At 36.1% G+C, this 144,179-nt stretch overlaps 2 protein-coding genes across 7 annotated transcripts in view; one reads left to right on the forward strand and one right to left on the reverse strand.

Annotated features, from left to right (window-relative positions):
• The window catches only part of LOC125669748 (extracellular matrix organizing protein FRAS1-like), a 66,555-nt gene extending 35,751 nt beyond the window's left edge, over positions 1-30,804 (reverse strand). The window contains exons 1-11 of one of the 2 annotated variants that reach the window (XR_008802320.1): positions 30,376-30,742; positions 29,552-29,583; positions 20,067-20,174; positions 18,488-18,577; positions 13,999-14,158; positions 12,337-12,470; positions 10,333-10,416; positions 6,935-7,045; positions 6,092-6,149; positions 5,117-5,250; positions 4,773-4,859 (exon numbers count right to left, since the gene is read on the reverse strand). Coding sequence is in view for 1 of the 2 variants with exons in the window: in XM_048904481.2 (XP_048760438.2) it covers positions 4,773-4,859; positions 5,117-5,250; positions 6,092-6,149; positions 6,935-7,045; positions 10,333-10,416; positions 12,337-12,470; positions 13,999-14,158; positions 18,488-18,577; positions 20,067-20,174; positions 29,552-29,583; positions 30,376-30,436 (1,059 nt within the window). In the remaining variant the exon portion in view is untranslated. Of the gene's footprint in view, positions 1-4,772; positions 4,860-5,116; positions 5,251-6,091; positions 6,150-6,934; positions 7,046-10,332; positions 10,417-12,336; positions 12,471-13,998; positions 14,159-18,487; positions 18,578-20,066; positions 20,175-29,551; positions 29,584-30,375 lie in introns of both variants that reach the window. The other variant, XM_048904481.2, reaches the window with a different exon arrangement.
• Positions 30,805-63,649: 32,845 nt separating this feature from the next.
• Positions 63,650-119,871, forward strand: LOC125671839 (substance-P receptor-like). 5 transcript variants are annotated; one of them, XM_048907793.2, is made up of 7 exons: positions 63,707-63,772; positions 82,360-82,440; positions 100,429-100,835; positions 109,348-109,787; positions 112,377-112,478; positions 117,246-117,354; positions 119,614-119,871. In XM_048907793.2, exons 3-7 carry the CDS (start codon positions 100,514-100,516, stop codon positions 119,709-119,711), a joined length of 1,071 nt encoding a protein of 356 aa, XP_048763750.1. In that variant the 5' UTR covers positions 63,707-63,772; positions 82,360-82,440; positions 100,429-100,513; the 3' UTR covers positions 119,712-119,871. The 5 variants fall into 5 exon arrangements, with proteins under 5 accessions (XP_048763749.1, XP_048763750.1, XP_048763751.1 ...); XM_048907792.2 differs by lacking the exon at positions 82,360-82,440 and having other exon boundaries at positions 63,650-63,772; XM_048907794.2 differs by lacking the exons at positions 63,707-63,772; positions 82,360-82,440 and adding an exon at positions 82,531-82,702 and having other exon boundaries at positions 100,429-100,811.
• The last annotated feature ends 24,308 nt before the right edge of the window (positions 119,872-144,179 follow it).

Raw genomic sequence — 144,179 nt, forward strand, 5'->3', positions numbered from 1 at the left:
GTGGCATTTAATTTAAAATTAACTGACTAAGCTATATTTTAAAGAATGAACAAGTATTCATTGTTTGCTATTTTTACAAATGAATGCCATATTGGCCTCTACTTCCTATTTCAGAAGAAATAAAGACACATAACATTTTACACAAAGTGAATTACAAGCCCCCAATTACAGTGTTATAGCAGTTTGTTACTGGACAATTTTAGCCTGGAAAATTGGGAAAAATCAATAATATTTGGCAGAGGGAATGGTACCGTTTATCAGTACTTAATTTTATATATTAAGGAAAAAACTGTTACAAAGACAGGGCCCAGACAAGTATGCAGTTTTTCTCTTGTGGTCTAGACAGTGTCAAAATGGCCTTTGTCCATGATCATGACACACAAACACACTACAAGCAACTTTTGTGTAAAGTGTAAAGTAAGCTTTTCTGTTCTATGAGAGAGTTTGAACAACAATTTTGAAGTTTTCCCATGGCCTTGAGATTAAAACTTATATGTCATTAATCCAAAAATAGGACAAACCCTCCAAAAGCAACCTTTGTTTCAAGTATGAATGTATGATTTGTCTATTGCAAACTTACGACCCGTTCACATATGATTACCACAAGGTGCCATATCAGTCATTTATGGGTCTAAGATTTAAATATTCTTTAGTTTCTTTGAAATCATTTGTTTCCATGTTGAAAGAGTCTAAAACAAATGTTATGTTTTTGTTTTCCTTGAAAATGATCCTAATTTGCAAATACATCATAAAGTTTGTGATTTTTTTCACACTTTTCTTTTAAAAAAAAGATAATTTTACGCCTGAAATCATAGGCACCATGCATCATCTAAGAATAATCTCTCATAGATGTCTCAATTTCATCATGGTTGACATATGGCGCCAATACTTTCTGAAGCCAAATACCTTTGAAAAATAATGAGTTTTGGCCGGTTGAGAGAAAATTGTGGAAAGAGGATGTGTTAAATTATGTCAAACATAAGAAATCCATGCTTTTTTACTAAAATATTTATTTCAGATATGTATATTTCACCTATCTAATTGTAGACAAACACTCCTGTTATTTATGTTTAAAGAATTGCATATGATAATTAAGGGCTCTGTTTCAAATTTGTCCACCAAAATTCAGTCAAGCTATTCTTTCAAAATTGAAAGTGTATTTTGTGCAATTATCCCAATGCAACTCAAATATTATTCTCAATTTGATAACATGATAAACCAGAATCAACACATCATTTTGACATAAAATGTCTAGCTATCACCTAGTTTTATTTTAGGAAACATTCAGATCAGACCGGCACAAACTTTACATTTATATATCATAGATTTATCTTTTCAACACACATTTGTGAGAGGAAAATTTTCTTTGTCCAACGCTGCACTCTATGTATTCCAAAAGATTTTAGCAGAAAATGAATCACCTTTGATGCATTGTACTCCAATTAACTGTAAATATCAGAGGCAGATTTATATGAAACTGTATTTGACATCATTTCATAAAATAAAAGATTTAGTCTCTCTTTAAAGCTTCTAAATTTTCAGTTTTATGAAGCCCCACAGTCGTTTAAGGTCAAAATTAAGGATGAATAATACATCATCATAATGGCTGACTTCCTTTTTGAAACTTCAATGAAAATATGAATATAAGCAACACATATATATTCCTTTTAAATCTAATTGCCTAGCTTGGTAACTCAGAAGGTTTACAATTTGTCAACTGCTGACCTGTAGTTTGTAGTTTGACCTGTAGCAGGGGTTTTAATTTTTTTTCCTTCAGATTACTTTTTACTATAAAACTGCATATATTTTTTTTTAACTAAATAAGGTAAATTTGAAACTTTTCAATTTCAAAATATCATTGTATATATCCTCCACTTTACATCCATTTAAAATTTCTCTGGTGTGTTATTCCCCCTTAAGGCCACAATTAGACTGTGACCTTGACCTTATGCAAATAACCCTGGATCATGGTTACAATATAATCAATCTTTGTATCAAATATGAGAATCAAGTGTTGTTTTCTTATGCAGTTATAAACCAGACAAAAATTTTAAAACTTTTTCTCCAAGTGACCTTGGCCATGTCTAAATGCCCTTGGTGTAAGATCAAGTCATGCTTAGACTTATCCATACATTAGATAGATGCCTGTAATCAAGCGATTAGACAGTTCCTTTAAGACTATCTGAAAACTTGATATAACAATACTCAGCATAGAACATGTTCTTGTATTTTTTAACATTATTAAGTTTTTAATTTTTTCTTCTCATTTTGCAAGATATTTCATAGTAATTTACATCTTTAAAAAGATAAATGTCTTTGGCAGCTACGGTTGGATGGTGTTACTATGGTTGGGTGGTGGCACTACGGTTGGGCGGTGGTACTACGGTTGGGTGTTACTATGGTTGGGCAGTGGTACTATGGTTGGGTGGTACTACGGTTGGGTGGTACATTGTACTACTACAGTTGGGCAGTGGTACTACGGTTGGGTGGTACTACGGTTGGGTGGTACTACGGTTGGGTGGTACATTGTACTACTACAGTTGGGCAGTGGTACTACGGTTGGGTGTTACTACGGTTGGGCAGTGGTACTATGGTTGGGTGTTACTATGGTTGGGTGGTACATTGTACTACTACAGTTGGGCAGTGGTACTACGGTTGGGTGTTACTACGGTTGGGCAGTGGTACTACAGTTGGGTGTTACTACGTTTGGATGGTACTACGGTTGGGTGGTGTTACTACGTTTGGATGGTACTATGGTTGGGCAGTGGTACTATGGTTGGATGGTACTACGGTTGGGTGGTACTATGGTTGGATGGTACTACGGTTGGGTGGTACTACGGTTGGATGGTACTATGGTTGGGTGGTACTACGGTTGGGCAGTGGTACTGGTTTTAGTGGTGAATGTTTCCATGGCTGATAGAAAAGTCATACTACACATAGACATGGCTATGCAAACAGCGTGGTATTTAGAAATTTTTGCTAAGATATTTTCATGAAATTTTTTGTATAAATTACACATTAAGAAAATCTAAATTCATGACCGTATGTGCGCTATTAATAATGTTCTACATTTTATATCAACTGACAATTGAAAATGCAAAATAAATAAGAAAATTCTAAAAGTTAGAATAATTTGGGTCTATGTACATTCTACCAAATTTCTACAACTCTGAAAATAAATAAAGTGTATAACAGGTCAACAATCATAAGTTCAAATTCAGTTCAAATATTGCTGTTTCTCGGTTACATACAAAAAAAAAAAACACACCCCAAAAACAAATTATAAGCTTATGAGTTATGAACACATGTACTGCTACAGGTAATGCCAATATCCATAAACAGGACCAAATTTTATGAGACTGCTTTTTTTTTTATGCTGTGTTAATAATGTCTCAAAAATGTATTAAGAAAATATCTTGCAAACCTGACTATTTTCTTTATATAGTTAAAATCTATGTTTTTAATTCAGCTATGATATAATATCAAGATCTCTTTCTATACACATTTAAGATCGATAAGATATCGATTTTTAGACAATTTCATACTCATTACCTTTACAATTTAGAGCCAAAACTGGCTGTTGTCGCACCTAGTCCTTTATAAAGATGACATTAATAATTTCTAAAGCAATTTTACATAAATTCTTCACTGATTGTATTCAGAAGGACCTTAAAAACAATTTCTTTTAAGTTTCTTCAAACAAAATGTAAAAGTCATGTTTAAGTGAATAATTGGCAACACATACATTTAAACTGACTTTTACATGAGATAGAACACTTCTGCAATGTATGGTTGGAATGCAAACACTCATTTAAGAAAATTCCTAATCCGATTCCAAACAGTAATGACCTAACAGAGTATGTTCACTGATAAGTTTGATTGGTTAGGACCCTTAAATCCTGGCTCCTGCTTTATCTGATCCAGCATCCAGGCAGGTGGATCATAGTGTTTAGTGGGTGGATTAAGTGTTCACTTTCAGCTGACTACTGATAGATTGGGAAGATCAGGTGATGAGATAGAAGGGTTTCCCCACTCTGTAACCCCTATCTCAGAGATGCATCAATCAGATAGCAAGCTGTGAACCTGTCAGACTTTCACTGTTATCACACAGATTAACCATTGTGAAGTCAGGACTTCCTACGATTGCTTTTGACACTTTCAGATTTCAGTTTTGAGCCGATTCCTGCTGACAATCTTGAATAGTTTTCTTTTCATCATTGCTGAATCAAGATATTTTCCCTTGTAATTTTATTAGATAAAGGAATTGGTGCATCAGTTTAAAAGCTGAGTTTTGTATAAGTGCACATTCTTATCTAAATGCTGCAGATGAAATATTCCCTTTGGGAAATGGAATGAGGATAAGAAATAATTGATTGAAATGGGTGTTTCCTCAAATATATTGAAGTAGGCCAGTGCATTGCTTGATGACTATTGATATGCATGTTTAATTATATGAATGAAAGATGAAATATTTTTATAAGTTGGAGATGACTGGTGTCACTAAATTAAGACAAAAGTAACTGAAGAATAAATGGAAATTATTATTAAGGCACACGTTCTGGAATTTCCTTTTACATTGAATTCTCAATACCAATAGATGTTTTTCCACAAACAATGAGAAAGCAAATTAATGATCATAAAATTTAAGGAATAAATACTTTCAATAACAAGCATTATAATATATCATATGCTCATGCTGCAACTTACATAGATTTCTTAGTTGTAGAAATCACACGGTAAAATCTTTATCTGTGAAGTTTATAAATTCTTACCAGAAATATGTCTCCATTTGAATAACACCTAGGTTGTTCCATACATTCAGGACAACATTTTCCATCCAAGTGCACTTTGGTTTCATACTAAAACAAGAAGCAAATAAAAGAATGTTTGCAAAATTTAATAAGTATATAAGATGTGGAATAAAGACAGTAATATTCTAGTTACATGCACACAACTCTCTCCTCAGTAATTAACTTAGACCACACATCCCTCACAAAAGTTTCCATGATTTTGCTGAAAAAAAGTTATAGCCTTCCTTCATAACCAACACCTGAATTCATTTTGATGTTATCCATAATGAATTTCTGTTTCTGAGGATAATTAAACATATTCTTACCAATTCACAGATAAGTGGTTCACACATGGCTTTGTGACATTGAACTTGACCATTTTCACACAAACAGAATTCACATGCTGATATGTTCCACACATCTCCATGGTAACGGACAGGTACCTCAGACTTACAGGAAGCTAAAAAAAAATCACAAAAGAAAATAAATGAATAAAAATATACGATACGCACCATAGACGAAAAAGCCGAGAATTGTAGATATCAAACAAATGAAAATATGGCATTTGTATGTAGATAAAAAAGGTGATTGAAATCTTATCTCATAACTATTGCCTACAGAACACGACCTGTGATTTTGGCCTTCATCTATGATCCTTTAAACACTTCAGAAGTTGCTCAGGATCTAGACCTACCCTAACAGGACTAACTACCCAACATATCTCACCCAATGTGGGACAAATCAAATGACAGCATATCCGAATGCTACATGTACATTCAAACCAACTTTTACAATCCCTGCATTATATATATATATATATATTTATAAACAAGATTGCAATTTTAATTGACCTTGACCTAAGCCAAATGACCTTGGGTTAAGACACTCCACCTGGCCATAAGATGCCTTTTGCTTTTTAATGTCTCTGCATACATAGTTATGGTCTGGACAAATAAAAAATATTTTTTAAAAACCCAAAACAATAACCTTGACCTTGGCGAAGCGGCCTTCAATCAGGGTTATGACACCCCATTACTGTGTGAACTCTGAGCTAATAATGTCTCTCCATCACAAAGTTATGGACAAAAACTAGTTTAATGGACTGAAAAAACAGATGGATATGGTGATTCCAATGTACCCCCAAACTGTCCATGGAGGGACTTATCATGCAAAATTTCATAGGATAAAATTCAAATGATACTCGCCAAGAAAAAGTGAAATGTTTGACTTTGTTGCAACTTGACTAATATTATGTTTGTTTTTTTAATTTTGTAAACATTGTAGTTTTTATCAAACTTTACCTTGTCTACTGACACACTCAATACAACAGTCCCCTGGCCGTCTGACCTTCCTCTCACTCTTCAAGAAGGGAAAAAAAAAAGTTTTTCACAAAATTAAGTTCTGTTACCAAGAAATAATTGAAAATGATATTTTAAAAATTACATACATGTATATCAATAAAATAATATGACAAAATTCAACACTGAAAAAATTAACTTTGTAAAATAATTTAAATTCAGTGCTCAAGTGACAAACTTTGTAAATCTAGTAAATCTACATGCTTTGAAGACATGCTATTTGTAAACTTAAATGTTCTTTTAAAAAAATACAGTGAAAGTCCTCGGTATTGACTGCATGACTGTTAGATTAAAAATGGTCGGTTTAGAAGGGAGTAAAGCTAAATTAGATATTGCAGGTTGGATATTGGTAATGTTCAAATTGATGATCAGTTGAAATAATACTTGGCAAGTCTTTAACATACAAGAACTGCTCTTGTACTTTAAAATTTCTATAACATATTTCCATGTTGACTTACCTAAATACGCAAACACAAAAAATTACACCACATAAAATATACATGTATCATGCGGTAGACACTTCACCTTTACTTCTCAATTGTCGTATATTTAATTGTCAAGATTCTCAATATTTTTTAAATCTTTTAAAACCAAACCTAGAAACATAAGAAACTTAGCATACTCAGATACCTAGATTTACAGAGGGTCCAGTATTAAGGACTTTTGCTGTACTTTATAAAATCACAAAATTCTAATGTTTCAAAGACATACTTTGTAAAACTATATTTAACTTTACTGGTCTAGATATACTTTATAAAACATTAGTTTATTTGTCTAGAGACAAACCTTGCCACATTCCAGCTCCTTAGGGTCTACACAGTCTTTTTCTCTGCATACAGTCTTGCCTTGAAGACAGGAGCAAAATGTACAATTGTTCTTCTGCCAACCCTCATTGTTCTTAAACACAAAGACAACTTTTATCAGGAAACATGGCACACAACAATGCATAAATCTTCCTATTCCATTTCCTAATTTTAAGGATAATAAGTGGTCAATATGTCATATTACTTACCCGAGCAATTAAACTTTCTCTATGTAAAATTATAAAAAAAAAAAAAAAACATCATGGCCCCATTTTGATGTCAAGTGTCATGGTCTTAATTTGTACCTTGAAGAAGATTCTATGAATCTTCCATTATACATCGAATCCTATGTAAATTTTCAACTCTTATTATGACCCTGCCCTGCATGGCCCCAAGAGCCATGATGTTTAAACAAATTGAAACTATTCTAAGTGAGGGTGTTTGCATTTTGTTCACTTGTGCTTTTTGAAAAGATGTTTAATTTTCTTGTATATTCCCAATAAAATTCAGAACTCCTGCTGTGTTCCTGTCAAGGTCCCAGGATCCACGGTGTGAATTAACAGCTTGGCATCTACATTATATTAGCACCCTTGTGTTTATAAAGACAATTGTAGAGAATTTTCTCATTGATGTGAACATAATTGAGTCTATACAACATGAGCATACTTGCATTACAAACTGATAAATTCTAGACATGGTTCTTGAGAAGATTTTCAAAATCTTCGCTATATAGAACAATATATAGATTTTAATTTGGCCCCACCTATTGCTAATAATCAGAGTGAGAACAAATTTGAATATACACCACATAAGGATACTTGCATATTTTGACAAATTGTAGCATTGTGGTTCTTCAGAAGGTTTTTAAACAATTTATCTAATATCTCAATGTTAAAACTTTCAACCCCAATCATGGTTCTACTCAGTCTCATGCTTAGATCTACACTACATGTGGTTGCTTGCATATTAATTTGACAAAATGTTGTTTTTTAGAAGTATCATTGATGAATTTGCTTATCTAATGAAAAGTTAAACTTTGAGCCTATACTGTTTCCTCATCCTAGCCCTGACAGACATCATTTGAATGAACTTGGACCTTCATTATAAATGAAAGTTTCTTTGTTAAGTTCTGGCTTTTCTGATTCAGTGGTTCTTCCAAAGAATACCCTTTAAATCACTATTTCCTTATCATCTCCCCTTAGAAAGGAACACGGCCCTTTATTGAACAAATTATAACACTCTGCACTCAGGGATACTTTGTGGTAATTTTGGTGAAGATTTCATTTTTATACTTTTAAAAAAAGAAGTTCAAAAATTTGAAATTTTTACCACAGATAATGATAATGGAGAATTCGTTTTTGAATTATCTTAAAATCAGCTCACTTGAGCCCTGAATTAGCTGAGCTAATAAATTTCACTGCTAGGGTACATCATACAGCAGCTACAACTACACGTACATGATGCATATCTATGTTAATGTTTGAAGTCACAATCTGTAACACTGTCAATTGCAATTCTAAAATGAGGCTACAGTGACCTGCTTTTAGTTCATGACACATTTTTGATAATCCTAGGCCTCACAGTTTACAAGATATGATCCAGACATGATTTGAGTATGTATAGCCATAAAATTCCAGAGGGTTGTCAAGTGAACAATTTTTAGTTTGTGACCCACCCACCCTCTCTCCAGGATGCATCAACTGACCAAGTGTGAAAGATATGATCAGACCACTACTTGAGCATCTATAGCTATAAAATTCCATAAGGAGGCCTCAGTGACACATATTTTAAAATTCTCCCAAGATGCACCAACTGACTAAGTTTGACAATCCAGGCCTCACAGTAAAATTAAGCTAACAGATGGACAGACATGGTGCATGAATACACATGTATGGCTATGCTAAAATTCCGCCTTTTTCTCATTACCATAAATCATTAAGTATGACATAGAGAAACTTACAGCTGATTTATTTAAAACAAATTCACGTTCTAAATTAAAGAATGTAATTCGAGAGAGCCATTTTGCCTAAAAGATTCCTGATTGGTGTAACACAGATCTACATTTCCTGCTTTGTACATATACAGAAGAAAAAAGATTTAATCTATAACCCCGAAAACATACAATAATTGTTTGATGCAAGTTTTTACAGAAGATATTTCAAATAGGAAAGTAAAGTCACAGTCTTGAAATAGGCAACAGATTAAACACACTCACTGTCTTCTAGTTTCTAGCAAGGTATCAGAAAGAGTTTTAAAATTTGGTGTCTATTTGATCAAAACTGACTCAAAGGCAAAATGCAGTTATTCTTCGAATGCACAACAATCTACTATAATCCTGTCAAGTGCCCAAATATCATTGCATAAAAAATTCATTAAACCATCAATTTTTTCTTAATCATGATGCTAGCATTCATGAGTTTCCTTTACTGATGTTAGCATTCATAAGTTTCTTTTTTGTTTTTTGTTTTTATAGTCTTCATCATGACCTGGTAGTGAAAATATATGCAATCTCCACAGAGATATCATTGAACACATGTTAACATATTGGTGCATACTATAAATCAGCTCTGTATCAGCTTTCTTATCACCTCACCAGTTCATTAAACTGAGAAGTTATTTCTTCCCAATAACTAAACAAAATCTCAGTATCTAAAGAAACCTGACGAGAAAGTTAAGGAACAATTTGCTCCCTGAATAAATAAGGACATTATTCCGGCTTTCCTGTACCTTGGTGATATCAAATCTTTAATAAACGCATATTACATTGCACCTTAATAAAGTGTAAGGCATGATAGCATACTGTTGAACTTGGCATTCTCTATACAGCTAAACTATACAATTTCTCCCTGAATAAACACACAGAATACGAGAACTTACAGAGGCTAATTTTCTCTTGGTATTTGTGATGTTTATCAAAAATTACCTGTCAATTTCATACATGTAAACATGGATAGCTTAGTTTTCTACAATATAGATAGGGATCTGAGGTCCAATCGCAGGACACACCACTATCAAAGCTCTTTAGGCCTGGCTTTTTCTTAAGGAGACGAAACAACAGAAAAAAAAAATATACCCTGTGACTCTTATTGTCTGGAGTCACACACCTGTCACTCAAAAGAGTTCAAATGACCATAAAACTCGGAGCTACCTGAAACAAAGCATGTCATGAATTATGGGGGTCATTAGGAAAAAACTTGGACAAATTAAGAAAGATAGTGTTTCTGGCCCACTCTGATGTAAAATTGTGCTTCGTATAACACTTCATCACCATGAAAGGGTGACAGTTTTTGTGATTTTTTAATGATCACCATGAACTTGAATAAAATAAGATCTAAAGGTGTCAAAAACTTCATCTGGATTTTAATTGGATAGACAAGGTACCTGGTATTGCTTGTTTTCATCCAAACACGTCTGAGATTTGCAAACCGGACAACAAGAATGCTGACCTCTTTCTATATGCTGGCCCTGGCAAAGCAAATGAGCAATAAAAATAAATCTACACATTTCAATGCATTGATGGAGATGTTTGGCAACGTTACATGTCGTTTTTATTTCTGTCTAATAATTTGTAAGTATACTGTAGCTCAAATATGTTTGGTTCACAAAATATGGGTATTATGTATTTATAAACAACACTCATCATCATGCAATATACATTTCATATGATGTTATTCCACATCTTTTCAAAATAATATCCATGCAGTTTATGATGAACACATCAAAGAAAATGAAAAGATAGAATTAATCATATTGACAAAAACAAATTACATCACACATTGACTTTGTATCATTATACAGTTCTCCCTTGATATATTGCCCCCTGTTATAATGCCACCCCTGCTTATTGCCTGAAAATCCTAAAGAACAGATTTCTCCCCCATGTTAACATCCCCATTATAATGCCAACCCTGCATAATGCCATATGCCACTGATTTTCACAAGCAAATGGTCAAATTTTCTAGGTTTTACCCTGGATAATAATGCCAACAAGAGGTACTGTGAGCAATGCTCACTAAGAATACCCCCCGCTTACCCCAATCTCCCAAAGGGTGTTGTTAATAGGTATAAATTACCTCTTTCCTAAGTGTAAAAATATGGTATGCCTTTGTAGAAGAAAATGGAAGATATAGTCCGAACACAAATCCATGGTATAAACCTATAATTTTGATCTTGAGATCAAAGGTCAAGGTCATAAAGAGGTCATGAATGTACATGACACATAGTCTCATGTTGATATACCCATGTCTTATGGTATGACTATGTCAAAACCCTATAATCAATTTTGACCTTGAGGTCAAAGTTCAAGGTCATGACTCATGTGTTAAATATCTTATGCCTATGTCAAAGAACAAAGAAGTCATGGCCCTGACCCGAATCCATTGTAAAAACCTTTAATTTTAACCTTGAGGTCAAGGTCATATGGAGGTCATGAAGGTACCTGACACATCGTCTCATGGTGATACACTCATGTGTCAAATATGGTATGCCTATGTCAAAGAACAAAGAAGTTATGGCCCAGACATGAATCCATTGTAAAAACCTTTAATTTTGACCTTGAGGTCAAGGGTCAAGGTCATGGAGGTCATGAAGGTACTTGACACATCTTCTCATGGTGATCCACCTGTGTGCCAAATATGGCATGCCTAAGTCAAAGAACAAAGAAGTTATAGCCCGGACACGAATCCATTGTAAAAAAACCCTTTAATTTTGACCTTGAGGTCAAGGGTCAAGGTCATGAAGGTACTTGACACATCGTCTCGTGGTGATCCACCTGTGTGCCAAATATGGTATGCCTATGTCAAAGAACAGAGAAGTTATGGCCCGGACACGAATCTGGAGACAGACAGACGGACAGACAGACAGAGTGATTCCTATATACCCCCCCTGAACTTCATTCGGGGGGTATAATTACCTTACATCCACCAATAATCACATCTGTACTTTGAGAGCAGTGTGGTGAAGTGTGACAGTCTGGACATGGTAGTCAGGTGTTCAGGTTAATTACAAATAATTGCTGAATTAAACTAAAGATTATCTAGATGTTTATACAGAATGGAGCCCAAATAAATTTACAGAATTGAATTTCTTTTGACTGCTAAGTAAATCGTCTGTAACGGTGACTTCGTTATATTGCCACCCCCGCTTTATTGCCAAAATTGATCTTGAACAAAAGTTGGCAATATATCGAGAGAGCACTGTTTCATGATGTATTTTTCACCCTCCCACAAAATTTTTCACTCTCCCACAAAATTAAAGAAGAAAATTAAAGAAATATGAAATTTATATAAAATTGATAGTATATAAACATGATAATGGTATGAATGCAATATAACATCCTGGTTGTATAAGCATGATAAAGGCAGATATGAATGCAATAAAACATACTGGTTGACAAACAAGGGGAGGGCACTGTTGAGGAAAACAAGACCAGGTTCCATCGTGACATACACACTTTGTACAGGGAAGGGGAGACCACTCCTGTCCATCATCATACGTTACATCATCAACCGAACAGGAACCTGTGGATACACATTGTTCAATGATTATAAATAAAACAGTATACAAAGTATGTTACAAAACTCATGTGTATAAAAACCCATCATTATTGTACCGTGTACAGCTTATTCTCTACTTTGTGCATGCTTCTACATTATCAATTAATTCAGGAAGATTTATACAGAGACTGGGAAAATTACAAGTCGTTTCACAACAGGTACAATATGAGTGATTGGTGTCAAACCACATTTTACACTCTTAATTTCCACCTTTTGAACAAATTTCACACAGTTTAACACATAGATTAACCTACTGTGTGAGAAGTATCTAAGTGGAAATTTCACAATAGATCTCACTGGATGGAAAAATTTAATTACAAGGGTGTTTACTGTACAAAGCTTTATACAGGCTTCAGTCATTTATTGACAAAATGCCATAGACAGTTTTCTGAATGAAATTTTAAAATACATAATTTGTACTTCATCAAATTGACACCTATTTGTTATGAGAGTGCTATATCTTAATTCAATATAATGTATTGTCATTTAATTTTAGTTGAAAGATAGAAATGGAATGGCATTCATCAATATATCTCAAACCATATAAATTAGCCTACTATCAAAATGTGCCATTTGACAACCATGGATGATATCATAAATGGTCTTGCTTTGAGTCATATTAATTACTAGTAAATTCAAATTGTTGTGCTGATGGAGACAATATAAATTATTTCAGAGGTTTTAAAACAAATAATAATCAGGATTAAAGCTAGTTTTTGACCAGTTTGAGTTATACAATATAACTGCCTAGCAGTTTATAAAAACGTAAATTATGCCGTAATGATTCAAGGTTATGTATTATAAAAACCAACAAAAACAAAAACCTTTATTCCTTACATTTAGAAAGAATGAACCATTTTGCAATCATTAATATCAATTAACACACACATATATAATAATAATCAGACACCAAACAGTATTACACAAATTTACACGTAAATTTTTGCTCCATAAATCATAAATTTTTGACATGTTTACAGCAATGGATACAACTGATATGCTGAACTAGAGGTATGAAATGAAATTATTTTTTTAAGATCAGCAATGTACAAGTAATATCATATTTCATTCTTGCCTTTGCCACATGCAGTAAAATGATTGATAATGATAAATCTTTTCAAATTAATTTATTTCTCATTGTAAAACATCATGGATACCATGCACATCCAAATGACTATCTTTGTCACTTTTAGCATGCTTTATATAAAAGAATTTGTAACCACCCTGCACTGTCATGTACAGAAAGGCAAGGGGCTGTTAAATTGAAATATTCTTTGAAATATTTAACACCTTAGGTTGCAACCTAGGTGGTTGGCAACTTTACAATGGTTACTGTGAACACTGAAAGTGGAAGCATAGACTGTAGTGGGCCAACTTCGTTTATCATAATCACTTAAAATGACAAATACATATTGGCACTGTTTTTAAAACATGTTAATAGTTTTAATGGATTCAAATTTATTTTTGTACATATCAAATAAACATTACTTACTTCCTGATGCTATACACTGTGGGCAGCACTGCCCGGGCAAGGTCTGGGCCACAGTCCCGGGCTTACAGGTCTGTCTGGGGCAGGCCACAGCTGAACATGTGACTTCTCCATTCCAACATGTGCAGTGGGAACAAGGCTCGGGGTACCAGTCAGTGTTGTGCTGCAAAGTCAATACAGATATCTGGTAATTAATTTACTGTGTCAAGTAAGAATAAACAGCCCATATTATACAGTTATAAAATGGGTAATTCGAGAAATAGCAAATTTATGGTCCCTCTCGTCAAAAAATCTATTTTCCAAGGCGGAGAGCATTCTGTAACTGTTTTATTGTACCGAAACAATCAAAGGGGTGAGATCGAAAGATCGATGTTGGATAAAAAATTAAATTCAAATAGTAAGGGGGAGGGTGGATAAAATCTCCCATAAATTTCTGTCATCCGACATCGATTACACTTAATTTAGTGGAAAAAGAAAAAAGATGAGCGACTGTTAAAAACCACATTTTAATGAACATTTAATAGTTTTAATGTACACTTTCATTTGTGAATAACCAGTAGAAAAGGTATACAAAGTGTTATTTATAATCGTATGTTTTTACTTGTTAATCGATTAGTTTCAACATTCATCATATTTAGTTTTGGGGGGGGGGGGGGGGGGGGGGGGGATCTTGATGAAAACTATGTGAATTTAGTATTTTGTCAGACATTGAACTCTAAAGAGATTATTTATCAGACATTGTTTCAGCATTGACAATTCTTCAATCTTTAATTAATCGACATGTCACAGACCTCATGATTTTTGAAATCCTCTGCCTACTGAACATTTTCATTGGTTATTAAAAATATTAATGAATATTAATATGGGAATAGTCCCAGGGAGCAGCACTGATTTTGCAGGAATTAGTCATCAGATGGGGGAATGGTGCATTTTCAGGGAAATAGACAGTTTTATCGTATTACTTTTATATAGAGAAAACTCAGTAGAGGTATAATAAACAATATGCTGTTAAGCAAAACTTTTTTTTCTGTTCCCCACCACTACAACCATAATGAAAGGTGCAGATGATTTTTTAATATATTCCTATGTAAAATTTTGAATCCCTACTGTAGCCTAGTTCTTGCCTCAGAGTTCATAGTTTGAACAAACTTGACTCTTCATTACAGTATGTTAGGAAGCTTGCATATAAATTCTGGCTTTTTTTTTTTAGTTCAGTGGTTGTTGAGAATATTTTCAAAAACTCAACCCTATCTTCACCATCTGGTATTTATCTCCCCACCACCATTCCTTTGCAGGATCTTGAATTTTTTTACCCAAGGATGCTTTGTGGCAAGTTTGGTTGAAATTGGTACAGTGATTTTTAATATGAAATGTTTTAAAAAGAAAACAGACAAAAACTTCAATCGAAACTTTCAGCTCTGAGGCAAGTTACATGTATAAACCTTTAGAGTCATTCACTTATGACTTTTTTTGATGATGCATTCACCATATAATACAGTTTGTATGGTTAATTCATAAATGTCCACTTCACAGATAGCAAAATTAAGCATCTCATCTGATGAGTACATGTTACATAAATAGATTTACACTATGTTGCATTAATACTGCTTTAATGGCATATACCTCATATAATGATCAATAAATACTATTTAAGGATCAATTTACATTATTGTATAAATGAGCCATGAATGCAAATTCAAATTTCATTGCCCGTTATAATTTAATATCATTCACAGCCCATTGAAGTATTAAACAAAATTCAATAAATCTACTCTATTATTCAAACTGTCCATGAAGACTGCCAAAGGATTCAAATTTTCTGTGTCATTTTCCATGCTTTGGCTAGTGGTTTTAATTTGAATAAAATATCAAAGAAATATTTATTACAAAATTTATGAAATGTAGGGATTTAAATTTGTATTCATCAATACTTGACTTGTATAAAAGTGTCTGCAGACCATGTATCTACTGAAATCTAAACCCATACAATGTGTTATTAATATCCATAAAAAGCACAGAACTAATGCCTTCAAAAAATAAGACAAAAATAAGGACACTCAATAAAAGAAAATTTTTAAAAATCTGACACACCTATAAACAACAAGAGCATGCTGTCTTCGCTTCTATAGCCCATGAAATTTCAGAACTGTCACAGATAGAAACATTTATATGCACAGATCTTATTAGTAATCAGGAGGTCACATGCCTGGTAGCTACACTGTGTGCAGTTCTCCGTCCTGTATTTAGGTATGCATTGAGAGCACTTGTCACGATTGATCACTGATGTTGATTAAGTCAGTTTAAATTCACATTCATGGCTTGTGTTCGCCCTAGTGCATAAACTTTCTGACAATGTGTAGGTGGACAGGGAATTTTCTTCCACATTTACTGTCAAATTGAACAGATACTTCAGATTTTTATGCAAATATACACTCGTATTATGTAATGAAGGATTTCTTAAATAACTGAACTACGTCCCATATTCATGCTTTGGAAATTGTCAAAGGGTGGTGTCAACCTCACAAATACAAAAACGCTTATCTATAAAAGAGGGTCAAAGCATTTCAAACATAGGAATGAAAAGTTTGCTCTATAAAAGTGCATTCAAAAATTCTAATTATAAACACTGACACAATATATTTTAAGATCTATAGCATTCTATCAAATATGCCACCTCTCTCTCTCTTTCTCTCTCTCTCTCTCTCATGGTGAAAATTCTTCTTAATCTTTAAGATGAATAAGATTTCTTTCATATTCTATCCTTTGTCACTTTAGAAAAAAAATCAAAGATATAAATGTACAGATTCAGAAGCTTTATAGTCCATTGTAAACAGTTCACAAAACAGATCTGTTTCAGGAAGAATTTTCACACGAGTTAAAGATTAATTCTAGTTATTTTAAGCCTTTACAGAAATAGAACAAGATGTGTCTATGAAACATAATGACCCAACAGTATGATTTGGCAAAATCAAGAATTTATCATTGTAACACTGTTAAGAAATATTGATTTTAGTAAACTTCAGGATCAATTTACTTAAAAATGAAAAAGTGAAATGTGTAACTCATCTAAAGGTCTTAATTCTAGAAAATATGTCACACATAACCTTGGAAGCTATCTTGTATGTTAGCAGTTCAAATTTGTAAATGTAACATGTAACATTAAACTACCTATTGAAAAAGGTAGATGGTTTAATATATCTAGAAGTGAAAGAATTTGTCAGTTATGTAACACAAGGGGAAATTGGCAGTGAGTTTTATTATCTATTTAACAGTAAAAATAGCCATATCTGTCATTAGAAAATGTCATTCCCCACATATTATTATTATGGAAATCCAAATACATTCAATTTTGAAGCATTATTTAATATTACAAACAGAAAATTACAATATTAGATTGTCAAAATGTACAGGTATTTTTAAGGAGAGATTAAACTCTTGATTGAATTACGATATTAAAATTAAAAAACTGAAATTGAAATTATCACTTTCATAATAAGCATTATCACAAAGCACTATATACTGTATTGTTTCCCTATGCTCTCATGCAATTGCAAGAATAAACTTTTGCCTGGTCTTGTAGTAAATTAGGAAATTTCTACTTGACTATTCAACCCCCCCCCCCCCCCCCCGAGTATGATCTAGACTGGACATGAACTTTGACCTTTAATTTGACAAATGGAAGAATCCGTCATAGCATATAAAGTTGTGAAGCAAGGGACAATAACAAAGACAGAGAAATTAAGGTGGCTACCTACACATGTACCTTGAAACAGTTTATCAAATCAGCATAAAATAATTAAATCATGAAAGATATGATATGTAATAAGTACATACATGTACATCAAATAGGCAAAAATTATGCAATTTTAGAAAGAGAAAAAAATAATTTTCAAAAATTTATTTCCATTAATATAAACAAAAGACACCAGCAGATTTGAACTCGGGATCTGCAGCACAGTAAGCACTGAGCTACATAGATATTCTTGTCAAATAATCGATCAAAACAAATAATTTCACAAAACATTTGAATAGCCATCTAGTGACAAAGCATCATAAAATGTATAAGTCCTGATGTAGTGAACTACCTTAAAAGCAACATTCCGCATATTCATGCACTGCATACATGAATAAAATACTGTTTAAAACAAAATGCCCTTGATTTTGTAATAAGAAGGGAGAAAATGCAATGGACCAGACAAGGATTTGAACTTGGAGCCCCTGAATCCTTAGTCAGGTGCTCTACCGGCTGTCAGAGCTATCTGGCCACTGGCAATTAAACCCATCTGACCGCCACAATTTTCTTCATGCTTCATGACATAGATATATTTGAAAAATACCAAACACATACATGTACAACAGTACAATGTATGTACAGAACAACAGATCATTCAATGTATGATGTCATAAGACTCATAACCAATTTTAAATACCGCAACTTCCTCAGTGAATTTCATTTGTGCAATACAATTTCATGAAATAAACAGAAACTTACTGGGAATGTTTTTGAGTGATGAAGACAGGGAGCTAAGGTCCCCACACACTCGGGACAACAACCATCACGCGGGATCTGAAGGTACTCTCCCTGAAACAAAACAAGGAATGGCTATTAAAAAACAAATTTATATGGTGATACAACTCTTGTTCTCTCTTTCAATTAACTATCTGTACCATAAAAGTATCAAGACTTAGAGAACAGTGAATGAAGAGTGTGTGTTCCAGAATTAATTTGAATTGCTACAAATAGGATGACATAACTATTATCGTTTTGAATAATTCTATGGCCTTCTGGTGAAATTCATGCATATCAGCACATAATCTGTATCCCAGAAGCAGTAAATCGTCTCATTAATGACCTTAAACTTTAAAATATGATATGAAGTTGTAAGGTACTGATACGTAATTTGCATCTTTCAGTTTTTTTTACTTGAGATGACTCACCAGCCACCAGGAGTCTTACATGCCCTAATTGTATCAGACACAGATGTTGTGCATAACTTCGGTGAAAAATTATTCAATATATAAATCGTCATGTGTTAAATTCAAATTGTGACTCATTAATCTTACAATATTGATACAAACTTTATTGTGTTTTAGCTTTATGACCTTAAAAATATCTATAATTTTATATCATATTAAAGCTATCAAAATGATACTTTGGAGATTTGGGGTATGGAGTAGGTTAAGCTCCAGGTATTTCAAAGATCTTAATCGCATTGTATATCTGTATTCAGAATCGTTAATCACCAGTGAGATTTTAACTGCCAGCATTGTGACATGATTGCCTTAATTTTATGTCAGTCATAAATCTTGAATATAATATCTACTGCCTGAGGTGAACCGGCAACATTTGATGGTAACTTAGGGCTCCATTGCATCAGAGGAACAATACAAATGGTGCTATGTAATAATGAATCCGGTCAAAGTTTGTCATGGCTATACCTCTCACACTTACGGTAATACACAGTGGTCAGGTAGCCTAGGATATCAGTTTACAGACATAATAAGTTACTACCTGGCACAGGTGTGATATTGTAAATGATCAAAGGATTTAGGTCTGATCTGAAATGTCTTACCTGTGACCTCACTTATGAACTTACATGACATTTGTCTTTAGGGAGTAGAGTTTAAAAAGAGTCCTGATTTTTTTTTAATACAAGGAATTGAAGATATTCTGTTTACTCTCAAGTATTTCACAGCCACAGGCAAACAATGTTAAAATTCAACCTCAAAGTTTTAAACAGGAAACCACAGGAATAAATATATATATTCTAAATTTTTCTGCCTATACAATGTAGTGTACACTTTTAATTGATTAATACAATAATTCAGCATGATGTGTGTTTTGTAAGTAACACCATTCCATCAGATATTTTTCAAATATACAGGTTTCCTCTGCATATCATTCAACTGTATATCTTTAAAAATTCATTTAGCATAACCATCTTATTAATTTCCACATTTATACCACCTATTGCTGCTTTGCCTTGCCCTTTTTACATAAAGCATAAATCACATTCCTGCATACAAAAAGTACAATATTTCACTACAGTCTAGGAGCCTACACAGCTTACCTTTGTGTAAAAACAGTTTGGATTTAGACAGCGAACATTCTCACACACAGACACAGGATCCAGGCAAGTGCAGATTGTACATAGATCTGGCAACCAAAGAGTGTGATTCTGGGAAAAAGTAGATTAATACATCAGTATCCTACATCTTCTCTTTTACAGCACATATTATATACTAATGTCTGTATACCATTTTCATCAATAAAATAGATTAAAGATTTGCATCTGTCGAGTGTATGTATTCGCTTCTTTGTAATTAACTAATATAAACCTTTTTTTCAACACTAACAGGCACATGTGTATACAATTTGGCCTGTTTTAAATGACATAGTCTCTAGTTTTAATTTGGGAAGACAGACTTATTTGCATTTTATTTCCAACTTTGACAACCAAAATGTAAGTACATATTAATGAAATACATACATTTACATTATGTACAGGAATTCTGAAACAACTCATATTTTACTGTTTTAATTTCATCTAACAAGGAGACTAAAATACCATAAATTGGTTACATCTACTCAAAATATTTTGTAATAATGTTGCCACAGTAATTCTGCTTTTCAAACATAAGAATCACTAACAATGTTAGGCGGTGTCTCCTCATAAAAATCATCAAAAATTCTGAAATTGGTGTCAAAATTTCCCAAGGATATTAGTGTCTTAAGAAAGAATATTGCCAGTACAGGCTGATTTCATTATTTAATCAAGTGTTTTTAGAACCCTGTATAATGTTGATTTCTATGACATACATGCTATGTCACATAATTCAAAGTAATATGTGAAAAGATTGCAAAAATATCTTTGGTTACAAAAAAATCACTAGTTATATAATTTTTTCATGGAAGAATCAAACATTGAAAAATTCCCAAAATGTAGATAATTTTTCACAAATCAATAATGCATAGGGTAGCTTCTAAAATTGGTGTGAAAAACACTGGGAATTCATATTTGACGTGGCCATTTAATGACTTTAGGAACAACTAAAGCCCACCATTTATTAGTCACGTCTTTGAAAATCTAGCAAATAACTATTCTACATCTTCTATATGTGGGGAGCCAAATTTTAGTACTAAGTCTGTACTAACAACCCTACATCCACAGTTTGTGGGGAGCGACTTTTGTCATCATGGCTTGACAACAAACTGTAATATTTGTCTAGCATTCTGACACAAGCATGAAAAAAGATCTTGAGGGAGATGCAGATTGTAAGCCTATTTTGTTACTGTCAGTATGCTCAGATAAAGAACACTCTGTGTGGGACCCAGTCTTTGTCGGGACATAGTTGAGACTGTCATTGTTGACTTTAAATCATATCTTTGCAGTCACATCATTTCTCTTTACAACAAGACAGGTATTTAAATAAGACGTTTGTCAACAATCTCTAACAATTGTTATTATTGGATAAATGTGGAACACAAAAATCAGACACAAAATTTTGCTGGGCTTTAAGTGTTTTGTGTTTTCTCTGAAAACATTGCCTTTCTGAAGAAATAACTCTCAGTCAACTCCGGGGATCAGCAACTTGAAAGTTAAAGTCAAATAGAGCTACTCTGTGAACATAAAGCCTAAGAAATGAGGCCCGTTAATTCAAGTCTAGTGTGGGTTTAGAACAATGAATGACTTCAAGGTCTATTTGCTTTGTCCTTTAATTACAGAAATGACCAAGTTCAGTCGTGTCAAGTAGAGAATTAGTATTCTACCCAGCCTGTCCAACATCCTGTGTCTTCCACTCTTTGATTTAGAGCTTTCTATAGAACAATGGTCTATAAAATAATAGAGAAAAATCACATCTGACTTCTGAGTCAGTTCTCTGTCTGTAGTATCATCAACAGCATTACAAATGGAAAGCATAATTTAATACTTTTAAAACTTATAAACTCATGTCAAACTGAATCAATGCAAACCCAAACCAGGCCTGGAGGTTATAAAACTTTTTTGAGCATGGTTTTCATACTCAAACTCTGTGCTCTAAATTGTACTCATATTCAAAAGCAAAGGTTATAAGGCATAAAAAAAAATCATTCTCAAACTCAAATGGAATAAATGCTCAAGATTTTTTTGAGTATGCTTCAGAGTTTGCTCAGAGTTGTACTCAAAACAAACATGGCTGAGTTTGAGTACAGTAACTGTTTTATAACCTCCAGGCCAGATTTCAAACCTATTTCTAATATCATATAGAGTAATTTTCAACTCACTCATGATTCAAAGTACTTATCAACTCATGTTATCATAGTATTTATTTTCTTACACTGTTCTTTATTCATCAATTCAGATTTGTTTGTATATTGCAGGTTGTCATAACAACATTACATGACATCATGTAATCATCTGATCAAAGTTTGCCATGGGTGATCATATATTCATTCTGAAGCCACTAGTTTTGAAGTTAGTTCAAGATTCCATGAACCTTTCCGAGATTGAACTAAAAATGACTTCAGGAGAACTTTTTTGTTTGCAATAAGATAGCTTAAGATGAATATACAAGGAAAATGGTTTTTTTTGGGGGGTTGGGTGTTGTCACATTTAGCCTAAGTGTAGGTTATGGGATGCTGTTCAATATCTATTGCAAGTTAGTGATATCAATATTCAAATCTATAGGTAATATCACTCATCTACAGGTAATATCACTCATCTACAGGTAATATCACTCATCTACAGGTAATATCACTCATCTACAGGTAATATCACTCATCTATAGGTAATATCACTCATCTACAGGTAATATCACTCATCTACAGGTAATATCACTCATCTACATAGGTGATATAATTTATTATAGGATAAAAATATTCTTTTTGGAGAATTTATCGATGTGAAAACTTACTCACAAACAGAATAAAAGTGCAAAGCACAAAGTTGTGAGAGCAGTTAGTTTAACATAAAGCTTGAATAGTTGATATCACCTATTTAAACTTGTAAGCAAGTATCATGTATTTGAATAAATGATGTCACTTATATTGAAAAAGTGAAATGACCGTTTCAAATTGAATAGGAGATATATATTCAAATTGGTGATATCATCCAATCAAAAGCTGAAAACATCTTCAAGTTATTCTCTTGAACACTTGCAACCTGATTGGATCTTGCAAATGGAATATTTTAAAAGTCATACTGTAACAAATAACAATTTGGCTGATAGGTGATATCTTTTAGGCCTATTCAAAATTGAAAAAGGCAGAAAATACTAAAACAGACCAGTAGGGGACAGTCAATGGAATTAGCAAATCACCAAAAAACAAGTGGCAATTTCCGAAAACACCAATAAATGTACCGAAAACAGAAATGTATCATTTAAAAAAAATATACACACTTATATACATATATTCCAAAGTTGCATTCATGTTGATAGAAAATTGAATGATTTATAACTAGTTTTCATCACCATGATGATGCTTCACATTTTATCAATAGCAACTTCATTGGTCATATCGTAATCGTATTTGTTATAATCATATGTATATCAATTTTAGTGTAATAGTAAATTTTTTTAAGCTTCAATACTTCTCATTACCAGCTCGTTAGAGTTATTGCGATTTGATGAATCTTGTGCGTCACTGGTAAGAAAATGCACAAGTCTTGCGAGCAAGTGCAAGATTACTGGGACATAAACGAAACAGTCATAGCAGCCCCCCCCCCCCCCCCCTTTTTTTAAGAGTTAAAATACATGGTGTATTTTTAAATAAAATAACCATTGGTCAAACTGCATTTTCCAAATATTCTAACACAATCTTATTAAAAATGTTACATGTTTTTAAACTCCACCACACCTATTTTAAAATTCCAAACAATGATGTTCTCTGTCCTAAATCCATCAATATTTTGTAATTTTCAAAATAGCTTAAATACAGTTTGAAAACGCATTAGTTGTGTTAATTAGTGTTATAAACGTCTTAAAAAATGCAGTTTGGCATATATATAACATGTTCTAAAATATGGAAATGGGGGGGGGGGATGTGTGTTCATGTATATTTACCAAGTCCATGCCATATGAACCTGTCCTAATTGTATGATAAAATAGAATGTCTTCATAGTCTGACAGAATAACTTTAAAAACATATTAATCACATTAATTACAAGAAAAGTTCTTGTGTTGGATGTGCATATAGGTTTTTCCCTTCACAGTTCTTCTTGCGATTGATGCTTTATATCGGTCAGATTTGGCAGATTTAGTACCTGCACTCCCTCACATAGTTTAATAAGTTCGTTTGTTTTCTTGCAAGAATAATCAATTCCTAAATTTGACTTTAGAATTTTAATCAGTGTTGTGGTTTGCAGTCGGTTATATATAATATGTATCCTACACCATAATTTATATTATGTATGCCTAAGTAATGTTTACGTATGTTGTCCCGGTAGCATGACTTTACACGACTTTAATTTGAAGAGTTCCCTAATGGAAATGATAAGTATTTCTAACCTAGTCACATTATGAATAAATTTTCCAAAATGATCCACCCAAAACAGTGATTGTTTTGCCAATATACTGCCCCCCTCCCCCAATAAAAAACATGGGTTGAAATTAGCCATAAATCATTAAACTATCTAACAAAATAAACAAAACTTTGGAAATACACGTAATAGGCATACATGTACCGACATCCTGCAGCCTACAGTGTAGGTGTTTGATACCTTGGTGTTTTCAGGACATTTATTGGTGATATCGATAATTACCTGGTGTTTCAGCTAATTTCATGGACTTGCAGGTACCCTCTTAGTAGTTTGTCTACACACCCCACTAGTCAGTTATAGTATTAAACAAAATCATTATCCAGGTTGTACAAAATTATTCATTTCATCATCATGTAACCTGCTGGAGCTTAATGGTACTGTCAGAGAAGAAAAAAATCATAATTAACAATCCATGTAGTCTCTCAGATAGTCAGAGTGAATTTTTTTGTTTTTTAATAGAGGGCGAAGCCCTCTCACGGCCCGAAGGGCCGTGAGAGCGGAGCTCTCCCTATAGGTAACACGTATATACATGTTTAAAAGGAAAATATAGGGAAATAATGAAAAATTAAACCATACCTATGGAACTTGAAAAGTTTGGTACTAATGGCGTCGATTCGAATATTATCGCGTGGACATGTATTTCTCCATTTTGAATCTCGTCTACCCTAGTTCACGTCGTTCTGAGATGTTACATAAAATTCGTAAAAGCATGTAAATCTTATTTTCTTAATCATATATAATCACTCCAACATAAACGCCATGTTTGTTGTTGTGGTTCAAACGCTATGTTTGTAAATTTCCTAAATAACGACGTTGAATATGACGTCACAATGAACTGTTTACATCAATTGCGTTATATTTCCCGCGTTCAATATGTAGGCGGATCAAATATCCAAAATTAGGATGCTTTGATACAGTTCCGTCCTCGTGCTAACTTCGGGTTGTCTTTGTTCTGTTTTGGATATAGATACCAATGCCAAAATTTGTTTGCTTCGCCCTCAAACACGGTCACGCCGTAAAACATATTATGCCTAGATCAATATTTACCACAGGGTCATGTGTAGAAAAATCAAGAATTCCGCTGTGCATTTTTCACAGGAGGGGGTGTCTTGATTTTTCTACACAAGATGCATGACCCAGTGTATCTTCATCTACTATGAAATGTGATACATTACGGATTTCATATTGTTGGGTTGTTTCTTGTTGGTTTTTTTTTTTTTTTTTTTTTTTTTTTTGGCTAATGCATTTTCTTAATCCTACTGTAACCTGGTAACTGTGATTTTTTTTTATCACTTTTTAAAATACCCATGACACACCATCGTCGCACACCGCGGTTTTGAGTCCACTCACGCTCCCTCATGATGATGGAGAAAATCGAATAGAAGTATTAAGCACCCGTGGGTAATCGGCGATGATGACACACGGCCCGGGTTTCCATTTTGCGTAAATCCCGCCACAGGAAACTGTATGTCGGAATATAAAATTAAAACCTTGCTCATCGATTTTATGTTTCCGGATATGGGGATCCCATTTGTATAAATTTATTCATTGCTTATCCTATTTTTTAATCGTTCACAAAATTAACCACTCGCACTTTTTAAGGATTGTAGTAATGGTTTCAATATAGATTTTTGAAAATGATCCTAAAAGCAAAAATTTATCATCAACCCATCTCTAACAGAACTGTTGTAAACGTGAATGCTTACTAAACAAAATTATTTAATATGAATAAGCTAACAGACATAAAGTTTTTCTTTAAATAGTTCCATCTATATTGACAGTTTACGTATTGCAAAATAAATAAATAAATTAAATAATCTTTGAATTTAACTATGGCACCGGAAGGGGTGGGATCACCGTTGTATGCAATTTTCAAGTATATCCTCAATAATAACTCTAGATTACTGATCTCAAGAATCTCGTTTACCAAATCACATCAAGAGTTTGAGCTTTGGAAGCGATGTTTTGTTGCTATTGCATAAAATCGTCCATCGTCTATCAAGATTAACAACCTCGCTATGAACATATTTTCCCCATTGTAAGGGTCGTTCTTCAGCAGTGATCCGACAACATTCAGGCTGGTTCTTGGACGCTCATTGTTACATGCAAGTGCGCAATGACTTGCTATTCCGACACTTTCTATCATAAAACTCAAGATTGATTATAATTCGAGATTTAGATGAAAAAAATCGAAACCGTAACCTTAGATGACCGCTTCATATATTAATATTCAACAAAGGGCACGTGATACACAGATGGCAGCTTAACACTGGTTATATAGACTACAAATCGAAAATTGGAATCCAGCAGCTGGTATTAACGAATCTGTATTCCTGCTAGATAGTAATTTATACCTGCTATAATTGAAATAGCTCAAAGCAGTACATGCCATTCCTAAATATTTGAAAAGTGTCATTTAACTTTGTCCGACATTATTTGTAATTGATACTGAACATTATTTTCCGTGCAATAATCTAAACAAATAACAAGACTTATGCATTTACTTGCTTTTCAAGAGTCCGAGGCGTTTTTTAAACTCGAATTGATTTTATGTAACGTTTATCCCTTGCTCAAACCTATTCCATGTTTTCAAAATAAATCATGGCTGAAAATTTAGTCAATATTTTTAAATAAGAATTTCTGACATTTTTCTGGCATGTAGATATGATATTAAAATTGAATTACGAAAGAAGATAGCAAATCAACAGTTAATCGTTTTCATGAAGTGAAAATGTCATCCGTTTGATATCTACATGGAAGATGCATGATATAGAAATTATATGTAATAGAAAAAAAATAATATCTAACATACAGGTGTATTCCGTATAAACTTGTAATTAATATTTTGGAGGGGGGGGGGGGGTCGGACTTGTGTAATTCGTCTGGAGTTAAAGTATGTGAAATGATATATTTGCTTAGTCTTCCTAGACCCTGTTGACCGCTAAATTATGTTTGGTTAATGTTATTGAAGCAAAACAATCAAACCAAACACTAGAAACGCATGTTTCAATAACCCCACCTATACAAGAAATACTAGATCAGAATTTGACCTATGTTGTTGATTCTTCAAACCTGGTATCAGTGTCTCCTGGTGGTTAGAAGTTGTGTTGCTAATTGATTATTGAATTGGAATTTGATTCCATTCTGACACACCCTGCATTAGGTATTCATAAAATATACCAAATATAACCTGCCAAAACATGGAAACCCAAATTCTGGTTTGTTGATTCCACAGAGCACAACGTAACAACAAGGGACATAATAAATACGTCATAAAAGTAACACTTGACACAACTTCGGTAAGAATGTCAGAAAGAGTAACATTACTTTTGAAATTACTTTTCAGTGGGGCTAATCCTTGTTGCAACGCCTTTCCAATTGGTCCATGTATGATGACCTTTTGACCTTGGCCCTTGTTCCGCTTAGCAAAATAAGTTTAATAATGAATAAACGGGAAAACTCTTCAAACTTGACGCTGGGACTTGACAAGTTCTTTGCGAATTGGATATGGAAAATCTGGAGTGTGAAATACAATTGAACAGGGGCCTGGTCATCTGTGGACGTGCGTTCTCGAGAGAGTTCTTGGTTGTTGATAAGAACAACATATGAACCACATTAGAACTTCTGTCACGCAACCCATATTTGGTGTTTAAAATAAAGGAGGACTGCCCGTGTTTTATGTTTGCTGGTCTGCTTACTAATCGTCGAAATAATAGATGCCCAAGGCCTTTTTTTATATACATGTATATAACCCTGCTTTTTCGATCATTTAATTAAAATTTGAGATGCAACCAAAAATCTATAGGCTGCATTATGTCACCGGGACTAGGGTGACACAACGCACATATTTCCGCTGGTAAAGAAAATCTAGCGTGATTTATGACAACAAAAAACCCATCATCAGCTAAAATGTCATTTCCTGTCGACCACGGAGATAAGTTTGTAATTCAAGCGAAAACACGAATGAAACAATGCTCATAAAAATCCTACTGTAACATAGCGTCGGAAGACGTTTCCCGGGAGTGAAATCACTACTTTATTTTTTTTTAATCCCATATTTAACGAAGTTTCTTTAATTTAGTAATGTAGATATCATGCGATCACACAAGATGGGACAGGTGTAGGCCGACCGACCGCCCAGTGTAACCAAGATGTTCAATGAAATATTCAATAATTGAGTAGATGTGAGGGGCTGGAGGAATTAAAGTTCAATGCGTCTCACGTTCTCTGTTCCCTGTGAATAGGTTGAAAGGCGAGTTTGAAAATTGCCCGATTTGAATGCATTGCAACAAAGCTCATTTTGCTTTAATTTACAAGGTGGAGTAAAGTTACCCTTGTACAACACTCCCAAACCACCAAAAGAGTGTCTTGGGTGTTCATGTAATAGTTAATATTGATTGGAAAAACACAGGAAAACTAAAATATATATAAAGCAACCAACCAACAGACACACCACACACAGAATAGAATGGAAATTCATAAGTGTGTCTCGGGTTTTCATATTAACACCACACCCAACCCAATGAAAATAAAGAAAGCAAAAAACTCTTTCAAGAACAGAAAATGAGCAACAAACACAACAAAAAATCATAATGATAATAACAAAAATCAGAACAAAATAAAAATGATAACCCTATCGTTATATTTCTTTTAGTGACGTAACAAAACAATATCTGTTCATTCTGTACCATCTTTGGCAAGTGCACAGAGTTGGGAGAGCGATACGACATTTGAGGAACAAGAAATGTTTATCTGGTAATTAATTTTACGGTTCGTCGAATTCATTATCATTCATCATTAGATATGCATCGCCATTATCTTTAAGGCCACTTAATGCATGTCAAATCATCAATACATTGGTCATGTCAAATATTTTATAAAATCAGACATAGTTTGACAGTTTCTGTGCAGTAACTGGAAACCGTGCTCATGATTAATGATTACTTTGTAGGAGATCACACTATATTTATTCCAATATGAAAGAAAAAAATGAACATATTGGCATATTTAATTTGAATATATTGATATTTACGTACCATATAAAACTTGTCCATATGTTGACAGTCGGCTGAAATGAAATTAAAGTATCGTGATGTACATAAGTGAATCTATAAAGAAAATTACTCGTGTCTATATATTCATATTGATGTCGTCAGACATACAAAGTGAAAGCGACTCCACATTTTCTCATTTATTTCTGACAACATAATTCCAGACGGGTTTTAGATATTTGCTTTCAATCACTGCTTCTCCATATTATCTTCCTACATAATCTTGAGAGATTCATATCTACGTCTCCATGATTACAATTCATCAAATAAAAACCTATTACAAAAGTCTACCAGAAGTTGACTACAATGGCTGAGCACAGAGATACTTGGATTTCTCAAAACGCAATTTGACAAAAATTTCATATGTATACACGACCTGTCAACCCATTAACTTATAAAGAGTTAAAATTAGAGCGAGACCTCTTGTACGACGAGGAACGCCTTGTGCCACCTTTGTGGTATATCTCTTAAATAGATATATGAAACGAAACAGCTTCACACACAGCACACGTGGAAACACTCAAGTTTAAGTGTGCATCAATTCCTTTTTCTGACTTAATAATCTTGAATCGCTGACATAGCTAAAAAATCTGCAGATAAATGCACATCTGTGCTTGCGTGGATACGTCTTTTGTTTTTATTGTTTGGATTTGACAAAGGATATGAATTATGTACCTTACCCTTAATTAAGTGGTTTAAATGGACCGAATCATAGGTAGTTTTTTAAAAATAATTTATACTAATATAAGGTTCGATGATGTCTTTTTGAATCGAGGTATTATAGAGAGCATACAGGCGGGAATACTCACCTGCAAGTTTCTGCACTAATAAACTCATTACAGTGCAGATGAATATCAAACCGCCCCGCATGTCTTCCAATTATAATAAAATATGATTTTCAGGTAAAATGACAAATACCACACCCCATCTCTCGATCCAATACACGTCGTGATTTCGACTGTCAACTCACGTGTTACCAATAACACACATCATAAAATAATTCACACGTCAATTTTTAAATCGTAAACACATCCTTTTACATTTCCTGAAAATTGTGAATTATATTAGAAATAGTTCGTGTTTCACACATCAATTTTCTTCTCTGGCTTTCTTTCACAAAAACAACACTAAATACCATTCACCTGCACATAACTGAAAAAAAAGGTGTTAAGTCAACTTTAGTACACGGTGCAATACATATCCCATGTGGCGCACTTGAATACTGAGCTATGACAAGCGAAGCGCGCTACGGCAGGCCGCCTAGGCACAGGGCCCAATGACAACAAAAGGTACCGGGTGCGTTAAATTTAAAAATGGTAGTCCAGCTAGACTAATAAGTTAAAAGATTAAAAACCGAAACATTTAATTAGTTCTTCATAAAATTCATAATCAAAAATATTGATGTCACATTTTAGATTTCATTTTGTACAGTTACGTTCAAAGGCCGAAATGCTCCACAACACTAAGTACCCCCCCCCTCCCATTTGCTATTTTAAAAAAAACAATCCTGGATATAGATGAAGAACTTGCCCCTCTGTTGGCCATGAAACCTCCCTTTGATAGAACTGTAAGAATACTGGGACAAATTAGGACTATTTAAAAGGGAAACAGGCAATGGAACCAACACTCACAGCTGGCCATGGCGGATGTGTAAAATCAAGAATTAGATTTTTTTCCCCGTATCAAAGAATTTGATTCATCCTAAAGATACCACATACATGTATGAATCTTTTATTTGAATATTTTGATCAACGTAGCTGAAAACTCGATTTAAGTATGCATGGAGAGCCATTTGGATACAGGTTTTTTTTTTTGTCAGCATCAGAATTATATACATGTATATTCAAACTGTGCATGGTCCCTAACACAAGTTTGGGGCTTTGATAAGGTTTAACGTTCAAAGTTTGATATAGGGACACTTTATGTGAATATATCTTTCCGAGATTTACCATGTCACAATTCGTCATTTTGAATTACCAAAGTCCAAGTTTACACGGGGTTTTAAGGTTTAAAAGTTTCGCGAGTAAACTGGGGTCACGAAGATTGAACGCACACCCCCTCCTCTCTTGTAGATTTTTAAAATAAAATGTTTTTAAGAACAACAAAACTGCCATTTCTCATATGTGAAGTGTAGAGCCACTATATGACGCCCCTTTATCCTATACCCGAGGTCACCTTTAAAAAGACCTCTGTTTGCCTTCACCCTATTTATGAAAGACAGAAATTGAGAAAGTGGAACATTTCTTTTTGTCTTGAGGATGTTACAGTTCATTTTATTATTATTATTTTTTTTTACGAATACGCTCTAATTAGCAGAGGCAACTTGTATCGATATCAAAATCTGATCCCACCTCACCCCCCCCAAAATAGAGCTGACAATATCAGGGTATGGATGAAACTTTGAAGTCTGGTATCGATATCAGGATCGAGCATAGTATCAGTCGGTGGGGCGAGGGCAAACCAACACTCGACCAGTTAATAAGGGTTCTAATGAGGGACTTGGATGTTCAGAAACAACTTGCCATGCATGCAATCGTCTGTCAACATTTCCAGGAGTCGAAATCATTATCAAAATAAAAACAAACAACATGGGTTGAAATCATTACAATATTAAAAAATCACAAAAGACTGAAATTCTATCTTCCGAAAAGTGATTACCTAGATGCACCAGGAGAGAGCATCACGTGAACCAGTTCTGGAATAAGAACCACTAGATTGTCTCTCTTTGATTGTCATATCATTCACCGTAAGTTTTCATAGTTGAAAATGACAAGCAGTGGATTTTAATAGAAATGAAGTAGAATACACATTTCGTTTCAGTCTAGTTAGATCCGGTTTGTTGTGTCGTCTGTCCGTGAATAAACACATTCCATGAACTCCGCGACCTTTTTCGCGGCATTGTTGATAGGCCTATATATGTTTTCCGATTTTTTTTTTAACCTTTTATTTGAATTCAGAATAATAAATAACGTTTACTTGTTTTATACGATGGCTTATTTTATGAGTTTGTCCATCTTGGATTGTTTCCCTTTACCATTGTTCAAATATGGTAATCGTTACCAAATATGGAACCAAGTCAAAGTCAGGTGTTTTTCAGCTGTTGCGTTTAGATAATTTACATGTCAATAATATCCATATCCGTACTTTGAAAATATTTTATTTTGATAAAAATACAGAACAAGATCTGTTTAATTGTGAAACACTGATGCCCCCGGATTACAAGAAATTGGAAGCGTTTTTCGCCCCGCATGTGGAAGACCGGGGTTCGAATCCCGGCCGCGACTGACCTAAGTCGTTGAAACAAGCAGTGACAGTTCCATCGCCAAAAGTCCGGCATTAGTTCTGAATGTCACGGGTCCTTAAAAACGGATGTCCCGTGTCACAGTAGGTGTGGCACACTAAAGAACCCTCACTGCTCAATGACCGTAAGTGTCGAGCATGGGCCTAAAATTTGAAGCCTTTCACCGGTATTGGTGACGTCTCCATATGAGTGGAAAATTCTCGAGAGGGATAAAGCTCAAGACACAATCAATCAAGTGGAACCAAGTCAAAGGTCAGTGTTAAGGTCACCAGGTCAAAGATTTTGGTGTCAGTGGAAAGTCCTGCCACAAGAAATACACGTATCACATATGAAAAGTTCTACCTATTTTGGTGTATGATCAAGGTTAATGTAAAACTTATAAGGTACCAATTTTGATGCACCAGATGCGCATTTCGACAAATAATGTCTCTTCAGTGATGCTCAACCGAAATGTTTGATATCTGAAATAACAATGAAGTTTTAGAGCTATTATAGCCAAAAACAGCGTGCCAAAAAAGTACTTCTGTCGTCTGTGAATAATGCTTGTATTGTGTATCTCTGTATGAAGTTGGCAATCTCTACATGATCTTTAGAATATCAACATTGTCCTCATCATTCCCTGAATCTGTCTCCATGCCCACTATGCGAGAGTCTGATGTCCATCAATGCATTGAGGCCGCGTATATTAGGGATATTTCTGAATACAGAGCTCGGACGGTAGTGCGATGGAAATCACCTGATGCATTTTTCTGTTGTTGAGAATTGTCCTGAGTGTATAACACGTGGTAGAATTTTTTTCTGAATTAAAAACACCATAGATCGTACAAGGAAGTGCACCCTATCGATTTATTGATCTGAGAGAGATAGACCGTACAGAAGAACCCGTACACAGCTCGCTGTTACATTAAGTTCTTTGGTGCATTGTATGGTACTTGTAAGCATTTCGCAAGATTGCTATTTCTGCATGTACTTTAATGCATTCCACTACTGCAGCTTGACATTGTTCGTGCAATGTTTTAGACCGGTGTTGTATAGTAGCCTTTCCCCCACAGTAGACCCCCCCCCCCCGGAAAAATGGCTATATAGTAGCATTTCCCCCACAGTAGACCCCCCCCCCCGGAAAAATGGCTATATAGTAGCATTTCCCCCTAGGGGGAAAGACTACTATATAGTAGATCTTCCCCCATAGCAGGGTTAGCCTCCTCACGTTTTTGATTTTAGAAAACAGACAATGGAAAGGCAGTCAGGCTTTGTACAACAAATATTGATATTGCATAGATCTGAGTATCGAAAAATGCATGTTGCCGATAATTTGAATGTAGATACATATACATGCATTTTCATAGAGACAAATTTTAGAGATGTGCTTAACGGTATTACTGAGAAAGTATAAAATATACGAAATTAAAAAAAAAAATGCCAACAATTAAATTCATCCCATAGTACACATGCATAAGCAAATCCCCCCCTCCCCACATATATACAGAGAGAGAGAGAGAGAGAGAGAGAGAGAGAGAGAGAGAGTTCACAATTGTAATTTGCATTCTCATTGAAAACATATCTAACATATCTGTATTTTCGAGTACAATTTAGAGAGCACATGTACAATATTAATTTAATTTGTTGGTATTTCTAATGTTATATCCATGTTTGAACACATCTGACGAAAAGCGCATAAAATTATTAGAATTTTTTATCATGAATGGACAAAGTTTACGGGCCTCCATGAGGCGGTCGGTATGGATACGCAAGTTTTAAGTAGCTGTGCTTTTCAACTGCGCTATCTTAACACATCGTTTGTGAAGTAGAAGTGTTTCTTAGCAAAGAATTTGTTCATGTTTTAAGAAAAACTTATAAGAACAAAAATAAAGAAAGAAAACGTTTCCTGATAATCATGGTAATGCAAAGTCTGAATTGCGGAACAAAAGGCATTATGTAATAAGAAAGATTGTATGTACCATCATTTTACGTACCTTTTATATTCTCAAGAGGATTCATTTTCAATGTTTTGAAATAATTAATGTACAATGCATTATCATTATTGTCTAAAACATGTTTACTTCGAATTTTTTGATGGAACAAATGGTTTGAGGCCGTTCTTTTGACACTTTGGTCATTTTGTTTTTTCGTTTTTATTTGTTGATCATTAGGGCCTCGGCAAAACCTCGAAACGAGGCTAGGCCTAAGTAGGAACGAAATGAAACCAACCTAAGCCAGGGGTAGATCCAGGCAATATATCCAGGGGTCCAAATATTTTAGGTATAGATCCAATTCCCCCCCCCCCCCGGGGGGGGGGGGTTCCAACATTTTTGGGTGCAAATATTTAGCAAAAATTGAAAGGTATAGCGCACTTAGTATACGACATGGCCTACAATATAGCGCATTTGCAAACATCCAAATTGTTTCAATAGTCCATGATATTTAGTAAATCTAGCAATAAACAAATACCAATTATACCAGTTCCTGGAAAAAACAGTCATAAATATCGCAAACAAGATCAATGAAATTTACTTATTTTGCATGGGATATATGGAGAATTACTGAATTGGCATTGAAAAAATACGTGTTTGTGTATTTGAACTAACTTAAACCAGAGAAATCTTTAATGGGTTTTGGTTTTTTGATATCATAGTATACTGTCGTATTAAAATCTGTTTGGTTTAACTTGGTCTTCATATTAAAAATTGATAATTTAATCTAGTTATCCTATCTTCCAAAAGACTCTGCAAAGTGGCGATATATACACATAAGACAGAAATTCTTTACAATAACGTGCGTAGCCTAGTGGTGTATGCTGAACGGTTTTTGCGTTAAGGGTCTCCGGTTCAATTCTATAAAATTCCAGTTCATTTTTTTTCACTTCAGCTAATTAATTTTTAATCATCGTAATTTCCACAAAATATACACACCAGATATAAACGTATACATGTAGATCTACTCATTGTTGTTCCAACCTCTCTGGTTACCATATTATACATATGAATTTAACGTAGCAATCTACACCTTTCATGAAACAAAAATCTTGAAAATAGTCAAGAAAATATCTTGATGCACGATTCAGTAGAAAATATAAATATTATGAAAAATATTTTATGTGTTTATAGTGACATATATGCATGTAAACAGAGAAGGTGGTTGTGAAGTAGTAGAAGAGAAATATCTTGTATATAGTTTATTAATAAAAAGTATTTCTGGTGAATTTTTAGTGCAAAATTAGGGAAATATTTTATATCGTAAACATGTAGAAGCTGTTCCTCATATTTATTTCATAAAGTTGGTTTCCTACATTCAATAATACCCATTGGGTCAAGTAGTAATAGGTACTTTCCATTTAAATATGGTAGTAGGCGAAATCCTGGGAAAGTGCGCTATACCTCTTTCAAAATTCCATTGGGGGGGGGGGGGGCTACGCAAAAGATTTTAATAGAAAATGGACGAAATATTACCCCAAATCTTTGTTTTCATTTTTTAAAACAATCTAGGATCTTTTAGGATAGCAGATACATGTAATATACATGTATGAACATGTACATGTAATAAATTGAGATGGCAAAATGAATAATAGCTAAGCTTTCAGCTCAGATGAGCTAAAAAGTTTTAGGAGTGCATGTTAAAAATCAAAACTTTTCCAGAATATTCGTCGTACGGGAATAAAGTATGTTGACGGTGTCCATCTGCCAGATTCAAAATAAATTCAAATTTTGAGAAAGTTTGTAATAAACGAATATGTATTAATCAAAGTACTGACAGTACAGCTGGGAGTTGCACTGTCTGGAATAGTTACGATTATATGATTATATCGATAACATGTTCACATCTATTAATCCACCAATGGTCCGAGAACAGTGGGGGGGGGGGGGGGGGGGGGGGGTCCTCTCAAAAATCTCTAATTCAATTGAAAATCTCACTTTCTCCTAATGAGGTTTTAAGAATTATGTCTAGTGAGAGAGCGAGTTGAATCCTTAGTAGTGGAAATTTTGAATCAGGGGTAGACCATTAACAGAGTTGCAGAATTTAAATTTTACTCCACTATCTTTATGAAAAGTTTTTGTGTTAGTCAAATGGAGAGAGACAATTTTGATTTCTCGTACGATAAATACTTATTTGTTAAACTAACAAATTCTGAGTTGCCTAAATAGGTGCTGTTTTACAAGCACGAAATATTCTGATTTTACATTCTAAATATATGGTTGTTTTACATAACATTTGACTGAATGAAATGTTTGTTGAATAATAAATATTTCCAAAAATCCCAATCAAGGGAATTCGGAAATTAACTCTTCATTTAGGATATATAAGAAATGAATAGCCAGAAAAGGATTGATTTCAGAATGGAAAGAATATGTATGGGAATGGTCCGCCGTAAACGTAACCGGAATGAAAAGAGGGGAAAAATCTACTATATAATAGGTTTTCCTGGGGGGTCATCTGGCTATAAAAGGGGAAAAATCCTACTATATAGCCACATTTCATTGGGGAAGATCTACCATATAGCCATTTTCCGGGGGGAAACTGCTATATAGCAATTTTTCCGGGCGGAAAGATGGCTAGGGGGGGGGGGGGGGGCTACTATATAACACCGGTCGCGGTAGCTCAGAGGTAGAGCATTCGTTTCGTGGTCGTGAGCGATTAGTATAGGTCTACTTTACCTACAGCTGGTGACGTCTCAATATGAGTGAAACATTCTCGACGGGACGTAAAACAAACAATCAATCATGCAACGTTTCAAACTTTCTGAAGTTCTGTTTACTAAATTCCCATTCAAACTACAAGAACCTGAACATGGTTTGTGAGAAACCGTTCATGAACGAGATATGGCCGCGTTGACCATAATTGGAGAATAAATAAAATTCTGTATATGCCGTTGGCAGGTTAAATTCGCACGTATATAAGCTTCACTGACATTTTGAATCATCTAAATTAATTCTAATCTTAGCATGAATTTTATTGATTAACTTATATTAATATCCTACAGAATATATCAAACTAACAGTGACATCTCATTCTATGGTCATGGAGCCTAAACTGATCATAACAAGACATTGTTCTGTAATAACTGGATCCTCCTCCGTGCTATCTACATCATCATATTCCAGTAATGCTTGTCGACAATTGACTTGTCACTTTTGGTAATTCTGAATTTCGTTTTTCTCTCTCGAGATGGAGAGAGAGAGAGAGAGAGAGAGAGAGAGAGAGAGAGAGAGAGAGAGAGAGAGAGAGAGAGAGAGAGAAATCATGAATACATACACAGTGATTTATTGCTAGTTGTAAAAACCTTAGTATAGAATTGTAAATGCATATAATACTTATTTAATAATGTATATAATAAAACGCATTGAATACAGTAATCAAAACTTACATCTATATATTTTTAAAAATCTTTTATTCAGAACTTTTATGCATGTTATTGATAATGAAATCATTATGCCGAAACAATAAAAAATGATTTCTCATTTCCCCGTGCACACTTTCTAACACAACCACCATAGATCGGCCGCTCCTGTCCTGTCTAAACGTGCCTAATAAGGAATAACGCGTAGAAACTTTTATGCTTTGCGACAAATAGTACATGTTGACTTCGTTTAGTTTTATTAACTGGGAGATTGATTTTTGCAGAGGTAGTTGGATTTCTGCAAGAGGTTTCAGCACCTTCAGCTATTGTAACATTAATCGGTTCGGCTGGATATTTGGAATGACGCCTTCATCGAATCTCGGAGCAGTCCTTCATAATTCATGTCTGGAAATCGGCCGGTTTTAGCAATTAATGTGCACCTAGCTGACATCACCGCTTGTTTCAATTCTGTATCACTATTGATACTGCATTATTTACCGTCTAAGTATGTAAATTCCATAAAATAAACTATTACTAAATTTCCCGTTCAAAAAATGACTTCCATGCCTCAATATTTTATCTCCCACAACTGAAAAGTTCCTATAGGTGTTTTTTTTTTTAAATTAGCGATATACAAGTAGGTATGTGGATCTACTGTGTATCAGTAGTTTGATGAAACAGGCTATAGAAACTCTTCATTTTAAGAAGATAAAATATTGTACCATGGACGTCACCATTTGAACAGAAAATTTAGTGACGTTTCATCTTGGGATTTTCATACCTAGACGGTAAGCAATGTAAAATTAATAGTAATAGTTAGCTTAACAGTCACGTCACTTATTTGAAACGAACAGCAGCGTCACCAAAGTGCACATTAATTGCTAGAATCGACCGACGCTGAATGTAAATTTCCAATCATGAAGGACTGCTCCGAGATTTAGTAAAGGCATCAGTCAAAATATTCAACCGAGCCGACTGTTACATGTACTTGATCTGATACCCCTCTGTATTTACCGATACATTATTTGTTTGGGGATCGTTACCTAATGCATGGACAGTGGCAACATGGGATGAAACCTTACATAACCCAACCCCAATCCCCTCTTTTCTAACCTTACATTTTTGACCTAAAACATCGCCTAAATATACATTTTCCCCAGTAATGAAATACAGTAATTAACCAACAACGAACCTCTATACCAAAGACATTCTGGACAGGCAAAAACATCAGTTCTTGTAAGGCATGCTTTTTTCATGTCGCACATGAGCTTCCGTTGAGTACATATAAACTAAGAGTGAATGATTATTGCTCTTGGAATAAAATCGACCACGGCGAGGATAGTTCCATTTGACTGCTTTGTATACAGATGGTTCACAATTTACGTTCTCATTTAATGACTTTTGTATGTAAGGTGAAGATAACGAACAGTGGTCAATCTCATAACTCCTATAAGCAATACAAAATAGAGAGTTGGGCAAACACGGACCCCTGGACACATAAGAGGTCGGATCAGGTGCCCAGGAGGAGTAAGCATCCCCCGTCGACCGGCCACACCCGCCGTGAGCCCTATATCTTGATCAGGTAAACGGAGTTATCCGTAGTCAAAATCAGTGTGCCAAGAACGGTCTAATAATCGGTATAAAACACGTCAGACAGCATTGGACCCAATGATAGGTTGTATTGGCAAACTAGGTCGTTATAACGACCATATAATTTGTGAAATGCTGACTTTAAACGATACTGTTGAAACCCTTGTACCATCAACTTGTTTGTCAGTAGCTTGCCTCGATTTAACAAGAGTACTGCAAACGGTACATAATACGCCCGTGAAATGCTTACATAGGGTGTTTTTCTTGTGCTATAATTTGTATAACTTTGCTTCAGGTACTATCAGCCATCATGAGGCTGTGACAAACTTTCATATGAACAAAGGGTCTTAGCTTAAAAATCTAGATTTTCTCAAAATGGACCAAGTTCAACAACCTGTAATTTTTTCAAAAATGGAAGCAAATCAAAATCCTTCCCCAGATGCACATCTTCAATACCCATATAAACACTCCACAAAATAAGATGGTCCTCACTTGAAAACTGTGGGAGGAGTTGGGCGGACAAATTATGTACCCTCCATAGAATATCAATTTCCAAATAGACTAAGTTCAACAACCTGTAATTTTCTCAAAAATTGTAGAAAATCAAAATCCATCTCACAGGCACATCTTCAATACCCATACAAACACTCCACAAAACACAACACACATATCCCCCCATGGTGCAAAATTGAAAAGGTTATACACACACATCATTTAATTGATAGTAGTATCATCAATTCAAAATATTGAGCAAACAATATCTTCCTATGTCAAGAATGAATTGACCATGTGACCTAAAAATCAATAGGGGTCATCTACTCCTTATGCTGTACCAGTGTACCAAGTTTGGTGTCAATGAAGCAAATAATTCTTAAAATATAGGAGACAATATATTACTATGTCCAGTTCAACTATTGACTTTTGACCTCAAAATCAATATGGGTCATCTTCTCCTGAGGATGTACCAGTGTACTAAGTTTGATGTCTGTCAAGCAAAAGGGTTATCAAGATATTGAGTAGACAGTATATTACTATGTCCAGTTTGACCTTTGACCATGTGACCCCAATATCAATAGGAGTCATCTCCTCCTGAATAGACACCACTGTACTAAGTTTGATGCCTGTGAAACAAAGGGTTCTCAAGATAGTAAGCGGACAGTATATTCCAATGTCCAGGTTGACCCTTGACCTTTAAACATGTGACCTCAAAATCAATAGGGGTCATCTTCTTCTGAAGATGTACTGGTGTACCAAGTTTGATGTCTGTCAAGCAAAGGGTTTTCTAGACATTGAATGGTCAGTATATTCCTATGCCCAGTTTGACCCTTGACCATATGACCTCAAAATAAATAGGGGTCATCTACTCCTTAGGATGTACCAGTGTGCTACGTTTGATGTTTTTCAAGCAAAGGATTCTCAAGATATTGAGCGGACATTATATTCCTATGTCCAGAGTAGATTGATCCTTGACCTTTTGACCTGAAAATCAATAGTGGTCCTCTTCTACTCATAACCAACCCACATATGAAATATCATTATCATCAAGTGAATGGTTCTCAAGATATTGAGTGGACAACATGTGGTCTACCGACCGACCGACCAACAGGTGCAAACCAATATGCCCCTCTTCTTTGAAGGGGGCATAATAAGAAGGCTCTCACTTGAAAACTGTGGGAGGAGTAGGGCGGACAAATTATGTACCCTCCATATAATAATTATTTCCAAATAAAGGGGCAAAACTCCTGGAAAAAAGGTCAAAATGGATCAAAATTGCAGTATGATCTAGAGTGACCCACAAAGAAGCTACACAGCAAGTTTCAGCATGATATGTGAAAGGGAAATGAAATTATAAAGAGAAAACCCCGAACGGACGGACGGACGTACAGACATCGCTGTACCATAATACGTCCCGTCTAAAGACGGGCGTATAAAAACTGATCATACACAGAACAAGCTCTCGCGTATCGAATCAGTTGAGAGTTATAGACACCATATGCAGGTGATAATGGAATATTGCTACATAAATGGGGGAAGAACAAGGTACGTTTAGGGCCAAATTTGGCCCCGCGTCCAAATTAAATGATATTCCTCAAAATTCTTTCATAATTATGGTGTATACTTCCATAAAATGGTTATGATGTCTTCGTAAAAAGCTTTACTTATGTATAATACATATGTAAATACAGTATAGTTTACGATAACGTTGTGCCATTTTGACGTTACTTTATGCGACGTCATGAACAAGAAAGCTATGTCATGAACTCAATATGAAAATAATCCAATTGATGTCGCCATATGCTCAAAGTTTTATTAAACAAATGTGCACTATGATTTTTATTTGAAAAGTTTAATTGATTTTTTTCGAAAGTTTTAATCAATTGTAGATGATTCGATGCGACGGATGCTGTGATTTGAAGGACGATGAGTGTAATTGTATCTAAGAATTGTAGAGCAACCATATATTCATTCATTTTTAACATTTTATTTACATTTGCATCCAATTTGCATTGTTTTAATCTAAATTAAATGAATATTGTAATGTTCTTGTATTTATTTACATTTTTATGCTAAGTTTTCCCTAGAGTTATTTTCCTTTACATCTACAAGAGTTATTTTCCCTGATAATGCGAATTAGTTATCTTTCTTTTTTAAAAGAGTTAATGTTCCTTACTTCCTGTTTACTTGTTTTGGGTGTGACCCACACCATTCACCGTTCACTCTGAGCTCCTCAGATTTTCATCCGTATGCAGGCACACAGTGTAAGTACATTGTGATATTTGTGCATATTTATTGTTGTATATATCATTACAATGTTTATTATTTGCTATAATTAGGAATTTAGACTGTATCAGTAATTCTCTCATTCACTCTTAAAAGTATGGAAAACCATTATTGTCATAAACTTTATATGTATAAAAGTACGGTTCTAACAATTTTCTATGGAAAGCCATTTGTGTTATAAATACATAGTTTGGACTTATATTGTTACTTTTGATAGTCCTTCAGCCTTTATTATTATAATTACCAATTTGTCATATGTTTCATTGTATTCAATAGCTATTATATATGTTCTGTGAATCAATTAGTAATTAGAACATGTTTCTTTGTTTCAGTCTTTTACCACACACACTCACACGCATACATGTACATGGTTTAGGACTAGTACCACTTAGAAAGGAATAAAGTCTACAGAATTCCACCGAGATCTTTGTGAAGTTTTATACATGCACAGTATCATGGTTATACTATCTGCGAACGAATGGGCAGAATAAATATCATATATGTACGTAGCGCGTGGTTACCTTGAGTTATTCTTGTGTGTATATGTACACTTTCTTCTTCTTTTTTTCGAGCGCACTAAATGTTTTCAGCGAAGGAACACGTACTAGCTAATGCTACACTGGATTGTACATGTAGTAACATGAAATTCATTCAGAATATATGGGAACAGAAATATTATAAAACGAACTTGAAAAGTTTTTTTTAAAATTCAACACACGACAATGGGACCGAATGTGAACCTTATAGCGTGTGATAAGATTTACAAACAATGTGATAAGTTCTACACAAGAGTTAACTCTGACACCATGAAAAACCTAACAAAAATTAATCTTGTCGTATATTATATTCAATGTTTTAGCATATACACTTACATCTATTTACACTCTTTATTTGAAAAAAAAAATAATATACAGGCTCCTGACAATTATCTTTATATAACAAATCTTTCAATGCATTAGTATTTACGCAAAGGAAAAAAGTTCGAATTATAAATCATATTCATTGTCTCAAACCACGTCCGAAGTCCGCATGGGAGAGGATCGTATATTTTTGACCCCCCCCCCCCTCTACCCTTTGGCACATGCCGATTTAGTTGGAGATATGAAAACAACCTTGGTTTCCCTGTCTAATAAATCATTCAACAATTCCTTTTCGGCCAGTTTCTAATGATGAATGAAGCAGAGATTGTCTATTACTAGTAACAGTACCAAAGTCAATCACTATGACAGTGCATCAGCATATATAATGCCGTCAGTCAAAGATATTTATATTTTCCAGCAATTGTCAAAATAATGAAAGGTGTAAGATCTAATCAGTTTTTGACACTAAGTTTTTTTCACTATACTAGTGAAAAGGACTACTAGAATCTATAATTTACTAGTCCTGCTGAAAGTAGACGGCCGAGTCGCGATATGACGAGGGGAAGAGTGCGGGAGGAGCTTGTTCCCTCTTAAAGAGGGTAGGTGTCCGGGGAAAAAAATTCAAAATCTAGATGCAAATTGTTCATTTGAGACAAATAAATGAAAATTTTATGACCAAATTTAGCCTCTTTTTCCTGATTCTCTCATCAAACCATCATATTATGCTTGAATATCATGAAGAATACGTCGATGTGTAGCATAGCATCGTATTTTGTCGAATATGATAAGCACTTTTTTGCAAGGATTTTTGGTGCGAGAAAGGGGTGCGCATTGTTTACCAAATAGTTTTTTTTCTCAGGTGAAACTCTGCGGTTAAGTAAAGTTTTACTCGGAGACATATCGTATGCTTGTTCACCTAATCGATCTCAAGAAAATTACTACAGAACGTAAAATTGTAGAAATGTTATACTTAACAATATGTAAATAATTAAATTATTATAAAACAGCCAATTAAGTTTAATTCGATATATCATTCATATTAGATATTCATCATCGTGCAAAAGTGCCACGATATCATCAGACCGTGACCAGTACATGTTTTTCGAAGCCATCGTTGTGTACAAAGACTTCGTCACTTGGTTTTGTGTGACACCTATTCAGGGTACACGGTTTCCATGGATCTGGGAATATGCGATTTTCTTTTGTAGTAAATGACACGCGACTGACGTACTTCATCTATCTAATTGCAGCGAAATTTCGGAGTTATGTTTGAATTATTCATTTCACTACCGTCTCCAAATAATGGTTATGTACGATTACAACACATTGAACAATGGTTCAATATTTTTACTTTTATTTCTATGACGTCGGCTATTTGAATTATTTGAAGTTTAAACAAAGAAAATATCGAGTGTTCAAACTTTAATGCTACAAAATATCATGCTTTGCTAAAATTAATATATTATTACCGCGCTGTATCTAAATTCCTGTGCTTTGTTGAGAACTTACATTATTTCCACAAAGATTTCTAGTGAAATTGAAATTGAAAAAAGTCAAGAATACTGCTTGGTTAGAATGTTTACATTAATCACCGGTAATTATGTAAATTGGGAAAAGGATATCAAACAATCGTTCCAGTTTTATACAAATGATAATATTGTGCTCTGGTTTAGTCCTCATTACTTTGCACACAAATTACATGCAACTTTAATTCCAGAGGGGAGGGGGTGTCCGGGCCCCCACTCTAGATCCGCGCACGATTCGGATATAGTTAAGCGGTGGTTTGTGCACATGCCACTAAATGCTAAGTGACCGACGGTGAGTGGGATGGTTAGAATGTAAATGCAGGAAAAGAAAGTTCTCCTTATGTGTGAAAATCGCGTTCTAATACTTCAACACCAGTTCCACGATTTAATGATGAAAATAGTAACCAATGAATAGCTACCATGTATTTTTAAATAAGACTATGTCACAGAAGACGTGCGTCAGTTATCGACAAATGTAAGGTGATTCTATAAACAAATAATTATTACAGCGACGTAGCAACAGGGGAATTTGGTCCACACATTCTTTTGTTTTAAGAATGTAGTTTTTCCATAAATTTTACATGCGAATTTTGATTTAACCCCCCCCCCCCTTATGGTAGTACTGAATGCTTGCGAAAATTTAAACATGAAACGATAAGAGTTGTAGATCTGTTTACATTGATTGCAAATGCAGTCAGAGTCGTTCGTTTCTACTAAAAACGTTTTCTTAAGAAATGTTTTTATCTATTTTTTTTTTAAATTTTTTTTTTACATGTAATGATCGGGGTTCACCGGGTTTTGTCCTCTTGGAGCACACAATACAAGCGTATACTTTATCTTTTAGCTTACAAATGAGTAATAATTTAGATATCTAGATACTACATCGTTCATCTATCAACTACCAACATTCACTCTTATAGCAGGGTAGATGTGAATATTTCATTACCATATATATCATGAAGCAACCTCTCCTAAATGAGTTCGATAACTTTGTAATATAAACGACAGATCGATGAAGTTGGAATTGTTTTGATAGGAAACATGCATGTCATAAAATTACAGGTACTGCAGCATGTAAATAATGAACAATATATTGTAATGAATTGATTTTCAAGTGTATATATTTAAAGCCTGTATATTGCTACATAAATATGGGAAGTTGACGATGGAGAAGCTGAAATCATTCCGTTTGTCATAAAGTTGAGTTGTTAGTTTGCAGTTAATATCTACTTTCAATAACATATCTAAGTAAGAAGCAGACGTGGACGATTCTGTGGTGTCTTTTTATTCGAGTTCACTGAGATATATTGAATCGACATATGAATAAAGTTATTATTTTTAATAGAGAAAACGTTGATATATTTAAATGTCGAATTGAAGGCCACAGCAAGAGATTTTTTCTTCTCACGTAGAAGTTTTTGAATAAATTCTGCTTCATGGGAATATAAAACAGGTCAGCTAACAAAGGAGCACAATTCGTTCATATGGGGATTCCAACACACTGTTGGAAGACCTGATCACCAAAGACCACGAAGATATTGTCAATGAGGAACTCCAGCGTAATTTTTATTTCAACTTCAGAGTAATTGTGCGTGGAATCAAAGTGGCATTTAACAAAGTAATTTTTTGGATGACTGATCACTAGATAGGAATATGTTTTCCAGTTTTGTTCAAGAAGTTCTACGTGAGAAGAAATAATCTCTTGCTGTGGCCTTCAATTCGACATTTAGATATATCAACGTTTTCTCTATTAAAAATAGGGGCAGGCCTGCCTTGGATGCCCTCAAAACCAAATTCATGTCAAGCTTGGTGCTTAAATCGGGAAAATGCTGTTTAGGCTGTTTAGGCCGATTTCAACATTGTAGATAATAAATTATAGGTTGGAAATAAAAATATGAAAAATTGATATATATGACTAAAGAAACTTGCTTAACTTGTTTGAACAATGCTATTTGTTTTCCCGGAAAATTATTATCCCTTGTGGGTCTTTTCTTTTGTTACCCTAAATTTATCTTTTTCGGACAGTGTCGGGACTGATTAAATTACCAGGTTGCTCAAAAGCGGTAAGCAGGAAACATGGAACTGTCTGCATTTTAATGAGATGAAGTTTTTGACTTTTGCGTTAGATTTTTGGGCTACTGTCAGGTAATTATACTGACTCCATGTCTCTGTGGGTGTGCCTTCCTGAAGACTTATCCTTCCCCTACGATAAAGAAAATACCGTTTTGTTGCAGTTGCCATCCAGGCTGTTTACTCAGATTCAACCTTTTTATTGAGGCACCATCATATCTGTTTCACATAGCTATAGAGTCACTGGCATTGGATAATAGTAAATGGACTGGGTCAGTATTTTTATAGAAAACTCTATGCTCTTATTCAATATGGTATTTGTTACAACAGCTGTCACAAACTTGGAGATCAGTACACGGTGTGGTTTACAATATTCAAAGGTTCTTTAAATTTGCTATATTCCGATTTTTAGATTTTCATTGACATGGACTCCAATTTGAGACCCCCCCCCCCGAATGACTGGAATAGAATTTGAATATACCTAAGATTTCTTTTTTAATTTCTTGCTTTTCGAAAATTCCTTGGGTCGATCCAAAAATCGAACACCTCTTTTTATCTAGGACTAATTGTCAGACATTGTCTGCCGTACTGTTACAGCCCAAGCTGAAATATATAATTTCAGAACCTGGTGACGAACAAGTTTGTATTTCTGGCTAATTTAGTTCGTGGGTTGTTTTTACAGACCTTTGTTCCATCTATTGTTGCTAAGATAATATTCACTTCCTCGCGCACATCATTTAATTTAAGCGTACTAAGCACGTGATTCAGGTCGCTAATAATAGAGTGGTATTGTTTCCTCATACTTGACTCGACGATACTTGGACTTATTGACCCATTGCATTTTTTCACAATGCAACAGATTCAATGAAAATAAGAACATCTACATGTACAAAAAATTTATAGTGCTCAAGTTACAATTTTTTTCCGATTTGATTTCCATTGTTCTAGAGAGTATAAAAACATATTACAGGAAATCCATTACAGTTCATGATCAAGTTTTAAAAAAGTCAAACTGATTACTTTAATCGATAATTGATTAGTTCCGCCTATGATCAATAATTGACTACAAAATTTTTCCGATTGTTTATCATTGAGGTAGAGAAAGTGAAGCTGGGATATGATCCGTCCAAAGACCGATGGATCTTACCATTAATTGTAAGCCAAAGATCACACGTGTTGATGTTGCAAGAGTAGAATGTTCAGACTCTGAGAACGGAATATCATCCATTGTGACGAGTATCATTTTCTACATTTCTCATTAACATGATTATGACTGTCGGAGGATACTCGAGGTCGAATTCATCTTTCTACTCATCGCCGTGAGAGAGAAAAAGCTTGCTGAGAAACATCCGCTGATAATAATAAAAACATTCAAGAACAGTAAACTCGTACACAGTCCAAATATTGTCCATGTTTACTTTCTGAAGCATCGTCATGTACGGATACTTAAAAACTAATTCGAATTGGTTCAAATCCCACCGAGGTTTTGGAACAACACTAATCAAATGATCCATGGCCTATTGATCACCTATGACGCTTTCTCGACGAGTTTGGGATCGATCCGTTGATGGATGGGATGACCAAATCAACCGTAGGTATCCGATGATGAATAATATTCTTAACTCATTTCATCGATGACCTTGACCTGAAAGTAATGCCATCCCGTCTTGTCATAAGCATCCTTGAGTACAATATAACCTTTTGGTGTCATCCCATTTTCACATTTATGACCTGTGATGAATACTTTTTAGCTCTCTTTTTATACCGGCGACCTTTCGCAAATGATCTAGGACTATGGTTACGACACACCGCCTGGTCAAAAGTAATCTCCCTCCGTTTCAAAGTTTTGAGGGGATGTTTACTCCTCCTAGGCACCTGATCCCACCTCTGGTATATCCAGGGTCCCATGTTTAATCTTGTATTCCTGATAGGAGTTATGAGATTGTTCACTGTTCGGTATCTTCACCTTTTTATTTTAAGCCATATTTCTATCCTAATGTTTTAATAGTGTGCAAGTCTGAGAGTGTTCAAATGACCTTGGATAATATTAATTGAATATTGTTTAACGTCCCTCTCGAGAATCTTTCACTCATATGGAGACGTCATCATTGCCGGTGAAGGACAGCAAAATTTAGGCCTATGCTCGGCGCTTACAGCCTTTGAGCAGGGAGGGATCTTTATCGTACCACACCAGCTGTGACATGGGGCCTCGGTTTTGCGGTCTTGGATCATCCAAAAGACCGCCCCATTTAGTCGCCTCTTACGACAATCAAGGGGTACTAAGGACCTATTCTAACATGGATCCTCACGGGACCCTTGGATAAGGATTATGTCATATTGTCTGATCATTAGCAAACGGTATGCTAAAGAAGCTTCTTATGTTTCTCAATATAAAATTATGGTAAGAAAATGTATTTGTTTTTATACTTAAAAGGTCTACCCAACCTTGACCAAATGACCTTTTTATATGGTTTGCACATATTGCCTTGCTATCAACATCATCAGCTCATAACGTGTTTTGATTACAAAATTATAGACTGAACATAATATTTCAATCTTTGTGCCAGCTATTAGCTTGTAATTATAACATTAAATGTTTGGCCTGGAAACAAAGTGCTCGTATAAGGACAAACAGACGAACAAGCATATAGGGATACCTAGTTGATGGTACAGGGATTTCAACAGTCTCGATTGAAGTCAGGATTTCGCAAATTCTATGGTGGTTATAACGATCTAGTTCGTCAATACAACCTATCATTGGGTCCAATGCTGTCTAACGTGTTTCATACCGATTTTTAGGCCGTTCTTGGCACTCTGATTTTGACTACGGATAACTCCGTTTACCTGATCAGGATATAGGGCTCACGGCGGGTGTGACTGGTCAACAGGGGATGCTTACTCCTCGTAGGTACCTGATCCCACCTCTGGTATGTCCAGGGGTCCGTGTTTGCCCAACTATCTATTTGTATTGCTTATAGGAGTTATGAGATTGATCACTGTTCGTTATCGTCACCCTACATACCAACCACCTGTCGGATTTATTACTGTGTACCTAGCTAGCTAGCTTCTTAGATATTCAGAAGAGTTAAAGATGTAGTGCATTTTCAGAGTATGAAGAACTACCTTGGCGACTTGACTAAGGACTACGGGTTATATACACTTTAAAATTCACACATGACGATCAGGTCATCAGAGTCACTTAAAGATCAGCGATTGCTATTCACAACAAATGATATCTGTAGCAAAGCAAGCATCTTCTACCAGTTAATATGTCATCAGGATTGTAGTTTTATAAAAAATATTTCTAGTGTATATACAAATACAGTGCAATACTTGATATTTAATCACAACACATCGTTTCTTATACAAAATCATGTGGTGTTTTTCTTTTGGAATAACGATAGATACACCAGAGTGAGCTGCCTGTTATCTTCATCTGTCGAATTTATAATGGCACCTGCGTCATACAATGTTCACCTGTCAAGCCTGCTAATAGACACCATGTTTTCCGCCAATTCAGAACAGGTCATTGAATCACAATTATTGGAATTCGATACGTTCCAGTACTAACAACACATTGGATCTATCAGAGGAACAACGGTTCGGAGACCAAGGACACAAAGGACTGGGAAATCTTAAGTTCACAATGACCCTCGCAGCAACGGGTCTGAGCGTCTTGTATACGTCTAACTTTGTAGAACTTTCTACAGTAGTTGATGTCTAGATTCTCGAATCGACGGGACGTAAAAGAACAAATAACTGTACGGAGGAGGGTCATTTTATTTATTACTACTTACAACTGATTTGTATTTTTTTTTTTTTACGACTTGCTTAGTGATTATTTTGAAATAATTATGAGGTTTGGGGGGAACAATTTGCATACATGGAGGACATTTCAAAGAGCGAGGAGGAAGTGAGTCTGAAACATTTACAACATATTATTTAAGCACTTTACCTACATATAGGCCTACATGTATGTGCCTGAGAGAGGAGTATGCATGATTCCCACAGTTTTCCATAAGTCAGTGTACATGTATATCGAACGATCAAATTATAACCCGGATACAAGTTCTCCAGGTGAAGTAGTCACCAGTGTCTGGGTACGAATTCTCCTGGAGAAGATCTTTGTCCTTGATTTTAAAGAAAGGTCACTTGTCTTACTTATAAACAACAAAAATGTTTCTTTTGATTTCAATCCATTTGGACCACTATTATTTAATCTATAAAATATCACATGCATGCAGATATATTAAATATTCACTTGCCCCAGGCTTCAGGCAACATAACATTTAAGGAATGCCATTTTACTAAAAAAAATTATTTAGAAATAGCAAGTAGAATAATAATTTAAAAAAATAACAAGGAATAATAAATAGAAAAGTTCACAGAAGTATAATAAATTTAAGATAAGGTCACCTTCAGATGGTCACTATGTTAGATTACAACAGACTTTCTAGAACGTGTTGTGCATTATTTTTAACATTTCAAATTTTACTCAGTTTTGCCATTTTCTAACCTAATTTTTATAGCTTATTCAGATGGAAGAAAGTACAGCTACGGGTAGAGGGAGACGTTCAGAAGAGCTAAAGAGGTGGAACCATGTCAAAACCAATGGGAAGCGGTATTTCTTTTTTATAATCGAAAAGCCCTTTACGTTTATTACAAGACATGGATATTGCACTAGCTAGATTTTCTATTGAACTACTAGAATCTCTCACTATTTGCAAGGAAAAGAGTGTTCATTTCAGCAACACTTGTCACTTGACCATTTTCGTTACAATGCCACCTGCACATTAGAGCAAAACTCAACAGTTACAGAGAAAGCAGAAAGTATTTCTCAACAGGAAGACAAAGAAGGAAAGCAGATTGGAAAAGGTGATCAAAAAATCTTTTAAAATTTCTAATGGTAAATGATAATTTACCAAGCACCATTAACTTGACCTTCAAGACGAAGCAAATACCAAAATACTCAAATAACGAGACTGTTATTTTCTCAGCTGGTATGGGAAACTGTTATTATCTGTCAGCATAGGGAAGACCACGATGTCTCAAATCAGGAATACAACAGCATAACAGATGATTATTTTGTTTTTTAATGGAAAACATTTTAAGGACGGGAAAGGCTACCTCAGAGAGTTAAATGATGGGACATTTGAGATAGACATGTATGATTCAAACAAAGCTCAATGTCCAGATATCATCATACATGGTCTCAGTGAAATGAATGGAACAAATGGCAATGATCTAATGATATGGTTGGTTACACATCTGCATATTTGAAGGAATAAATGCATGCATAATGAAATAAAACATATGCTAGAGTTCATCATTGACAATATCTTCGTGGTCTTTGGTGATCAGGTCTTCGAACAGTCTGTTGGAATTCCCATGGGCACGAATTGTGCTCCTTTATGAACTGACCTGTTTTTATATTCACATGAAGCAGAATTTATTCAAAAACTTCTACGTGAGAAGAAAAAATCTCTTGCTGTGGCCTTCAATTCGACATTTAGATATATCGACGTTTTCTCTATTAAAAATAATAACTTTCATTCATATATCGATTCAATATATCTCAGTGAACTCGAAATAAAAAGACATCACAGAATCGTCCACGTCTGCTTCATACTTAGATATGTTATTGAAAGTAGATATTAACTGCAAATTAACAACTCAACTTTATGACAAACGGAATGATTTCAGCTTCTCCATCGTCAAATTCCCCCATTTATGTAGCAATATTCCATTATCACCTGCATATGGTGTTTATATCTCTCAACTGATTCGATACGCGAGAGCTTGTTCTGTGTATGGTCAGTTTTTAAATCGAGGCAAGCTACTGACAAACAAGTTGATGGTACAGGGGTTTCAACAGTCTCGTTTAAAGTCAGCATTTCACAAATTCTATGGTCGTTATAACGATCTAGTTTGCCAATACAACCTATCATTCGGTCCAGTGGTGTCTGACGTGTTTTATACCGATTATTAGACCGTTCTTGGCACACTGATTTTGACTACGGATAACTCCGTTTACCTGATCAAGATATAGGGCTCACGGCGGGTGTAGCCGTTCAACAGGGGACTCTTACTCCTCCTAGGCACCTGATCCAACCTCTGATGTGGCCAGGGGTCCGTGTTGCCCAACTATCTGTTTTATATTGCTTGTGGGAGTTATGAGATTGATCGCTGTTCGTTATCTTCACCTTTCATGAGATTGGCATCCCCATGGTGCGTGAATTCAAGTTCGGTTATGTCGTGACCCTTTTGGGCTAAGATGGGGCTACGGTAAGGGGGTCAACATTTTTAATGTGAATAAAGGTTGAAAAATCACAACAGTTGTACAGGTGAGTGATGAGGCTCATGGGCCTCCTGTGTTTTCCGTGTTTTATTTAGAAATAAATGAAAAGGTTAGGATAACGAACAGTGATCAATCTCATAACTCTTATGAAGAACACAAAATTAAGAGTATGGCAAACACGGACCCCTGGACATACCAGAGGAGTAAGCATTCCCTGTCGACCGGACGCATCCGCTATGAGCCCTATATCTTGATCTGATAAAAGGAGTAATCAGTAGTCAAAACAAGTGTGTAAAGAAAGGCCTAACACGTGGTATGAAGCGCGTCATTTGATCCAATGACAGAATATATAGGTAAACTGGATCATCATAACGACCATAGAATTTGCGGAACGAAACTGTTGAAACCCCTGTAATACCAACTTTTTTTTTCAGTAGCCTGTCTCGATTTTAAAGCTGATTAGACACAGAACAAGCTCTTGCGTGTCGAATCAGTTGAGAGACATAAACATCGATTGCAAGTGATCATGGAATATTGCCACGTAGATATGGGAAGTTGACGATGGAGAAGCTGAAGTAATCTCGTTCGTCATGAAGTTGAGTTCTTAGTTTTCCATAACCTCTATGTTCAATAAAACATCGAAGTATCATGCAGATGTAGAAGACTCTGTGGTGTCTTCTATTTTGAGCGCAGGAGAGTGGAGATATATCGAATCGACATATGAATAAAAATAATTATTGCTAATAGATAAAGCCCCATTAATAATAAAAAAAAATTACAATAAAACAGAGAATTCATGAAACAAAATCCTAAACACTCCTTCACAACTGAATCAAGTTACAGTCCCGAAAATCTTTAAAAAGATTTATCCACCAATGAATCCCCAATTTTCGAAGGGTTCCCCAACATGCCTCTATTCTTTGGTTTGATGTGCATCTTGCCGTATATAAAACTTCTGATGCCGGTCATAGAGTTCGTGGAATGGTACATGTATTAAGGGTGCACCGATATATCGAGATCTCGATATATACATTGTATCGATATTCAACTCTGTGCCGAGTATCGATGCATAACCTTCGATTCACCTACCGATATATTTCTTTGCAAATTCATGTGAACTTTCGTGGCCGAGTGATTAAAGCATCGCGCTCAAAATCACACGGCCTCTCACCTCTGGTCGGCGCGGGTTCGAATCCCGCTCGCGCTGTTAAGTGAGAAAGTTTCCCAGTTTACTTTCGGAAGGTCAGTGATCTCTTCCCAGGTACATTGTATCTGGGTTCTCTCTTCCACCATCAAAAACCTGGGCACCACTATATAACTGAAAAATTGTTGAATGTGGCAAAAAACATCAAATTAATCAATCAATAATTTTGATCGGGATCGACCTTCCTAATATCACTTATACACAATGTCATCGAGAAAATTGAAATGCTGGAATATTATTTCAGCAATGAAAAAAAAAAAAAAACCCAACCAAACAAACAAACAAACATAAAAAACGACAATAAAATTTTAAAAAAGCAAGCAAAATGCAATCTGTGTTCAGCAGTAGTTGCCATGTAGGGAGGGACAACGAATCTGATATTTCGTTTGCACTGACACCACAATATTGCGTTAAATAACCTGACCCACCTCTGGTATATCCTGGGGTCCGTTTTTGTCCAACTCTTACAGGATATATGAGATTGATCACTGTTCATTATCCTCAACTTTCATAAACGCAGCAAGACAACTCGTGCCTCTGGAGATGTTGGCTATGTATATGTATGATTTTCTTGCCTTCGTAATGACATCAGTTTGTAACGAGATTATTAATTAGATTTAGGGACATATTGAAAAAAAATAAATAGTTGCTACTCTGCACGAAATCGTGAATTTATATACTTCGATTGAAATTCAGTTACTGATTGTAATTCTCTTCTTTTTTACTTTGTCCCAGGAGGAAGAACAAAAAAAAATTGTTTTATGTTTTCATTTTTTGTTCTTATCTGGGGTTTTGTTGTTGTTGATTTTACATTAATAAATAATAAAAACCGATATATCATGTATTGTTAAATTTGATATCGTATCGTATCGAAATTTTCTGACCAATACTCAGCCCTAACGAAGACAGGTGACGGGCTTCAAATTTAGGCCTATGCTCGGCTCTTACGGCCATTGAGTAGTGCAGGTTCTTTAGCGTGCCACACTTTTTGTGACACCGGACAACCGTTTTAAAGGTCATCTCCGAAAATTTACATTAATGCCGATCGTTTGGCGATGGAACTGTCACTACTTGTTTTAACGACTTAGGTCTGTAGCGGCCGGGATTCGAACCCCGACCTTCCACATGCGAGGTGAACGCTCTACCTCTAGACCACCATGGCCGGTTTGTCTTTAAAAGAAAAGTCGTAAGTACGGCCCTCCAGGGAATCCGTACTTTCCAGTAAGTACGGCCCTCCAGAGAATCCGTACTTTCCAGTAAGTATGGCCCTCCAGGGACTCCGTACTTTCCAGTTTATAAGAACATGTAACTTTTTTTCCAGGCTTGGAACTAGTAGTGGGGTATTATAGGATTTTCACATGGGCAAAACAGGGCCCGAATAAAATTACCTGTACACAGCGATGAAAAATATGGAATGATTGTGCGTGTATGGATAATGTACACAGCGATGAAAAATATGGAATGATTGTGCGTGTATGGATAAAACATTTAAGTTGCTTGTTTTTTGTTTTACATCCCATTAGCAAATTTAACACGAATGTTGATCATATATGTACACATATGTCAGTAGATTTTTCTCATACTTGGTGAAACTATCAATACAAATAAGTTTAAATCATGTAGATTTCATGTCATTGGAGGAAGATATGAGCATGGAAGAGTAACCCCTTCTAATCAATGATTAACATCACGTTCCTGTTAAACTTTCTCCGAAATTAATTTCCGTCTGACATTCACATAGACCATAGGAATGGATCATACGTTTTCAATACTTTTCCCGATTTTGTGGTTTAGACACATATGCATTGTATAGTTAAAAATACACGAAAAAAGACGTAAATCCTCGTCTTTATGCTTGTCCCAGGCAAATATTGCTTCAGATGCTATTGACATATTGATTACTTGGATCAACTACTATACCCAGTCGTTATACACTCTACAAAGATGAAATTGACGAATGATAATACATGGTGTATAATCAGACTATAGCTCCATGTGTTATATATCAGCAGCCTTAAAACTGTTTTGATCTAAGTCTTTTATAAAAATGATAAACTTTACCCCGTGATGACGATATAACAACGTTAGTCAGGTAGTCTTTAAAATTATGGCGGCCATTCACATTTTACTACAAGATCAATTCAAGGAAAATTTCACTTGTTACGAGTTCAAAGCCGCTAAATTTTCACACTGAAGTGTTTTTGTCAGAACTTTAACTTTTAAGATTCGTATTCTAACAAGATGCCAAGTCTACCGAAGTACATGTCAAAGTATTTTCTTTCAATTTTTAAAATTTAAAGAACAAGAGACCCATAGGCCTTATCGGTCACCTGAGTATTAGTTAAAAGCATCACTAGCGCCAAGGAATATGGAATCTGAAGTAAATATAATTTTCTTGTTCTGCATATCTAATCTAAATTCTAATATTCAGCAGTAATATAAAACAAGATGTGTTTTTAAAATACAAATGACCCCGAAAGTGCTTTCACTGATGCCAGACTTTACATAATATATGCTATATTAACAATACATGATATTTTGGACCCAAAATGGAGTCAGAATCCTGGGATTGCGAAATTCACAATTTTGGTACATCACTTTCTGCATTTCCTTAATATGCATTTGGGTTTGTTTTACAATATCGAATCCCGCTCGCGCCGGTAAGTGAGAAAGTTTCCCAGTTTACTTTCGGAAGGTCGGTGGTCTCTTCCCAGGTACATTGTATCTGGGTTCTCTCTTCCACCAATAAAAACTGGACACCACCGGATAACTGAAAAATTGTTGAGTGTGGCGGAAAACATCAATTAATTAAAGTCTTTCAATGATAAAGGCAATTAATTTCAATATTGTATCATTTAATAACTTGTAAAGTGATGACTTAACAACGATCCTGGTTGGATGGAAATTCGTTTGATTTCTTAGTTAAAAAAAATTTCGTCCGGAGTTCATCTGCACTAAGCACGCGGGACTACTTTTCTCTAGAATACGTCTTCCCCGTTCTAATTTTAGCGCTATTTATAGAACGGGAATTTCAACACAAGCATTGTAAACGAAATGTATTCGTTTGATGCTACCAAAAATAAACACAACCAAAGATATGAATAAGATACAAATTAATTTAAAGACACAACACATTGTGACACATAGGCCTAGTGATGACGTGGCAGAATAGTCAACTTGATGACGTAGCTTAGGACACTGACTGGTAGATGCTAGAAGTAAACAGTTTGTAAACACGAATTCCAGGTATGCAGGCCTATATCATCTGCTTTACGTGTTCGATAACATGACGGAGCATGCAGCAACTTTTGATCTGCGAGATATTAATGAAATTGAACTGCGTTATATATGGGGCTCAGTCAAAGAAGGCAATTTAGATGAAGAGGTGTTGAGCATTTTACTTGATGTTAAAATGGAACTGAGTCGCATTCCACCGTTCCTACGACACAACCGGTGTTCAACGTCTCCTCGAACACAATGCGGTATACATCCAATTTGGTGTATAATCCATTTAATTTTGCACAGTAACCCTCTAGGCCACTGACAAGTGACCTGAACACACAGCCACTTTTGCTGTTGTTACATTGTTACGTATAGGTATTCCTACGCGTAATTTCAAAAACATTCATTCAAGCTTTTTGATTTGAGAAACTATTTCTTTTGCTATTTTAAAAACATAATGAAATGATAAGAAATAAAACTTATAATTCTTTATTTGATGCATGTATCAAACGAAAAATTGGACGAAAAACCTTTTCATCAATGCGCTATTGATGAAGTTTTCCGTCCAATTTTTCATTTGATACATGAAAGGCGAAGATAACGAACAGTGATCAATCAAATACATGTATCAAATAAAGAATTATAAGTTTCATTTCTTATCAATAGCATAGAAAATGTTATTTAAATGTTTTACACATATGCATTAATACAATATGCCAAGTTTGGCCCCACCCTGAAGTCAGAACAACTACAAATGTACAGCAGGGATAACAAGAGGTTCTGTGAGCAATGCTCACCAAGAATACCCCCCGCTTACCCCAATCTCCCAAAGGGTGTTGGTAATAGGTAAAACTTCAGTATTATGATCCAAAAGGTATCTAGGAACACAGCAAAAAGCCATTAAAGAATTTAAATGGAAACCATATTGCTACTTCGATGTCCAGTGCACTTGACCTTTGACCCCAAAATTGATAGGGAACATCTTCATCCCATGGGTAGTCCATATGTATGATATGGTGACTGTAGGTGGAAAGGATAACGCTTTAGAGCCCGGAAACCATATTGCTACTTCGATGTCCAGTGCGTTTGACCTTTGACCTTTTGACCCCAAAATCGATAGGGAACGTCTTCATCCCATGGGTAGTCCATATGTATGATATGGTGACTGTAGGTGGAAAGGATAACGCTTTAGAGCCCGGAAACCATATTGCTACTTCGATGTCCCGTGCGCTTGACCTTTGACCTTTTCACCCCAAAATCGATAGGGAACATCTTCATCCCATGGGTAGTCCATATGTATGATATGGTGACTGTAGGTGGAAAGGATAACGCTTTAGAGCCCGGAAACCATATTGCTACTTCGATGTCCCGTGCGCTTGACCTTTGACCTTTTCACCCCAAAATCGATAGGGAACATCTTCATCCCATGGGTAGTCCATATGTATGATATGGTGACTGTAGGTGGAAAGGATAATGCTTTAGAGCCCAGAAACCATTGCGTCTACAGACGGACGGACGGACAGACAGACGGACAACCCGATTCCAGTATACCCCCCCCCCCCCCCACAACTTGTTGCGGGGGGTATAATAAAATTTACAATGATGATAGAGACCTGGCATAGTTATGCATTTAGTTTTTCTTACAGATGAAAGGTGAAGATAATAAACAGTGATCAAACTCATAATTCCTATAAGCAATACAAAATAGATAGTTGGGCCAACATGGACCCCTGGACACACCAGAGGTGGGGTCAGGTGCCTAGGAGGAGTAAACATCCACTGTTGACCGGTCACACCCGCCGTGAGCCCTATATCTTGGTAAGGTAAACGGAGTTATCCGTAGTCAAAATCAGTGTTCCAAGAACGGTCTGATAATCGGTGTGAAACAGTCAGACAGCATTTGACCCAATGATAGGTTGTATTGGTAAACTATATCGTTATAACGACCATAGAATTTGCGAAATGCTGACTTTAAACGAAACTGTTGAAACCCCTGTACCATCAACTTGTTTGTCAGTAGCTTGCCTCGATTTAAACTGATAAAAACTGACCATACACAGAACAAGCTCTTGCGTATCGAATCAGTTGAGAGATATAAACACCATATGCAGGTGATAATGGAATATTGCTACATAAATATGGGAAGTTGACGATGGAGAAGCTGAAATCACCCTGTTTGTCATAAAGTTAGTATGAAGCAGAAGTGCGATTGTAGAAAAGATATTTTGAAAAATTTGTCAATTGTTGCCCTGCCCCTAAGGATCCTGGGGTGCAGAAATCCTGAGATTGTCAATTTATATCTCTTGTCCCAAATATGCTTCCATAGGCGTAGCTTGGGTTCGAATATTACCGAGGCTGGGGGGTGGGGGGGGGGTGGGGGTGTGCGCCCCCCAGAAGCTATCGACATTTTAACAACGTAAAAGGTGTTGTTTTTTTTTTTTTTACCGAAGCAGCTGCCTCGGTTGCCTCAATGGAAGCTACGCCACTGGCTTCATACCAAATTTGTAAAGATTGGAATGGTAGTTATCAAAACAATGTTCAATTATTAACAGATGACGCACGACGACAGCCCAGTAGCTAAGTACTTCGTTACTAGCTTGAAAATACGGATGTATATTTAATTGCAGTTATAAAATTTAGAAATTCATTTCAAAATTAAGGATTATCTCCCTCATGCATACATGTAGCTCTTATCCTTGGACGAATTTGGCTCCACTTTATGGGCACGCTGTTTTTGGCTATATTTAGCTCTAAAACTTCATAGTTATTTCGGATTTCAAACATTTCGGTTGAGCATCACTGAAGAGACATTATTTGTCGAAATGCGCATCTGGTGCATCAAAATTGGTACCGTATAAGTTTTACATTATGACCCCTGGGTCGAGACCTCTGCTGGTGGACTGTTAGTCCCCGAGGGTCTCTACAGACCAGTAGCTAAGTACTTCGTTACTAGCTTGAAAATATGGATGTATATTTAATTGCTGTTATAAAATTTAGAAATTCATTTCAAAATTAAGGATTATCTCCCTCATGCATACATGTAGCTCTTATCCTTGGACGAATTTGGCTCCACTTTTTGGGCACGCTGTTTTTGGCTATATTTAGCTCTAAAACTTCATAGTTATTTCAGATTTCAAACATTTCGGTTGAACATCACTGAAGAGACGTTATTTGTCGAAATGCGCATCTGGTGCATCAAAATTGGTACCGTATAAGTTTTACACAAGACCAATAGCAATAGGTCATCCGAGTCTCGGGTGGTTGAAGAATGAATATAAATGTAAATAAAAGAAATTACTCATTAAGTGTTGAGTCCCTATGCTGTATATCCGCCTGCACTATAATTTATGTCCGCCTGCACTAAATGTCCGCCCTATTTTGTACCATACTGTCACTATATGTTCGCCTGCACCAAAACTCCGCCCAATTTTTTTTGCCAAACTGTCGCTATATGTTCGCCTACACAATATGTCCGCCCACTTTTGTAACTAACTGTCACAATATGTCCGCCCATATATTTCTTTATGATGAAAGGCGAAGATAACGAACAGTGATCAATCTCATATCTCCTATAAGCAATACAAAACAGAGAGTTGGGCAAAGACGGATCCCTGGATATACCAGAGGTGGGATCAGGTGCCTAAGAGGAGTAAGCATTCCCTGTAGACCGGTCACACCCGCTGTGAGCCCTAGATCAGGTAAACGGAGTTATACGTAGTCAAAATCAGTGTGCCAAGAATGGCCAAACAAACGGCATGAAACATGTCAGACAGCGTTGGACCCAATGATAGGTTGTATTGGCAGACTAGATCGCTATAACGACTATAGGTTTTGCGTCTGGGGAAGTTGTCTTGCTCGCTTGTCTACCTCGTCCAATACATGTTCAATAGGACAGAGATCTGGGCTGCAAGGGGGCCAGTCAATTACACGAATATTATGAACCTGCAGCATCTGTTGGGGTGATTCTTGCTGTGTGTGGAGTCGAATTATCCTGTATAAGGGCCATTCTGCGATTTGCTTCGATGTGCGGAATTGCTAGTGGCTGAAGGGCAAGGTTTTGTTACCTCGCTGCATTCAGGTTCTGGTGGATCGGGATCATTGGTGATTGAGTGTGAAACGATATTTCCGCTGTGTTAGACAGAACCACATCCAAACTGCCCTTATTTCCTGACACATGTGTCAATATATCGTTTCCCAATTCTGCGGTAGACGCGGGATAGTCCATCTGATCGCCTTAAATTGAATCTGGACTTACCTGTGAAAAGAACTTGTTCCCAGTACGCGCACGTATACTTCTGATGTCTTGTCCACGCTATTCGAAGTTGCATATGTCTTGCAGACAATATCAATCCTACATAAGGTCTTATTACCCGCAATCCTCCTTCGTTAAGCCTCTTTCTCACAGTTTGATCACTGAGGGGTTTTCCATGTGTCCCCAATGTGCGCTTTGCTGTTGCTCGAGCTGTCAAATGTCTGTCACGTAAATGGGTAACTCTTGTGTAGCGGTCCTGTTGATGGGTTGTTGCACGCCGTTTGAGCCGTCGGTGTAGATCCGCTACACTTCCGGTTCCAATGAATTTTCGGATTAGGTTTACGATGGTCTTGTGGTCTCTTGAAATTTCTAGCAACCTGTGAAAATGATCAATGTAATTGACTTTCTTTGTTTCCTACATTGTGCATCTGAAAGTTTTTCGCAAAATACCGAGTGTAATGGAAGGAAGCGAACCTCTCGTAAACTGCGCCCAGCATGGACGGTCCTTCTAAACAGAGTACGTTAGAGTACTTTGGTAAAATTTCATAATTTAATGCAATTTAACTGCTGTTCGTAGGTGTTCTTACTTTAGTTTAACCTAATAAATATATATCTGGAATATATTTTCTTTCTTTTCATTATTTTAGGAATTATTTTGAATTACATTTTACCGTTTGTCCCGACCCCGATCAGATTTACATAAAATACCAGCGCATTGCATCTAAAACTTTTGACAAATATTATTTTATAATCATGTTTATTTAAGTGGTATATATACAAATTAACAATTAAATTGCATTAAATTTGAAATTTTACCAGCGTACTCTAACGTACTCTGTTTAGTAGTACCACAGCATGGACCATGTCAAGTGCTTTTGTTAACGTGCGCCGCATTTGACTACAGTAATTGTTTTTTCCACAAACAGATGAGTGCATAGAGAACAAGAAAACAAATAAGTTTGAAAAAGGAAGCGAGTAAAACCATTTCAAATTAACAAAATCCGCAACGGTCCAGTGGCTACGAACTCGTTCTTGAATTCTTTGTGCTTAAAAGGTTAGCTTTTTAGTTAGCAGACGATATTTTGAATTACAAATTATCTAATTGAAAAGGTTTGTAAAATTTAGAAATTATTAAATTGGGGAGTAAGAAATTTGGTCCACTATAGGTAGTAAGTGTTCCTTCGCTAAATGCTCGATAGTCACTGGTCCTTAAAAAGCGATGTCACAATGAAAAAGACCCCTGGGCATGCTGACGGTGCCTAAATTTGTGGTACTTCGCCTACAGTTGGCGACTTCTAGAAATTTACGAAGGGACATTAAACAAATAAACGAAAAACCTATGTATTGTGTTGCGTGGTATTTGAGTGATTAGATATGTGTGGACTGATCATATGAGAAGAGTAAATGTAATGAAAGTGCATATTATACGATGATTTTGTACCTATAGCACAGACATGAACTTTTTGACACTTTGTTTTTGAGTACAAAATAAGAAAAAAGAGTATTGTTATCGTAAATACTGGGCGATTTATTATTGTCCTCTACCTCTGTGCTTCAATTAGTAAAAACATAATTAATTTCGACACAGAACGTAATTAAATTTCTGCTAAATATGAAAAACGACCAACCAAATTGTTATGCATGAATATATTACTTGCATTAAATACATGTTTTGCATGAACATTTAATAAAGTGTGCTCTTTAGTCGGTAGAGTTTCTGTACCTCAGACGCTTGTGGAATATCAAAGGCATAGTGACAACAGCAGAATGGTAAGGAATTAACCTAATTTCCAATATGTTGTGTAGTAAACAGTTCAACATATACATTGTATTTAATTCTCCCTATGTTAGAGATTTCGAAATTCTAATCATATTAACGCAAGTATCTTTTATCAAGTATTTTACAAAACATCTACGTAAAAATGATGTTGTTTACTATGTAGAGAACTGTTTACTATGTAGAGAGCTGTTTACTGTGTAGGGAGCTGTCACTACAAGCGCTTACAAAAAGATGGAGTTTTCCTGCGCAAAATTAACTTGATAGGAATTGTAAAACAAATTTCTATGTTTTTGTACCTCTTCACCTGGAAGGGTTCAAATACTTGAGAGTGTGCGTTTTTAGACAATGAATCCACACTACCAAAAAGTGTGATAAAAGCCAGGTACGGCCTTCAAAGTTCAAATGATTTAATGTACGTGTTCAAAATTAGTGATTGTATTCTCATAAATTAAAATCTCAGTATTTATATGTTTGATTCAACTTCCTAAAATAGGTACCTCCACCACCTAATATAGGTACCTCAACCACTTAAGATAATTGCCGTGATCTCCTAAGATAATTGCCTCGCATTATCATTACACCAGACAGGTTTGTTAATTCTTCAGGTGCATCAACGTTGTATTCGGAATTATTCATCAATCGGCTAACGATTAAACAAAAAAGGAAATTCTATAGTTCAATTTAGTTTTATTTGATGAATGTCATGAGAATTGATATTGGCTCATGTTGTACTTCCATAGAGCTATTTTAAATGAATCGATACCAATATATTATTCTGAGTAGAATAATTGGCTCGTGTGTGTCGGGATTCGTAAGTTTTGCATATTTGGTTGGCAAAATAACAAACATTTGGGAATTTGGGTACAGAAGTAGAAGACTGACGGATATACACTAAATTTGATAAAGGACGACCGGAGACAGGGTTCTGTACAATAAATCTTGTACATTTAAAAGACATAACGCAATATTATCTAGGGCCTTCTGGTTTTGGAAGAGCGAAGGTTCACACAAGAGATTCAAGAACCGGAACACTAACCCGAGTCACCCTGCTTGTAGTGTTGTTCTAGTTAAAACTTTTCACCCAAAAATTGGTCCATCTAGGCTCAATGTTCAATTGAATTTACACACTGGCCCCACCCCTGCTGTTTCTAGGGGTCCGTGTTCACCCTATTCTAACTTTTGTATTCTTGACAGGATTTAAGAGATAGATTACTGTTCGCTTTCTACACGTTTTTGTTGTTCAGATACAATTTTTTTTTAAAAGATTGTATCTGTTGTTTGAAAAAATTTTCCTCTGCACTTGGTTCACTTAAATTTACAAATCTGTAACAGTGTTTGTAGTCTTTTCTCAGTTTGATTTTCGCAATTTTCACTGCAATCCCCAAAACAGTGTAATTAAAACTTTTGTGAAAATAACCTACCTTTTCTATTTACATATAATTTACATTAAAATACTGTATTTAAAACTGCATGATAATGGATTTAGTCAATAAACATACATATTGTTAGGCAAACAGAAGCTGTAAACATGTACAGTACTACATATTGTTAGACAAACAGAAGCTGTATACATGTACATATTGTTAGACAAACAGAAGCTGTATACATGAACATATTGTTAGACAAACAGAAGCTGTGCTGCTCTTTAGAAACAAAATGTATAGAGTTTTGCTGTATTCAGAACTTCTCACCTATATGCAGCTCGCTAAGTCAGAAGCTAACCACGAAAATGGGAAGAATTGGCCTCCAATAACACAAGAAGAATTCTTCAAGGTATTTTATGGGGATTACGAAATATGAAGGATGGGACGAAACTTTCTGGAAAAGGAAATATCCAATTCTGTGCTGTAATACATTGTGATGTAAATACATTCAATAATTATACAGAGCGCTTAGAATGCTTCTCCAGTGATGGACTTGAATGGTATATTACACTCCGTGATTTCCTGATTTATAACCAAACCGATGCATTAGATATTTTAAATGGAGAGGATGGCAACAATTTTCCAGTGCAATTTCTACCGATAATACATGCATATTCTGAAGTAGCTGCAGAATTGTAACTCTGTGAGGGGAAATAGGGACAGACCAGGGAGCTACAGATCCATCTCTTATAAAAGTTTTCTGCGCGCTGTAATCTTATATCGATGTAATCTTGCATCACCGTCTCCAAATTTTAATTTAAAACTCCTTGCATATATTGCCACTATACTTGTACCCAAACGTACCTTCGAACATTCATTAAAGTCCCATGCGAACTGAAAACTCACAGTTTCAATTGCAAATGATTTCTTGTAGCCATGTTAGGTAGTCAGTTAAATCGAACTCCGAGGATTTCTATACTCATTCTAATTCAAAACAATAAAGTCTATGTTAATTACTATCCTTATTGTTGTTTTAAGCAATATATTTCAGATGAAATCGCTCCAGGGATCTGTAGCTCTCTGGTCTGTTCCAATTTCCCTCCAGAGAGCTACAGTTCTGCAGCTAATCTTGAAGAAAACAATTTGATAAGACAGTAATTATACCCGCACGTGTACTCTACGCCATGCTCCTGTAACTAGCAAAAAAGGCCGTATAACATTTCATATATATTCTTGCTGCACATGTCAAATTGCATTGAGTATTCTGTTGGGCAAGTGCTTTAGGGTCATCCAAAACCTTATTTAATAATTGTTGAAATATAATTAAAACAACTGAGGTTCTGACGCCTAAACTATATATATTCCTGCTGCACATATCAAGATGCATCAAGTATTCTGATGGGCAAGTGTCCTGGGGTCATCCCAACCTCCATCATTGTCTGATTCTTCAAATATCTTTAAAATGGTCGAGATTCCAACCCTTGAAGCAAATACATTCTCATTGAACACGGCACAATGTACTGAGCACCAGGCTTTTGTTCGTCGTTTTCCCCACCCGATTTGCCCCTATGGTAAACAAGAATTATGAAACCTTATTTCACATCTATAGGACACCCCAATAATGCCCAATTACATTCCAAAAGGTGATTTGCCTACTGTGTAAAATGTAAGAGGAGTTCTGGGAACCCGTGTTGTTTGTTGTTGTTGTTTTTTTTATATAGAAAAACATTCTTTTCTACTTTCATTTGGCCCCCAGTGTGAAAATGAAAATTCCGAAACCTTTTTGCATATCTACTGCATACTGCGTAAAATATACGGGAGTTCTGGGAACCAGGTATTTCTGGAAAACACATAATTTTACCCCAGGGGTAAAACTGAAAATTCCGAAACCTTGTTGCACATCTACAGGACACCACCAATCATATTCCAAAAGATTAATTGGTTACTGCTTTAAACATAGAGGAGTTTGAGGAAGAAGAAAGTGTGACAGACAGACGGACCAGGGTAACAATATACCCGAGCTTTCTTTAGAAAGTGCAGGTATAATAACGCACAAGACACCATCGCCGTGTAGACCATCTATTGGAGCTGAGCGTTACAGGGGTTTCAACAGTCTTGTTTAAAGTCAGCATTTCGCAAATTCTATGGTTGTTATAACGATCTCGTTTGTCAATACAACCTATATTTACTTGACCCAATCAATGCGTCAAATGCTGTCTGAAGTAACAAGTTGATGGTGTAGAGGTTTCAACAGTCTTGTTTAAAGTCAGCAATTCGCAAATTCTATCGTCCTTATAACAATCTAGTTTGCCAATACAACTTGTTATTGGGTCAAATGCTTTCTGAGATGAGACCGTTCTTTACAAACTACGGATTACCCCGTTTACTTGATCGTGATATAGGGCTGACGACGGGTGTGACCGGTCGATAGAGGATGCTAACTCTCCTCCTAGGCACCTGATCCCACCTCTGGTTCATGTATATCCAATGGTCCGTATTTGCCCAATTCTCTATATTGTATTGCTTCTAGGAGTTATGAGATTGATCATTGTTCGTTATCTTCACCTTTCATGAACATATGCATTATTTAGGCATAGATGAGGAATGAGGCCAAATTCTTTTGTAGAAAATCAAGATGGATTAATCCACACACACACAATATATATATATATATATATATATATATATATATATATATATATATATAGCTTTGATGAGAGTAAATAATATGAAGTATTTATCATGTAGAAACTACTTTCAATTCATATACAATGTATACCTCTCCTTCCTCCCTTGCTGCTCACATCACCCCCATCTCTCTTTTAAAATAGGTCTCATTTTTTGTATCAAGGAAAGGTTCCAAAATATATTAAGTGGACAACACTAGGTGTACCAACTAACCAACAGACAGGAGCAAAACATTTTGTGGGGAAATATGGGGGGAATGCATACGTGGTTGGGCAGTTTCCCTTATTCCTAGCAAAAACACATCACGTATATCACGGGGCGACAGTATCCCGGTGATGAGAGATTGCTGGAGCTTGTCAAATGTCTTATTTTCTTTTCAAGAATTACGTACTTCCCAATGCCTCACGGATTAATTCTATATTGTTAACTGACACGAGTGGTAATGAAACCGCGTTGTTCATAAAAATATGTTTATCAAATTACTTTAATTACTCAAAGTCCGTTGATGAATGACACTTCTAATTCATGAATACACAACGTTTCTAGATTAGTGCATGCTAACGTTCGATAAAATGGTGACAAACAAACACAAAGTTTGGTCACCAACTTGCTTGAATTTGTGCACGATGTCCATATACCGGAAGTCTTACTATTCTTATTTTACTTGCACTTTATCCGAAAGTGTGTATTGTTAACTTATACATAAAATTCCATTTTTTAAATTTTTTGATGACGCGATGTTTTGAAATATATTTCACCAATTTACTTGAAATTGAATAGAGTTCGTCCTCTCACAATACCACAGAGGTATACGAAGTTTGATCATCTTTAGTGCAAGGGTTCTCTTTAAATTTTGCCAACAAGTTTATAATGGACACAGCATCCACACACTTTATCGGTGCTATATCCCCTCCGCAACTAGTTGCGCGAGGGAATAACAAAGTAATGATACTTTTGTATATTTTGGCGTACATTTTCATATTTATACGAGAAATCACAATTTTAGGTGCGTTGATACAACACACAGTGGTTTCCCTTTTTATGACAAATAATCAGGTGTAATATTTGTCAGTGTATTTACCTTAACTCTCGCCTGGGCTCACTTGAAGTCAGAGCATCCCTTCCCTTCGTTCGTTAGAATAAATCCATGTTAAATCACAGGCCTTGAGGCATGGATCATGCATCCCCAACCTTACCTCTTTTATTTCCATTATTATTATTACTTTTGTTTCGTAACCATGTATAAAAAAAATATCGGAAAATGTTATTTCCGTTTCTATTACGTATTAGTAAAATTAGTGAATTATCAGTGAATTTTTCAGCGATTGCTAAAAAGAAACATAATCAATTAATTCCACTATTGGTAATCGTACTTATACTCCAACTGCCCTTTCAAAAGATGAAAATCTTCAAAAACATGCTTCAGTTTTAGACACATTTAATATCCCAGTCAATGGGTCGAATGAATATGAGTTACCGTACCTATACTGGATTCCTAAACTACATAAAAACCCTTAAAAACAAAGATAGATTGCTGGATACAGTAAGTGCTCTACCAAGCCCCTATCTTTGCTCCTCACGAAAATACTAACAGTGCGAAGGAGAAAGTTAAACTTACTGTGCGACTACATATGCCAGAAGTGGTGTTAATCATATGTGGACTCTAAAAAATTCTAAAGAACTTTTAGCTAATATGAAATCGCAAAACTTTTCCCAAATCAATAACATCAAAACCTATGACTTTTCAACACAAAACACCATTCCTCACGATAAATTAAAGACTAGACTTTTTGACATCATAGACAGTTGCTTCTTCAACAAAAATGGAAAAAGGGAATATTCATATCAGTCATCCAAACACTTACTTTATGAAACACCACTCTGATTCCACGCACAAGTACTCTGAAGTTGAAATAAAAAATATGCTACAGTTCCTCATTGACAATATCTTCGTGGTCTTTGGTGATCAGGTCTTCCAACAATCTGTTGGAAATCCCATGGGCACCAATTGTGTCCCTTTGTTAGCTGACCTGTTTCTATATTCATATGAAGCAGAATTTATTCAAAAACTTCTACGCGAGAAGAAAAACAATATCTTCCTGTGGCCTTCAATTCGACATTTAGATATATCGACGACGTTTTGTCTATTAACAATAATAACTTTCATTCATATGCCGATTCGATTTATCCCTGTGAGCTCGAAAAAAAGGACACCACAGAGTCGTCCACTTCTGCTTCATACTTAGATATTTTATTAAAAGTAGACATTAACGGCAAACTGACAACTCAACTGTATGACAAACGGGATGATTTCAGCTTCTCCATCGTCAACTTCCCCTATTTATGTAGCAATATTCCATTATCACCTGCATACAATGTACGTTGTTTATATCTCTCAACTAATTCGATACGCAAGAGCTTGTTCTGCGTATAGTCAGTTTTTAAATCGAGGCAAGCTACTGACAAACAAGTTGATGGTACAGGAGTTTCAACAGTCTCGATTGAAGTCAGCATTTCGCAAATTATATGGTCGTTATAACGATCTAGTTCGTCAATACAACCTATCATTGGGTCAAATGTTGTCTGACGTGTTTCATACCGATTGTTAGGCCGTTCTTAGCACACTGATTTTGACTACGTATAACTCCGTTTACCTGAACAGGATATAGGGCTCACGGCGGGTGTGACCGGTCGACAGGGGATGCTTACTCCTCCTAAGCACCTGATCCCACCTCTGGTGTGTCCAGGGGTCCGTGTTTGCCCAACTATCTACTTTGTATTGGTTAAAGGAGTTATGAGATTGATCACTGTTCGTTATCTTCACCTTTCATCAGTAAGTTCATTTCCTTCTACCGGAAACATGATTATTACTACTTTGTAATACGTAACAGAGACGAAAAATTACATTTTAGATGATTGATTGATTGTATATTGTTTAACGTCCCGCTCGATAATTTTTCACTCGTATGAAGACGTCACCATTGCCGGTGAAGGTCTGCAAAAGTTAAGCCTATGTTCGGCGCTTACGGACTTTGAGCAGGGAGGTATCTTTATTGTGCCACACCTGCTGTGACACGGGGCCTCTTTTTTGTCCGAAAGACCGCCCCATTTAATCGCCTCTTATGACAAGCAAGGGGTACCGAGGACCTTTTGTAACCCGGATCCCTACGGGACCATTTTGTATATTTACAAATTATTAGTATAAAAAGTGTGTAGATCCCTGATTAAAAAAAAGGGGGGGGGGCATGTTGCATAATCCGTGCCCCATGTCCCTGTGTATAAATTAAACTAGTAATCGCTAAATTTTCTTCAGAAAAATCGAGACACGCAGATGCGCTGAATGCAATTAGCCTATTTAGGCAATGAATGTTGCATTTCAATTTACTCTTTAGACAAACTATATATACTGTCAACTGTTGTGATATGCATTTATTGGAGAGTCTGTCAGATATTGTATTTACAAATAGTGAAAAAGGTGAAGATTGACCCCTAGGAACACTATAAGAGGGATCAGGTACCTAATAGAAGTAAGCTTCCCCTGTTGACCGGTCATATCCACTGTGAATCCTCTTTTTTGAACAGGGAAACGGAAAATCCTTAGTTAAAATCAATATGAAAAGAAGGCTATAGAATTGGTATGAAAACGTCAGACAACATTCGACCAAACGACAGGATAATAATCCTTCCCCCAAATCATCAGTAATTCCCACCTTTGAAATGGTAATCTTTGTAGAGATTTTTCCAGCCCTGATATAATGCGGCATTATGCGATTATAAAGAAAGAAATCGAGGGTGAAACAACTCACAAAATACATTGGTTTTCAAAGTGTTAGAGTTGCAGAATCAGTCATGAGGAAATAATTGAAGTTATTTGTACAGGTTTTGTGTCTTAACAACTCGTGCTATAATATGAACAAAAAATTCACGAAGAGAAGTAAAATAAACAAGTAAAAATCTGCAATTTCAAGGATGCCGGCTAACTACTTCTTGGGGCCTTTGATTATGGTCCGTAGGTATAAATTCGGATTAGAATTCAACGGGATCAATTTCCAACATGTGGGATTGGTATAAAGTCGGTAGCTATTTTTCTCAGACATTACCTTGGTTCAAGATTTTTTTAATGTTACGTACGATTATGTAGCAGACGGAAACCTATATTTTAGCCATAAATATTCACACACACGCACGAGAGAGAGAGAGAGAGAGAGAGAGAGAGAGAGAGAGAGAGAGAGCAATGCAGGTGACTGACTAAATATTACCGTACAATGTTAAAACCAGATCAACGCTCATAATTGTGCTTATACATGTATATTTACAAATTATGATTTCGTTTATGACGAAGCTGTGGATTATGTAAATCCTGGCGTGTATATGTATCTCGGTCAACGTCTGCAAGACGTTTGGGGTATCTTTATTCTCTAGTCACTGTGTCTAGAGTGATAAGGCTTTCTGGAATATTATGTATGTCCGTCAGGAAGGATTATCTCACATTAACGTATGAGAACACTGGATTAACAACCAGTTTGACAGTGTACTGAAAAGTGAAGTGAGTCTTGGTCCCAGGTCTTATTGTTCTCAGTCTAACGCCGGATGCTCTGCAGCATTGTAGTATTGCGCCTTACCTATTTGACGTTAAGAACTAGGACTCTAAGAGTATTTTAAGTACATGAAATGTCAGAGAGCTTTAACCAAATTTGTGTCAGAGTTTCTCTTCTGATCTGTATGTACTTCCAGTGGGAATCCAAACGTGATAAAGTATCTTAAGGACTTCCGTACATCGATTAGTTAAGGATTTCGTTTTAAATTAACTTAATGAATTGGTTGACCGTCACAGGCACATATATAGCTGTCTCCATCCTCTCTGGTGTGATAGGGACTTAGTTATCGTCATGAACGTGCTTCATCTTGAGGAAGTCCTGTACTACACATTAGTTTCAATGTTTTGATTGTAAGCGTGGCATGATGATACCTAATCAAACTAATGCTCGGGACATGACACTTCTCAGTGTAAATTTAATTATGCTTCATCTGTTTCAGTGTCTTTTTTTGTTGGTCTAATCGCTCAGCAGAATTAAAATCGTTGCAGTCTTTCAGTACTGTGTGTTATAGTTAGTTTGGCAACAGGAGACAAAGATCTGTTTACTTTCTCCTTGTCTTTCAGCGCGAACATTGTTTATCAATCGTAAGCTCTTACTCGTCATAACAAACTCCTGGACAGTCGATGAAACTCATCTTGAGTAGAATCACTGTATTGTTCCAGTTAGTCCATGATAAGATGCACTTCTGAGTTTATTTGGTACAAAGCTGACTTTATTAAACATTGATTGAGAATCACATCTTACTTTTCATTTAGTGGCCTTACAAAAACTGACAAACTGGTGACCTGGGAGTCAGACCATAAGGTGGGGGATATACTAGTATGGTTCATATGTCGAAATTGCCTTACATTTACAAAATTTAATAATTTCTCATAAAAACAAGCATTCTGAGAGTATTGCATAGCAAATACATACAAATATGTAGTCCCCTACCGGAGGCAAAAATTATTGGACCTCAACAATATTCGAAGTTCATTATGAGACCAAGGTTATGGTAAAAGGGAAGATTGGGAAACCAGGATAGGAATGGTTGGAAATCAACTACTATTCAGGTACAAAGACTAGACCAGCCCCCAAGACTTTAAACCGAGAATAAACTGAAGTCAAACTTTTGATTACTTATACATGTATCTTCGGATTTATGTAGCACAGATGTTTAAAAAAAAAACTGCAGGTTGATAAAAAAAAAATCCAAATGCAAACATATGCTGAAAAATTTATTTGTTTATGAAAATTATTTCAAAGGTTAGCTGGATTTGAAATTTAGACTGAAGTCTATTCTCAGTCTATGGTCTTGAGACCAGGAAAACTTCAAAATCGATCTGTAACTTGTTATAGCAAAATAATAATTTTGATGTACTGAATATCAAATGAATATCTGTAAGCACAACCCCCCAAAACACCCCCCCCCCAAAAAAAAAGTTAGGAAAACTGACTATTCATGCTATTTTTCTAAGTCCAAGGGCCATAACTTAGTGAAAAATCAATGGACCGAGACGAATTTCGAACTTGATCTGTAACTTGTATGGCAAAGCAATGTACCAAATATCAAATGAATATCTGCAAGCACATAAACAAAAGTCCGGAAAACTGATTTGCAGGACTGACGAACAGACCGACAGACGAACGGAGCGCAAACCTAAAGTCTCCTTCGACTTCTTCGGTAGGGGACTAATAAAATCTAGCAAATTATTGATAAGGTGTGTAGTTTAACGTCCCTCTCAAGAATCTTTCACTCATATGGAGACGTCATCATTGTCGGTGAAGAGCTGCAAAATTGAGGTCTATGCTCGGCGCTTACGGCCTTTTAGCAGGGAGGGATCTTTATCGTACCACGCCTGCTGTGACACGGGACCTCGGATTTTGCGGTCTCATCCGAAGGACCGCCCCATTTAGTCGCCTCTTACGATAAGCACGAGGGTACTGACCCTATTCTAACCCTGATCCCCAAGGAACTAGCAAATGAACCTGCCTCCTAGTTATAACCACCAAAATTGTAAAGTTCATGAACCTAGAATTATTGGTAAGTCCCTGGTTACTTACTAAAAGTGTATAGTATGAAAGGTGAAGGTAACGAACAGTGATCAATCGTATAACTCCCATAAGCAATACAAAATAGAGAGTTGGACAAACCAGAGGTGGGATCAGGAAGCATACCCTGTCGACCGGTCGCACCCGCCGTTAGCCTTAACTTGACAAAGATGATGTCCTCGCGGTAGTAATGAATAAAGTGCAGAAATAAACCACTGAAAAAACTGTGATATTGAAGTATGACTCCGAGTTTGATATTTTAAAAAATCATTATACATGTAATTTGATAATTATGCCCCCCTTCAAAGAAGAGGGACATATTGGTTTGCACCTGTTGGTCGGTAGACCACATGTTGCCCGCTCAATATCTTGAGAACCATTCACTTGATGATAATGATATTTCATATGTGTATTGGTTATGATTAGAAGAGGACCCCTATTGTTTTTCAGGTCAAAAGGTCAAAGTTCAAGGGCCAATCTACTCTTGACATAGGAATATAATATCCGCTCAATATTTTGAGAGCCCTTTGCTTGACAGACATCAACTTTGGTACACTGGTACATCCTAAGGAATAGATAACCCCTATTGATTTTATGGTCAAGCGTCAAACTGGACATAGGAATATACTGACCATTCAATGTCTAAAGAACCCCTTGCTTGACAGACATCAAACTTGGTACACCGGTACATCTTCAGAAGAAGATGACCCCTATTGATTTTGAGGTCACATGGTCAAGGGTCAAACTGGACATAGGAATATACTCTGCGTTCAATATCTTGAGAACCCTTTGCTTGACAGAAATCAAACTTAGTACACCGGTACATCTTAAGAAGAAGATGACCCCTATTGATTTTGAGGTCACATGGTCAAAGCTCAAGGGTCACACTGGACATAAGAATATACTGTTCGTTCAATATCTTGAGAAACCTTTGCTTGACAGACATCAAACTTGGTACACTGGTACATCTTTAGGAGAAGATGACCCCTATTGATTTTGATGTCACACGGTCAAAGGTCAAACTGGACCTAGTAAATATACTGTCAGCTCAATATCTTTATAACCCTTTGCCTGACAGACATCAAACTTCATACACTGGTATATCTTCAGGAGAAGATGACCTCTGTCGATTTTAAGGTCACATGATTAAAGGTCAAGGGTAAAACTGGACATAGGAATATACTGCCCGTTCAATATCTTGAGAAACCTTTGCTTGACAGACATCAAACTTGGTACACTGGTACATCTTCAGGAGAATATGACCCCTATTGATTTTGAGGTCACGTGGTCAAGGGTCAAACTGGACATAGTAATATACTGTCCACTAAATATGTTGATAACCCTTTGCTTGACAGATATCAAACTTAGTACACTGCCACATCTTCAGGAGAAGATTACCCCTATTGATTTTTAGGTCAAAGGTCAATGGTTGAACTGGACATAGTAATATATTGTCTCCTATATTTTAAGAAGCATTTGCTTGATTGACACCAAACTTGGTACACTGATACAACATAAGGAGTAGATAACCCCTATTGATTTTTAGGTCACATGGTCAATCCACTCTTGACATAGGAATATATTGTCTGCTCAATATTTTGAATTGATGACACTACTATCAATTAAATGGTGTGTGTATAACCCTTTCAATTTTGCACCATGGGGGGGGGGGGCATATGTGTTTTACAAACATCTCTTGTTTAAATTTATGCATTTACAACACTCAGTTTACAAATGTAAAATTCAACAACTGCATATTTACCACTACTCTATTAATAGATTGAATACAAGTATATCTTTGTATGTGCATAATTTTTAATAGTTCGTTTTATATTAATATTAAGAAAGAATATATTTAATTATTATGTATTGTAAGAATAAGTGTCATAACTCAGTAGTTTGACATCAAATTTTCTTTTTCTATAAGAAACTATCTACTTAGTGATGTGATGTCTGATAACAAGGTGCTTAGAATTGTTCATACAGCAGATTTTCATAGGAAAATTTACTCAATCATATGGAAGCCAGTGTAAAACGTAGCAATTGTTTAATAATTCGTTTTGTGCAGCGTTTGTTTGTGATTGTTAAGTAACTTTCACGTCTGATACCAAACGTTTGTTTGTGATTGTTAAGTAACTTTCAAGTCTGACACCAAATGTTTGGCGATTGATTGATTGTATCTTGTTTAACGTCTCTCTAGAGAATTTTTCACTCATATGGAGACGTCACCAAGACTGGTGAAGGGCTTCAGGCCTTTGCTCGGCACTTGCGGACATTGAGCAGTGAGGTTCTTTAGCGTGCCACACCTACTGTGACACGGGACATCCGTTTATAAGGTCATCTCCGAGGACCCGTGACATTCACACCTGATGCCGAGCGTTTGGCGATGGAACTCTCATAGCTGCAATAATGTAGCCCTATCCGATTGTTTTTATTCTGACGTTTTCGGGATAGGGCTACAATTCCATGGATCTCCGTAATGGTGCAAAATAATTTTATGAATAACCGATGATAAGCTCCGTGAATTAGTCCCAAATGTTGTTAATACCAAAAGGAATACCAACTTTGTGCTTGGGCATGTCTAATAAAAGTGTTTTTCATTAAACATCATTTACAGCTTGCAAAATTCTTCGTCTGCTCCGCCATGCTTGTTATCGCGGGATCTCGTAGGTGGATCTACTGAAAAACCTAAACATTGTAGTTACTCGAGCCACTCCGACAAAGAAAGGAAAATTACATGGTTGCGTAGAATTTACAGTCTGCTGTTCGTTTTTTACCTTCATATTAAAACTAAACTTTTTTAATACCGACGAAATAGCTTTCGCCTCCGTCCTTGTCCTTTGCTGTAAATACTACCTTATATGGCATATGCAAATGACTTGACAATCGGAAGTTGAAACTTCAGTACATCAAACATGGCGCACAAATATGAATCGAGAAATAGGAATATATCGAAATTGTTGCAACCTGTAGAATAGAACCTCACAAATCGTAAGTTGCGGGTTGTAAATTTATATATTGACTAAGAAACATGAAATATCATTTTATTTACGTAAAGAAAGTCAGCAAATGTTTAGAATGATCGAAAATGTTGCGGGAGTGAATCACTCCCGCATTTGCACCATTACGGAGATCCTAAGGAGTTGTAACGACTTAGGTCTGTCGCGGCCTGGATTCGAACCCCGGCCCTCCGCTTGGCGTTTGACGAAGGAAATGTCGTTATCTAATTTAGTGCTGTAGGTCTTCTGGTTCTGTGAATGAAATCTGGGCCCCGATACAAACACATATTATCTTTCTAACAGCGACAAGACTTTGTTATTACGTACCTCCTCCATTCGTATGAAGGCAATCACAAAACCTTGACATTGTGAGGATGCTGACATATTACCTGACGATGTGTCTATTTATAACAGTAAATAGTTGTTTGAACTACCGCTAAGTAGTTGTTATCACCCTAACTCAAGGTCTAAAGTCAAGGTCAGCACTTGTCCATGTAAAGGCTTTGTGATAACACTTCCATGAAACTTCTATTTATCAAAAAGTTGCAAATGAACAAAAAATATGTCCACCCTGGCCAATTTCCATGTTTTTAACGTGGTTTTTGATTTGTTAATAGTCAAGATTTTTCTCACCAAAGAGATTTCCGGCTGCACAATGGTTTACCAGAATCAGTTCTTTAGTTGCATATACACCAGTCTTTCCGCCATGTTTATAGCACAAACTACACGATCGGACGAAGAAATACAGCTTTGTTTCTCAGCTTATGTATTTTTATAATACAGTAGTAGTCTACATAAGACTGTAAAAGGACTACAGAATTTAAAATAGAGGCATCTGTCTCTCTGACTATAAGAAATAAAACATAAACATTTGTATTTAGAATTAAAATTCGTCAAAATAGAGAAGGGGGAGGGGTGGCAAATGTTCCACTGCCTGTGTTTTCAATGTGACCTGATAGTATTTTCTCTTACTTATATACTTTGAATCATTGTTATTTGGGATTCTTTGTATTATAGTTTCGTGGCAAAAACAACGGGATAAAATATCTGTCTCCCCGTAGTAACATTTACTAAACAACTGATATAGTATATAGTATGGAGCTATTTGGTGCTTCTTTGTTGATATATATTTTTTTAATTTCTTTATTTTTTGTAAGTCTTAGAAATTTTCACTCATATTGAAACGTCACCACCTCTAGGTGTAGACCTATGTGTTATGCTCAGGGCCGTGGAGGTGAAGTTTTTTTTTTATCATGCCAACGCTTGCCGCAACAGGGACTTCGATTATTAAGGTTTCATCTGAGAGACCCGCGAGACAATATCACTTCTAATTGCGAAGGAACAGACACTACCTATTTTCACGTTTTAATTTGATGTGGCCAAGGCACCAACGGGGCTCAAACCCACAACCCCGACCACAAAACAAACGCTCTAACCACTGAGATAAATAACAGCATATGATATTAATGAGCCGTCAAGAGTAAAGTTAACGTGTAGTCATGACAACGAAGCCAAAATCAGTGTCAATTTCCCACGAAATCCGAAAGATTTTTAGAGTATTCTAAGGATTGGACATACCCAGTTCAAGTCCCATATTGTTATGAATTTAAAAGTGCAGTTTTAGGCAATGCAAATGGACAAACATCAGTCTATGACAGAATAATTAGAATGATTAGATAAGAAATAATCTTTCATCAAGTCACACTTTGAAGCATTCGTTGACAGAGACAGCCATGGCAACATCCTAATAGACCTCTAATCAGGCATCAAAAATGCCAATATCCTGCAAAAAAGGAATATGAGGATTTTCGGGTTTTATAAAATCAGTTTTTATGAGGTCTTATCTGTGTCATTGTTAGACGTTATCAGTGAATAAGTACCATTCACTATCAATTAAACGTACAGTTACACCATCGCCGGCCCAAATCAGGTATTTCATTACAATTGTTACTTAATTCTGTCACGCGGTATCGATTTACAGCTGATAAGTTCAGAAATAACAGAATACCTTAGAACAATGCTGCCAGACATCTATATTCTATTGAAATCAGCGTTGATTGACAGTGTTTATATGCCATGGATGAAACGATGTAATGACTGTATCTTACATAAACATTAAATTGTGTACAAAGAATATGTAATTGCTGCACAAATGCTTTCGCACTTTATGGCTATTTTTCCTGACATCATCGATCCCCCGACTAATGCTTTTATCGAACTAGTATTTATAGCAAATTTTTATCTTGATTGTCCCTGCTGACCAGTTTTAATTATGTGTCTAATAATGAAAAAAAAAAAAAAACAACTAATTTTTGAATGTACATGTATGTTATAATAAGTCTTCCGTTTAGGAACTGTCTTTGAGTTATCATTTACACTAAGAAGAATAGGCATGGCGAAGAACAGTATGGCTATTGATATTGAGAATAATACAATTCGTAAAATCATTTCAGGAAGTTGCGGTTTGGGATTGTTGTTTGTTTGGTATTTTGGAGGGGGTATTTTTTGCAGTAGATTGATGTTGATGAAGAGTAGTATAAATATATGGTATCAATTTTATTTCAATATCAATGTTTGTTTTTACTCAAAATAGTACATGTACTTCCCAATTCTACAGTATTTAGTTCTTGTATTGAAGGCCAACATGGCCCATTTGCTAACAAGTGGATTCCTCATCAACCAGAATCCTACCATTGGTTTTTATTTTTGTAGATTTGTTTTTATTTTGAAAAGAGATTTGAAATCCAATTCTTTTAAGAACCTGCTACATGAAAGGTGAAGATAACGAACAGTGATCAATCTCATAACTCCTATAAACAATACAAAATAGATAGTTGGGCAAACACGGACCTTTGGACACACCAGAGGTGGGATCAGGTGCCTATTATTATTGCTTTTATTAGTCCCCTACCGACGAAGTCCAAAGGGACTTTAGGTTTGCACTCTGTCCGTCAGTTCAGTTTTCCGCAATTTTCTCTCTGTTCTTGCAAATATTTATTTGATATTTGGTTCATTGCTTTGCCATCAGAAGTTACAGATCAAGTTCGAATTTCGTCTTAAAATAGCATGAAGTATTAGTTTACATCCAAGTTTCTTATTTCTGTAGGTAAGAGAAATACACTCATTAAAACTTCTAGCATAGTAAAACAACAATGTAGATAAATTATTCATGATCACCTACATTTCACAGGTTATTGATGTGGTTTAAGACCTAAACCCAATTATAAATTTGTCTTTTTTTCGGGTCTAGTCTCTACTCGAATAGTTGATTTCCAACCATTCCTATCCTGGTTCCCCAATTGTCCATTTTATCATAACCTATACCTAATGAACTTTGAATATTGTTGTAGTACAGTAATTTTTGCAACCGGTAGGGGACTATGTATTGCTATGCAATACTCTCAGAATGCTTGTTTAACCTACTATGAAGTTTTTCGAAGCAGAAAGTTTGTAGTTTTAAAATGAATCTTACTTCTCTTTTCAGTGAACAACGTAGTGTTTTTTTCAAGAACACATGTTATTTTTAATGCTAGTTCTTGTGTGATTTCTCTCTGAAACAGTGATATCGTGCTGATACATTATAAATCAATTAATAAACAGACCATTACTAATCTAGTCCCGTGTGTGTGTGTGTGTGTGTGTGTGTGTGTGTGTGTGCTTTACGTTAGGGTCAGTAGCGTTACAATCTCCACAGAGACTATGACGATTTGATATGAACAGGAAAGTTCAATCACTACTTCCATACGTTCTGGGATTTAACATGAAAGTCCGTCCAAACTGAGATATTTTTTCCCCGGTAATTAAAAGGTATTTGTGTTACATCTAAATCCTTGCAAGTTAGTCGTTGTTAATATTACTAATGTCAAGAGTCTTTAGATTGAGACAGAGAGGGGAAATCGTGCTGATACGATATAAATCAATTCATAAACTGGCCAATACAATCATAATTAAATATTCATTTACTTCAGGAGAATCGAAGAGGCTTGGAAAACTTACATTCCTATCTTGAGAATGTTTAACAGTATCGTGCGTTAATGGTGTTATGTATGTAACGGTGTTATGTGTATGTAACGGTGTTGTGTATGTAACGGTGTTGTGTATGTGACGATGTTATGTGTATGTAACGGTGCTATGTGTATGTAACGGTGTTGTGTATGTAACGGTGTTGTGTATGTGACGGTGTTATGTGTATGTAACGGTGTTGTGTATGTGACGGTGTTATGTGTATGTAACGGTGTTGTGTATGTAACGGTGTTGTGTATGTGACGATGTTATGTGTATGTAACGGTGCTATGTGTATGTAACGGTGTTGTGTATGTAACGGTGTTGTGTATGTGACGGTGTTATGTGTATGTAACGGTGTTGTGTATGTAACGGTGTTGTGTATGTGACGGTGTTATGTGTATGTAACGGTGGTATGTGTATGTAACGGTGTTGTGTATGTAACGGTGGTATGTGTATGTAACGGTGTTGTGTATGTAACGGTGTTGTGTATGTAACGGTGGTATGTGTATGTCTTGTGGGTTTTTAGGTGTTCTGTGTTGGTACTTAATCTACATTGTAGTACCTATATGATTTACTGATTCAAAATACTCGGACAAGAATCGGAATGCATTTATTAGTACTACAGTGCATATCGTTATTTCACGCGGGGTTATTTATTAGTACTACAGTGTACATCGTTAATTCAGGCGGAGTTATCGTTCAATTTCATCCAATGTTCCGGAAATGTAAGCTTAATATTTGTTTTAAATATAATATAGTGAACAAGTTCCACAAAACATTAATTTGTTAAGCAATAAATATTTATTTCGAAGTGTTGACACGTCTTGGTTTGTTTAATGACGGTGAGAACACATTACAAGTGTGTATACATGTATTCCTCAACTGTTGTCAGATTTTGGAATCTTGGGGCATTGCATGACAGTGATAAGGTTTCATGCTGAGAGATGCAACAAACAACTGTTCTACAATAATCGTAAGTTGGTTTACCAGAAAATACTTATTATGATTGTTATAGACGGATGTGATTGAAAGCACGTGTCTTTACTCAGGATAGAAGGAAATTGATTTTGGCGTTTTGTTACTGAATTGTTGAGTTCATCAATAATACCCATGTATAAAATATGGAAATGCCTGTGTCACGTGAGCATAACCATTTAAGACTCAAAACCCTGTATGTATTAGAATCAGTTTTACTCGGAAACCCAGTGGTTGACGTGGATTGTTTTCTTGGAAAGGTAAATTAGATTAACGAAATTGTTATTATCAATTTTTATTTACTACGTATATATATATTTTTTTTATTTGCGAACGTTAATATTGACTGTGTACAATTATGGATGTTGTATAAAATGAAAGTAAAACAGTGTCCAAAACGGCGGAAGCTTGCAAACTTGCACTGTTTTCTTGCTGCAAACGATTATCCTAAATACATCTAGGTCACTTTTATTTGTATTGTCAATTTCATTTGACCATGGAATCCTTAAAATCTTCAGCACAACAAATGCTTATGAAAACTCCATAGATGTATTTCATTTATTTAATAATTTTCACAGTATGCAAGTCTATTTAAAAGAATGACTATATCAATAGCCCTACCGATGACACTTTCAGGTTGATGACCACGGAGATCTATACATGTACAATTGCTCGGATTTTTAAAAAAAATATTTCTGGTAGAAATATGTTATTTGATTCGAAACAAAATGTTTTCTAATTTTGCCTCGTTTCTAGTGAGTGGTACGTATGTATATCCCATACAAAAGTGTGTGCATGCTCGTATTCTGCAACGGAACAAAACAAAGCAAATGTTGTTGTTTTTTCTTGATGAAGGAGTGAGCAGTGTTGTATCGTCTCGTAGTAAAGCATTCTGCTTTAAAAAAAATCATGAGATGTCATTAGAGATGTTGTAGCTAATGTACTGTATTTTTGAATTTACGGGTGGATGTAAAAAGTAGTTTCAATCCGAGGTCGCCAACGACGTCCGCGTGTTGTTGGAATTTCAACCAACCTTGGCACATAACATCCTTGAGTAAAAGGGATTCAAGTTTGTTAAAATTAGGGATCAGTATTTTCCTGTGATCGTACATTATTTTCAAATTCTAACTTCTTTTGGTTTTCTGTGCTTGTGTCCAGTTTCGGGGTGCAGTTTTGTGAATTCAGTTGTTGGGGATTGACTGAAAAAAGATGTATAAAAATGATGTGATTGTTCCACCATCTGGCTCTATCATGACGGCCACTTCATGTGACAGTTCTATCGGGTACAACATCATTCTTATATTCTAACCCCGTGGGGATCCGGGTTAGAATAGGTGCTTAGTACCTCACCGCGGGGATCCGAGTTAGAATAGGTCCTCAGTATCCCTTGCTTGTCGTAAGAGGCGACTAAATGGAGAGTCCTTCGGATGAGACCGCAAAAACTGAGGGCCCGTGTCACAGCAGATGTGGCACGATAAAGACCCCTCCCTGCTCAATTGTCATAAGCGCTGATCATAGGCCTAAATTTTGCAGCCTTTCACCGGCAATGGTGACGTCTCCATATCAGTGAAAGATTCTCGAGAGGGACGTAAAACAATATACAATCAATCAATCTTGTATTCTACATCGGCCTTACTTTAAATATACTCATACTAAGTTCCATTAATATCATTTTGATTACATGTATATCGTTTTATTTATACCGAAAAACTCGCCTGGAAGAAGAATACTTCCCTGTACGACTTATTAAGATCAGAGTTGTATGTACAGTGTACAACTACCTTTCATGGGTCTTCGACCTTCGTTATCGCTACACCCAAATTTTATTTGATGGCTCGTCAAAGTATCTCATTGGAATACTAATTCACTATCGAAAGAGTGATGCAAGTACAGAGTCTCAATTATTTTAAATGATTTTTGGAGCTTTTTTCCAGGAACAATAAAACGGAGTTTTGTTTGCTAAGAAGACATTCTAGAGTCCAAATGCTGTGATTTGATGCATGATGTAAATATGTGATAAAACATATGAAGAAGACTCATACGATAAAGCAAATTATTATATAGAAGTCTTTAGTAATAACATGTTAATTGTGAAAGATTTTAGCGTGCAATATCTGGCCATTATTTAACGTCAATTTTTCATGAAATAATACTATGATCCACACCGAAACGTTCCGAATATAAGTTACCGTAAATGGATCAGCTATCGTTTGGTAAGCTCTGATAGCCGGTTTCTATATTTTATCAACTTGAATTAATTCTTATAGAATTTCCACCCTGGTTTACTGACAATATTATTATAGACAATGAAGGCAAATGTAAAGTTAAATAAGATTTATTTTGTTGTTGGCGAACGAGGCCACGGCCGTAGGGCTGCCGGATGATAAATGGCTAGCCCTAAATTATATTTTCTAATAAACAGTCTTTACGCCCAGCTGATTTGTGAAGTATGTTTACCACCGTTGTACTAAACGTGACGTAATGAAAGTCAAAGTATGACGACACAATGCTCAAACATAGAGTAATTCTCCCGGAGTTTTATCGGGTTCAAGTGCGATTGAGTTTTTCATTGCTATAATAATCTGATTTATTTCGTAAGGAAAATAAATTGTATTATTCATAATTTTAAACATTTCACAAGCAGTGTGAATGAATGTTGAAAATATGCGTGGTATTTCATACATACATATCACTGCCAATACATATACAATGCTTCAGTTTCTAACTTTAGTAAATTATCAACAAAAACAACTGAAATATAGTTTATTTTTATGATAAAGGAGTTATTGAACTTGTATTAGTGAGTATTGACACTTGTTGGGGTTGAAAAAGATCTCTTACAAGTTCGCATTTTTTAAAAACGCAACTTAGCCAATTGTTCAATATAGTACAGTTTGTTCAACTTCTTAGGTGAAACGATCGAAGTCAGTAGTGATGTTTAAAGTCGATTTCGCCAGCATTTTATGTGAAGTCAATCGCATTCTGAATGATTCTATCGTGGACCGTTTCTTAGATAATTACTCCTATATACTTTAGTATTCCACCTCGTACATTATTTGCACTCGTTTTGAACGTATAGTTTCCTAAAAAATAAACATTTTTATAAGTATGAACGAAATATCGATTTTCCTTTGGGACAATGTCATGCTTTAACGCATATCAGTACTTTGATTATATCTGCCGTCGGAATTAGATAATTTAGGCAGACGGGGGTCTTCCAATTTGTAGCGAATCAATATCTTGGTACCACTTCGTAAATCGTTATTAGTTTTACATTACCAGGTGCCTTTCAATAAAATTCATATTTTCATCGTTTGAAATATACTTGTTTTACGATTGTGTCATATCGTAAATTTTGAATTTACACCCACCCAGTAAATTCAAAATCTATAATATGGTAGTTGTTACAGCTACAGTGGAAGATCCTTCAGTTGAGAACAAAGTATCCTTTCGACCAAAACCAACGAATTCACCCCTTTTCATAAAATGGTATAACTAGTTAATTCTAATTGTTCGTGGAGGATTCATGGGTATCTCTATTCATAGCTAACTATATGACATGTTATTCAATGACTTTTCGGTTAATCAGGAGAAAGAAACTATCTGTTCTGAGTATCTCGTCTTCATTACTTGTGGTTTTGAGGGTCGATCACGTGAAGATTAATTTATCCAATTAACGTTATACTTACAGTACAAGCACTCAGGGATTGATTTTCTCTGCTGGCCCTTGAGTGACCTCAAAAATGAAAAAGTACCACCCTTGTGTGAATCCGCGGCTTTAATTATAAATAATGTTCCTCTCTATCTCTCGTGTTGTAGTTCTATTGAATTGTCTTTTTGAATGCAGTGTAGTGCGATTACGGAAGTCTAGTACTTTAATTCTATGTTTTAAACAAAGGAGATTACGGAAGTCTAGTACTCTAATTCTATGTTTTAAACACAGGATAGTCTTGCAAAATGCGGAGTATTTTAGATTCAAGGGTTGGTTAACACGTCAGGATATATCACCCCCGTATCACACACAATGCCACTAGCAACTGACAATAAGGTATACTGAAAGTAAACTGGGGAAAATGATCAAAAATGCAGATTAGTGCATATTACTGTAAATTAGCGCCAGCCATTGTGATCGGATTTCGTGAATTTATTTTCTTTAATTTAGGAGCTCCACGTATTGATGTCTTTGTAATTCTAATCGTAGTAACCACTTTATTTGTTTTGGAAGTCTCAGAAATAACACCCAATCACTCACCATTTTGACCTACATAAGAAGATTCCAACTATTGTTATAGGTTATGTAAGTGCTAATCAAGGGTATCATATTGTATTCCGTGGCATAGGTTTCCACTCATCACCTTTTTGAACAACAATACACTTTGTTAATATCAGTAATTACATTTACTACAAGAACATTTAATCAAAAAGAAGATAATTATTTTTAGAAAAGGGCAAACCTCCTTCAATTCAATATTATCTGTCAGCTTCACAACCTAGTAATCAAACGGTTGTCGACGCACTTATCAGAGGCACGTGCAGTTATCATCGCAACCATATTCTTATCGCCAGTAATGATAATGGCTTCTGAATCCTGCAAGTATCTCTTATGATAGGACAAAATGGATTGAGGACTTTCTCTGTCAGTCCTGGTGATCTTAAAGAGAACACTAAATGACAAAAAGCTTCGCTTTAGAAGCTTATTGCTGTACAGTCTGAAGTATGAATCGAAAGATAAATCTGAGCTTTATTTGCATTAATCGTCAGTGAACAGGATTGGACGACAAACGGAAGCAATAGATGTAACTGCCCATGTCATAGGCTTTTGAACTTTTTCGTGGACGGCATTTTGCAATCGTTTTAACAAATTATATTAACTTGCACCTACTTCTTAATAAAATAGCTCAAATACTGCTTCAATCATCAATACAGCAAAGACTGAAATCAAAGAACGACGAAATTCTGATCACTGAAGAAAGCTTTCAATTCAAACGGAATAAATTACTTCTCAACTGACCGATTATTAGATGCAGCACTCTACCCTCTGCCTGCACGAAGCTGCTGGGTTGTAGCTCGCTAGAAGAAAACTGTGCTAGACCAGAGGGTTACAATTCCTTCAACTAAAACACCCTGAGTTTATGGTGCCATTATTTCTGCTCATGACTCGGGTGTTATAGCTCGGTATCTGCTTACACATTTTAGTGTAAGATAATTCCTAATAAATGTCCCAACTAATTTAAGCATTTTCAATGTCCCATAAAATTCGCCTGACTAGGAAAAATACATATAAATGGAAAACTTAACTCTGGACAATCAGAAATGTAACAGTCTCGTTTAAAGTCGGTATTTCACAAATTCTGTGGTCGCTGTATTGATCTGAAGCTATCATTGGATCGAATGCTATCCGACGTGTTGCATAATGTACCAATTGTTAGACCGTTCTTTACTTACTGATTTGACTATAAGGCTCACGGCAGGTGTGACCGGTCGGCAGAAGATACTTACACCTCCTATATATGTATTTCATCCCGATTTTAGTACGTCCTGGGGTCCGTATTTGCCCTTCTCTTAATTTTGTGTTGTTCATAGGATTTATGAGATCGATCACTGTTCGTTGTCTTTTTCCGCATCCCTTGTCTGAAAATAATGATTAAGCACAAAATTTCTACCCAAGATGAAAAGCAGGTTTTACAGATCAGCATACAGTCACAGGGCCTGGCAAAGTTAACCCAGCATCGTTATACCAGACCTCTTATAGGAGTACTTTTCAAATAGTCCCTTTAACTATTAAAGTCTCGATCAAAGGAAAATAGCAGATGTAAAACGAATGTACAAAAAAGGTAATAGGGTCTTGTTAGTAAATATAAATCTATATCTCTGTGAGAGTGTAGAAAGGGGAAAGGTATGGAACGATATCATGCGTTTTCAAACACATTTACAACTTTATTCAAGATAACAATATCTTAACTCTGGTACATTCTGCTATTAATCAGTTATTAATTACAGTCTGTACATCGTATTACATGTGATTTTTACAAGGCTATCAACGAGGACAACTTTTGATAGAGTTTGGCGCAAGGGTCTCATACACAAACTGGAGAGAATATGTACATGTAAAACAGATTCTTTGCTGAAATTGTATTTATCAAACATGACTAGAATTTTTTTTAAACTTTAAGATAACATCTAAAGTCTGACAAGCAGTTTGAAAATGACACGCTGCAAAATCCAGGGGAGTCTTTGACATGACGTAATGCTAAAAACGACACGTCACATTCGTCTGCTTTGTCGTAAAATCTCGCTAGAACACTGAACCTTCTTCTCCATTTCTACCTTAGAAAGGAGTGTGGGCACTTATCTCGCACTCATTTTGTTAAAATTTAAATCAAATTTCGAAATGCATTTCTTTCAAAACAGTCACCCATGCGCCGGCGGTCAAAGTCCATGAAAACCCCCACTCTATCAGGAAGGAAAGGACGACCCTCAATTAGCCAGTAGACCTTTGATCATCTTTTCATTGAAGTTCTTCCCTTCTGAAATCTCGTGTGTGGCACTTGAATACGAGTTGCTTCCTCCACTTTCGTCCTGCCTCTCATCAATTTATGCGTCTGAGTCAGGGTGTTCCCAAGATTTTTACAAAATGTACTTTGTATAACTGATTGACTTTCCATGTCCTTTAATGATGTGGAATGAATCACATATAGAATATTCAAATCATTAGTAAAATCGATGGGACATGTAGTCAATTTTTAGCTCACCTGAGCTGAAAGCTCAAGTGAGCCTTTCTGATCACCTTTTGTCTGTCGTCCGTCCGTCGTGTGTCCGTAAACTATTCACATTTCGTCTTCTCCAGAACTAATGTGCCAATTTCAATCAAACTTGGTACAAATCATCCTTGGGTGAAGGGGATTCAAGTTTGTTTAAATGAAGGACCATGCCCCCTTTAAAGGGGAGATAATCACGAAAAGGTAAAAATAAAGTGGAGTACTAGTCATTCAAAAAGCTTCTCAAAAACCACCGGGCCAGAGAAAAGTTGAAATTTACACGAAATCTTCCTGACATAGTGCAAATTCAATTTTATTAACATCATGGCCCCAGGGGTAGAGTGGGACCACAATTGGGGAACGAAAGTTTACATGTCAATACATAGGAAAAATCTTCTCAAAACCCATTAAGCAGGAAAAATGGAAATTTACATGAAAACTTCCTGATATAAAGTAGATCCATCATCATGGTCTCCGGGTTAGAATGAGGTCACAATAGGGGATCGAAGTTTTACATTCAGATATATTGGGAAACCTCAATAACCACTGGGTCGGACAAGTGGTTTACATGAAAGGTTCCTGACACAGAGTAAATTAAAATTTGTTTAAGTCATGGTCCCCATGTGTAGGGTGGGGCCACAATTTACGGCAAAACCTTTCATGTAATGCAATGTTATGTGACAATGCGACCTTGACCTGAAAGTTTGACCCACTTTTAATGAAAATCTGACCTATTGAATAGGCCATGAACTATTTAAGGTTGATGTTTCATATCTTGTATATAAATTTCCTATGTCAAAATTTTTCATTTGATATCATGATCTTTGAACTTGTGACTTTGAACTCGGAGTTTGACCTACTTTTAAGAAAACATAACCTATTAGGAACTATTTTATGCAGGGCTTTCATATTTTTTATATAGATTATTTGATATATATATATATATATATTGGGAGCCTCTTTCTGTCCGTAAAACAACATACCGATCCAATTTGTTTGGAGATATTCCATCAAGTAAGCTTTACGCTGGCACTAACACGATTCATGAAGTACATTTATGCCGGAGTGAATTGTCGCAGTTCATACCCCCGTGTATTTTCAAATGAATAAACATCTCTCTCTCTCTCTCTCTCTCTCTCTCTCTCTCTCTCTCACCGTGTGTGTAGCGTTGATTTTCAATGTATCAAGTCTATTAAGGTAACTCCATGCTCGCAGTTTTATCTGATACAGGTTTTAAAAGTGTATTTATTTCCATTTATTAGAGTTAAAACTAATGAACTATCAAAAAAATATATAAGTCATCTCACTTTTTAAGATACGAGACATACATAAACAGAATCATATATCACCGTCAGAAAATAGCACTTTTCCTTAAACAGCGTTATGAAAATTTCATTAAAAAAATGGTTATGACGATATAACAGCATTCATAACAATATAACGAAACTGTTTCTTCACAAAAGTATACAAAATGTCTGTAAAATATAAAGGAAATATATCGCATAACAGACTTAATAGAGAAATCAACAAAAACAGAGTTATTGCCCTTGGATTCAATATTTTGAAACGTACCATTGATTATTTATCTATAATTTTAAGTCTTAGACTTTTGAAATAATTCATTTCAGCAAGATAGATTTATTTTTACAATAACTATCGGAAAAGACTCCAACAAAATTTATGTTCCTATGATGCATAAATCTAAATAAATCATGATTTAAACGAAATATTGTTTCAATTAAATTACCTAATTATACATGAGTTGTTCGCCGTTTTACATTCATGAAAATCCAAACGAAATTTTTCTCTACTATATCCTTGGACCTAGCATGACGTTTTGTATGCAAAAGATAGATATTTAAATCTTTTTTAACCGAAGTGGACCATTATCATCCAAATTATTTCACTGAAAAAAAAATATTTATGTGAAAATAGTAAGCATAGAAAATGATGTTCTTAGTGTTGAAACATGAATATTGAAATAAACTACCGGGGTATTCTAATTTGCACCCGATACTTTGTGCAAATCCCGTTTGAAATCATCCATAAAGCACATACATAGACTCAATATAAAACATGAATTCATGACGAGAGTTTGATTCCTATAATTAAAAAAAGTTAAAAACGGATTGAACGTATTATTGATCTGGCGGAGGATCATTGGCAGTTCCAACCAACCGCTCTATCTGGAACATTTTGGGCAACTCGCTATCCGAAGACAAATAAACGAATAAGCTCCTTCACGGCGCTAGTGATTAGATTCTTATTCAACATAGCATAAGCCTTAGGTTTATTTGTTGTACCGAACGTATTAAAATATACAGATAGAACACAAGATATACAACTGCCAACACACCAATATATAGTTTAAGGAATAATCTATTACTTCGTGCGTTTTGGAGATGTGTTCGGGTATCTTTTGACGTATGTTAAACAGTTAAAGGGGCATGGGCATGATTTGAACTGAAACACAAATGAGATACAGCACTCACAATTCTTTGTTATGTAAACACGGCTTGTGCCATGTATTTGTTTACATAGGTTAAATATACATGTACAAGTTTCGTTTATACCAGATTTCTTTCAATTTACAAGTTAATTCTGAACACAATTAAATAGTTTCTAATGTTTGTATCATCTCATTTTGTTTTAAACATGTTATTTTCTATTAGATGATCTATATGTAAATAGAAACATGACACAAGCCTTCTTTACGTAACAAAGAATTGTGAGTGATGTATCTCATTTGTAACTCAACAACTGACATTCAATGTTTGCTGACCATTAGAAATACCTTAGTTAAGCGTTCTAAACATTAAAAATAAGAAAATAGAATTTGAAAATTTTCAGTTCATATCGTGTCAACTACATTCATGGAACATGTTCAGGTAAAAAAAAACTGTTTCAAAAGTAGGCACTAAGTCTACGTATGCAAAACTCATGAGATTTATACATACATCAATGTGACATGTTATTTCTTGTGAAGTATGTTCGGTGTAAACATTCTTACACACTATTTATTAAATTAGATAATCTGAATTACTAGAGTTTGGTAGATCTTGACCGGGAAATATAAACAAATGGATCTTTGGAATGAATGTGTTTAGAGCAAAAATAATTTCCCGTAAAATGAAACTTGAATCAAATCAATGAATTTTTTCATCAATTATTAAAAGCCAGTACCATACATTAGTAGAATAGCTATTTGTAAAAATTGAATTATGTGAAATACACATGTATTCAGCTTCAATTTCACGATAAATCATCATTTTTAATTGGCGACTCTCTTTCTCCTGGCATTTTGGAAAGCTTTTAAAATTGTATTAGCGTTCCTACAAATTCAGGTATTCGAAATAAACATGGGTGTTGGATGGACCCCTTTTCCTCTAACTCTGAAGCATTTCTGATTATGTCTAATTTGAAAGGTGGACATTATAAAAACGAGCAACATTAAGTATATACCCGGAAGTAGAAGCTCAACAAAAACAGATAAAACGTCAAAAGGAAATGATAAAAGTCCCTTTCTTCAGGAAAAAGGACGATTAATCAAAAATAGATAAACTAGCACTAAAACTACACTGAACAAATGCATGCATGTATAAACATCTGAGCGATCAAATCAATTCCTCTTTTTTCAATACAGAACTTCTAAAAACGATAAATTTATCAATACAGTACTTCTACAAACGATAAAATACAGTACTTCTAGAAAAGACATAATTTATAAAGGCTATATTCCTAGAGACGATGCGATAAAGATAAATGAAACTGCTCATTCATAATTGCGTATTATACTGTTGTAAATATTCTGTGCGTGTTGAATTGTTTGGCCACTTAACCAGGGCCCCCAAAAGACTGGTGTTGGTTGTATATTGAAATACATTATGTCTTCACTAATTGTCTATACGTAACGAGGAAAGTGCCGCGGGAACAGTAAACGGCATTTTGACATGCATTGGAAATATCCCTATGTGGACTCCAGATAACTTCTCTCACGGAAATTGCCTTCATTAAAGAATAGGATACGAGGTGTTTTGAGACCGCCGGTAATAATCCGAATGTGGAGACGGAGAAATACTTCCAAGTTATCAGTCTTTGGAAGGACGCACGTGTAATTTGCTGTTGTCAGTTTCAGTCATAAGATTGTTCATATCGTGTATCAGGAACAACACTGACAGAGCCTAAAACTGATTTGATTATTTATGGTCATTGAGTGAATACATGCGAAACTCGAGTTTTATGTAGGAATATAAAACGAACATTATTTTTTGTTGAAATTCTAATTGACAAAGGATGTCCTACACTTTGTTGAGTCCATATGAAACCACCCTTATATACTAAGCATTGCGTAAAATTTAAAAGAATAGACTCCTTATTGTTCGACCTTGCGACGAGGCCAGAATGACAACACTATTGATGAATATTGCAATCCGTATGTATCCTTCGTCAACATTTGAACATTTTGAAATATTTAACGTAAAATTTTCACCAAATTTTGTATGTGGCATATATCGGGTTTGGAGAATAAATTCATTTCTTTACGTTTTACATTTCGTCATTTTTCGTTATTTTCCGTAAATACGTTTCGCAGGTTTTTGAGCTCATGAACGAGCGCTTAAATTGCGCTTAGTATAATTATATACTACTTTTGGGCAGTGCGAAATTCGTTACAAGCAACAAAGGTCGCTTTTGTATTTCTGTGCCTTAGCTTTCCCTCCCACCCAGCCCAATTTCATATGCTTTCATTAGGGATTTTTCAGCTTTGTCGATTTGATGTTTGCTTATTAAAAGCGATCTTGTAACGAACGCAACCAACCTATTCACTTTCTCTGTTTTGTTTTATTATCAAATAGTCAAAAAAATATTTATTTTAAGACGAGGGCACTGAGGGAGAAAATAAAAACTGTGAATTTCACAACCCCTGTCTTTGGAGCATTGGAAATTCCATATAACATAAATTTTAGATTCGCGGCATCATCGTGTGATAATTGCAGATAACAGTACCTAATACCACCACTGATTTATAGATGGCACATTTAACGTTTAGGTTCAACATTATCTTTACCTGCACATTCGGAGAGTTCTCAGAACGCAAGTGATTGCTCCGAAAATCAATCTGTAGACGGTATTGCGTTGATATGACTGAATTAGGATCGTGGGTTGTCTCTATGCTTGAAAAAAGGCATTGGAGACGGAGTACTCCTATCCCGTTTGAACAAAGTTTTAACTGCAACGTCATTGTAATAATGGCTTAATGATTTCATAAAACAACTACTTCTAGTTTTGGGCTCCCTCAGACCTGAATCGGGGATCTTAGAAATTTTGGTAACTATACCTCAATCTGGTAGTGAATAAAAAATTGAATTTATTGTTAATTGAGACAATATAATCATTTCATTTCCCCCTAACTTTCAGTTTTCAGACACCATTGTTTTTAAAATTATTAAACATATAATTTCCGCGGCGGGTGTGACCGGTCGATAGGGGATGCTTACTCCTCCTATGCACCTGATCCCACCTCTGGTATATCCTGGGGTCGGTGTTTGCCCAGCTCTCTGTTTTGTATTGCTTATAAATTGTTAAATTTGGTATGTAGGAGAAGGTGAGGGTGGCGAATAACATAATGAACTTGTCATTTTCAAAATGGCCTCCAAAACGCGTCAAACTTCTGACTAAATCTTTAATGTATAGGAGAACCCCTGTCCCCAATATTTTTAACATGGGGTTTCTAACAATGCTTTAAAAAAGCATCACATGATGTCGAGAATACAAAGAATAAAGGAACCCCAGTCTGACGCGTCAACTTTTCAAAATGTCCGATCTCAACAAGAAGTTGGTATGTAATGGTAATTAGGGATGGGGGATAACAGGGGGAAATCGAAATTTTCAAAATGTCCGGAAAAACACATCAACGTTTTGAATAAAATATCCCAATTTTTTCCAGCAGTTTCTGAAAATGCTTTTAAAAGAAGTTCTAGGATTTGATATGTCCTAGGAGATACAATGAAAAGTGGAGATAACGAAAGGTGAAGATAACTCCTATGAGGAATAAAAAATAGAGAGTTGGGCAAACGGGGACACCTGGATATAACAGAGGTGGGATCGGGTGCCTAGGAGAAATAATCGATTATTTAAAATCCATTTAGGCAAATGCATCATTTTTAAAGCTTTAAAACGGGTGCAATTTTCATAATGGCCGCTTGAAACTTATAATTTCCAGTCGGTTTGACATCTTTAATATGCAAAATATGTCTCCATTAACTAATAGCTTATTTCTTCTTTGCTACTCATATAACACTTGTGCTGAAAGGGTTTCCTTTCATCCAGGGGAATTAACTCTACGGGCTTTGTAAGAGGAGTGTAAGTCTAAAACCAGTATGGAGTTTGTTTATTTTGCAGAAAGTGGGCTTTAAACGAATTTTATTTTGAGAGTGGAAATTCAATTAGTGTTCGTTTGGGAGACATTTTGTAACAGCACTCTGTTACAATTATTACATTTTGTGTCCGGTTTTTCACCTTCAAATTTCATCAATAGATGATATATTTACCGAACTGTGTCATCTGGGTTTTTTTAAAAAAAAGAAGTTTTCATTAAATTACATAAAGCAAGATTTTTTCCCGCTTGCGATATACATGTACAATGTACTACAGAATGGTGCCGTCTAAAAACATTTTTAAACCTATAATAGAATTCTTTTTCTAAAGACTTTATAAGATGTGTATAATTTTTGTGCTGCGTCTTTAATAGACAACTACGACTCGTAATCGTGCTAGTCCATACCAGCATCGATACCATTCACAGTGTTCATTCGCTGACTATTTCTAGTGGAAGCATCACATAAAATCCAATAGCTATCACGCATTCTCACGTACTATGAGAAACCGTCTTCATATTACACATCGATAAATGGTTGTATGGCAAAAGGGGTGGATGGGTGTTCCAATGATTGATTTTTTGTACTGATTTTCTTTGCTCTTTCTTCAGTTCGCTAGAATTTTAATTCTTCATTTTCGAGAAACCTAACTCTGGTTGAGCGCCTTAGGACACACCAAGAAGTATACGAGTACGATGGTTGTTTTGTAGGATTTCAATGGTTTTTTTTGTACTACCTGTAATACACCTAAATATTCGTCACAACACCTATATAAAACCGCAAAGTGAAGGAACCGATAAATATCGGCAATTAACAATTGCAGGAGATAATCAAATATTATGTACGCATTTTGTAAATGCAAATTCACACGAGATTCTTACTTTTCTAATTGGATGCTTTATGTGAGAAAAAAATCTAAATAATTTAGGTTTCGGTAATATGTGGGATTCAAATGGAGGTTTTACTTTTGAATGGTTCAAACATACTATTAAGCAACGAATATGTGACCAGTTTGCACAAATATGGCATAGCATTGTATTGCATTTAATTCATCTAAAGGATTTCTCTATCGTATAATAAAAGAACAATTTTGTTTTGAAAAATACCTTGATATACTTGATCCTTCTGACAGAATTGCTTTGTGTAGATTTCGTACATGTAATAATCGATTACCCATTGAAGTTGGCAGATGGTACGGCATAGAAAGATCCCAAAGAAAATGTACCTTGTGTAATGACCATGAAATTGGTGATGAATACCATTATTTGTTTAAATGTAGTAGATTTGCTAGAATTAGAAATCAATGTATTAAATGGAGAAAAAGGTCGCCACCAAATGTATTAACAACAAAATCTATATTTAATACTGACGATATTGTTACGTTAAGAAAATTAAGTAAATTCTTAAAAGCTATCCATCATACTCTGTCCCCTCTATAATGCCTTTGTTTATATTGCTGCAGTTTGTACATTTGTATATACTGTGAACACATCATATTGTATATTTGTATTGTATATTGTATTGTATTGTATATATGTATTTTCACAATACCTTTGTACTATTGGTAAGGAGAATAAAGACTTGAACAATCTCCTCCTCCTCCTCTCTCTCCCTCGTCAAATTTGATTCAAATTACCTGTATTTCTTTTTATCGAATATCAAATCTAGGACATCTACATTAAAATTTAAATCGATTAATAATATAACTATTGTAACTGGACATTTGAATTAACAACAAATTCAGATGACGTTTTAAAAAAAACATCCAATCAATCTTAATTATTCTGGTTCACCATACTATTGTGTTTTATTGACACGCACTAAGTTAACCAATCAAAAAGCTTGTAAGATCCGCAGTTTTGAAGACAAACTTTATAGCAAATTCTGATCTTTAACATTGCAGTAAACTTTTATATACGTATACAAGGGTTTATTTAGGAAGGAGTGTAGTTATCTATGATTATACACCTTCCAAGTACTTTTCTACGGAAGCCGATAGGTGCCAGGGTATAGAATTAATATTTATTTAACTGGCGGCCGCCACTTAATTTATGTGGCGGCCGCCACTTAATTTAACTGGTGGCCGCCACTTATTTTATCTGGCGGCCGCCACTTAATTCATATATGGCGACTGCCAATTGCAAAAACAATGTAATTCATATCGCTGAGTGATTATTTTGGAAAGTAGTACGCAAACACGAAGCATCGTTTTTCAAAGTTTATAGGGACAGTCGGAGGAGAAATTATCTTCTACAATTGTTGACAAGCAGAAAAGGAACCTAAAATGTCTCCTTTGTCCAAACTTCGTACTCCTAAATTGGAGGGAGAGGGCTCTGTTCATTCTTCAATTGATCAGTTCATTCATTATTACATTTTTACCATTCATTACTACCACCAAAAGAGTGGGCTGGGGGCCAATCCGCCAATTAATCTTATTTAACATGTGACAATAATTATAGTTTGCATGTGAAAATAATAGAAATTGAACGTTTTCAAAAAAATGGAGGGTCAGCTCCGTGGTTCTACGTATTTAACAGTACAATCGAAAAACAATAATTTAATGCTCTTAATTGTGTATATATATATATATATATATATATGTGTGTGTGTGTGTGTGTGTGTGTGTGTGTGTGTGTGTGTGTGTGTGTATCACATACATATTACTAAGCATTGGGAGGGATTGCACCCCTTTCATTTTGAGAGAGAGATAGAGAAAGAGAGAGGAATTGAATAACTGGTGACAGCCTTATAAATGATTTAAATTGAGTGACGGCCGCCATATAAATCAAATGGCGGCCGCCACTTAATTTATCTGGCGGCCACCGGTTAATTTATATGGCGGCCGCCAGTTAAATTAACTGGAGGCCGCCATATAATTAACTGGCGGCCGCCATATAAATTAAATAGCGACCGCCAGATAAATTAACTGGCGGGCGCCAGATAATAAGTGGCGACCGCCAGATAATAAGTGGCGGCCGCCACATAAATTAAGTGGCGGCCGCCAGTTAAATAAATATTAATTCTATACCCTGGCACCTATCGGCTTCCGTACTTTTCCAAACCGAGTGAATATTGAGCAGTTTATGGTAACATCACAAGTACAAACAATAATAAAAGCGTGGTGCATAAAAGTTTACGTCACTATTAGTGTTAGTACAGGCGGATAAGGGTGAGAAAAGACAGATATTTTTGTTTTATAAATCTGACGTAATTGAAGCAACGCCTTTCCCTCGCTATATATAGAGATTCCTGCCATAAATCGTGGGAGGAGCGAGTTCGTAGAAATCAGTCATTGACACGTTGTCGTGAAAGATGTAGAGTAATTCAAGTAAAAATGTAAAGAAAAAATTCCATTAGCAAACTTGATACGTGATCACAGACTCGTTAATTAAGTGAATCTCAGAATCATATTGAACAGGCTTCAAAAGCAGATGTGAGGAATCACACCACATTAAGAACCAGCATCACATAGTCGTGTTGCCACATACAGATGGATTTTTGATGGTGTACTCCATTGCTAATTTGTTAAAGTTAACAATCTGAATTTTCACTAATTGCCGTCGTTATTTCTACCTTTGAATTATTAATTGATCTATACTAAAACGACCACTACAGTATAATTGATCATGAAATGCACTGGTCTAAGTGCACGACCCTTCCCCTTATACACAGAGATATCGCCAATGCTTTTCGTGTAGTGGATATTATAAAAGAACACGTTTACAAACTTCTGAATATTCATGAATGGTGACTATTTTCCAAAATATTTCGAGTGAAAAGTAAGGTAAGTTGAAAAATCAATCATGTGTGACAAAAATAACTGGGCATAAAAATTGATGTCTCTCTTATTATGTATGAAGAATGCATTGTGGCAAACAGACACGCAAATCATATATATAAGTACATGTAATTCAATTTCATTTCTAACGATAATCCAAGTTTACGAACGTCATCATCTCAAAACAAGAAGGGTTGTTCGAATGGAAATTCTCGATAAAATTCCGATGTACTTTTGATTTACACAGATGTCTACATTGACACGATGTAGCTGACGTGTGTAAGTATACATATGATGAAGTTATCTCATTTGTTATGAATTTGCTCATCAAAGAGACATCGGAGATGTATTTTTAGTATTTTTTTTTCTCCACAACGAATTGATCATTCTTTAACATACGTATACTAAAGGTATTTTTAGTATATCAAAATGATAATCACAACATTAACTATTCGGGATGAAGGAGTTTTATATCTGATGTATAAACTTTCACTTCGAAAATTGTTAACTACAATTGCAGCATGCCTTTGACAGACGAATCGAGTAACGAATGCTAACGGTTGTCTTTGATAAAGCATGTGATGTTCTTAATTGCTTGTGGTCCGATTTTCTCTCTCAAAGCGCATGATGTTTGGCCAAAGGATCTATTTTCAAGAAAGAACTACGATAGAATATACTATAAATGTATTTGGTGGATATACTTTAAATTCTCTGCGGGGGAAAAACGCGCAATATTCCTACGAATTCACAAAGAATAAAAAATAGAACTTGAGATAAAATTCTTAACGAAGAATTAGATATAGGCCAATAATAGAATAACTACTTATAGACGTGGATCGAACTTATTAGATAATGAATTCATCAAGCTTTTAATTTTTGCTCTCCGCTTTCCTACGCTGACATAAAATTTAATTAGTTTCTAGCGCGCGTACGCAAGTCGGTAGCGGAGTTGCATTACAATAACAAAAGGAATCGTTAATGATCAGTTTGGGTGGTGTTGTGTACGTCCATCGCTAGTCTTTACAAATGTTTATGTTTTGTGATCGACACTTATCTCAATCTCTTTTGTATTGCAGCCTCAATTGATCTCTGTTCATTCAAGGATGTGGACAGTCTAATCGACAACGGACTTTGGAGAAAGTTAATCTAAGTCCGATCCCGATGGAAAACGACACCGATTTACCGGACTTCAGTTTTATACCATACGGTGGTGTAATAAAAGAAGTACCATTATGGGAGATTATTGTGAAATCTTTGATATATGGGATTATCACTATATTTTCTTTAATTGGAAATATTTTGATTATTGTCATTGTCATGAAAAACAAAAACATGAAAACTGTTACAAATTATTACATAGTGAACTTAGCTGTGGCGGATCTAATGGTCACTTTAACGTGTACCTGGGTTACACTAGTGGATGACCTCACCGAGGGGTGGATCCTTGGCGCATTCTTCTGTAAGCTGAATACATTCACAAAAGGTAATTTATGATTTTATTGATTGTCATAAATTGCGAATTTTTTCAGTATTACATAAAAGTTTTGCAATTACTTTATATAAAAGTGCTAGACATCGAGATCACTTATAAACATGCTAAATATTCGTTTGGACATAAACTTTACTGTTTCCCTTGATTAAAAAATTACCCTCTGGCTGGAATACTTAACCACTGATCAGCATTGCAATTTCTAGGCCATTAGCAATGCGAAATGACGTTATTAATCAAATGTTTGTTTTCATACATTTTTTTCATTTCAAATATGGTCCCGGTGGATTTACAACTTCAGTTAACAAATTCTAAATGTGAGCTTTGTATATTTTGATGCTGAATTTTTCGCAAAGGAAATCGGTTTTTCTACCATTGAGTTTCGCACAATCCCTATAGCAGTTCCCGTTATTGACGTCATTCATTAGGGAGTTAAGTGTGGGCTTATGTCGTTTAATTAACCATTCAGCTGAATTCTGATAAGAATAATTTATTTATCTATTAAAAAGCGTCTGGTTATAAAAATATAAATTGTATGGTGAAAAAAAGCTATAAGACGTACAATGAATTTTATATGAATGCTTGTTACTGTTTCTTTTTGATTGTGGGAAGTGGAATTTGTTAAACAAGTTTAAAACACAAAGAAAAAACACAAGGTTAATTTTAACCTTGATACTTCACATTGTAGTAAATTTTAAGATATGTCAATTCATAGTTTCACAGAACTATGGCGTTACTGAACCCGCCCCACCGTACTCGAATTAAGAATGTTTTTGCTATGCAGCAAGTGAACACATTATTCATTATGATTTTAATATCATTTGTTTCAGAACAGTGAAATTCTTCTATCTGTTGATACGCAGGTGGGATGAAAATTCATGTCTTCACAGCTTACTAGTATCATACTAAACAAAGAAATGCTTTTTTTTTATTCACCTAGTAATTCTAAAAAAACGGATAACTGATATTTGTATTTAACAGAACATGTAAAAGCTAACGATGAGAGAATTTACTCTTTCCTTGAGTAATTTTAAGCAATTAGCGAATACCATAAATATTCTCTTAGAATATTTCCCCCCAAGTCAGACTGGCTTGATTTCTTCTACATTTTCAAGCCCAGTATCCAACCCTCTGCAACTGTCAGTATCACATGCATTTGTCTTCATTTCATGAACAACAAAACCATTAGTCAACCAGCTTGATTCCAGTGTTGTAGCTTTTAATTAATGAGAATGATACCAACAATTCAATTTTCCAAAACAGATTGACTTTTCTCGGTGTTTCAAGATAAATATAATGCTTAATGTCGCTAGCGACCGACCAATGCAAAGTAGTGTACAGTGATGCTTCGAAGGTGGACATAAATAAGCTTAATGTCTGTAAGCAAATAAATAAAATAGTGTTTATAAGATTTTTGAAGTTCAATGACTGTACCTCTGCTGCAGTAGGATTTTTCGTTCCTGGCTTGATTTTTACTACACGTTCTTCCGGTTTCCATGTTCTTGGCTCGATTTCTACTTCACGTTCTTCCGGTTTCCAGCCTCCTGCAACGTGTCAGTATCACGAGTGATTTAAATCATAACTATGTGACGATGTAATATCCGTTCCTAGATTATCTTTATATTGTATTCTTATGCAAAACGTCAAACCACTTTTTGGCGCCAACGTTTTCCTTCGGGTTATAGAGTCAAAGAAACTTGAATAAAAACTATACAGAAATCAAATTTGGCACTTTACAATCTGTTTATTGTGATGATACATTTTAATTGTTTGTTTGTTTGTTCCAATATAGAACTATATATGGACTGCCACAGTAGCTCCGATCAGGCCTTAACCAGTTACATTGTGTACGTTATACACGGTAGTTACATAAGTAACAGAACTGTAGTTGGTTGTATATTGTTTAACGTCCCCCTCGAGAATTTTTCACTCATATGGAGACGTCACCTTTGCCAGTGAAGGGCTACAAAATTTAGGCCTATGCTCGGCGCTTACGGGCTTCGAGGAGAGATATTTTTATCGTACCACACCTGCTGTGACATGGGACCTCGGTTTTTGCGGTCTCATCTGAAGGACCGCCCCATTTAGTCGCCTCTTACGACAAACAGGGGTACTGAGGACCTATTCTAACTCGGATCCCCACGGGGATACAAAACTGTAGGTTTGAGAAGAAATTTTTAATCCCATAATATTTTCCCATGTTAAACTTATAACAAATGTGGAATCATGTCAACCCCAGGCTCACAGTTGAATGAAATTCAATGTGTACTTTCAAGAATACGTACTTGTACATAGACAGTTTATAAAAATGTATTCATACGGGATGCCTACTCCTCCTAGGCACCTGGTCCCACCTCTGGTATGTCCAGGGGTCCGTGTTTGCCCTTCTCCTTAATTTTGTATTCTTTATAGGATTTATGAGATTGATCACTGTTTGTTATCGTCAGTCGGTCATCTATGCATTTTCGATATTACTTTGTTATATTGGCACACGATAGTACCAAAACAACTCAAGGAAGTCAAAGGTCATAACGTTTGACACGGTTAGCAGCAGGGGCATCGATCAGATAAAAACATACAGCAGGGTCGTAACAAGAATGCATCAGTAGCTGTACGTTACACAAAGCTTGATAATTATTTCTGTGATAATAAATCCACAGCAACGCGACTAGCCTGGCCTATATGTCAAACAGGATTCTGTGTCCCATTCAAATTTCGCTAAATTTAATATATAACCATCAATAATTTTGATGCACCGTTGCAGTGTTCGACGAGTGGATAATCAATTTAAGTACATAATTACATAAGTTATGATTAACATTTTTTAAAACTTCACTGCACTATGGAATGTAGGGGCTATTACGTAATCAAATTTTTGTAAGTGGCCTTTCGGACTTCACTGTATTTGATCACGTGACCCTCTCGCGTCATTTCCGAATGATGTTTTTAAAATGGGTTTTCATTTCTCATGTAAATAATTTTAACTTTACTGCATATACATGAATCTTATGTGAATGTCTGAGCCCCTATCTTGGCCCAAGCCCTGGCCCCAGGGGTCCTGACTTGATTTTACCTAGATATAAAATTGTACTACTTAAAAATGCAGTACTAGAGGTTTTTTCCTGTTTCAGTGTAGACCTTATACCCTTACTATGGCACTACCTTGAGCACTGATTTCATGATTTAAGCAAACTTCATTCATATTGTTTATTTGTATCCAAGGGATTGTTTATTTTAATTTGTTTTGAAGGCTTTCATCAATCCTTTGTGACAAAATCAAAATAAACAATGTCTCTGATACAATACAAATTAAACAATTATGCCATATAAATGAAAAATATACAACACAACTGGAAATTAAACAATACAAATAAAAAATGTTACGATGCAAATAAAAATAAAAATTATGCAATACAAACGGAAGATAAACTATACAAATAATTTTTGTAATACAAAATAAAAAAAAAATATACGATACAATTGGAAAATAACAAATATTGCAACGTTTGAAATGCCATACTCTACGGTACTTGCACATTGATATGACAAATTACAGTTATGTAGTTCTCGTGTAAAGATTTTGTAATTACTATTTCAAACTTTGAATCCTTATTTAGACCCCGCCCTGGCACCATGGGTCATGCCTTGTAACTTAAAAATGTAAACAATATTATGAGGACGGTTTCATATAATTTCATGACGTTAAGTTCAATGGGTTTTTTAAGGTTCCACCCAAGTGATTAATTCGTAATTATCTCCCTGTTTCATGAGGACAGGGTGCGTCCTATGAATTAACTTATATCCCCTTTACCAAGGATAATTTATGACAGGTTTGGTTGAAATTAACCCAAAGGTTATTGGGAAAAAATCGAAAATTTGTATTAACGAAAAGTGCACGATGACAAACAGACGCAGATCTCATGAGACCTAAAATATAACAATGATTGAAAATTAAAGGAAAATGAAAGGAAAGAAATAGTTGCTTTTAATTTACATTACTCTTTATTGTTGCGTCACGCAAAAAATACAACTGGCGTTATATTCATGAATGATTTGTGTCTTAAAGGTTCTCATAAAAAAACAACAACCCACGTTGCTCCATGGAAATCTGAGCATTGTTTTAGTACAATTTTCATTAACTAAAAATTACAGCATTAAAATAAAGATCGACAGATGTTTTTCAGTTCATGAAATGAAAACAAACATTTCGTTACAGATGGCGAGAAACTGGGTTAGAAAATCAACTCAGTTGGATTTAGGAATAAGATACAGTAGAAATGCAACTGTGTTATAACACGACAAACGTTATGTATGATACACATGTATTACACCATTCAGAGCTTACTTGAAGTGATTAGAGACACTTAACCAGTATTACTCCATTCAACGATTTTCGCGCTTCTGGCATCTGTTCTCGTTTAGAAACGCATTGATCTTGCTTTTCCTCGTGAACCATTCCTTCTAGTGTAATTACTTGGCTGTTGACATTAGTATATCAGAACTACATTCGTCAACACAGCAAGCACACTATAGAAAAACAAACGGAAAGCGAAACCGCCGTATTCAGGGAGAACCACGGCTTCTTTGGTAACTACATTGACCTATCCATCAGGTGATGATTATAAGATTAATATGCTAAATTGATTTTTCATACATAAATTGATAGGGCAGTAAAACATACTGCGAATATGAATAAAAGGTTAATGTGCTCTTTGAAACCGGGTATTTTTATTCGTTATCGCACTGTTTCCCGCATTGGAAATCGGAGCTTTATTTTCCAATAATACAGATGAGTGCTTTGATTGAAAATGGCTATTAACCTGCATATTAGATTATGCTATATCTCTGAACCATCCATTACTCTCACTCGAATTCAACAAAATACCTGTAGTTTTACGTGCAATGCTGTTGAAAACGATAGAACTTTTGTTACTTTTTTCTTAACAAAGACCCATGGATCTTATTGGTCATCCGGATACCATAGAATAAAGAACTTTTAAGGATAAGGGCGGCGATTTTCAAAATAAATATTAAATGCTTTTCCACCATATCATCAATATAGTCCTACCCCAAAACCAAAACTGAAGACTCTGAAGCCATGATTTTCACAATTCTGGTAGAGGATCATAGTTATGAACCGATATGGATTTCTAGATGTTCAGGAGTAGAACAAAATATCTAGATTTTATCCATTTTTCACTACATGATCCATATAGCCCATCCTTGGTTGATTGATTGTTTTCCGCCACACTCAAACAATTTTTCAGTTATCTGGTGGCGCCCAGTTTTTATTGGTGGAAGAGAGAACCCAGATACAATGTACCTGGGAAGAGACCACCGACCTTCCGAAAGTAAACTGGGAAACTTTCTCACTTACCGACGGGAGCGGGATTCGAACTCGCGCCAACAGAGGTGAGAGGCCGTGTGATTTTGAGTGCGATGCTCTAACCACTCGGCCACGGAGGCCCATCCTTGGGGTTCAACTCCGACCCTGAAGTTTTAGTAAGAAGCCACCCCTGCTCAATATAATCAAGACCTGTTTCATGAGTGGCGAGGAAAATCTTGAAGTAGTTAATGTATTTTCACTATCCATATAGCCCCACCCAGAAGCCTGACCCCATAAATTTTACTTTTGATAGCTATAGGGGACTTAATGAAAGGTGAAGATAATGAACAGTGATCAATTTCATAACTACTATAAGGAATTCAAAATAGAGAGTTGGGAAAACACGGACCCCTAAATATACCAGAGATGGGATGAGGTGCCTAAGAGAAAGCATTCCTGTCGACTGATCACAACCGTTGTGAGCCCTATATTTTGATAAGGTAAACGGAGTAATCCGTAGTCAAAATCAGTGGGCCAAGAATGGCCTAACAGTCGGTATGAAACACGTCGGACAGCATTTGACCCAATGATAGGGTGTGTTGGCAAATTAGATTATAATAACGACCATAGAATTTGCGAACTGCTGACTTTAAACGAGACTGTTAAAACCCCTGTAACATCAACTTGTTTGTCAGTAGCATGCCTCGATTAAAAACCTGATGATATGCAGAACAAGCTTTTGCGTATCGAATCAGTTGAGAGATATAAACACCATATGCAGGTGATAATGCTCATTATAACCTATATGGACAAGCAAACTTAAAACTTGGAAAAACCCAGATTAAAGTTGGAAAAGCTAAGATTTAAGTTGGAGACGCCAAGATTCAAGCTGGAAAAGCCAACATTAACGCTGACCTGTTGCGGCCCTTATATGCTTCCGTAAACATCCACTTCTGTTCACAAAATGTCTTGAAAACGTCACCAGTTCAGGTATTTACACGATTTCCAGAATGAAAACATGAGGATTTGTGAAGAGAAGTGGATGCAGACTATGGCTGTCCACTTTCCTTTATAACACAGTGAAAGTGTTACGTGATTGGCCGAATTCAATTATTTTCAATTTAAAGAAATTCATAGTGTTTGAGTTAATTTTTATAAAAATTGCTTACATCGAAAACTGACTTAGGAAATCATCGTAGTAGGAATATATTCAAAAACGGCACAAGTCACTTGGAATCGCTGCGCGTTGTGAATAAGACCTATAAAAGTAACGCAACAGAATCGCTGCGCGTTGTGAATAAGACCTGTAAAAGTAACGCAACAGAATCGCTGCACGTTGTGAATAAGACCTATAAAAGTAACGAATCGCTGCACGTTGTGAATAAGACCTGTAAAAGTAACGCAACATAGTCACTTGGAATCGCTGCACGTTGTGAATAAGACCTATAAAAGAACGCAACATAATTTTGTGTATTTTGCTATCTCTGTGTTTGTTTATCGATGGTTATTCATCACAATTCAATTTAATAGTAAAATAGTGAGAGTCTCGTAAATTTGTGTTGAGGTCAATAGGAAATGAATTCGTACTCTTCCAACTATTACTAAAGTAAATCGTTCCCAGAATAGTCATATGCGACATTTAACATCACCCAATGGGCCATTATTTAGGTTCTTTATTCGATTTGTTCGAGTGATACAGCCTGCCAATAACATCAAGAAATAATACCCAAGTCTTTATTAAGGTCGTCACGATATTCCAATATGAATTCTTCAGAGCAAATCAACGTGACAGTGGTGTCAGACCCTTAACGGCGACGTAACACATGAAAGCAAAAACCAGCAACACAATACATGTATTTTAGAATTGCCCAATCAACGATACTGTCGCATTATAGCAAGCACAGAGAGCTACAATGGTAACACGGGTATTAGAGAGAATTGGTCTTCGTTCGAGTCACGTGACTTATACCAGACGTCGCCGTAACAAATCTGCACAACTCGTACCAAGTTTTTTTTCCATTTGATTAGCGTTCAAGAACGTGCCATATAGGCTTTTCCAACAAGCAGCTGTCCGCAAACGTCCAGATAACTTCGGAATATTCTTATCCTACGTGCCTGCTATGGATTAAACTATACATAAAGCGTACACTGGCGGCGCTCGCCCTAACGGTAGCATCGTAAACATACTAGTAATTTAGTTTTGAGATCTACCTGGCCGTGATATTGTTCTGATGTTTGTAATTGGTTAAAATTATCTTATACTAGTCCATTCTTTACGAGATACGGTAAATTAAAAAGTTTGACAGAAACCACCACATACAGTATCAGTTATGAATTTTTTCTTTATATTTAACCTATCAAGATATGCAGGTGATAATGGAATATTGCTACATAAATGTGGGAAGTTGACGATGTAGAATCTGAAATCATCCCGTTTGTCGTAAAGTTGAGTTGTTAGTTTAACGTTAATATGTGGAAGTGTTCATTGATTGATTGAATGTTGTTTAACATCCCTCTCAAGAATCTTTCACTCATATGGAGACGTCACCATTGTCGATGAAGGGCTGCAAAAATTAGGCCTATGCTCGGCGCTTACGGCCCTTGAGCAGGTAGGGATCTTTTGAAAAATCACACATTTTGATGATGTTGATTTCGAATTCTTTGGATTTTTATAAATTCCACATTTCATTTACACCACTTCTCGCATATGTTGTGGCTGAAAGCATCTGAAGTTTCCCCTTCATAAGGTCAGTGGTAGAGCCTTCGCATCGTAACCGGGTTGGTCGTGAGTTAGAGCCCCACTTGTGTCATCACCGCGTCAAATCTAAGACGTTAAAATAGGCAGTGGTTGTTCATTTAGAGGTGAGAATCACGGATCTTTTGGATAAGAACCCCCACTGCTATGGCATTGAGCGCTAAGCATAGGTCTAAGTTTGTGATACTTCACCTACAGCTGGTGACGTCTCAGTATGTGTGAAAAAGTCCCAACGGGATGTGAAACAATCAATCAGGAGGAAGAAAGACAGGTAGAACAGTTACTGGATCTAGTAATGTATCTCTGTGTGGGTATTAGGAGAAGGGGATGTGTGCAAACCATAATAATGACTGCTGTAACTCTTAAAGACATCAGTTTGTTTGGACAATTAAACTGCATATCGGTATATAATTTTTTTTTTACAGTTATCTCTCTTGTGGCAAGTGTGCTGTCCCTCACCCAGATTGCATATGATCGTTTCTTCGGAATCGTATTTGCTTTAAGAGCCCGGATGACAGAAAGAAGAGCGAGTATTTCGTTGGTTATCATATGGATCTTTTCAATAATCGTCGCTTTACCTCTTCTCTTCTTCCGACAAATGAAAAGCCGTGAATGGTTGGACCATACAGAGCTGTGGTGTGACGATGCCTGGCCATATGAATTAGAAGTGGTGGGTAATATCACGAGATCCACAATGCCGTTAAGGACAGCATACTTTGTATCTGTATCGGTGGTGCTGTATTTTATTCCAGCCGTGGTTATGTCCATTGCTTATGGCGTCATTATTCTTAAACTGAAAACTACACATATTCCGGGCGAGATAATGGACAAAAGGGATGAGCAACAAGCCAAGACAAAACGGAAGGTAAATAAATGTTAACGTTTGTAAATTTATAAAATGTTCATGACAGAGATCAAAGTATTGCATTCCAGAGTACCCACATTTCCGTGATTTACATGTTACACTGATGGTTAAATTGCATTAGTTCGATTGCTGTAATTTTTGTAACTGTCAATCATAACTTTGAAGTAAATGGAGGATTCGTTACCCCGATGCGTACCGAAAGCTAAAAATTAATAATTAAGTACATGTTGTCCTTCCAATATGTTCTAGGAACCTGCGTTTGAATTATGAATATAAGAATTAAGGTTAGTTTATATTTCCTAGATATCAGACATGCGGTCAATTACTTTGAAAATTAGCTAATTAAATACTTACACCTACCCTGAAATTTGATGAATTACTGCTTTTTCGCACCACCCCTTGCCGTAACGCAACTCCTCGGAAACCGCCCAACGGATTTTGTTCAAATTTTGTTGGGTAGTTAGTAAATATATGTAGTTCATCAAATTGCGTCGCCATTTTGATTTGACAAATGTTACAGGAGTTATAGGACTTTGTTGAATTTATACTACACCATAGGAACACCTTGTGGATGCAACTCCTCGGACACCGCTGTACGGATTTTGTTCAAATTTTGCAGGATTGTTGGTCACAATATGTACATGTAGTTGATTATATTACACCACGATTTTGATTCTACAAATTTTACAGGAGTTATGAGACTATTGCGCTTCAATTTTGTTTTTGCGGAGGCGGGGGACATACATGTATGGCTATGCGAAGCAGTCTTGTTGTATTTAGATTAAATTACAATAACTGTACGTGTAATTATGACAACATTTTATTAATTTATCTAGCAATTTATTCATTATCTAATAACGTTTATGTAAACTTCCTTTACGGGAATAAATATCACTTCGTAATAAGCGTGAATTCAAGAATGGGGGGAGGGGGGATGCACGCGGTATGCTAATAAGATAGTCACGTTGTCAGCAAGCTGCTTGTTCCCGAAAGAAAATGTGACAAAAACACAGGTCATTTTTTGAAAGTATTTTCATTTATACATCTACACTGTACAAACGTAATGTTTTGTCACATTATATAAAGGTTTTGGTTTTATTTTGATTAAAGAATACCGTAGCATTAGTATCTTTATTAAAATTTAGCATTAAAATAAATGAGCACAAAACCTTTAATAAGAAACCAGAGACGAAATGAGAGGGAATTCGATGTTTTCGTTGGGGGGGGGGGTGTCATACTAACTTTGAGCATGGCAAAAATTTATTCTAGGATACACCCCCCCCCCCCCTGCGAAATATCTTGCTCTGTATTTCCAGGGGGGATTCCATGCTGCACTGTACGACGACGGTATATGTATCTTGCTATTTATATTCTCTGTAGAAGTCACAGGGATTTTATTTCTTTGTTTAGATCCATCATCAATACTCTCATTAAATGTATTTCGCCGGGAAATTTTTGATGTATTTGATTTCAAACTGTGTAAATTTGAATAAAATTGCCGATTGGTTCCCGTTGACTTAATTCACCAGAGTTCACGACCAGTCGTCACTTACAAATACAATATTTCCAAAATCAGAAGATTTCTGATTGAAACTGAAATTCTATCATACACTATTATTGGTTTTCAGGATTGATCGGTAGCATGGGACTTTACACAGACTTAACGATAATTCAGCGATAAATATTATTACAGGCCCACGGTCCTTACAAGACCATGTTCTTACAAGAGAACTTTTGACATAATATTGTGGTTAACAGTAATGCACGGTTAAAGCAACCACACTTCAGATGAATTTATATTTACCAGTTATAATGGTGTTAGTTATTGCCATTCCCCACATAGGTACAAATAACGAATATATCATTGGGTATAATGAATTACGGCTGTTAAGAAGCGAAATAGGGCGTCCTTCATATTTCGTTATTTACGGTGTATGTCTATACATTTATTTGTCATTTATTTGAACTGGGAAAACCCCCACAACAGTGTACCGTGTGTGAACATTTCATACCTGCAGTAAGTGGCTGGGTATGTAAGAATCACATAATGCATGGCCTTCAAAGGACAGCATAAACAAGGTCTCACTATTGGCGCAACCTTAGCTTGAAAACCGTGCACAAACCATCCATATATCAACACTGATCCCACATAAAAAGGCAGAACACTTGCAAAAATGGGAGAACCGAACCAAAAACCAATTTTTTTTTTGTGTTATGTCACGTTTCATTGAAATAGTGAAAACATACAGGACAATCAAGGCAAAACACGGACGGACGTACAGACATACACAATACACCATTATACGTCCAATCAAAAGACTAAAACTAGCAAGTAAGTAAACTGAAACGATAATAACGTAAACCTTGATTTGTATCTCATCCATATACAAATAATTTCACAATTCTAGTTCCCCTTACCCCACAAATCTGTTTAAAACCCCACAGAGAAGTTGATTGATGCACGATATACGACACGGATAACAATCGATCGCAATAGGCCGCCCAAGAGACCCAAGTTACCTACAAATATACAATGTTTACAGTTTGACGTAAAAGTAATAACTATTTTGGATTGTAAATTTCTTTCAGATAATTATCATGCTGATAACTATCTTGGTTGTGTTCTGTGTTTGCTGGTTACCGTGTCAGGTTATGTTACTGTACACAGAACTCCGGGACACCAGGAGCCAGGTAAGACTCTACCCAAGTATACATTTACAAAATTAGATTTCCATTACCAGTATACATCTACAAAATTAGATTTCCATTATAAGCAAATATACACCTACAAAATTAGATTTCCATTACCAGTATACATCTACAAAATTAGATTTCCATTACCAGTATACATCTACAAAATTAGATTTCCATTACCGGTAAGTATACACCTACAAAATTAGATTTCCATTATAAGCAAGTATACATCTACAAAATTATATTTCCATTATAAGCAAATACATGTATACATCTACAAAATTAGATTTCCATTATCAGCAAGTATACATCTACAAATTTAGATTTCCATTATAAGCAAGTATACATCTACAAAATTAGATTTCCATTACAAGCAAATATACATCTACAAAATGAGATTTCCATTACAAGCAAATATACATCTACAAAATTAGATTTCCATTAACAGTAAGTATTCATCTACAAAATTATATTTCCATTACCAGCACGCATTTTGTTCGGGTAAAATAACACTTGAAATAACTATTGTCAATAAATTTATAAAATGGGTGTTGCATTCTTTTCCCTGTACCTATTGCAGGCCCCTATATAAAAATAATTAACTGTTGTTAAATAACGTGAAGAGTTCAGAGATACATGTAGCTTGTCGGCGACTGATATGCAGCGTGTTGTGTTCAAAGACATCTGCTTTGGCAGTTCCTATCAAAACGTAAAGCACAAATAAACCATTTAACAAACAAACACCCCCCCCCCCCACACACACACACACACATACAACGCACAATGTCCATTTCAGTGATTTAATAAAGTAGACCCCTCCCAAGTTTTCTTTCTTTGGAAAACAACCCCTGTAAACAAAATAATGATTGAATTTTGTCTCCGATATGCACATGTTTATATATTACAAAAATCTGACAATTCTCATTTTTCCTATTCAGGTTTGAACAGTGTTAATACTTTTCAAATTATTTAATGTGTAACCGTTAAATTGGTCTTGTGGTTATGATATTTGACTTCAAAACAATTATTGTGGTACATGCAAGGTGAAGATAACGAACCGTGATCAATCTCATAACTCCTACAAGCAATACAAAATAGATAGTTGGGCAAACACGGACCCCTGGACACACCAGAGGTGGGATCAGGTGCCTAGGAGGAGTAAGCATCCCCTGTTGACCGGTCAAACCCGCCGTGAGCCCCATATCCTGATCAGGTAAACGGAGTTATCCGCAGTCAAAATCAGTGTGCCAAGAACGGCTTAACAATCGGTATGAAACACGTCAGACACGATTTGACCCAATGCGAGGTTGTATTGACGAACTAGATCGTTATAACGACCATAGAATTTGCGAAATGCTGACTTCAATCGAGACTGTTGAAATCCCTGTACCATCAACTTGTTTGTCAGTAGCTTACCTCGATTTAAAAACTGACTATACCCAGAACAAGCTCTTGCATATCGAATCAGTTGAGATATATAAACACCATATGCAGGTGATAAAGGAATATTGCTACATAAATGTGGGAAGTTAACGATGGAGAAGCTGAAATCATCCCGTTTGTCATACAGTTGAGTTGTTAGTTTGCCGTTAATGTCTACTTTCAATAAAATATCTAAGTATGAAGCAGAAGTGGACGACTCTGTGGTGTCCTTTATTTCGAGCTCACAGGGATATATCAAATCGACATATGAATGAAAGCTATCATTGTTAATAGACAAAACGTCATCGATATATCTAAAAGTCGAATTGAAGGTCACAACGAGAGATTTTTTCTTCTCACGTAGAAGTTTTTGAATAAATTCTACTTCATATGAATATAAAAACAGGTCAGCTAACAAAGGAGCACAATTCGTGCCCATGGGAATTCCAACAGAAGGATAGATGGTACGTACTTTTGTTTTCATGTGCCTAATGCGGGATTTTAATATCCCTCTTATGTTTTTAACCCATTCTGACAATGTATGAAGTTCTTCTTTTTCATATTTAGCCCATCGTCTGGCATAATCTTCGACATATATATAAATCTTTGGATTTAAAGCGAATTCTATCCATCTGAAATTCCACAATTCAATATCAAGTCAATTGCTTTGTTTGTATGCTGCTTACGTCCCGAGCCTGTCTGTTCTGAGTCTGGACTATCATTTTGTAATCTGTGCCCTAACCTTGTATCTTGGTTGGCTTAGAAGTTGTTTACTATTTATATCTACTCTTTTGGAAGAGGATGAACGGACGGGTTCATTTTAATATTAGCCCTGTGAGGACTGGGGTGTTTTAGTTCTCACAGTAGTAAATATTCTCTATTCTGACACCCCCCCCCCCCCCAAAGAAGGAAACGCATAATAGTACCTTTTCGCTGAATCTTTTCAAATAGTTTTCGGGGGTCTACAATGATTCGCCTGATTACCTCTTGTTAAAGCTACTGTTTACTGGATAGGTACATTTATTCTGCAGAATTTAAGGACAATAAAATGTGTTTTCATAAATTACTAATATCAGTCTCAGTAACTCGAGATTGTTGAAAGTTCCTAATGCACGTGATTCAAGCACCAGTAGTTTATCAAAAGTATGGGTTCTCGATGATATTTGATTACGTTGTCATTAAATGCAACCAGTTTTTTGTGAAATAAAATAATGCTCAACGCAATTGGTCGACTGGAGACGTGTGTCACAATTTGCAGTTGCACGAGATTTAAATGTTTCACAAATCTCAATATCTCGCCTTTGGAGCAGATATCAATAGCTTTTCGTCATAGAGCAGGTAAACCACGCGTGACGTCAAAATCACAGGATTCCTTCATCCGATTGCGGCATCTTCGTCAACGAATTACAACAATGTCATCTACAACATCTGCCATTCCTTTGCAGAATATCAGAGCAGACTCTTGCAATCTTTGCAATCGACTACGGGATGCTGGAATAATAGCGCGTAGACATGTTTGTGGCATTGTTAAGACTCCGTAACATTGCCAGAACAGAATTCAATGGTCTCAGACTCATAGAGTATTGCCGCGGTAACCTGGTGGACAGTTTGATTAAGCAATGATTATGATTCTCGATATTTACTGCAGAGGCATGATGGAAGATTCAGTGTATAGGTGCCAAAACGAACGTTTTGCTCAAAATTGCATCCAGGAGGCTGACTGGTTTGGAGGGGGCAACAATGTCCTATACAGGCAGTACATCATTGGTTCACATACAGGGTAATTTGATGGCTAACGGTATATTGATGAAGTCATACAACCACACGTGGTTCCAATAATGCAGTATCCCGGAGCAGTATTCCAACATGACAACACCAGGCCATATACTGCTCGTCTAACACGTGATGTTCTGCAAAGACACAGTATCCGGGTTCTTAAGCTTCCTTGGTCATCCAAATAACCAGATTTGAATCCCATCGAACACACATGGAATGAACTGGATACGCACATCCGCCAAATACAACCGCAGCAACAACTGGTCCAAGCTCTTTAGTTAGAGTGGAACAACATCCCTAGACGTTTTTAGGAACTTAATTTCGTCCATGGGAAGGCGTTTTCAGCTATTGAACTTGGGTGACCTTAAACTGTTAACGGCTGTAATTGTCATTAGTGGTCATGATCCCAGCGTTTACATCATTTTTGTGTTATCAATAAATAAATTATGAAGTACTTTCCATGTCTTAAAATGAATATGAAATTGTACTATGCGTTTCGTTGTTCTTTTTTGATCAATATACATGTATTTTCAGCGGAGTTACGCAAATATGTTTAAATCGGGTCGAGATTTTTCACCATTTGTTGAGACGTCACATAACACAGAAATTCCGTACATAGAAATATTTTGCATCGATGCAATTTGCTCTTTAATCAGATTTTTATATATTTGTACGTGAGAGAAAGTGGTCTCTTATTTGATAAAGATGTAGCACGGGCACCTTCCGATATATGTCTTGATGGATTTGTCCGAGGTAATTTGTCGCCGTGACTGATGTTAAATTCGCCCATACTAACTATCCCCTAATCGTGCTGAGTAAGGATTGTAGACAAATTTAGACGAATCTTCTTCCCCACCATCTTATTTCTTTGAATCAACGCAGTTTCTGAACATGTTTTACTGTATTCAAAGAAAATATCCTAGCGAGACCAATAGCTGAAATAAAATGAACATCAATTTCACAATTACCAAACACTTCATATCCCACATCCAAAATGGAAAACAAGATTTCACATTCACAATTAAAAATCAATTCCATTTTTTTAGTTTTAGAATCCTACTTCCATTTAGTTTTATCGCGATTTATTGAAAGTCATGGGATGTATCCAACACCCATTAATCAGACTGGAAAGTGATGAACCATTTAAGATGCAGTTAAAAATTGCATGGGAAAATTGTGATAATGTGCATAACTTCATGTATTATAACTCTCTCTCTCTCTCTCTCTCTCTCTCTCTCTCTCTCTCTCTCTCTCTCTCTCATTTCTTCCCGAATATCACTACTTCTTAAAACCTTTGATATGTTCACCGTTTAATTCAAAATGATTTCAGAACGTCAATATTACAAAATTTAGCAATTCAAATTAAGAAATATGAAAACTAAGTTTGGCAAAAACTGTATCAAAAAATATGAAGTGATACAAGTTTCATTTTCCAATGCCGTATGTTTTATGGAAAAAAGGTTTATTGTTAAATTAATTCATAAATGCAGATATTCAGTAAGTTATTCTGGAAGGTTTAACAAACATCTTTACTTCTTCATCACCACTGCTGGTTTTTTTCTCCAGCTAGATGATTGGTACTACAAGTTTGAATTCGCTGCATACACCATGGCGTACTCCAACAGCGCTCTGAACCCTCTGATCTACGCCGGATTTAATGAAAATTTCAAACAAGGTAAACGTTAGTATATAACAAAACAAATCTGTAGCATATAACATCCGACCCGTAGCGTCATCCTATTTGTGAAGGTGACAAAATCTTGTTCAAGAGGTGATTTGGTTGGTGAACATGGTATATTTCTACATGTAGGGTTTGAACATTATAGAATAGAACACCGTGATACGCAGCGTAGCAAAACATTACGGTATGTGAGAACCGCATGCACAACTTAGTATCTTAGATCTTCCTGTCGTTTGTTTTAAGTTTCCCTAGTGATGTAGCTTGGGCACATTTATTTACATACATGAGCATTCAAACCTGCATATTAATACATTATATATGTGTTTTGTGTCTAATAAACAATTTTAAGGTAGATCACTCCTTAAAACCGGGAAACATACTAATATTTGACTACTGTAGGTTTGTTGTATTCAAAATCGATCTTTGTTTTTTTACTTTGCCAATATTGTTTTCGGCCTTCATTGAATGTATATGCATACTCACGTACGTTTGCGTATATACCTATGGATTAAATGGGGAAAAAGAACATGACATCTTAACCTTTCATTTTACCCTTGATACATGACAAAAAACTCATTAAACTGTAGTTTGAATTGTCCCCCTTTGCAGTGTCTGCTAAATGACGAAATTTCCTTCTTTACCCTATCAAATGTAAAAGATTATAGCCAGTTATTTTAGTTGAATGCAACTGATGAAAAAAAAACAAAACAACAACAACAAATGTCAAAGCTACTGATTAGAAAATTATAAAGGTCGACGAAGGGGAATAAGATATTTTCACCGCAAACTTGTGGACAATAGGTGTATTGTAAGATAACTTTCCCGCAACAGAACACAAGAAAATGTCCATTATAATGACCTTGGTGTTTTTTAATACTTCACCTTGAAAACCAGAAAGATCCACAATCCTGAAGATAAGATAGCATTAAACGAGAATAAAACGGCATTAATGAAAGTACATTTGAAGTCGAAAACAAAATAGAACAAAATAATTCGGAAATTAAACAAAACCTGGCTTAGTAAAGGCGAAGTTTGGGTACAATAATTGGAGTAAAAATAAGGTAGTGTAGAATAAGAGGAATGCTAGGTTTTAAAGGTGCTGCTCAGCCGCGAATCATAGCAATATTTAAGGTAGATGCATTCCATGTATCATTACAATGATGTACATGAGCATACATTTACTACACTTTATATACCTCGTGTAGGGTGGGAGAGATGCACCTGATATCTTCAGTACCATTTTCACTCCAAAAATTGTAATCAAACCTTGCTTTCCAGTTTCACACACACACACAGTTTACATGTGAATTGTTGTAAGAGGTTTTCTTCTAGACACATTGACCTTTGAATTTTTTTTTCACATATCTATTTTTAAATATAACAATAAGATGCCAAGCACCATTTCAGAGAGTTTGACAATTATTGAGAAAGAACGGAGCTTTAAAACAATTTCCCTTCCAATGACCTTCAATAATCATTAGTAACCTTGACAATCATTAGGCCTTATGGTACCATTTCTGCAAGTCAGACAAAATTTAGGGGGGGGGGATAAGGAAGGAGTGATCTCTCTTAATTAGAACCACTATATTTTGTAATAATCTAAGCTGATTTAAGGTAGATCGATCCTCGAGTGATGTTATAGGTTTTTGCAAAAATCTTTATTAATTCATACTTTGCGCATGATAGAAATATATCTCTCAGAGGAATTTTATTCACTGGATAAAATAAAAAGTATGGTAAACTATTGATAGTGAAAAGCATATATATTTTCCATAGATAATCAATTATTTATAATGAAAAATATGCTGACAAGGACAATAACTTCTATCCTGGTATTTCCTCTACTGTATCAATGTCTATGATACAATGATTTCGCGAATATCCACAATTAATTTATACATATTTATATATTAGCAGTTTTTCTAAGCTGTTGACATTAAAAATTTGCCATTTTAACAAGTTTTTATCTTTTTTTGTATTATTCTGTTTTACAAAAATGTGTGATTTTTCATGTTGACCTATACTTCTGTTTTAGTATGTCTGATATCTTTTAAAGAGGTGAAAACATATACATTTTATTTGGTTATTTCCTGTAACTAAATTAAGCTATATTGAGTGGAAATTAAATTAATACAGTTTTTCCACTTTCAACCATTAATATTGATAAATCACATGAGGATGGAGCTACCTTAATACAATTCTAATACATCAATTGGAATAAACATATTTATCAATATTTTGTAAATAATTCAGGTCTTCTGAGTATCTGGCGACGCATATCCGGTGACCCCGGAAGGCGACTTACACACGTGTATGGTACTTACACGGAGACGACATATACTGCAGTTTAAGTTCATCGCGGGAAGAAGGACCGTTGAGATTTTGAGCAGATAAATATCAATTGTTGTTTGTAAACTTTTATATTCATAAATGTGTGATTTTCGTTCATGTTCATAATCACTGTCGTTATTTCCCCCTACATAGATATGTGAAAATAAAATATGACGAAAACTGAGTTGTTGTTTTTAAATCTGAACTGTCAAATTTTATATGGGAAAACTCAAACCTGACAGGTCCTTTTCTACAACGGTATATTCGTTAAAATTTTTAAAATCTTTACATTTCACGGTAACGGATCGAACGTTTGAATATAATTCTTGTGACCTTGACATATAATAACTATGTTTGCAGATTCAAAGATATGACATAGACAGGAATTTCAATGATTATACTTAATTAAATAAATTTCTCTCCAAGTGATCTCAGCATAGTCTAACAGGAGCTTGGACACTATGATAACCCCACACTTAATGCGTAACATATGTTATAGGAGACACGATAATTCGAATATCTCGAAGATCTAGATTTCTGGAAGCGTTCTCCCAGTGCTGATTGTTTCAGATTGACGTTTTAAATCAAACTATTCACAAGGTACATGAAAAGGAGATGATAACGAAAAGCGATCAATCTCATAACTCCTATAAACAATACAAAATTAAGAGTTGGGAAAACACGGACCCCTGGACATACCAGATGTGATATCAGGTACCTAGGGGGAGTAAGCATCACCTTTCAACCGGTTACACCCACCGTGAGCCCAACATCCCGATCGGGCAAACGGAGTAATCCGTAGTCAATATTAGTGTATAAAGAACGACCAAACAATTGGTATGAAACAAGTCAGACAGCATTTGATCCAATGACAGGTTGTATTGACAATCCAGATCGTTATAGCGACCACAGAATTTGCGAGATGCTGGCTTTAAACGAGGCTGTTGAAAACCATGTAACATTAACTTGTTTGTTAGTAGCCTGCCCCGATTTAAAAGAACCCTGATCATATGCAGAACAAGCTCTTGCGTATCTAATCAGTTGATAGACATAAAAGCGGTCGAAGTAGCTCAGTGGTAGATCGTTTGCTTCGTAAACGGGAGGTCGTGAGTTCGAGCCTGCTCGTGCCATGGCCGCGTCAAACCTAAGACTTTACAATAAGAAGTGATTACTCCTTCGCCAAACGCTCGACATTTTGAAGTGAGAATCACGGGTCCTTCGGATCTGACCTTTAAATGGAGGTCCCGTGTGTCGGCAGGCGTTGGTACGGTAAAGAACCCTCACTGCTACGGCCCTGGATGGTTATGTATTGTTTAACGTCCCAATCGAGAATCTTTCACCCATATGGAGACCGCATAGGTCTAAATTTGTGGTACTTCACTTACAGCTGGTGACGTCTCAATATGAGCAAAGAATTGTCGAGGAGACGTAAAATCAATAAATCAATGATAGACATAAACTCCAAATGCAGATAATATGGGATATTGGTACATATATATGGGACGATGGAGAAGCTGGTCTCCCGTTGTCATAAATTTGAGTTGTTAGTTTGCCGTTAAAGGTCACAGGAGACGATTAAAAAAAAAGTTTTCTTCTTTAATTAAAATACAAGTATGTGTAAATAAGTCATTCAGAAAAATCGCAAGGTAACAGACGGTAACAGATCGTCCAATGTTGATGTATTCTCTACCCAAAGTTCCGTGCACTACTTGCACTATACATGTATCTCTCTCAACGATCAATTTACAGAAATCTTGTAAATGTTTCTTATATTCAACATTTTATGTTTTGGACTAAATATTTAGTCATTATGAAATGCTTTTGGTGCAATTAAATTGATGCTTACTGTAAATTCTTTAAAATCGCTGTTTTCTGATCCTAAGACTGGAACTACTTCGTAATATGCGTATGACTGTAAGTCACCGTGGAGATTGAATGTAAACATGGAATCAACAAAGGGCTGTAAAAATACAATAAAACTTGTAAAATAAGAGACAAACAGCTAAATGGTAAATAAGTACATAACAAAGTGCCAGTGGACTATGAAAAGAGCCTGATGTATCATCTGTTGCCAGAACTTTTAAACGGAAAGGAAACGAGAATGATTGTTTATATCATGTGATTATATCGTCACGTGATTCCAAGCATTGACAGGTGTAAGTAAAGCTTGCGTAACGTGCCCTCATGTGAGAGAATAATGTTGATGTAGTATGAAGTATCAAAATAGTATGGTGACTTATCTCCCTTGCTTGGTGACGTCGAAAGAAACCAGCTTGACGCAAAAGTGTACAATTTGTTTATACTAACAACTGCGGGTTTTAGCCATAAAAATATTTCAATGTGTTTGCAATCCACTGTAATGTACGAAATGAGAAGTGTGATTTCATGTACTTACAAGTGTCCAACGCTCAGAAAGAATTAGGTGCGAAATACATACCGAAATCATTTCAAAGTCACAAAAAACTCGAAGTTGCGTGACAATCATTTTGCGGAGGCTGTTGGGAATCAGATTCGTATACATTCTATTTTGGTAAAAAAAAAAAGTGGGTATAAGAAATTAAATCTTTGACCAGAATTTCACCAGATGCAGTTCTTGCTATTTTCGACTACGGACCTACTGCAATCATGGCGAGGACGGGGGAAAATGCTCCAAATCGTCAACTGCTTCATTACAGTGGTACATGTACGAATGTTTATAATTTAGCATTTAAGGCCTACAGGACTAACAGTGTATGAAATAGTCATATAAAGCTTTTCTGATCAGAACTTTATTGTATAAGTATATATAAACAAAAGATAAATAGAGCTAACGTTACGTGTTGAAAGTTGCATTCTCAGACACCCCCCCCCCCCCCCTCCTGTTTGAAAAAGAATGTTCAAAGAAAATGGTAAAGCGATATTTCAATTAAAGTTTTTATATAAGTGTAATAAACCAATTTTACGGTCATGCAAGAGTTGGGGGATTTTTATTTAATGAAGCACATATTGGTAACCCGGTTTCTTTACAGAGGACAGGATTTTAAAAATAATAATAACGTTTTGGTTCTAAAATGATAGTAATGCATCCTTCATAATTATAAGTTCAAATGTCGCAAATTTTATTGTAAAAGAATATTAAGTAGCCACTTATGTTTATCATAATCATATTCACCCATTGAACTACATGTACATGTAAATATCTTAAAGAAAATAAATTCAAAATATTGCACTCGCGATGTGTGCAAAGGAAATTCTGATCTGGCTATAAAATATGCCAGGACGGGGTTAATATAGACACGTAGAACCGGGGTGTGCGTCACTATGTGGGGGTGGAGGGAGGGCGGGGGGGGGGGGCATCGTCAAATTCCGTTATTTTCAAACAAAAATTATCCGAAATAAAACAACCCAAACATACTACAAATGATATCTATACAGATGGTTCAAAAGACTAACATAAAGTCGCTGCTGCTGTAGTAATCACAAACGACGTTTCCCTGCACGACTTCCAAATGAAGCAACAATTTATACCGCCGAAGCAAAGGCTATTTAGCTTGCGTTGGTGTACATTAAAATTTCTAATGACGAACATTTTACTATATTCTCAGACTCCCTATCATGTCTTCAGTGAATAAATAACATGGATATTGATCATCCATATATTTTAGATATTTTAAACCGGTACTATCTATTAACTAAACAAGGTATAATAGTTGGGTTCTGCTAGATCCCAAGTCACATTAGTATCCATGGCAACATCAAAGCGGCAAAAAATGTACTTCAAGATGATATTGTACACTTCAAAATTCCCTACACTGATTTTAAATATTTCATTAAACTATATGTAAATTCTCTTTGGCAAATCTATTGGGATTTCTGTGACACAAACAAACTTTATTCTATTCAAAACAAAGTAAACAATTCGTGTAACATCGTAATGAAACGCCAAGACGAAGTGATTATTTCGAGAATACGCATCGGACATTCAAAATTGACCCATTCGTACTTACTGAACAGAGAACTTCAGCCTGAATGCATATCTTGTGACTGTCCATTAACTATACATCACATTCTATTAGAATGTAGCGATTTTGCGCCCATACGAAATTGACTTTTTGATATTGTGCAATCAATGAAAGAACGTTTTACAAATACATGTATCGACAATAATCATATTATACAATATTTACAAGAATGCGATTTTTGCTGGAAAATTTGAAAACTTTATATTACAACTGTTCATATACACGAAATGTTTTTAAAAGCTGTTTATGTATTTTTAATTCTTATGTTCGTCGGATGGGACGTTAAATGGTGTCCCGTGTCAAGGATCACAACCCTAAAGATCGTTTCCCTGATGTTCGAAACAGTAGGCTCACTGGGGGCCGTCAGGGAAACTCCACCACTCACAACCAAACATATTTCAATTAGATAACCACCGTAAAATGGCTGAAATATTGCCAACAAGAGGCCCATGGGTCACATCGCTCACCTGAGTCATCTTGGCCCATATCTGAAGACTTTCCATACATATTTGCATGTAAAACCCTAGTCCCTATTGTAGCCCCAACCTACTCCTGGAGGCCATGATTGTTACAAACATTAATTGAATCTGCACTATGTCAGAAAGCTTTCATGTAAATGTCAAATTTTTTGGCCCAATGGTTCTTGAGAAGAAGATTTTAAAAGATTTTCCCTATATAATTGTATGTAAAACTTTGATCTCCTATCGTGACCCAAACCTATCCCCGGAGGCCATGGTTTGAACAAACTTGAATCTGCACTATGTCAGGAAGCTTTCATGCAAATGTCAGCTCTTCTGGCCCATTGGTTCTTGAGAAGAAAATTTTAAAAGATTTTCCCTATATGTTTCTATGTAAAACTTTGATCCCCTATTGTGGCCCTAACCTACCCATGGGAAAACACTTTAATTTGCACTATGTCAAACTCTAATTTTGCATTTGTGTGATTATCTCCCCTTTGAAGGGGGCATGGCCCTTCCTTTGAACAAACTTGAAAGTCCTTCAGCCAAGGATCTTCTGTGCCAAGTATGGTTGACATTGGCCTAGTAGTGGTTTTGGAGAAGAAGATGAAAATGTGAAAAGTTTACGACGACAGACAGCGGACAAATTTTGATCAGAAAAGCTCTTTTGAGCCTTCGGCTCATGTGAGCTAAAAACGGCGTAAAACCTAAATCAATCACAGGTCAAGGGTAGTTGATTCGTTACCTCACACTAACCCTAGACATCAGTCACCATTCAAAACATGGGCTCGAGACGGAGTATATGATTGGTTTGTAGCGTGGGGCCAATCAGACAACGGCTTTTATAATCGGTCGAAAACGAAACTAAACAGGCATGGCGCGGCATCGGCAACATGGTATAGAATTTGTGACCGTTGATTGATTTTCGGAAATTCATTTTTCTTAAAGAAATAAAAAGACGAAGTTTTAGAATACGAGCCGCATAAAAACGATGTATTGCCCAACAAATTGAACAAGGTATTTAAAATTGAAATACATGTTGCTACAACATTTATTTTCGACCGGATTTTAAATTAATTATTTTAGAAATTCTGCTCATGGAAACAAGTCCTCTTTAGTTGGGGACATCCGATATATTGTTGTTCTAACGCTACTGATCCCAATAGAATAGCAACTCTTTCGCCAATCACCCGTATACTTGCTCGTCATTTGTATCTACGATGGAAGTGGTCTTTCTTTCACTTTGAATTATCGCATATTATTTTGAATTCGTTTGCTGATCACGGTTATGGACTGTTTGGAGTGTGTTCTAATTTCAGTAAGTTCATTTTCAGAAAAGTTGATACAGGCACCTGACCCCACCTGGGGTCCGTATTTGTCCTACTCTTAAAGTTGTATTAATTATATATCACAATTGGTACCGTGTAAGTTTTACATGATTTAAAAACCTGATCACTATTCGTTTTCTTCACTTCTTCTAATTATGTTTATCAATCTTTCAATCCTCTTAGAAAAATATAAGTTCATTTTCATTTCTTTTTCTAATCGTATTGTACTTTTTGCTGATCGAAAATTGAACACGGTATCACAAGTAAAAATATGAGTCTTTCCGAAGACCTTAAAAACGGAGGTCCCGGAACACGGTAGACATTAGCGCAGTAGACTCTGTAAATCTCGGCACGTGACCTGTGACAAATTTACTTCCTGGCATTCGAGAAAATGAAAGTCATGGCGCTGTAGATAGCTTACTGGGCAGCTAACGAAAACAGTCAACTAATTAATGCTGCCGTGGAGAGTGATAGAGTGCCAAGTTTTCGACCCGGAAATGTGGGTGATAAAGTCGTCGGTACAAACTCTTTGAGAGATGCAAAATACAAAGTTCAAGTGAGTGCGTTACTACTGTAACAGGCTGGCCTATAGTAATCTTCATCACGTATAATCACAACTTCTTTACAGATCAAATGTTTATTTTCTTCACATCAACAATGCATAAAGATACACAAAACTGCGTCGGTCCATCATTGAACATTACCATCTGGGAATCACAACCCGTATATAATCATAATCTTTCACAAGGTCTTATGAGTGGTGGGATATAGCTCAAGGTTTCAAAAGAATGAGAATAGTATTGTACAGTAGAGGAATAATTCTGACAAAGAAAATCTACATATAGGATACTTGCTGTCAGGAATTAATTATTACTATAATAATAATGTTCAATAACTTTGGATTGCCAGGAATTAAATTGTAAGAAAATAAGATGTCAGGATTTTGCAGTTGTCAGGATTTCAATTGTCAGGATTTTTACTTGTCAGGAATTTATTTGTCGGGATTCTTCAGTTGTCAAGTAATTATGATTTATCAAAATATTAGATAGGAAAGAAGTATTAAATAGTTTCTTTATAATGATTATGATCTCTTGTCAACAAATTCATTTTTGTACCTAAGTTTCTCACAGTATTTGTCCTGACACTGATGTGCTTGCGACAGCTATCTAACTAAAATGAGCTTATTCCTCCCGTTTATAGTTTCAGCAGCTAGGAATTAGCCAAATCAAATTACTCGATATTCCTGACAGGAAAAACTGATCTTAAATCATGCAATAAACACTGTCATCTTGATACAAAAATGATATGCAGGTAATATTAATTGATTGAATAAAAAGAATTGAATAACTTGCCTGGTTAATTGATTCAAATATATGCTGAATTCACTGCACTATATTTTCTGACTTCACTACCAACAAGGAAGAAAATGTAACCTTGGGCATGCACAAAATAGTTTAAAATTAAGTAACAACAAAATGGGACTGTAATGATAACAACAATTAAAGACTGAATCATATTGACTAAATCTTATCATCTAAGTGAATTCTAAATGAAACAACAACACATAGTAGCAATAAGGTAAGTTTGTATAACTTTGAATTAATGCGCCAACTTCACTGTTGATGATGTCATACAATGGCAGTCTCTATGTACTTAACTCTGTGTGCACGTAAGATTGATTGATTTTTCCGCCACACTCAACAATTTTTCAGTTATCTGGTGGCGCCTAGTTTTTATTGGTGGAAGAGATCGAGAACCCAGATACAATGTACCTGAGAAGAGACCACCGACCTTCCGAAAGTAAAATGGGAAACTTTCTCACTTACCGGCGCACCTAAGATAAACATGTGTCGGATATATGAATTAAACTGAGGATAGACCAAGCAATCTATGGAATATTTCACAAAGGTACAATGTAGGTGTACTAATTAATAGTCATTGATTGTGAACAGTAGGATGCATTTCATTCATAGAAAACATGTGGAACACAAAATACAACTGGACCTCATGTTTATATTCAACAATAAAAAACAATCTCTGAACCAACGCAGTCAAAGAACAATAATAAACCATGACAATTCAACAATGGCATTATAGCTTTCTACAATATACAGTAAATGTACAGTTTTCCCTTTAAATTGGAATTTCACATTCTGTTATGCAAATATGATGCACAAAATATGTATCTAAAGGCCACCCCCTTCCCAAACACACAAGAAAAGTTTGTTAAGAAAGACCTGTCAATTACACTACCTCGCTGGTACACTTCGATCATTAATACTATGTTCACCTGACTGTGACAATTAGTCAGAATCTTTTAAATATTAATAAAGTACCCTTGAAGAGACATAATACAGTGAAAACCATATTGGAATTCCCATGTACAAAGTCAATTTAGTATGTCAAAGCAACTGGAGTGAAAATCTACCCTCAGTTTTTCACAAACTCATAGGTATTATTTTCTGTAATTTAAATGTTTTAAGCCCTGATCAATATAGGAGCTGACCTCTCAAGTGGGAGGGGTAGGGTCACCCTACCATTCAGAATGGCTATCTATCATGAATAAACAGACAATATCTTCGCTAAACTCGAGATGGCTGCTTGACATGAACATTTGCGTGTGACTGAACACCAGGATTACTTCATATTTCGTGCAAACTAAGGCCAATCTTATATGGTAGTTAATAAATCCATCAACTGTCAATTTTTGATAACTAAGAGGAAAACAATAATTTGCCGGAATTGACACTTTGTTTTCATAATAGAGAAAGTCACCCTCTCTGTTATGAAAATAAAGTGTCAATTTTTATACGCTGTCACGTCTGTCTGTCCGTCCGAGCTCATTATCTCCTACGAATTTCATCGTGATTGATTTATTCACTCATATGGAGACGTCACCATTGCCGGTAAAGGGCTGCAAAATTTAGGCCTATGCTCGGCGCTTATGCCCTTTGAGCAGCAAGGGATCTTTATCGTCCAACACCTCCTGTGACACGTGATCTCGGTTTTTGCGGGCTCATCCGAAGGACCGTCCCATTTAGTCGTCTCCTACGACAAGCAAGGGGTACTGAGGACCTATTCTAACCCGGATCTCCATGGTGATATATCAGATGGAAATATTAAACCCAAAAATATATACACATGTCAATGGGTATGCAACCTGTGGGGGGATTGGTTTAACAAAGTAAGGACAAGCGAGGGAAGGGTTCGTCATTAAATCCTTGTAAAAATATAGTAATATTTACATTTCTAAACGGAGCAAACCGCTGTGCGTCACTTAAGAAATAAACTTTTTTTTTTTAAAGTATGGAGCATGAACTGAGATGCCTTACGGCGGCATACTTCAGGAGGCTCGTTAAAATAGACTCACTGTTTGACAAGATTCATACGTGCAATGTTTACAACTACAGTGCATTAATGAGGAAAGAACTATCAATTATTTATAATTAGCTGCATGTAACATCAATCTGCTGTAATCCTTTCCAGACTTTATTTTCGGAGCTATAGATGGATAATGGATGCTGGAGAGTTTGTATGTCCGTCGTCATCATTATCAAAATCTTCATCAACGATATGACGCTGCAATATTAATCCATTTAGAAATAGTATGGTTCTTAATTATAATGACAACATATTTTGCATTCTATATCATTTTTCACTCATATCATATGGAGACGTCATAATGACAACATATCTTCGACAGTTAATTAATGGAAGAAAATAAGTACTAGTATAGTCATATAACATACGTATTTCTGGGGTGTTTCGTTTACAGAATGGCGGACGGAACCAAACCTTCGTTCACTTACTTCTATCCAGGCATTCAAAACAAATGCAATGTCGAGAACAAAATTAAAATACAGAACACTCCATTTTATGGACGACATTAGAAATATAAACTTCTTTCCATTTCAATCTGAAGATGGATCCATCTCTTTCTGTAATATCAAGGAAACAAGCAGGGATTCCACCCCACTTTCAAAGTTTTTGAACATGGTTCTTCAGTGGCAATATTACAATAACACACGCCATTTGATCATCAGAAAGAAATGGTATCAGCTGAAAAATTGTGCTCTTTCAATAGCCGGTTGGTAGTAAGCACACAGGTCTCTACAAAGACACAAACTGCAGTGATTTGTTCCAAATTTTATTCATACTTTATTCCCAATTTCTATTTCGTATGTGTGTACAATCCTTTCTGAATTCATGTTTTTGTTGAAGTGAAAGTAGAAAATGTTATATATTTATAAAATTTTATTTCATTGTTCTTTTTAATATATATATATATATATATATATATATATATATATATATATATATATATATATATACACACTGCCATTACGCATCTTGCAAATTCAGTTATTAAATTACGAAACCTGCTTTCTAGCAAATCAAACCTCGGATAAGTGTGCACTTACTGTGCTATGTGCTTGGAATCAGCGGCGTTGTAATAGCGGACGTATATTATGAAACTGGACTCACTGATTACATTTGCATTTATTAATTTTGATGGTTTCAGTTTTAGTATTGATATTATACATGAAAAAAGAATATTAAACAGGAATGATAAGATGACAATGATTTAACGACGATTTAAGTACGTGACCAATGAAAGCATCATAAAACAAGTTACCCCTTCATTTTACCTCCTTGTTTAGAAAATATAAAATAATAAAACGCATTCCCATAATGAAGCGTGAAAAATAAAGATTGAATGGGTTTAATTAGCGGGAAAAGTATGAGATAAGTCCATTAATCAGGAGATATCACTTCGCTTTATGACGGTACGCGTGTTTCATCATCGATAAATACTACCTTTCTAATTAGAAATATACCGATCATCATAGTAGGGAAATGACGCTAATGGTTTAGCTCACCTGAGCCAAACGCTTATCAAATGACAGAGCTTTGTCTAACTTCTGTTTTCACAATATTGTGATTCTTCTCAAGAAGTATAATTTCAATTTCAAACATAGTTGGCACATATCGTCTGCAACTAAAGATAGCTCAAGTATGTTAAAAATAATGGGTCATGTTATATTCGGAGAGAAGACAAATGAAGAAAATGTGTAAATAGAGTGTTCAATCAGGGGTGTTTAAAATCTTTCTAATACCAACCAACCAAATCAGAGAAGACGAATGGGAAAATGTGTAAATAGAGTGTGCATTCAGGGGTGTTTAAAATCTCTCTAATATAAACCAACCAAATCAGAGAAGACGAATGGGAAAATGTGTAAATAGAATGTGCAATCAGGGGTGTTTAAAATCTTTCTAATATCAACCAACCAAATCAGAGAAGACGAAACTTGTATCAAAATCTTCGTTATACATATGTAAATGTTGAAAATTCCATTTTGTTCAAAATGCCATATCTATTTTATATTTGACGTCAGTGGCAAACTAGCTATTCAACTTTATCTTCATCTTCAACATGCCATATATATGAAGCAATATTTCATTATCACCTGCATATGATGTTTATTATATATCCCATCTGATTGAGTAGGTTCGAGCATGTACACGTGTGATCAATTTTAAAACTGAGACTGATTATGGACAAAAAGATGATGTTACAGGGGTTTCAATAGTCTCCGTAAAAGTATTTCGCAAATATCGTCGCTATAAGAATCTTATTTCCATATACAACAGTGCCATTCAAAGTCTGTCTTACGTGTTTTATACCAATTGTTTGGCCATTCTTTATATATTGATTTTGACTACGGATTACTCCGTTTAACTGATCAATGGCGGCTGTGACCGGTAAACAGGGGATACTTACTTCTCCTAGGTACATGGTCCCACATCTTTTGTTTCTAGGGGTCTGTGTTTGTCCTGTTCTTGATTTTGTACTTTCTATAGAGCTATGAGATTGATTACTGTTCGTTATCTTCACCCTTTTTCAAACCATAATCCCCGAGGCAGGGAGACGCTGCGAGATGACTTTATATTTATGACGATTCTTTGAAAATCGCAATTTTAAAACTGGGGAAAAATATTGCATCCTACACATTTAGAACTGCATGTGTATCATGCGAAATCAAAAATACTGGGAGACAATGGTATGAATTTGCATCGTGACTTCATAAGATACATTGCTTATTTATTTCACTCGTTGATTATTTCGGGTTTTCTCTTTAAATGCTTATACATGTTATTAAGACTTAGCACCCAGTGGTTTCATTCGTCCCAGACTGAGGTACTACAGTTCACGTTTCAGGAATTATTTTCACGGCCAGCAATTTATCGATATGGATGAAATTAATTGTAACATATTGAAGTCGATGATTTCTATTTTCTACAAACTCGTGAAGTTTTTTGTAATTTGATAACAGAAGCAGTTAAATTCAATTAGGACTCGTTGTGTGACTAGAAAATCCCTCTCTACGTTTTTATAAAGAACTGCAATTATGGTACAATAACAAGAATTCCCATGCGATGAAGAAGCAAGTTCGTTTACACCATAACTCCCAGGTTCAAAATAGGGATTAAATATTTAGGACTAATCTATCAAATTTTCCTTTAAACCATAAACGTATATAATGTACTAAATTACTATGTATTTGTTCACACCAGATTCTGGCCATGCCACGTGACTGGCTTTCAAAAAACGTATCCAAACTATACCTAAGAAATAAATTTCCATTTTTTTTTTTTGTTTGAAAATACATGCACGCATGATGAAGCGCACAAGTTCACACCCTTATGTTCACAATTTAAATTTATTTCTTATATTACAATCTACTTTTATCTCTGTCGGGATCTGCTGCCATTGAAATAGACGTACTACATGTATATTCATAAAGCTTCCTGTGGGGATCCTGGTTAGAACAGGTTCTCAGTAGCCCTTGCTTGTCGTAAGGAGGGGGGACTAAATGGGGCGGTCCTTAGGATGAGACCGCGAAAACCGAGGCCCCGTATCACAGATGGTATGGCATGATAAAGATTCCTCCCTGCTCCAAGGCCGTAAGCGCCAAGCATAGGCCTAAAGTTTGCAGTCCTTCACCGGCAATGGTGACGTCTACATGTGGGTGGAAAATTCTCGTGAGGGGCGTTAAACAATATACAATCAATCAAATCATAAAGATTCATACGCGCATGATGTCACGTGAAACTACAACGCATTCATAAGGAAATGGCTATCATTTCAATTTGTGGGGAAATTTGAAAATGTTAAATATTATGAAATATTTGTCCTCTAAAACATTCACCCATTTATACCAACTAATGAGTTTGAGGCTATTGCCTCGATGTGGAAAGAATGTTCTATCAGATGAAATAGTATAATTGTCGTCCATTAAAATGCGGTAGGTACTGGTGTAGATCGAAGTCGGTTTCACATACTGCTACTTTCTCTTAGAAAAAAATATACATTAGGCTAGTCTGGTATTGGATGAGAAACCCAATGATAAATCGGATCCATGAATCTGCTATATTAAACAAGTTGTCTCGCTTACCACAGCCTTCCATACAAATTTATTCCATTGCATATAAGCTCATGGCAAGTAATCAATATTATGGAAAGGCCATCTTTTTGCTCTGGGTTTGTTTTGATGAATTTTTATTTGTCATCTTATAGCGTAGCATTATTTAAGTTATTTTGTCTTTTTTGGGGGAAATCAGACTTTGAGTAATTTAGCTTTGCAGGTACTTTCATGTAGAATGTATTATCTGGTTTCCCCCAAAATCTTATGTTGAAGATTTCTTTCGTCATTTGGTATTGTAATAAATGACAAATTTTCAATCTCAATCATTCTTTTGTTCAGATTTTTTATGACAGCAAAAACGAGCTACGGTGGGCAGAGTTTGGGTAATAGAAGCTGATAAACATAAAATGTAGTAATCTATTTTAGGAGTTGGAATGTAGAAGATCGCCGTGGCGTCCGATAATCTTAAAAGAATAGGGTTATTAAGAGCCGCCATAACGACCAAAACCTTCAAAACTAGACACTGGTTTAACGTCAATGCCTGTATATAGGGCTGAAATTTATCGCCGCGATTGTTTATAAACCTTAAAGAAACAACAAAAATGAATACATAGTCATTTAAATGTTACTGTCTGATGTTTGGGCAAACATACTGACTCACATTCTAAACTACCGATCGCGCTGGCTCAGTGGTTAGAATGTTTGTGATGTCGCGGTCCGGAATTTTACCGCTCCGGTTTGTGTACTAGTGTTTTAGTGTATACTTCCGTGACGCCGTAGCATGCTTTATGTCTCTGTGAATTTTGGGTATTTGGGCCTCCCTAAGGAGTAAGTTTGCTTAAATATCTTTGTAAACAATAACTTTGCAATGTTATGGATGTTTTTCTATAGGCATGATTATGTGTAATCGTTTTCTGAATCTTCGTGGTTTATTTTCAATAATGTGACCTATTTTCACTCGAAACGTTGTCATACGTTTACCATGCGTTTGTAATAAGTATAGAGCCATGACTGGTTAAATAGTTTTTTATTGTGTTCACGTTTTCGCCAACATTTTGATGAAGTTGATCAGTGTTTTATGATTGTTTCTTATTTGTTTTATAGTTTTTTACCCTCGTCTCATGAGGAAAGTCCCGAATAAAGAATATATATGGAGTTCCAGTCGACTCGTTCTAGTTTATTCTTTTAAGAACGGCACAGTAAAAAATCCTTTACCACCAGGCTGATCTACACCCATATGAAGCTACGTGCGAATAGAACTATGACTTCACCTGGAGGCGAACAGTTCCAGGAAACAGTGTCTCATCAGAAAGCACACTTAGCATCTATACAACGCGAGATAGACCGCTTTGTGTCTCAATACAGTGAGTCAAGCATTAGATTATCTGACATAGGGAACATCAGTGACGATGTTAAAAAACTGTTTCAAAGGTACGCTGCTGTCGCTGAAACTTATGAGCAATTTCTTAAAGGACACAGAACACAGGAGAGTGCTGCTGAATTGGAATCATTTCATAGTGTATGGGATTCAGTCCGGAAATCTGTAACTTTGTTCTTGGATCATGTGAAATCTTTGTGCCCGGATGTCAATACAGGATCTTCACTGAAACATACGCCTCATAGAAGTAAATCAGTATCACAGAAGACATTTCGTTCTTGTACGTCAAGAGGCAGTTCTAAGTTAACCGCAGCTTTAATTGAACATACTGTGAAAGTGGAAGCAGCTCGTACTCGAATGAAATACGCAGAAGAAGAGGCGGAGTTGATAAAACAGGAGGCTGCACTCAAGGCGAGTCGCACCTTATTGACTGTTAAAAAGGAATTAGAGGCAGCTGAACATGGGTTAGATGCTGTGAAAATGGTACTCGATTTTGATGATAGTGACAGAACGAGCAAAATTGAAATTGAAAGTAAACATGGTGCAGACGATGAACATTTTCTGACTACGCGTTATGTGCAAGAAAACAGAAATGACATGACGTCCCCGCTTGAAGTTGAACAACAAACTGTTGAGCCTAATATACCACCTGTATCTCCAAACCCAGTCCATATCTTGCGTCCACAAGCAGCACCATTCAATCCAGCCCAATACGCGCACAAGCATAACAGTGAATATGATGCCTCTCATCTAGCCTTACTGGTCACGAAAAATCAACTGTTACCTAAACGACTTTCACATTTCAGTGACCAACCTGAGAGGTATTTGACTTGGAAATGCAGTTTCCTCAGTGTCATGGATGAAATTAAGGCATCTGATTTGGAATGTTTGGACTTGTTACTCAACCATTTGGGTCCGGATTCAAAGACCCAAGCAGAAAATATACGGGCATCAAACCCGCGAGATCCGGGAAAGGCAGTTAAAGACATATGGAACCGTTTAGACCGTGAGTACGGTAGTGCAGAGACTATAGAAAGTTCTCTCAAGAATCGGATTACCAACTTTCCTGTGCTAAACGAGAGTGACAGAAAGCGCTACTATGACTTATCCGATCTAGCTGCAGAGGTTGAATCTATCAAATGTGATGAAGACTTCCAGTTAACATTTACGTATTTTGATACTTCTGGAGGCATTAACGAATTCGTTCGAAAACTACCAAAACGACTGCGAGAGAAGTGGGCATCTGAGTGTGATCGTTACAAGGTGAAGAACAGTGTATCACAAGCTCCGTTTTCATTTTTTACCAGATTTTTGAGAGACATTGCGCGTGTAAAAAATGACCCAAGCCTCGTGATTGAAAACTCACCTCAGACTCGGACCGAGTGGTTACCAACACGCAAGAAAGGTCAAGTTCTTACTGTGAAGAAAGTGGATGTTATGTCGGACAAAGATGAGCCAGTTACGTTGGATAGAAGTACGCCACTTACATCAGGCAGAAATGAACTGAACTCTGAGAAAACTGACAGCTCAATGCGGTGTCCTATTCATGGTGGTAATGCTGCTCATTCACTGAGGGAATGTCATAAGTTTCGTAAAAGGCCGTACAAGGAGAAGGTAGACTATCTGTTTAAACATGGATATTGCCTAAGATGTTGCGGGCAAAAACGGCACACCAAAAAGAACTGTCGTGAAAACGTGAAGTGTGATGTGTGCGGTTCTCTCAATAATGTGACAATTCTGCATTCCGATGTTGCTCCTGGGAAATTTCATGAGGGGGAGCAGTTGACAGTTTCAACATCGTGCACCGAAGTGTGTAATGTGCAACAGAACACTAGTAAATCCTGCGCAAAAATCTCACTGATCAAAGTATATCCGGAAGGACAACCGTACCGTGCACGCCATGTGTATTGCGTAATCGATGACCAAAGCAACCAGTCTTTGGCGTCATCATCCTTTTTTGACGCATTTGGAGAGTCTGGTCCAGAAACTGAATATGTACTTTCGACATGTGCAGGGAGATCAGTTACATCAGGAAGAAAGGCATCTGGATACATCGCACAATCACTTGATGAATCTTACACTCACAAATTACCTTGTTTGATTGAGTGTAATGAAATACCAAATAACCGTGATGAAATCCCCTCAAAATCTGTTGCTCGTCATTATTCTCATTTGGCGGATATACAGGACTATATTCCGGAGATTGACACTGGAGCCAACATCGAGATATTGATTGGTCGGGATCTTACAACAGCGCATCATGTGTTAGATCAGAGAGTTGGTCAGGATGGCTTACCTTTTGGACAGAAATTACCTCTCGGCTGGGTTGTGGTAGGAAACGTCTGCCTTGGGAAAGTCCATCAACCAGAAATTGTCAGTGTGATGAAAACTTCCGTACTTACCAATGGACGCGCCTCACATTTAATACCCTGTGACAGTGAGTTTTCTGTGAAGGAAGGGTATCCGGATATCTTTCAACGCTCGCCAGGAGATGAAAAACTAGGTCTCTCTATTCAGGATAAGAAGTTCATGGATATCATGGAATCAGGCTACAAGAGATCTACTGATGGGTTCTGGGAAGCACCGTTACCATTTCAGGTATGCAGACAAACTCTACCGAATAACCACTCGATGGCTTTACGTAGGGCCATGTCGTTTGATAGAAACTTACGATCTAATCCGATCAAGTGTAAACAGGTTGTCGATTTCATGGACAAACTTCTAGTGAATCACCATGCAGAGTTAGCCCCGGAACTACCTGCTGTGTCTGAACGATGGTACTTACCTATGTTCGCCGTACATCACCCTAAGAAACCAGAAAGTGTACGCGTGGTGTTCGACTCTTCGGCTAAGTATAAGGATTCGTCGTTAAACTCTGTGCTATTACCAGGCCCAGACATACTGAACAACTTGCTTGGTATATTACTTCGCTTCCGGAAAGAGAAAGTTGCCGCAACCATGGACGTGGAGCACATGTTTTATAACTTCAAGGTGCCCGAAAAGCAACGTTGCTACTTGCGATTTTTGTGGCACCAGAATAACGACATTGACCAGCCGCTTATTGAATATCAAATGACTAGACATGTGTTTGGTAATTCTACCTCACCTTCCATCGCTAATTATGGATTCCGGAAAATTGTCGAGGGTGCGGATAAGGATGTACAAGACCTTATCAATGAAAATTTCTATGTAGACGATGGATTAGTGTCGTGTAAAACCGTGGACCAAACAGTTGACCTCGTGCTTCGAACTCAGCAAACGCTGCAGGATAGAGGGAGAGTAAGACTCCACAAGTTTGCCTCGAACAGTAGGCATGTACTCAACGCTTTGGATCAAGCTGATTTAGCCAAGAATCTGAAGGACTTAGACTTGGGAACTGCTGCACTTCCTACTCAGAGAAGTCTAGGACTTTTATGGAATACTGAAAGTGACTCTTTCATATTTAGCGTGAATCAGGTGGAAAAACCATACACCAGACGTGGCCTGTTGTCAACCATCAACAGTGTCTTTGATCCTATTGGATTTGTACAACCTGTCGTTATCGAGGGGAAAATTCTTCTTCGCGAGATGATGTCCGTCACCAAGAAAACTGACTGGGACGACCCATTACCAGAGGCCTTACACGACAAATGGGTCTCGTGGATACATTCATTAGCCTGTCTCGAGGAGCTTCATATCCCTAGAATGTACAGTGACATTTCGTTTGAAGACGCCATCCGCAGAGAAGTCTTGGTCTTTGCAGATGCTTCAAAGAACGCAATAGCTGCCTCAGCATACCTCAAACTTTATGATGTCAATAGATCAACTATCAGCTTCCTAATGGGCAAGGCTAAGGTGGCACCCAATCATGGCCATTCAATCCCTCGATTGGAATTATGTGCAGCGGTCCTCGCTACAGAAATTGCAGAAAGCATAGCAGAACAGTTGAGCATTCACAAGGACAACTTTAGTTTCTTCACGGACAGCCAAGTGGTACTTGGATATATCTCCAATGAGTGTAGGAGATTCTATATCTACGTAGGGAACAGAGTGAGCAGAATCCGACTCTTTAGCCAACCATCCCAGTGGCATTATATTGCATCAGAGCGTAATCCTGCTGATGTAGCGACCCGCGGTCTACATGCATCAAACCTGTCTGGCTCGTTATGGCTCAACTGCCCAGAGGATACCTTGGACGTTGTATCAGATACAGGTTATGGTCTTGTTAATCCAGAACAGGATGTAGAAATCCGTCCAGAAGTAACTTGCGCGTTGCAATCTGTGGAAATCAAGGATATTGCGAAACCTGGGGTTCCATTTTCAGACTTCTTCTCTAGATTTTCATCATGGAACAAGCTACTCCGTGTTATTGCTCGTATCAAGTTTTGGGCTTGTCGACATCGCAAGGATGGGCATTCACCTACTCGCTTTGATGACCCTGAGCTATTGAGAAATAGTGAACTTGCGATCATTGCATGTGTGCAAAGAGACATATTCGCAGAGGAGATAAGTTGTATCAAAGACAGAAACAGAATTCCACGCAACAGTCCACTTAAATCCCTCTCACCCGTCATTACAAATTGTGTTCTTCGAATTGGTGGAAGATTGAACAATGCACTTAACACTGATATCACAGAGCATTTGTGTAATCCTATCATACTTCCAAAGAACCACCACATTACTCGCTTGGTTATAAGGCATTACCATCATGAGACGTACCACCAAGGTCGACATTTTACGGAGGGTGCCGTCCGCTCTGCTGGATATTGGGTAATAGGAATGAAGAGAATGATTTCCGCAGAGATCAGCCGATGTGTAGTGTGTCGCAAATTACGTGGTAATCTTGGCCATCAAAAAATGTCGGATCTTCCTGAAGACCGTTGCAGAGCCAGTCCGCCCTTCTCTTACGTGGGAGTGGACACCTTTGGCCCTTGGGCAATTGCGTTTCGACGGACAAGGGGTGGAAGTGCAAATCAGAAACGGTGGGCATTGTTATTTACATGTCTAGTAACCAGGGCAATTCACATTGAGGTTATAGAACAGCTCTCAAGTTCCTCCTTCATAAATGCGCTAAGACGATTTGTCTCCATACGCGGACCAGTTACGCAATTTCGATCCGACAGGGGAACGAATTTTATTGGAGCATCCGAGGATCTTGCCATTGACGCTCAATTTATTGAGAGAGGACCTGTATCAGACTTTCTGTCAAGCTCACGCACTGTGTGGAAGTTTAACCCGCCATATGCTCCACATATGGGAGGGTCATGGGAGAGACTAATTGGAACAGTGAAACGCATTCTCGATTCTATGCTGTTGCAACATAAAGGGAAAACCTTGACTCACGAAGAACTCGCCACACTTATGTCAGAGATATGCGCGATTGTCAACAACCGACCCTTAGTGGATGTGTCTTCTGACCCAGAGTCGCCCAACATACTTACTCCGTCAATGCTACTTACAACGAAAACCAAATCTGATGTCAATCCATTTCCTTCATTTGGCACCAAGGATGCACTAAAGTCTGCATGGAAAAATGTGCAAGTGATGACAAATGCGTTTTGGCGTAGATGGAAATTGGAATACTTGCACCGGCTGCAAGGACGTGTTAAGTGGCAGGAACAGTCTAGAAATCTCAAAGTCGGAGATCTTGTTTTAGTCAAAGACATTGACTCTTCACGCAATAACTGGCCAACCGGACTTGTTCAGAAAACCTTTGAAAGTAAAGATGGTCTTGTTAGAAAAGTTGAAGTTGCTGTGGTTAGGGATGGTAGACGTGCTTTGTATGTTAGACCTATCACAGATCTTGTAACACTTCTAGAGGTTGAATGAACATATTCGAACATTTGAGTATTAGGGTACTTAGTCAGAACTTGAACTCTTGTGTAATTTTTTTATTTCATTTTATATGAAACATGTTGAAGATTTGAAGTTTTTGGTATTTTGAAAAGGTTTTCATTCTTATTATACAAATATTATTTGTACTTAAAAAAAATATTGATTTCTGGTAGAAATCAGAGGGGGAGTGTGATGTCGCGGTCCGGAATTTTACCGCTCCGGTTTGTGTACTAGTGTTTTAGTGTATACTTCCGTGACGCCGTAGCATGCTTTATGTCTCTGTGAATTTTGGGTATTTGGGCCTCCCTAAGGAGTAAGTTTGCTTAAATATCTTTGTAAACAATAACTTTGCAATGTTATGGATGTTTTTCTATAGGCATGATTATGTGTAATCGTTTTCTGAATCTTCGTGGTTTATTTTCAATAATGTGACCTATTTTCACTCGAAACGTTGTCATACGTTTACCATGCGTTTGTAATAAGTATAGAGCCATGACTGGTTTAATAGTTTTTTATTGTGTTCACGTTTTCGCCAACATTTTGATGAAGTTGATCAGTGTTTTATGATTGTTTCTTATTTGTTTTATAGTTTTTTACCCTCGTCTCATGAGGAAAGTCCCGAATAAAGAATATATATGGAGTTCCAGTCGACTCGTTCTAGTTTATTCTTTTAAGAACGGCACAATGTTCATCAGGATGTCTGGGGCTCGATCCCCTCTCGTGCCTTGGCCGCGTCAAATCTAAGACGTTTAACACGGGTAATTGCATGGTTACACCAAATGTTTCGTCAAATACCCAGCATTTAGAAGAAAGAGTTTCTGGTCTTTCGGACAAAACTTTAAATCCGAGATCCTGTAAAGCGCCATGCAAGCGTTGCCACGCTAAAGAACCTTCACTGCTACGACCCCGAGTGTCATGCATACATTTAGGTTCGTGGCAAATCACTTACAGCTGGTGACGTCACAATATGAGTGACACATTCTCGTAGAGACATAAAAGATTCAAGACATATAAAGTGCTATTTTTTGTGTTTTAAAATAACAGTTTTCAACCAATTAGTATAATCTAATAGATAATACTCTTTTTAAAAATTCTACCAGGTTTTTACCCCATAAGTTTACCTCGTGTATTTTTTATACCACTCGTATTCCCTTTTGTACAAAGATCCCGAAAATGTAAAACATCACAAAAATAAGCCCATCTGGTCAAAAAACGAAATGGGCGATTTTTTTTAAAAAGTCAATTTTTAAAAGATAAACTCCTACTGAACATACTGATATGCAACAAGACTTTGTTCACTACATGTCAAAATGTCGCAAACCTTACATGTACCTTAACGTCCCTCTTAAGAATTTTCCACTCATATGGAGACATCACCAATACCGGTGAAGGACTTCAAATTTACGCCTCTCCTCAGCGCTTCAAGGCGGTCACAAACTTCTGCCGTATATTCTGCTTTATATTCCCAAAATTTATATATTTTCCTTCCGACGCCTATGTATACAACATTGGGTGTAAAATGGGTGACTTATGATGCATTGAGTACAGGTTGTATCAATGAAGCCTAAAACACTTAGGAAAATTTTAATGAGTACAGTTGGAAGATGTTTATAATTATATTTTGGTATTCGACACTTTATATTCTTCCACCATGCGAGAAATTGTAATAAAATGTGTATTGTGAAATTATACTGAGTTGCTTAAAATTGATTGGACTCTTTTAGAATTTGTACGTAATTACCAAAGACATTTGATAGTAACATTTATTCATATAACACTAATTGTGTGATTGATTGATGTTTTCCGCCACATTCACCAATTTTTCAGATATCTGGTGACGCCCAGTTTTTATGGGTGGAAGAGAGAACCCCGATACAATGTACCTGGGAATAGACCACCGACCTTCTGAAAGTAAATTGGGAAACTTTCTCGAACCCGCGCCGACAGAGGTGAGAGGCCGTGTGATTTTGAGCGCGATGCTCTAACCACTCGGCCACGGAGGCCCCTGCACTAATTGTTTGAATCTATCATTTATTATCATGCTACTTCCACATACTCCCATTTACATGAGCTAAATTTTTGACATACGCACTCCATATTATCTGAACAAGAAAACGTGTTAAATTCATGATTTTTCCCTGTGTAGGAAATATGTAAGTGTTAGATCGAATCCACACCTACATCACACTATCTAGTAATCAGATTTATAAACAAGATGTAGAGGAAACTAAGCACGTTAGGGATGAATTCGATTTTATCAGCTCTATGAAGGATGGACAATTTACATGTCATACAAATCGATATGAAACAGCTATTTACGCAATCTCCTTATCGGTTTAAATTGTTTACAACTTCAGTTAGACTGTCAAAGTAAGATATTATTAATGATGGATGCTGCTTTCTGTGTGAATAATATGTTTATATGTTTTACGTCCCATCGATAATTTTTCACTCATATTGAAAATGTTACCAGTTGCATGTGGAGTCCGACAGATTTATAGGATTGTTTAACGTGCCAACATCTGCCGCGACACTGGACCTCCGTTTTTAAGGTCATGTCCAAAAGACCCGTGATTCTCACTTTTAATGCCGAGAGTTTGGCGAAGAGGCAATCAGTCTTAAGTTTGAAGCAGCCAAGACAAGAGCGGGGCTCGAACTCCGACCTTCCAGTTACGACGGGAACGCTCTACCACTGAGCTACCACGACCGGTAATATTGTGTCATTACCAGTTCAACTAGTTCATTTCCACGCATCCTTTTCATTTTAAACCAACAATAAGTAATGTACAGGAGTTTCCTGTTTTTAGTTTTACAAGTAAAATAATTTGTGAGGTCCCTGAGGAGATGAGGAAATGTCATGCTCACGGCGGGTGTGACCGGTCAACAGGATGCTTACTCTTAGGCACCCAATTCCACCTCGGATATATCGAAGGGTCCATGATTGTCCTTGTATTCTTTATATTAAGAGTTGTGAGATTGATTACCTTTTCATGTAGCAATATTCCATTATCACCTGCGTATGGTGATTATGTCTGTGAACTTATTTTTCATTTCGACAGATCATTGAGAGCACCCGTGTTTATTGCATGGAAATGCACATTTCAATAGAGTTGGCATCAAATGAAGATTTTTGGTTGAATATTGTCCCGTGGGGATCCGGATTAGAATAGGTCCTTAGTACCTCTTGCGTTTCGTGAGGCGACTAAATGGGGCGGTCCTTCGGATGAGACCGCTAAAACTGAGGTCCCGTGTTGCAGCAGGTGTGGCACGATAAAGATCCCTCCCTACTCAAAAGCCGTAAGCGCAGAGCATAGGCCTAAATTTTGCAGCCCTTTACCGGCAGTGATGACGTCTCCATGAGTGAAATATTTTCGAGAGGGACGTTAAACAGTATGCAACCAACAATGAATATTATTTAACGTCTCATTGGAGAAATTTCACACATGGAATTTCCGCCGAATGAGACGTTAAAGGGTGTCCCATGCTAAGGATCACAACCGCCTTGGCACGCAAGAGATCATTTCTGTGATTTCAAAAAAGAGTAGGCTCACTGGGAGCCGTCAGGGAAATTCAAACATTCACAACCAAACATATTTCAATTAGTTAACCACCGTAAAATCATAAATGCTGAAATATTGCCAAACCGGTGTATAACCGTAATCAATCAATCACTCACATGAAGACGTCACCATTGCCAGTGAAGGACTGTAATATTTTGGCCTATGCTCGGCGCTTACGGTCTTTCATCAGGGAGGGGATCTTTATCGTGCCACACCTGCTGTGACTCGGTTCTTGCGGTTTCATCCGATTGATTGTATGTATATGATTGTTTAACGTTCCTGTCGATAATTTTTCACTCATTAGGAGCCGCCCCATTTAGTGGCCTCTTACGAAAAACATGGGGTACGGAGGACACGTTTACACTTACAAAGAGAAAAACGAAAGTGTAGAATGGGAGAAACGGGTCCCATTGCATGTGATCGTTATGAACCCGTTTTCTCAAATCCTTCCTTGTTGTTTTTTATTTTTATTTTCACAAGACACTCGGCAAGTCTAGTGTCTCTTGAATATGAAACTCAAGC

Source organism: Ostrea edulis, chromosome 4, assembly GCF_947568905.1.
Source record: "Ostrea edulis chromosome 4, xbOstEdul1.1, whole genome shotgun sequence".
Classification (NCBI taxonomy): Eukaryota; Metazoa; Mollusca; class Bivalvia; order Ostreida; family Ostreidae; genus Ostrea; species Ostrea edulis.

What these genes read in the sequence shown, in the direction of transcription:
- LOC125671839 (XM_048907792.2), top strand. Translation starts at nt 100,514, where the DNA reads ATGGAAAACGACACCGATTTACCGGACTTCAGTTTTATACCATACGGT. An exon ending in GCTGAATACATTCACAAAAG is followed by an intron (nt 100,836 to 109,347) that starts GTAATTTATGAT and finishes TTTTTTTTACAG; the next exon opens with TTATCTCTCTTGTGGCAAGT. An exon ending in TCCGGGACACCAGGAGCCAG is followed by an intron (nt 112,479 to 117,245) that starts GTAAGACTCTAC and finishes TTTTTTCTCCAG; the next exon opens with CTAGATGATTGGTACTACAA.